The sequence below is a fragment of the Lipophrys pholis genome (genome assembly GCF_963383615.2).
Source record: "Lipophrys pholis genome assembly, chromosome: 21".
Taxonomy (NCBI): Eukaryota; Metazoa; Chordata; class Actinopteri; order Blenniiformes; family Blenniidae; genus Lipophrys; species Lipophrys pholis.
The window spans coordinates 7,524,770-7,631,586 of NC_137649.1; the positions used below are offsets into that span (position 1 = coordinate 7,524,770).

Genomic DNA, 106,817 nt, shown 5'->3' on the forward strand with positions numbered 1-106,817 from the left:
TTAAGCTACTATCTACACCACTATTCGGATATGAATGTGTTGTAATTTTAACATGGTCTACTTTTTAAATGAAATTATTTGAACACGTCTACAAATATGAAATAACATTATCCATTAATAACTTTCAAACAGGAGCATCTTTATCATATATCTTATGATCGCACAGGCGCTTACTGCAGTCAGACCTATATACAAAGAAACATTACTAGACGAACATGTTAATCAGTGCTGCCAAAAAACTAAACTATTCTCAAAACATTTAGTCCCATAGGAACATTTAAAGAGTCAAAATATTTGATAAAATGCCATTAAAAAGGCTCTTAAGTGGTAGTGGCCTCCTGTAGTCAAAAGTGGTTTGCTTTACCCAACAAAACATTATAAATCAGTGGTGCAATTGTTTTACATTTATAGTCACGTCCAGCTTCCACACACCAGAGAACACCTATATTAACAGTAAAGACACTATGTGGACACTCTCACAGTCTAACTTTATTTTCAACGACCGTACGTTGGGCGACATTTTCAGAACATCCAGCTCAAGAAACAGCTTGTGAAACGCTTCAAATGTGTATTTCAGTTTCAGTGTTTAACTCCAGCTCGTTGTGTAGACTGAGCCCATGAGCAGAAGACGAGCCTTTGCAGTCATCCAGAAGCTCTTTTCCCTGGACGATGACCGATACACGGGCGAGACTAAGGCCTTCATCAGCTGCATTTCCACTGACGATGAGGACGCAATGAGCAGAGTCTTCTAAAACGTGTGATTTAGCGCTCCGGTGTCAACATCGGAGGTTTCCTCTGTGTAACTTTAGTTCTGTAATGTACGAGAATTAATTCATGATGTTAAAACAGCCAAATCAAACAGCCTAAACATACAGAGACACAGTATGGGTTAAATGCCAAGTAAGTTTTTAACTAACTATTAATTTGAATTCATTCACTTTTAAGAATAAAACCAATGATTTACTTTTCCGATCATTGTCTGTTCCAACCCATCTTTGTGCTTTAATACAAGCGTACAACTTAAATAAGAGGTTTGTAGCACTGCATTATGTAATAACAGTGCCATATGTAATAATGTAATACATTTTCAACTGAATGTGTAATAACACCACATTTTGTAATCAAATTCTTGAAATGCATTATGTAATAAACTTTGCCGCATTTTGTAATAACCTGAAACATGCGGGTGTGTACAGCCCCATTATGTAATAATAGTACGATATGGAATACATTTTCAACTCATCATGTAATAAAAGCGCATTTTGTAATAATCTGCTGCATTTTTAATAATCATTGTCTCATTTTGTAATAAATTTTTACATATTGATACGGCGCCACAAGGTAACTATTATTTTAACTATAATTTTTTCAAACAGGACAAAAATCCAGAAGGTTGTTATAAGTTCTATTTTTTTTATAACACTTCCAGAATACTCAATAAATCTTGAAGTTTTGTGAGGAATAAATAAAGATATAATTGACCATATAATTGAAAGTTAGAGAACAGTCATTAATTGCAAATTTAAAGTGCTTCTTTACACGAAAATCTTTCTTTGATTTAGTTCTATCTTTAAAACCTCAGAATTGATGTGTTGCTTTGTGGTGTTTTCAGCATAAGATACGTCCAAACAGCGACATGTTGTCACGAAAAGTTGGATAGCACACTGCTACTATGCTGGCCTGCTCGCTGGCTGCGAACTGTGGAATGGATTTCCTGACTCATTACTCCACGTCTCATTGAGTCCCGCCTCCATTCAGGAAATCCATTCCACAGTTTGCAGCCAGCGAGCAGAGCAGCCGGCAGGGAAACACTTGTGGCCTCATCTCAGCAACAGTGAAGCACAGACGAGGCTTCATGGGTCGGAAATCTCTGCAGGCTGGATCGGAAATTTCCGATCCGTGAATTACGCTGGTATCGGAACCCGATACCGATGGTGGATCGGATCAGATCACATTTGCTGTTACCTTCAGATCATATTTTTTTGTGTCTTCAAGTGAGACGAATTCTCACACTTTACATTTGTTCACAAAGTGTCATGATCTGTCTCTCAGTGTGTATGAGCTCAATTTATATCAATGTCCCTGCAACTTTACCTGGCCACAGGTGAATCCAGCATGGCTCTGATGTCCATGGTACAACCCCGTCCTTTGTCCGAAATGTCTACAGGAGTTTGGGAGGGTACGTGTCCAGTTTTGAGGAGAAGGTTTGTTCCAGATGAATTGTCGTCGTCTTTCTGAACTCTTTTTTTCTGAAACAGAAGACGATATAAACAGAACTCGATCAAGACACCCATCCTGCAAGAACAAATAAGACTGTAGCTCCCCGGGTATAGTATAATACTATTGAGCAATAGCTGCATTATTAAGTCCACCAAAATGATATAAACTTAGTGACACAACCAGCGTCACAATGTAGATGAAACTTAGCAAAGTGGGAGAAAATGCTTGATCTGCACCTCACCTCCCCCCATGTAATTGAAACAAGAATTAATACTTTCTTAATTCAAAAGAGCACATCAATAAATATTTCTGAGCAGATATAACAGATATTTGGTACGAATCATTTAATAAACATGAGTCTACACGAAACAGAGATCAAATATTATCCTATTAAATCCTTATAATGCTCATTGTACTAGCTGCTAATCAAGCAGCGCATTTTGGCAAGCAGAACATGTATATGCCATTAATGAAGCCTGACATCTTTAGGAAAACATAACAAGTCTCCTGTTCTACAACAGAAACATGTTTATAGAGAGAAGCTGAGGCCACGAGGCAAAGTTTATCATTGATAGCGAGCAAAAGGTTCCGCTAATGCTAATGCTAATGTTAGCTTTTTCATATTCCATCGCTGAAGTGAGCAGATAAGCAAAGGTGACATACAAAGTTAATTAAGCATATAACCTATCCACGTGGCTCCATATTCATGAACTTTGTGGTTAGATTGCTGTCCTCGTGTCCTCTGTCCTCTGTTTTCTGGTGAAAACCCGCAGCTCTGGACTTTAGCTGAGCAAGGTGGCGAGCTTCAATTCAATTCAACTTTATTTATATAGCACCAATTATAACACAGTCATTACTTTTAACAGAGAAACTGCGATTCACTGCTATTACCCAAGTACATTTTACTCTCTGGTGTCAGGTAGACAAATGGACATTTTAGTTAGGTGTGGATGATCAAATTTACTTATATTAATGAGGATGGGACGAGATCTGGGCGTAGCTAATAGCCCAAAAAGGGAACTTCATTTTTAATGTTAAAGGTTCTTGCATCTTTAAAATTCCTGCACATTCCTGTTTCAACATTAATTGCTTCACTCAACTATACTCGTTGAATGAGGTTTTTGCTGTTCGTGACCAATTCTTTGACGCAGACATCGCTGAGGTGCAGATATTGATTCTACTCCAGGGCAATAACACCCACTAACACAGAAGTGACACGGTTAGTATTTTGGGTTGGTTGGACAGTGGGCGATGTTGTAACTTTTTTCAACCTTTCGCATTCACACTTGCATTTTCTTCTGCAAATGCAAACCTCTACTAGAGGCAAAGAAGTCAGAATAATAACTAGAGGCTCAAGTTATTGTTCTGACTTCTTTGCCACCACACTGTATTCTCCTGCAACCTTTAACTGATTTGAAGCGTTCAAATATCAAAACGCGCCGCTTGTTCATGAGGTGAATGTTTTTGTGTATGGTTTTTTATGTCTTTAAATGTCACATACAAAACAGACGTTTGGGGCAGACATAATAAGAGTAAATCTTCTTTTCTGCGCCTTTCATTCAAAATTTGAACTGGAAGTTTTGCAATGAAGACTGGTTATTTTCATTTTATTTCATTTTTACTTTTGAATGACATTTAAAAACAAACAAAAAAACCCAGATGCGCGTTCGACATTATGTTAATTAGTGGCGATCAAAGGAGAGCAATGCAGATCAAGGGAGAGGGTTTATCCTTTACTCCTTCATCTTTGTTATCATTGCAGTTCAGCTTCGTTCAGATTCTGTATTGTCACTTGGATTTTCCTTTGGAAACGCAAATCGTCTAGTTCATCTCGTTTATTCACTTTATATTGCATACAGTCTAAATTGTGTTGGAAATTACAATCTTTCAATCACTTTTTAAGACTTTGAAAGCCATCTTTGTCGGAGAAAGGTAAGGTTTATTATATTAGATTTCATTTGCTCTGATATATATATATATATATATATATATATATATATATATATATATATATATATATATATATATATATATATATATATATATATATATAACAAATACAGAAGTACGAATGACTGTTGGTTTACGTGAATAACGGGGAGGAGTAAATAAGCTTTGCTTCTTCATCCTCCTTTTCAGATGTGTCGGGCCATTATTTATTATCTATTAAGTTATCTGTTACTTTTTCTGTCTTGTTTGCATTGCTATGTTATGTTTGTGTTAGTTTATCTTTATTTTGTTGTGTACCCACATGTCCAAAATAAACTTAAAGTTAAAAGAAATCTTAAACTTATGTTTAACATTGTGCTGCTGCTGATGTTCAGTATTAATCTCTGAGGGGATTCTGGCTAAACAAAGTTTAAATAAATCAAAATCATGATGCTGATGATAATTGTTTTTATTATTTCACCATGTAATATACTCTGGCTGTACAGTACCCGCTGAATTGGATAAATTATGTTTATTTTCTTTGTCGTAGAGTAGATGATGTGATACGTCATTTATATACGTGTCTTTCAAAAGGCTTTGCAGAGAAATGTGGCCACTGAGTATTTGTTTTTTCCATCAGACTCTACACAGACACAGAGTTTGTTGACATGGCTTCCTTTTCAACCGGTTCCTCCCCGGTCCGTCCTCAAGGACTCCAGCCAGACAACTGGTTGTCCTCTGATTCTCAGCCTCTCGACCTCAGTCTCCCCGTGAAATCCTCCTCTCCAAATGAGGTACAGTATGCTATTACACGAAGCTGCAGAGTGGTGTCGTGGTTACTATTCTTGCCACAGTCAAAATGTGCATGTCAGTTTAATTGATGACCAAATTGGGCATCTTACCGTGGGGGCATAGGCAGTGGGAATCAGCTCCAGCGAGCTTAAATTGGATAATGTGGTGTATAAGATGAATGGATGTTTTTATTCACACTGCTGCTTTGGCAATGGCAACACATGCAAGATGGCAGATAACGTGTCACGATGGCACAAAGCCAAACAATTTAACCCTAACTACTAACCCTAACCCTGTTTTTTCCTCTATTGTTGTTCACAAGCCTGAGCCTGTTCTCCGTTGTCCCTGTCACTTGTCACACCGTATATAATTCTTCATTTACAGCCCACAGTAATGTAATGTTAGAGACAGTTTGTGATAACTTCCTTATTTCTTTGTTTTTCACAAGGATTCTATGAAGCCGACTCCAGCTCCGCAGCCAGAGCATCCAAGCTGGTATGAAAGTCATAATCTATTTTATTGTCGCGTATACTACCTAAATGTTCATCCGAGACATTAAGTACTGATATTTTTTCTGCCTGTCTCAATCAGCAGTGACGCCAACCTGCTGCTATACTTCCACTCGCATGGAAGAATCAATAGTGCAGTTGAAGTGTCGTCCTCTCCCATGGACTTGTCAACCTCCAGCTCCCAGCCCAATGTGCAGATTAAGACTGCTACCAGTCTTCACAGTAGTTTGGAGGCCCCAACTACCAGCACGGCAACGTGGAGCGAAGACACCCGGTCTTGGATCTTCACACCAGTGCCAGGTAGTGTGTCTGTTTTCATGTGATTTATAAACAAGCTCCAGGTTTTTGTTATTTTCTTTTTAGCACTGTTTGCTCTGACGATAAAGTCAGATTCTCAGAGTACCAGTGGTGAGATTTCAGTTTCTAGTTATGAGAAGAAAATGACGTCGCTAACATGATAAAAGTTGCACCTGCTGTACTGGTAATATATTTGTTTTGATGTTGTTGGATGTTGCTTTCACTTTATACGTCTGATATTTAATGACTCAGACATGAGTATTACTTGTTCCTTTTAATACTTCCATAAAATATATTAAGACACCTTTATGTCATGAACCTCTTGTGATGATTATAAGAATAAAAACAGTAAATATTGTTTTAAATAAGTAAACATTTTTACACAGTTCTCAAAACTCTTTAAGGTTTTTCCCCTAAATTCTTTGCCCATTCCTACCAAACATCCTAAATTGGTTGTCATTTATCATCGATGCCCAAGTACAGGATGTAATTCAGTTTTCTAAAAGAACTAATATTCTCAAATAGAGGATACGGATGTCTGTCATCTTCTGTGTTGCACACCCGTTCACATAGACACATGATGTCCGGGCTCAATGGGTTCAATGATCAGCTTTTATTCTGCAACACAGAAACACATGACAGCTGCCCAAAGTGCCGGTTTACTTGATCTGCGCAACAAACCCACAATGCCTGTACCTAAAGTGTTTTTTTTTATATATTTCATCATATTGCAGAAGAAGCTCAACAAGTTGCTCCGCTCAAAATGATGAGACAACAAAAGAAGCAGGCCATGGTTGAAGCAGCCAAAGAGGCAAAGATACAGCGCCAGAAAAACCGGGAACAGATAAAACTCTTTAAACAAGAGGTAAGGAATTTCATCCCCATGCATTGTTGAATGTTCCATGCAGAGCCTCTTAACTGCCCCTCAACCAATCTATAACATGCATGACTTAACAGTAAATTCATCTGACTTTGCCCTCATTCTTTTACCAGGAGAAGATGAAACGTCTTCAACAGCTTCGCGCGAACAAAGAATTACGTGCACAGCAAATTCTTGAGGTTGGTGCTGAAAGTTATTGCAGCAACATTCTAAAACACGATGGCCATTTTGACTTAAGGCGTTGTCCGCGTTTGTGTTTTGAATGAGTGTCAGTTGCTTCTGTACCTTGACCTCCAGACCTTTTTTTGCATACGCAGGAGAAAAGGCAGAAAAAAGAAGAAGCTGCCATTGCTAAAATGATGGAAGCTGAAAAAAGAAACAAGGTAAATGAGATGGGATTTATGAGCCTTTTGTTTATCACTGTTTTAGTCACCATTGCCTGGAGTCTCAAACTTCATTAGTCAGTCCCTAATATCCACCACACTTCCTCTCTTGATCTTTTTCCCCTGCCAAACTTAAAGTCTGAAAATTTTGATACACAATAGCTCAGTAAGGATGTTTTATTTTATGACTTTACAATAATGTTGATCATGTTGTTGTGAAGGAGAAAGAGCAGCAAAGACTGGAAGCTGTTATCCTGAAACTACAGGTAAGCATATTGCTCTTCACCACTTTGAATTTGGATGCTATTGTACTCGCTGATAATTAATTATATTTTGTTGGAATTTGATGTTCATGCGTTGTCTTATATTCCTTAATCCGTTGCAAACTGTTTCTCCCAGGAGTTGGAGGCTAGATATGGTATGATTATGATTGTTTCTGGTCATCTAACAACTAAATGTGAATGGCTTGTGGTAAATGGCTGCCATTGTCGCAAATGGGCAAAGTGTAGTGTTGTTTGGAGTTGTACAACATTTGTCTGCATGGCTTTTTCACAGCAGTGCACGTCACATACTTGTCATAGTGGTCTCTTGGATAAAACACATCCATCACATATAGTGCATGATAAACATTTTACCAGAATGCAAAGAATTTGACTCCCTAATAAACTCCATCTGTGGTGTGTGGACATATATAATAGTTGGATGTTGTGTTGGTTTCTCATCATGTTGTTCTTGGTTGGACTGAATCCATCCTCATTTTGCTTGTAGTTGTAACATATACCTGCTGCTTACATTCAGATTAATATTGTAGTTACTCGTTCATGCTTGAGCTTTTGCACTGCGTCCGCATCACTAACTCTCACGTGTGTCTTTATGTTGAAGTCATGGTAATATGTGCAACCTTGACCTTTGCTTAAGCTGCTATTGTGCATGTCACCCTGTGAGTCATGTCTCTTCTTCTGTTGAAATGATTACTACAGACTGTCAGTTTAATATGTGTGTGCTCTAACAGGAGAAAGAAAGAATCCAGCAGCAGATGATGCTCATGAAAGCTGCAGAGGCCCAGAAGAAGGCAGAGGCGAGTAACTGCAGATCTGTTTTTGTATGCAAAGTACCTGTTGCTGTCACACACACCAGATTGTCTCACCAAAGCCCATTCTAAAATCCAGTACATGTGCAGATCTGTATATGTAGAATCTGGGAGATAAATAGGTTTGATTGAGGATGGCCAGATCTGTAAATATTGTAAGAATGGTCAGGTGCACAATTAAATTGAATAAACTATTAATTTTCACTCATTTTCTTTATTGAGTTACAATCGGTATTGCTTGGAGAACTATAAGGAATGCATAAGGGGTTGCTTTTTAAATGGGTTTGACTCCTAAAGAAATTGTACCTCTTCTTCTCTTGAAATGATTACTACAGACTGTCAGTTTAATATGTGTGTACTCTGACAGGAGAAAGAAAGAGTCAAGCAGCAGATGATGCTTGAGAAAGAGAAGAAGGCTGAGGTGAGTAACTGCAGATCTGTTTTTGTATGTAAAGTACATACCTCCGAATGGAGATCCTAACCTGTTGCTGTCACACCACATGTCTCACCAAAGCCCATTCTAAAATCCAGTATTTGTGCAGATCTGTAAATATTGTAAGAATAGTCAGGTGCACAATTAAATTGAATAAACTCCTAGTTTTCACTCATTTTTTTTAGTGAGTTCCAATCAGTATTGCTTGGAGAACTATAAGGAATGGGTAAAGGGCTGCTTTTTAAATGGGTTTGAGTGTAACAGAAATTGTGCTGATAGGGAGATAAATCAATCCAAGAAAGAATATTTATCTGTAAATGTAAACTAGGTCCTTCCAATATAAATTAGATGACGTATTTGACAGTACATAGTGTGAGTAGACTTGTACTTCTGAGCTGTTTTTGTATCGCGTTTGTATCATGCTCTATTGTTGGGCATCAGCTGGAGCAGCGTCTGTGAGCTCTTCACGTTTGGTGATGCTGATCTGTTGCGCTGTGAGATGCTGGTCAGAGCTGAATTGCTTGAAGCCAAACGTTGCTCATTTAACCCTTTATAGAGTGCTGTTTGAGATATTTCTCCCTTTTTTTTCTTGGACGTTACTGGCTTTCCAAAGTCCCTAAATATAAAGACAAACGCATATCATTTGGATACAATCAAATATTTAGGAAAGTGACCAACAACGCACATCTTTTAACACTTTTTCTCTATATTTCACACTAGAAGTCTGTAAAATGTTAAAGAATTTTGTTGCAACTGGAATTTTCACACATTTGCACAAGCAACACAAATATCTTAATGTTTAGCAAAGCTTTCTTTGAAATCAGCAACTTATCTGACTTATTGTTGTTAGTCTGAAATAAACTTAAAGGGATATCAAGTAACTAATATTGGCAATAACTTGGCTGATTACTGGTTAACTACTTGTCATGTATATAGCATATCAGTCAACCCATCTGACTCGATATCAAGTTTTTTTGATGATGTTGCACAGTGGAGATCTGCTTCACCTCATAGAGTAATGCTGAACTCTGCCTGCAGCTGAGCCAATGTATCTGCTCTAAGTACATCTTTTATTTTGCTGTAGGAGAAAGAGCTTCTGAAAAGAGAAAAAGAGGAAGCGAAGCAGCTAAACAAGGAGAAAGAATTGGAGCGCAAAAGGCTGGAACGTGAAATGGCAAAGGAGTTGGAAAAACCAAGGGAGGACTTGTGTCTGGCAGATCATAAGGTATTCACACGCTGTGGAGCTGTTGGCAGATGAACATATGAGTGCATGTATGTCACCACGGATCAAGCCCATTTGTGGAGTTTATGTGAGAGCAAAGACTGGATTTTCCATCAGTTGAAGGATTTTTTTTCCCCCTGTCCCATAGAAATGAACTGGTATGATTACTGTAGGAGCTATAAGCATGAATATTAGAACTACATTTCATAATTTCTTGGTTTAATCGTTTCACTCCCAAAACAGATGCTTAATATCATTGAAGCACCTGGAATTTATTGAAAATCATAATGTTTAGATTAGATACTTCTGACAGTCCTAAGGGGAAATGTTCATCCTCTCATTTTGAAAAATGATCGATTTGATGTTTTATTTAGTATCACTGTTTTGTCATTTTTGTGAAATAAAGTTTCTATCTTATGACCAGTAGAGCAATTTTTTTTATTTTGCTTTTCAATAATTAATAATGATGACAGTCACTTTGATTTTTTTTCCATGACATAAAGTAATAACATTACGTTTTTTTCCAGCCCCTTCCAGAGCTGTCCCGTATCCCCGGTCTGGTCTTGTCAGAAAGAACCTTCTCTGACTGCCTGACGGTGCTGGAGTTTCTCCATAGATTTGGAAAAGCCCTAGATTTGGGCTTAGAAAATTCAAAAACGCTCACCATGAATGACCTTCAGGAGGGCTTACTGAACATTGGGGAGAGCATGAGCGTGGTGCAGGACATGTTGGTTAACATGGTCTCTGCCGCTTTGCGCGATCCCGGGATGCCAGAAACTCACAAGGTGAGTGTCATTGTCATCGCTCATCTCCTGCATTTATACAGCTGTTTGACCACAAATTCTTGCCGAAACATAAATTGCACACTAATCCTCCTTGGACCCAGCAAATTGACTTGCATCCGCTTCATCATTTGAGCAACAGCAGTGCGTTTTACTGGAGTGCTGCACCACAAATAAACAGAAAAAAGAAACACTTTTTTGCCTCAAGTCCCAGGTGGACATGCACTATGCACAATGTCAACAAATTGAATATGATCCGACAATATTTGTAACTATGTGACGGTGGCTGTTTGTTCCCAGCAAACCAGTTAAGTCACATACTTTAGAATTATTCAGCTCGTTTGCACTGTAGGTCTAAATGAAGTCTCTTTAGCAGGTTTCAAAGCGCTTGAGACGTTTAAGATTTAACTCATCGTTTCAGTTCATTCCTCAAGGCCATTTGTCTCGCTGTGTTCTGAGGTGTGATCATGTCTTTATGTCAGTTTGCTAATCTTCTTCATAAGAGGCTGTTCAGACTGTTTGGCAGACACCAGGTAAACACTGACTAGGCTTCATAATAACCTTCACATCCAGGATTTGACGCATCCTGGGGGACAAATAAGCACGTAGCAGCAGGAGGAGATAATTGCGTGAGTGGTTCAAAAACAAAACAAAACAGACTATACATTTTTTTTTCTTCCTTTTCTTTTAGAGCAAGATCATCTTGGGGGAGCAAGTGACTGATGTGGAGATCGACCGAGACAACGTGTCTGAGATCCTGCAGTTATATATGGAGGCTCACGCTGAACAGAAGGCGGCTGCCAATAGTCTCATGACCAAACCTTTCCAGGCCCACACTCCATCAGAGAAGGCCTCTATGCTTGTTTTTCTGGTCAATGAGCTTTGCTGCAGTAAAGCTGTGATCAGGTATGAGCAACGTTTCCCTCTGAAACACACAGTGTTTGTTTGCTCCACGTTACAGTTAACGCAGCTTAGTTTTAAAAAAAATAAAATGTTAGAATTTTTTTTTTTTAAGAGAAATATGTATATGGTACATTGCAGTTTAAATCTGATTTTCAAAAAAGTCACAGAAATGCCAGTTTCAATATTGTCTGATGTTTTTCAGTGAAATCAACCAAAACATTGATTGCTTGATCAACCTGAGAAAGGATAAAAGGGCTGTCGAAGGCAAGATCCACAAGTAAGCATAAATGTGATGTCAGCTCAGTGTGTATGTATATTCGGAGTTATTCAATGACTAAACAGCATATGAACTTCTTTTTTCTTTCTCTTTTTCAAAGGCTGAGGATTATAAATGCCAAAAAGACAGAAGAGAAAGCCTGCGGTGTAGTAGCAGAGGACAGCGACACCATCACAAACAAGCGCAAAAGAACAAATGAGGATTCTGATGACGGTTACATCCAAGGAGATGGCCTGACGGAAGAATCAGCAGGAAAGAAAGCGCGTATATGTGTTGAGGAGGTCGGTGTTTTCTCGAGAAAGGAACTCGAGATGGCGCTTGAGAAAGAATACAACGTAAGTTGAACCCTTGCAGACCTTTTAATCTTAAGTTTAACTCTTTAAGCGATTCATACTTTACTGTCCTGTACTTTGTGTCACTTTAGCAAGGGAGTCAAATAAAAAAGAAGATGCTTGACTCGTCTCGCTCCCTGCGGTCGGCGATGATTGGCCGAGACCGATACAAGCGGCGCTACTGGGTCCTCTCACACAGTCCCAGCGTCTTCGTCGAAAGCTTTGAGGGTGATGAAGGTGCGAACTAGAACTAGAGACTCAGATTGTTTTCTTCTCCTGCCAATGTTCAACATGTAAAACAGTCAACTACAGTCAACGAGCAATCATTGTAAATTCATACGCCCGTAGACACAGTCAAAAACCAAATGTTTTTGCACAAGGCTGAAAAACTAGGCTTTTAAAAAGTGTCTAAAAAAAACAGGAATAGTAAAAGTATGAATACGTGCCGTAAAAAGGTATAAAATCACACATTTAAAACATTGTCTGTTTGAAGAGCTACTTTAATCCATCTGGAATTTTTTGGAAACCTTGTGGGACCCAGTGTTTTGAAGCTCATTAAATAGCACAATGTGCATTAAGAAGATTGAGTGAGGAAGCGATTATATGACACTTATTTAGAAAGCAGTAGCTTCAAATATCCCTCTGACTTTAAGGTTTTGACAAATTGTCGCAATTACGACATTCACAGGATTGGCTTTGAAAAACCGTCGTTTAAATGTTGTTTGATGCTTTTTAAACCGCTCAATGTTTCCAAACTGACATTATTTTCATGTTTTTCAGACTCTGAAGAGCTTGAGGAGGGGAAGCAAACAAAAGCTGCTGCTGAAACTTTGCCCTTCTCTGGAACTTCTCCATCACCCGTGCTGGATCATGGCTCCCAGCATGCGGAGGGTGTCAACGAGAGCAAGACACCAGTGCCCCCAACTTGTGCTTCGTGCGCTGATGTCGACATGGTTGAGACCGGGGGCTACTCTACACCCCAGCCTATCCCAGAAGGTAAGAATGACACACTACCACTGCACACAGATCACACATGCTGGACTCATGACGTCTGTTGCCATGACACCACGAGGAAACACACTGTGATCACAATCAAACAAATTCACCATATTGGTTTTCAGAAAGTGTACAATGGTACTTTGTTAATGGTTTGGCAGAGATGCTGCGAGGCTGGTGGACAGTGTCCGAGAATAAGGATCTGCAGAGCCTGGCCCGAGCCCTGCACAGCCGAGGCATCCGAGAGAAAGTCCTGCAGAAGCAGATACAAAAACATATGGAGGATGTGGCTCTTCTCTCTACGGACAGTGAAGCTGATTTCAAGGAGACAGCGGAGGACTGGCGTATGGAGGAGCAGCAGGTGTAGACTATACCTGTTGCATTTTGCAGCCTTTTGCATAAAAAAAATAACAAACTGACAGAATGACTTTGAGGCACTGTTACCTGTGTCTCTACTCAGGTCTCAGTGTTGCTTCACGTCTGCCACTCTTAAGAAAGCCGTAATAAAAATCTGTGCTTTCACATGTTTTGTTCAGTCTTCTTATTAAGTAGCTTGGATCACTAACAAATGTTGCCGTCTCATGGATAAAGCGGTGGTACACAACATTGCACTATAATGTGCATATCGTTGCGATGTCAGAAGCTGTCCCAAACAACCATGTTTTGGCCAGAAGATGGCAGCCTGCAAAGAGAGATGAGTCAGGGAGGAGTCTGGAGTGTGAAATACTGTATGATGGAGCTATGGGAAGTTGTCTTCTCCGAAAGGCTTTGATATGAAACTTCATGAATGCATCTTGGCCTTGAACCAAGTGTGCATTTGGTCCATGAGTCCAACATGTATGTGTTGAATAAAGTGCTGATGGTAATGCAGGCTGCAATAAAACTCAGTTCAATAGAAAGTGAGTTGGTGTGAAAAAACAACAAGGGTCATGCAGATGTGAAACATGACGGAATCAGCTGGAACAAAAACTGATTTCTTTCCTCCCCTCGGTGAGTGAACCTTTTGCAGTTTGGGCAGCCGTCCAACAAAACAATTAGTAAGTATGGGAATCCCAGCTCTGCTCTCATACACACCCCTCCCTCCCTCCTATCTCTATCTCCCGTCCTCGCTCCCCCTCTCTGCAGCTGGCCCCGGGAGAGGGGCGGCCAAGTTTATTTTCTCCACGGTGGTCCCTTTGGGGTGGCGGCGAGGCCCCTGCCACGCTGCCGCTGATGTATTAGGTGAGGGTCCTTAAAGAGATGTTGGGGGGAATCTTTTATTACCGCAGCACTCAATCTTCCTGTTTTCCGTTAAAGGATACCTCATCGTGTCCTGTGTGCCTGAACAAAGTCAGGTGACAAGTGTGTGAAATATGTCAGCAAAGCAAAAGTACAATTTGATTGCTGTTCAGACACGAAGATAACAGGAACACTTCAGTGGTAATGAGAAAAGTCCAACAAAGCTGCAGAAATTTCAATAACATTACTTTGTAAAACTAATATTTTTGGAGACGAGTGACGCCGCTGAAGCATCAATTCCATTGGAAACATTTAGATCATTTTCACTGGATAATGAAGCAACACGCTGCATTGTAATTTTGTTTCATTGAACTCCAGTGGGAAAATCAAAGGCTGTGCTCTGGTTAACCTTTAGGACTGCAGTCTGGTTCCCATGAATGATAATATAATTTACTTTACTTTGGAGAACTGAATTCCTGACACAGCAACACCAGAGATAATGGATGTAAAATGTAATAGCTGCAAAGTAACTGCTGTGGCATTCAGAAACTTTGTGCAGCAGCATGAAAGAAAACACAAAGGATGAAAGCTGCAGATCAAAATAATCTCAGAAATTACTGAGGCCCGTAGGAATTACTCTGGAACTGTGCAAAGAATTTCCCCCTGGAATTAATAAAGTCTATTCTATTCTATTCTATTCTATTCTATTCTATTCTATTCTATGTCAAATCAAAAACAGCAGTTTCCCAAAATGAATGATTGAGATAGATAGATAGATAGATAGATAGATAGATAGATAGATAGATAGATAGATAGATAGATAGATAGATAGATAGATAGATAGATAGATAGATAGATAGATAGATATCAATAACAATAAAAACATCACTATTTTTACTGTTCTTTCCTTATTTTTCCTTTCTTTCTTTCTTTTTATCGTAATGTTTTATTTATCAAACCAACTCACAAATCAGAGATCAGAAAAAGAGAGTGAGACAGAGAGAGAGAGAGAGAGAGAGAGAGAGAGAGAGAGAGAGAGAGAGAGAGAGAGAGAGAGAGAGAGAGAGAGAGAGAGAGAGAGAGGGAGGGGCCGTGTGTCAGACTGCATAAATAACTGTCTGTAGGATGTAAACACAGCGGTCACAACCCGAGCAAATTAAAACAACTTGGTCTGGGCGGGATTAAAGCTCCAGATTTCAGGTTTTTACCACTTCTAAAACACCCGCGGTGCCATTTGACCTCGGCCTGCGTCTATTTCCTCTCTGACCATCAGTCAGAGCATCTCAACAGTCAATCCACTAAAATCACATCTGACGCTAATCTCATAGTTTTATTGCAAAAAGAAAACAAAACACCAAAAAGCTGTCAGGTATAAATTAGAATCGCTTCAGACCCTCTTTGTGCGTTTATAACGCCATAAGGAATTAACGTGGCTTGTATAAACTCCAAGAATACGAGCACATTTGTAGGTTTCGGCTGAGCTTTGAATGTTTTATTTATGTATTGGCAACCTCAGGCACCGTTATCAGACCCAACCCTCGGACTTATCTGCTCTGTTGGCGCTCAGGTTCTGCTCTTCTGAAGGAGATAAGAAGGGGGAGAGGTTAAAGCAGTGGTCCACACAAGCAAAAGCAAACATATCCACAAGACACAAGGTGTATTACAAATATATTTATCAACATATGTAATCTGTACAACAATTTCAGACCGTGCGTAATTTCCATGCGCGAATCCGTCAATTAAAAAAGAAAAAACTGGAAAAAACTGGAAAAAAAAAAAAAGTATATAAAAAGAAGGTAAAATTACAAAATATCTTTGAACCAGCAAAGATAGCAAAAAAAAAAAAAAAAGTATTTAAATTAAATGTTCCACCTTTTTATTTACGGGAACGAAGGAGGAAGACAGGACGCACTCGCTCCGTTATTCCCACTCAAAGTCTTGCGTTTTTCAGTCAGCATGTTTCTCTTGGAAATGCATCGTTTCCTTTTCAAGAAGATAAAGAGATGCCAGTTGTATCAGGACGCCGTGGTCCCGCACAGCCTCGTGGTGCTCAGCATCTCCTTCAGGTCGGTCTCCGGTTTACCTGCGACCATGAAAGGCCACGTCTGCAGAGGAGAAGGATGCAAACATTAAAATGTGCATTCAAATGTCAGTACATGTGATGCATGTGATGCATTTTACAGCCTTTTTTTTTTATTGAGAGCAAATTAAATACACGTTATCTCAGTTTTGCAATTTCCTGACCAATAATTTCATAATAAATGTCTAACTGTAATAATAAGAATGATATTGATGATTATTTCCTGAAACATGACCATCTTGATAATTGCGAAACTATTCTGATACTTGATGGACCTAATAGTCACATTGACCCGCTGAAAAGGTGCTAGAAATCTCTTGGGGAAAAAGATTGCAAATACACAGGACGAGATCGAACCACATAAATGGGAAAACGGCCTCTTTCATTTGAGCTGCAAATAATCAGATTGTCATATAGTCAGTAAGTCAATAACCAGAACAGCTCACTTCCATGCACCTGCCTGACATCACTCACATTATAGAGGCTTTGAGTGAGGCCTCGAGAGGCGTTTACAGGCCACGCTGAAAGTCTAGTTAATTCAGCTAAAACAACCCTGACATCACAGCTGCAGGTTAATTTCCTTTATTATAAGAAATGGATATAACATTTAAAATCTATCCGCACATGTCTGTAACAACAAACTAAGTTTCTCACCAGGTTTACGGGGTGTATATATCCATTTTCGTATTTGTCGTTGGCCAGTATCTGCCGGAGGTGCGCAATGTAGCTGGATGCGAGGCGCAGCGTGTCCAGTTTGGAGAGCTTGGTGTCCGCCGGGACCCAGGGTAAGGAGGTCTTCAGCCGGGAGAAAGCTTTGGACAGGACGCGCATCCTGGCCCTCTCCCGAGCGTTCGCCGCGTTCCTCTGCACCTGCTTTCCGCCCTCCTGTGGCGCTACACCCTTGGGCGCAGTTTTGCGAGACGCACTTTTGCGCTTTTTGCCCGACGCCTCTCTGCGCTCCTCGTTTGCGCCCGCGCCCTCACAGTTGGAGGAACTCTCCTCCGTGCTCTCGTTGGAGTCTTTCCCGGAGGAGCCAAACTTCAGGATGCCATCCAGAAGCTCGTCGTCAACATCGCTGAGAGAGCCGGTGGACATGGTGAGCTGCCTTCCCCCCCTGGAGCGGCCTCAAAACATGGGAGCGCACTGGACTGGGCAGGGGACTGGATCAACATCAAGCTGTGCATGGACCGAGCAGAAAGCTCCAGAGTTTTTATCTCCATGACCGGGGAGGGCGTTACTTCGTGTTGGGAGGAGACTGATCCATCATGAAGGTTCCTCAAGGTTTCCACCAGGACCCCGAGGGAGTCCGAGGAGCCCCCTGCAGAATGCACCAAAGGAACGGAGCTTGATTGATTCATTGCATTCATTTGAGTTCATTGGATCCCATTTGCACCGCTTCCAGGATTGGCTTAATTTGGAGGACGATATTGTGAAAATTAATAAATAAATAAAACAGAATGCTCCACGCTTGCTCTGCGGCAGTGGAAACGTAAGGCCCGTGGGCCAAAAATTGCCCTCCAGAGGCTTCAATCCAGCCCTGTCAGCAAATGTTAAACATTTCAAACAAAACACAGATTTTTTTGGTTTTTTTTAGATAAATGCATTAACCACACAACACTGAAACCCGAGCTGAGATATTGGTGATGCCGCAAATGAAGGCTTGCAAACTGACGTTAACCTCTCAAAGCCATGCTGTCAGAGTGAGTTTGTAAAAAATGCATAATGCAATAAGTTTTTGGGACATTTCACTGCATTTTGCACAAGAGGATTTCATGAAAATTGGATTTATGTTGAGATCATAGCAATTTGTGGTAGTAATCATTAGGTTTTGTGAAAATATCTACATTAAAAGTGCTCAGACTTCTATCAACAAAGAAAAAAAACTTTAAAATTTCAATGGTGAGCCAGAAATAATGCACCAATCTACCATAAATTATGCAGAATCAGGTTTTGATTTTGCATTAATGGGACACAAAGAAATTCTTTTTTTAATTGACTATTCTTGGGAAAAAGTGACCATACAATTTTAATTTGGTTGTAATAGGGAAAACAAATATTGTTTTGGGTGAATGTAATCTTTAAGAGGTTGCAATTACACTAGAAGGAAATTCAAAAAAACATTGTGAAACTTACTAAACAATACATCAACCTTTTTGATACCTACAGAAGTCCAACAAGATGGTATGAGTGTCAGAACGTTTTTTGCTCACAGTGTCAACATAACTTTCAGCACATAGTGGTAGTTAACAGAATAAAGTGCAGGGTGGGGGTGGGGGGGGGGGGGGTCACTTCTCAAATGGCAAACTGGCGCCTTGGTCCCCTCTGATGTAACAGATACCCGGCACCCACAATCCCCTGTTTGGCCTTCCACATCATTCCACACCGATGCTCCAAGCACCGGTCCACTCAGGGCCAAGTCCAAACAACCAACGTCTCCAGAGAACCTCAGTGGAAAGAAATGTGGTGTCCCCCCAGGAGGACGTTGATTATTCTTCTGCTTCTTGTTCACTTCCTCTTTGTATCAAAAGTGGATTGTGAGATTGAAAAGTTTTCGGGTGGACACACACACACACGCACACACACACATACACACACACACACACACACACACACACACACACACCGTGTCTTTGCCTGCACAGCTGAAGTGTGCGAGGATAAGAGGTGTGTCTCCAGAGAGCCGACCTTTAGCCTTTCTCCTTCCGGTGTCATAGTGCATACAAACACACATTATCCAATTCATCAGAAAGGCTACAATTATAATTGAGGTGCATCATTTCAAGTAGAAAAGTAAAGAGTCATGGCTAACTTTAATGAGCTGCATTGGAATGAACGATGCCTATTGGGAAGGAAACCGATAAGGACTGATAATGGAAGGGAAAGAATAAGATGAATGCAACGCCACATAAAGAATAGGAGAAGGGGAATAAATAGGTGAGTAAATGGAGGAAGAGACAAGAGAAGACTGCAATGGCTTAATCTTCTGGGTGGGCTGAAATTCAAGGCACTTAGTGGAAAAGTAATAATAGAGCCTGTTAGATTGATGATCACCTCTGAGATACATGCATCCAGAGAAACAGAGAGAATAAGGGAGAGGGAGAGAGAGGGGAACTAAAATAGCGCAAGAAAAATACTCACACGGGGCTTTTGCTCTCCCTGTGCGTCAATAAAACCCAGATCCTGATGTAATACAATCAAAGCTTTCATTTTGTACAAGGAATGGCTTTAATTCTCTCAGAGAAGCTGCAAGTCTGCACATACTCACACGGCAACTTCAAGCCTCTGTGTGTCTGAGTTTCCTCTGACAGCCCTTTACGTGGAAGATAAAACGACAAAGTGTTTAGGGAACCTTCTCGTTTCCACACCAAGCCGTGACGTGAAGCAACAGGTGGAGAGGGCGAATGAAAAACGTGGGGAAAGACAAAAGAGGACATCCTGGCAGTTCTGGAGGGACACGGTGCTAATTAGCCGGTTTGGGGCCAAAGGTTAGGCTGGCTGTGTGATGTCACCACGAAGGGACGGGATCCAGATGTTGTTCACTGGGCCACCGAAGGGGACACCTGATGCCAGGGATCATTCTATCTCACACATGCACATGCAGAGGAGCAGGGCACTTTAAAAGTGCTCAGTCGATCTGTCATTTGAAATCACGTGCATTTTTACAATTCTTAATGAATAAAACTGGGTTAATGAGGAATTTTCAGAGCATATTTGCCTTTTGCCAACGTAAAAAGATGACACGTGCACTCAGAATATATTAATTAGCAATTCAATTCAATTTTATATGTATAGCACCAAATACAAGGCGGTGATTTTATGGCACTTTTTACAGAGAGCATGAGCGGTGGTGGAAATGAAAAGCTTCTTTATGCCGGGAGGAAACCTTCAGAAACAGGCGGAGAGGTGGAGGCGTTGATGTGTTCTGGTTTAGGGGTTAAACAACATCATTATAGCTGTCTATGTCAATAAAAACTTTTCATATTTCTTTCAGCAGAACCTTTACATTCACACCAAGTTATCAGTACTCTTATCTGCAGTACTAATTTTGACTTTTGTAAGACTTTTATTGAAGCTCTAAATTTGCTCAAGCCCAATTCTTTCCCCACTTTGGGAGTATTTATGAAAAGCCATTTCGGGACAACAGACGAGCGAGGAAAAAATAGGGATGATGCATCAAGCACAATACAGTTTTATTTACTGAACAAACATTCCACTTGTATTTCGGGGCCTCGAATAAATAAATGAAAAAGGAAAAGAAAAGAAACAAAAGCATGAAACTGCTTACGTGGTGGCCTTTACAATCAGTGACGGCAACTATGGAGTGGTGAGACTTAGGGTGAGAAAAACATCATCCGTCTATGTCCAAGCACTCCAGTTCCCTGTCCCTTATCACAGCTACACTCCCCCAGCACACACACAAACACACATGCATGCACGCACACACACACACACGCACAAATCGGTTCAAGTACTTCTAAGAAAAGAAAAGAGAAAAAAAATCAAAGCCAAATAACAAAAAGCGAGGTTGCAGAGAGTGCAGCGATACAACGGGCGAGTGGAGAGATCAGGGGCAAAAGGATGTGGCGGTCAAAATGAGCCATAAGAGAGAATTATGAAGACGTTGATGGGAGTGGAAATATCTTATTATATTTCAAAAAGACTCCAGTCCTTTGATATTTAGTGACAGGAACATCCGGGAGGAGACAAGCGGTGATTCCTCAGAGTGAGACTGATTTTCTGTCACAGTGCAGGGTAACGACCTGGAAGTCTTGTCCTTACAGTCGGACAGAGCTGGACTACGTTGATTTCCCATTAAGTGAGTGGAAATACACACAGTCCTGCACAAACTGTGTGTATCTGTGGTTAGGTGCACTGTGTTGCACATGATGGATGAGTGAATATAAAGCGGAGGAAAAGCCATGAAAGTGGTGGAGTCTGTCCTGTTCCCCTCCAGCTTCTCATTGACCAATCAGGGAAGTGCAATGCAAAGATACTTCTGGTCTGACGGAAGATGTTGCCGTGCACTGATGAAGTTACTTTTTACACTCGTGCCTTTTTGTCCTTCAAATAAATTAACAAGTTGAATTTGATAATAGTATATAAGAAGATTTAATGCATCCATGTTTTTTGTTTTCCATGATAATTTCATCCAACCATCATCAATGAAGCTTTGAATTCATGGTTGTTTTGTGTTTTTTCCACTCTCTTCCTATGCATGTTGTATTTATTTTAATTAATCTGAGGTACACAGAAAAAACACACTAACCACTGCACCACAGTGGACGTGTACAATGACCTAAACAGATGTAAACATTTCTTTCTCCCTCAACAAACAACTAAAGTATGTGTCAAAGCTAAAATCTGGTCTGGTAAATGAAGACAGAAGTGGTTTTTAAATATCACAGATATGCCACCAAATGCCAGACTGAGACACGGGCCTTTCATATTTTGGTATTTCCTTATTCTGCTGTCACATTTCAATTGATATTAAATCTACTGCCGCTTAAATTATCATGACTGTGTATTTAAGATGATTCATTCAAGTGTAATGGCACAAGAGATGAGATACAATGAACATTATTAGTGAATAAATGAAATAAAATGGCATATTTTGAGATCTCGTTTGTTGAAATTTGTTCCTGCAACACACTCGACTTTTCGTTTTTCATGAAGATGCCAGTTATTAGGATGGAAAACCAGATCCAATGATGGGAAAAGCGTGTCTTCAGATTCAACCTGAACATAAAGTAATTTTCAATATCCCATCACTTACAGGTTGAAATTTGTCAAGTGGGAAAAAAAGTGACATATCAACGAGCCCCCAAAAATAAAAAATTAAATAAATAATCACAGAAAAGAGGGAAAACAACAAATTCATATTAACACCAATTCTAGGATTATAAATGAAACATCCAGCAAAATATTGAATATTAATGAGTCTGCACACACACAGGGGATCTAAATGTACAAACTTGAAAAAGCTGAATTGGCCGGGTGCCCAGAGCCGCCTGTCGGAAGTAAGTGAGACGTGATGCAGCTGCAGTTTGAGTGTGTTTATGTGTGCGTGTTTTCGACTACAGTATTTGACACTTTTTAACCTCTGCTGCAACCTCTGCTCTGACTTGTGGCCTGCTGATTGGATGAACAGATAGCAACCGTGTGTGTGTGTGTGTGTGTGTGTGTGTGTGTGTGTGTGTGTGTGTGTGTGTGTGTGTGTGTGTGTGTGTGTGTGTGTGTGTGTGTGTGTGTGTATGTGTGTGTGTGTGTGCCAGGCACTGTGGTGCAGTGTAGGACCCTGCAGCATTTCAGAGGTCTGGTCTCTGTCACTCTGATTGAGGCTACGATTTATAAACACACGGACGCTCAGTTTTCTATCTCGCACAGTGGTACCATTCGGATGAATGTGTGTGTTTGTGTGTTCGGTTGGATCTTCCAACAGGCCAGAGCTCATGGTACCCCACTAAATCCTTCACTTTGCTCATTAGTCCCCCCCCTCCTTCTTCCGCTCTCTAACCCAATATCCTCTCCTGCCCAGACCCACTCTCCACTGTCCCCAATGCTGACTCCGCTCTCTGTTTTTCTTTTGCGTCTGCTCAGTCCAGTTCGGCCAAAACAAATAGAGTCAAAGAAAATAACCTACTGGGAAAGATACAGCCACACATTTAACCCTGTTAAAACTTTAATTTTACAGCAATGTTCAATTCTTCTTCATCAAGGTGTCACTCTTTCTTTTAATAATGAATGAAAATGTTTATAACTGATATTGTTAAATATACTCAGACATCCTTTACAGGAGTAAATAGACTTCACTGGCTCAAGGCACATTTTCCCTGCTTCTGCAGGCTCACAATGTTTTTCCCAATTTAAGATGTGTGAGATGGGAGAATTGAACCACCAGCCAGCTCTACCTGCTGGGCCACAGCAGCTCATTTCAGCTGAGGATCCACGTTAAGCCTGATCGGCTCCACAGCGGGCCGATGAAATGATGGCGAATTAATGACGAATCTATATGTTTCCATTGGTTTTGATACTAAAACGAATGTTTGAAGAAGTTGCCAGTTAAGCGAATGTGTTTTTAAAAACCTGAACTAATTCAAATTTTCAACAAAACCATGTGCACTTTCAACATTATGGCATTTTAAACTGTATTCTGCACCTAATGTCCAAAGAACACTTTTAAATCTAGTAATCCGTCAAATTATTTGATCTTTGATCTTCATTGGACAAATCTGCAGAAGACTTATCATCCTTTTTACAACAGTGTTTATCTTCACGTTAATGATGGGAAAGGCCTGTGGCTTCTGAGGATGCACGATTTGTATATACTGTACACTTTCTGTAAACTTTTTGCTCTATTTGACACTTTGATTCATACATCTACATATTTTTATCTCTTCTGTGCTTTAATTTTCAGAATTATTATAAAAATTATTGAATATTTATTCTCCTAATCTTATTATTAAAATGATCATTTTGTGTGGAACATCTCACAGCACATTATACTGTGTATAATTGTTTGTGACAAAGAAAACGACTTGACATGGACTTGATTTCTGAATGAGTAAATAAGAGACTGTCTACTTTATTCAATACATTTAAGTGAATGCTTCTGACTTTTAAACTTTGCAGTGTTTGACTCTGCCATGTGCTGGATTATGAGAGTTAAAATGTTAATTACCTTATATTAGCAATGTTTATTTATTCTAGACCAGTAAAATCCGCCAGTTTACACCAGAAAATGAATTTCAGCATTAAAAGTCAGATAAATGCTCCTGCAGTTTAGTTTAAGGCCTCCAGACACATTACAGACTTTAATTAACAATAAAAAGAGAGATGATCTGTGTTGATATTGTTTCTCTGAAAACAAAAACCTTTTATTCTCCTGCGTCGGTCTGATCTCTGATTGTGCGTTTGTAAATGCGGCGAGATGAAATGTCAGAATTATCATTACACACACCTAATTAGGGGTGTGATGCTGGACTGTCACTTGCATGATTCACACCCGATTTGTCAGGCTGTTGTTAACACGAAGGGCGACGATAGAGAGGGATGATAAACAGAGCTCTGCTCCTATTGGCCGGATCGGACGCGGAGCTTTGATCGTCTTCCTCCTCATTACTCTTTGGAAAGCTGCAGGTGTGTGTTGATATAAGTGGAATTTCTTTGGCGATGGGTTGACTAAGGTGCACGCTTTGCTCAGTTGTTACCGCTGGGAAAGAAAAAACTTGTGTTTATCAAGCAGAAAGTGCTCCAGTATCAACACTTGAAGAGCAGGATCTTTATTTTATTTTGATTAAAATCCCAAAAAACAACCCAAATGTTCTTTCTTGTTTTTTACTCACAAGAGAAATGATCTCACCACATCATATCTCCTGTGTTTCCGAGCTCATAGTTACACACTCACCAACACACTCCTGGAACACACACACAGATTCTCTGTGGCAGTTATTAGTAATTACTTCAGCTCCTGGTGCAAAGGGAGACAGAGTACTATCAGAACCCAGGAAGACTGATATGGAAAGTCCCTACAGACACCACGCAATCAGACATTTTGCATTTATGTATTCCTTTGTATGGCTCTCTGATGTGGGGGTGTCAGCCTGGTCTTGTCTACAAGAACAAACTCCAGAACCCGAGTCAGATACACCCACATAACCTGCCGATATCTCCGGATAAAACATCCAGAGTTGCTGATAGCCGGGACGTGTTGACTGCCACAAATGCAGGGAACCCTTTGGCCCTTCCAGGGCAAAGAGACATTACGCATATCCCTGTCCTCCCTGGCTGAATCCCTTCCAGGCTGCTGTCTCCTTTCCAGGACCCGCAGGGAACTGTCACCCCCACCAGGCCCCTCGGGGATCGACCTGACGCAAAGGGAGGGAATTTGTACAAACACTGCTCAGTTGACTCGTGTGTACAACCTCCAACACACACCCAACATGACTGAGAAAGCTCAGTGTAATTTTCTCTGTTTATTTCTATTCAAGTTGAATTTACTTAGTTTACTTCCACTACAGCAAGTTGATATATTTATATTCCAATGAGCTTGCTTCTTCTGAGGACACTGATTCACTGAAACCAGGGGTCTGCAACCTTTATGACCCAAAGAGCCGTTTTCTGTCGCTTTCCCCCAAATCAACTTTAACTGGAGCCACAATCCACTTTTAAAATGAGGCTGACACCGTTTAAAGCGTCATGAGTTTAAAGACACTTCAAATGCTAACTTACAAATTAATGAAAAAGATAATTTAACCAAACTCAGTTTTTACCAACCTGTTGAGAACGCTACAAAACATTCTTAACTTGTATCCCAGTTACATTAACTTGTAGAAAAAAATCTTTTATTTTCCCAGTGTCCTTTGCGCATTCTTTCAGACATGCGTAGATATTTTTATCCCACACCGCGTCCGCACATGTCTACGCTCATGGCTCGCTTAGTAGAGCGGTCGTCTCCCAATGGGTAGGTTGCAAGTTTGATTCCCATCTCTGCCTGCCTACAAGCAGAAGTGTCCTTGGGCAAGACACTTAACCCCAAACTGCCTGAGTGAGTGGTTGGTGGTGGTGGTCTGAGGGGCCGATGGCGTAGACTGGCAGCCTCACTTCCGTCAGTCTGCACCAGGGCAGCTGTGGCTACATACGTAGTTTAGCACCGTCCAGCTTGAAGTGAATGAATAATGCAATGGAAAGCCTCTTTGAGTGTCAAGAAAAGTGCTATATAAAACCTACGCATTATTATTATTATGTTTACCTAAATATGATGAATGACTGAAACTAAAGATATGCTTTCAGTTACTTTGAGTACTGCAAACTTAAATTAAACAAGTTACTATAATCTAAATTCTTCAATTCAATTTGAGTACTGCAAACTCATAAGAACGAATTTAAGTTATAATTAATTAGTTTTTGTAAGGCAATGAGTTTGCATATTTTTTTAAATTAGAGTCAACATGTTATTTTTTACGGTGTAGTTTTGATGTTTGTACAAAAAGTTTAATTCATAAAGTTTCAATTACAACTTGTACAGCTGTTTTTGTACCTGATTTTAGCAGTTTCGCTCTCCTTCTTCTTCTTCTTCTTCTTTTTTTTTTCTTTAATAGTTTTTGTTTAACAATTTTGGCTCTATTTTAAGCAGTTGTTCATGTTTTCCCCTCACTTTTAACTTTTAAACAGTTCCAGTCATTTTGGTTTTGTTTTAGTTTTTCTCCCCATTTATGTTGGTTTTAGCTATTTTTCCTCTTTTTGTTATTTCTTAGAGCTCGTTTGAGCCAAGTAGTGCTTTTGAAAATGACGGGTGAGTAAATGAGCTAAAAATAACCCAAAATGTTTATTTATGTATAATTTGGTGGAAGCTCCAGGGAGCCAGTACAGAAGGGTTAAAGAGCCACATGTGGCTCCAGAGCTGCAGGTTGCAGACCCCGGTCTTAAACCACTATAATCATAATTTTAACAAATGTATTTAGCTGAATTCTAAACACTCATGACAAATTACATTGATGCATACGTTGATTTGTCTTGTTCACTCTTGAGCTTTCTCTGTAAATATTCAGAAAAATGAAAAGTCACTGTGTAAACTATAATAAAAATGAAAAATCTGCTCTCGTTCAGTTCAGTGAAGTCGGAGTTGATTGTGAAATTATAACACAACAGATTCCTCATTGCTTAATGTTGTCTGTGTTTCTAAAGGACACATTGAAGAATTTATTGCTTCAAATGACCACGTTTACAATTACTGGTTGAACAAACCATTCGCTTGATTTAAGAGAAACATCTGTACACTTTTCCTCTTATGCTGAACAAGTTAGTGTCGCTTGTATCGCCTTACTGAACTTTCTGAACTCATCTCATGTAGTCTAGAAATATAAATATAATCAGTCACACTTTATCAAATTAACTGGAAAGGATAGAAGAAATTGAAAGACAGGCAGCATGTGATTGTGTGTGAGTGTGTGTGTGTGTGTGTGTGTGTGTGTGTGTGTGTGTGTGTGTGTGTGTGTGTGTGTGTGTGTGTGTGTGTGTGTGTGTGTGTAAGTGTGTGGATCGTTAACCTTAGCAGCACCTTCTCACACGTCATTTCAACTTAATCACTGTTTGTTCAAGCGCGTCTCTCAGTTGTCCCAAGGGCCTCGGACATAAAGCTACCGGACACTAACAGGAGATAACTAAGAGGTGAGATGTGACCTGCGATAAACCGGCCCCTGACACACACACACACACACACACACACACACACACACACACACACACACACACACACACACCGCCATCATCAAATCTCTAGAGACACCCTAAGATCCAGAACCCCGGGTCTCCAGGCAGGAAGCAGATACTGTGTGTCTCGTAGACACTTAAAGGCAGAGGACAGGACAGACAGAACATCACTGCACCTTCGCCATCTAATCACAAACAGATGTCTGCCGACTTGGAGCATGAAAATATTCAATCACTACACTGAATACTGTATGTTCTTGTGTAATTCTCTGATTACTGTGTTGCAGGTTGTGCAGGAAAAGTTCTCATCAATATAGATGTCAAATGAACGGACGGGTTTAACTGTCATTTTCATAAAATGGTGCTTTTAAAGGTTTTATCAGTCTACCGCTCTAGACTGTTCATGAACATGACAACAACGAGTTTTTATTATATACCTCTCACCTTATTCTAAATTTCAGGATACTTCTTTCCGTGTTTTCCTCTACATTGGACCAGTGACTTGTACTCTGCCTCCCGTCCAATGACAGCTGAAAAAGATCCTTTGCTTCGAGATGGTTGGTGAAGATAAATGGATCACAGCATTACTCTTTTTCTTTATATATACGTAAATGTAGCTTTAAGAGCTCTTTGCTTATATCTTACATGTGGATGCACATCACTCATCCTTTTGTTCATGACCAAAGTTGATCATTTTAAGTGAGTGTACGGATGTAGACTCGCCAGTGTATAAATGTATAAATGCTGCATTACTTTTACCTTTTCTGGCTCGCAGCCCATCAGACCCTGAGATACTTACAGTAAACTCTCATCCACTTGGGGGCAGATTCCCATTTAACCACGTCAGCAGTCAAAACGCTGCAAGTTGCAGGATGTCAAAGCTATGAGCCTGTATTTGTGACTGAGAGCCAACTATGCTAAACATGCTATTTCATCTTATTTTAGTTTATTATCCCATCTGAGGTATGACACCTTCCTGGGACGGGCTCTGAATCGGCACTTACGTCCAGTCCGAAGTCAGTACTGAATAAGTGAACTACAGCTAAAAAGCTTTCTTGCATGATGTCAAGTTAAAACCAGAACAGTTTCAGGGTTGCAGTTTGATAAATTATTGAGCCTTCTATCGCCAATTACTTGTTTTTAATCTTTGCCAGAGGGTTCTGCAGAAGAGAGCGGCCATATTTGTTGTCCTCCCTTTGCTCCTGCTTTTTCTCAGTTGATAAGAAGTTACATCCAGGAGTGTAACTAGAAGTACTGCTTTTATATATTTATATATATATATATATATATATATATATATATATATATATATATATGCGGTGTCCAAAACTGCATGTTTTCCAAATACACAACTACTCACACACACATACACACAAACACAAACATGCGGTCATTCAAACCTCTGGCATGGCTTCGGTGTCTCAGCTGTTGTCCAGGTGTTTGGTGCACATTTACTCTTGAACCTATTTATTTTACAATGAGCGGTGTGCATCCTTTTAGGTGTCTGATTTTGCACGTTAGGAGGCAACAATGAGGAGGTGCGTGTGGCCTGTATATGCGCTCATTACTGTCATCAGTACTTTTCTCGATTGTGAAATTGTAACTTAGTCCAACACAGAATGTTTAGCCAGTTGTGACGCAGGATCACAGTGGACATATTGAATCTTTGTTGAGCAAAATGAAGATATAACCAAAGGCATCTGGGCTCTTCAAAGACTGACGGCACCTCAATCTGTTTTCCGGGCTTTTTTCACCACGCTATTTTTTCTTGGTTTGCGAATAAACACAGTGCTGATCCATCAGCGAAATGGTGGTCCTTATCTATTTCTTTCCGCCTGCATGCTAATTTAAGATAATAAACCTTGCGGATCATTTCTCTGCTGCTCCAAACTCACCGTCACCTCTGCTCCTCTCACACTCACACACACATGGCCAGACGGAGCAAGGGCTCATACACACTCTCTCTCAGCGCAGCTTTCCCCCGAGGCGGCAGGTGTGTGTAAACAGTGTGTGTCTGTGCATCACGGATTCACGCAGACAACAGTGTGTGTCTAAGCAAGCCTTCTATAATATATATATTTTTTTATTTTAAGTAGTGTCGGTGGCATTTGAATACACATAAAACTGCCTATTTTAAACATATGACTCCACACACGTGCAGAAAAGCGAACACACTCACAGACACACACACACACACACACACACACATACACGCAGAGATTCATTTCTCTGTATGTCCAAGCTTAAACCCCTCGTTTATCTTCGCTCCCCGCCTTAAACACAGGTGTTTGGAGAGTGTACAGATGAGAGTCTGATCCCAGACATCATGGTATTGAGTAACTATGTACCGCTTTTTCTTTTTCTGTCTCTCTCTCGTGCATTTAAAATGATTTCCCACAGAAAAATCCCCCTCTTCTGCACTTATCACACACACACACACACACACACACACACACACACACACACACACACACACACACACACACACACACACACACACACACACACACACACACACCAACTGCAAACGCCTGTTTTAGTGGCCCACTCACCAGCCCAGTCAATACACAGATATTTATTTAACTCAGAGACAGAGAGTCTCATGAGTCGACCGGTCCCAAGATTTTTATTGAGCAAGAAGATAAAAAGGCGAGTTCTGCTCTGTGTCCATTAAGGCTAGAAGGCCAGAAGAGCGTCTGATGAAATGGAATAAACTGTTGTGGTTATCCCCCCCCCCACTTCCTCGGCCGCTGCTGGCGAGTCAGAGAAAATGAGATGAGCTTATGGAACTACACGATAGTAGATAGGCCTAAAAATCATTCACACAAATTCTCCACCCACACACACACGCACACACACATGTCCTGCTCCTTGGTATTGCCCATGTCTGTATTTATTCTTAACCATAACAGAGCAGGCAGATAATGGCTGATGGGACAGTCGTAAAAATAACCTGGCACAGGTCTGTTTGGATTAGTCTCTTCTCCTCACCCTCCTTCTCCACCCCTCCATCATGTTTTATTGCTTATTGCAATCTTCTTTTCCGACCATACATGAGACATGAATCAATCCATCAATGTATAAGTCCATTAATCAGTAGTATGCACTGGTAAGATCCTCTTCATTCTCTATTAGTAAGATGATCCTTATTTATTTTGGAAGAACATGAACTGTTTTATCAGTAGAAGAAAAAAAAAAAGCAACAGGGGCTGTTTATTTTCCCTCCAATCTCGTCCCTTTGTTTGCACAAGCTATAAGATGCTTGTCCAAATATGTTTGAAACTGAGCATGAGGGGAAAAGCAAGACAAACAGAGAATAAAGATATACTATACATCATCACTAGCACTCCCCTCAGGGGGGATTTGAACTCACAGGCGTGAACCCACACATACATACAAACACACACAATGAATGTCAATAAAAATTTATTAAAGTTGATTTTTTTTGTTTCTGTGACACCATGTAGAACTTAGATTAAATCAGCTTTGTTAAAGATAGACAGGGATAAAAACTATGCTTGGAGATTTTTTAGAACTGATGTAAAAACATCGCAGTTGACATACCACCACATTTAAGGTTGTCATTGCAAAGTATTTGAGAACAGTTACATGTTGAAGATATCTAGTTCAGTATTTATGGGACATTTATGGTCACGGTCACTCCCAATTTTTACTTGTTTCTTTAAAACTAATTGTAAAAGTTGATAACAGAGACAAAAGATATCTTGCTTTTCTCATAAAAACACATGTTTTGTAGAACTCCAGCACCACTTTGTAATTAGAATGAAAAAGCGGGCTTGTGTAAGGTTTCATTTTGTCAATATAGAGGGTTTTTTTGTATAAGTTGCCGACTGTTATTACATTTAGATCACTTTTAGTAGGGTATTTTGTTCTCCCAAGGCTGACTAAAAATTAACAAACTTAAATTAAGCCTGGAAATATAATTTGTCAACAGTTCAGTGTTTGAATTCTAATTTTTAAATATTAAATATTATAATGGGTCGGCTCTGAAGTACAGGTGTCAAACACATTCAACCTAATTTCAACTTGAGTGGCCCGGACCGGTACAACAGTGCCATAAAAACCTTTAAATATAAACTTTAATGTTTTTCTTTGCTGTTGTGCAGAGGATATGTGATTAAAAAATGTCTATATTTTTACAAAAACCAAACGATTTCTTCCGAAAAAGACTACAATTTCATCATAAAGCCAATTTTAATGAAACCTTTTGGTGCAATATAAAGTGAAATGTCCAAAACAACTTAAAAAAAATCTCCTATGTCTTTTGCATTGTGCATATTTTTACAAACTCCCACTGTCAGCATGACTTTGAGGCGAGTTTGACAGCAATGACCCGGATTGGAGCCTCTTCATGGCCGGTTTTAGCCCTCGTGCCTTATGTTTGACACCCCTGCTATAAAAGATTAAATAATGAGTCAAACCAAATATGTGTTATCGGGGTCCAGATGGGGGAGGATATTCATAAGCCCCTCTGCTCTTCACATCCCCACTAATACCATGCTATGTTTACAGCAGGAGGGGATAAACTATCTCCCATCCAGGGTGAATAAAGAAACGTCAAATAAATGTCTGCTGAAATCTGATTAAAGCAGCGCTGCCAACTCTAATGAATCTTCAGTGAAACTTGTAGAATACACACACAGCCCATACTTTACTCTTAATAAGTTGTACTTTTTTATGAATCTTGTATGAAATCATAAATATCTGTCTTACAGATCTAAAAGTTCTCTGTTTTGGGGTAATTTACTTCTTTCTTGTGAGTATAAGCTAATTAATGCTGCTTTAAGTCACAATAGTAATAGTGTGGTCAACATATTGTAGTGTTTTTTTTCCTTTAACTCTCACTGAGAACATCCCTAATTTAGGTCTGGGGCCTCAGGGTGTCTTTGTATTGACTTTGCATGTTCTCCCTATGTACACTTGGGTTTTCTCTGAGTACTTTGGTTGATTGGTATCTTTAAACTGTTGCTGTCTGGTCCATGGAGTAAATAGTGCAGGAACATGGATATGAAATATATATATTACTGACTCCTTACCTATGTTTTTATCTGCATGAGAAAAAAAATGCAGATATCACTGACGTGCAAAATTAAATCTTTTGTTTCCCAGATTCCCAAAATCTTAAATGAGACACTTTTAATAAAACTGGAAACAATGAGAAACCCGATAACAAGACAGTTGATAACTTCAGTAAACCCCTCTGAACTCCAAACCAGGACAAAGTGGGGCTTTATAAAATGCTGATCCTAATGTCTGATGAGAATGGGAGGAGAATATTTTACATCTCTGTGGAGGATGGGGAATACAATATATCTGACACAACTTTATTGGCTCCCTCTTTAATGACTTCCTGCTCAGAGTGAGGCTGATGGAAATGGAGGGAGTCTAACTCAGCGAGAAAACTTTTTATTTTGTTGTTTTGTTCAGTCTTTATATCTTTTTTTTTTGTTGTTTGTTCTTTGACTCTCTTTGAACTATATGTGCTTTTTACCTCAACTCACTGTATCTGCTGCTCACACTGAAAGCTGATTTCTCATCCGCTCCTCTCCAGCCACCACTTCCATTGTCATTTAAGGAGTCTATAAAGTAAATGCCTCTTCAACATGATAAGTATATAACCCTGTCCATGTATTCCTCAGCGTACCTCTGTCTCTCTCTGGATGGCTAAGATGGGGTTACTAATGAGCGAATGTTCTGATGATGAAGCCTTTTTCCAAGAATCTTTTCTCCCAAACGCCCGTGGCCTTTGGATGACTCCCCGAGGAGACCATTAATTTAGATATCTGTGTGTGCATGTGCGTGTGTGTGTGTGTGTGTGTGTGTGTGTGTGCAGTTAGAGCGGGGGCATGCCTTGTGTGTGCATTGCTCAAATGCAAGTGGGAGACCTCGGTTGCTTTGTTTCATCACAAAGAGACACAAGTATGTTTGAAAGCAGATCGACTGGAAAGCGCGTACGTGGATTTGAACATGCAACAATACCGCACACTGCATGAATGTTACTCCCCAAATCTTAAACGCCGAAACACAACATGCCCTTATCACATATCCTGCCTTCCCCTGACATCATTCTGCACCTTCACCCCAACTCGCTCCCCAAATGCCACCCCAAAACATCCTTCTGTGTCAACACTTCCCACCCCCATTCCACCCACCAGCAGACCCTTCCACGCACGCACACACACACAAAAAAAGACAAAATCTCATCTGTAGGATTTGCATTCGCCCTGATTCCCAAAATACACACACAGTATACATTAGTACCCCGATGCATTCTAACCCAAGCACATACACACCATCTGAAAGAACAAACAGGCGCGTAATCGAAGCAAATACTGACGACCCCCGTTTCCACATGAGCAGTTTGCTGCTGTGATGCAGGCGAGCTACTCCACGATCTTACAACAGTTTGTTTTCAGAGCGCTTTCTTTTCTAGAGAGGGAGGAAGAAGCCACTTCACAAGGCTTACTGTGACTCCTTCCATAACCAAACACTGGCTGTCCGTCTGTCAGCCGCATGCAGGGCGCCGACAACTGGGGCTGCAGGCCTCTGTCTTTCTGGAAGGAGAAGCTTACTACTTTTACATTTTCATCCCTGAGAAAACATTAAATAAGTGTTTTTAAATTGGCTTATGTGTCGCACTTTACATTTTGTCCGCCAAGAGCGTGTGCACTGTACGTGTGTGCACTGTTTGTAGCCTACTGTGTGTGCATTTTGCTTTCTAAAGCGCTTCTTAAGAAGTTGTTAATGAGTTATTTTGGTATGGATTTTATATTCTTTCTGTACTTGCACCTCCCCAAAAGAAATTGGTGCAGCAACTAATAATATCACAATGGCCGATAATGTAATACCAGCCAGGAATGTAAGAAATGATAATGTAATAATTAAATGTGATGACAACATTGTAAGAAAATAACAAATAAAATTACATTTCCATCACTGTAGTGTATAGTACATATCCTGAGTGAATAAATAGGGCAGCTATGCTATTCACTATAATACATTTTGCTAAACAAGCTGAACAAAAACTGCAAAAATTTATCTTTTATTTCCATGAAATACAGTCTTAATGGAACTTGTTTCAACCTCACAAATCCCAAAATGTTTCCTTTGAACATCCTTGTGTAAACAATCATTTAAATGTGTGCAATTTCTGTAAATCAAAACAAATACAGTATAGACTTTGCTAAAATTAATTGAAATGCTATCAGTAGGCCTTTTATTACCTATAATTCAGATATTTCCCCAAAAGTAGTTAAAGAAGGATTTTGAATACAAGTTAAATTGTTCTTTTTAAGATGGATGCCAGAGATGAAGTTTCAGCCCAAATTAAAGCAGGTTTAGATACAAGAACTTTGCAGAATTGGAATGAAAAGGACCTTTTAGACAAACAAACCAAAAAAAAAAAAAGAAACACCCTTGTGTTTGCAGCTCATTCAATGTGTTGACCTGCCAACAGACTCACATCGCATTGTGTTCCCGCTGCATCATTATTCCACCTTTCTCCTTTAAATAGCAGGTGTTTTCTCTGTGCACTCCAGTTGCACTACATAACGCTGATGGCAATGTCATCCTTTTGCAGAACCAGTCTAAACATGGCTCAGCAGGGAATACCATAACATTTTTGCAGGTGTGTTAACGTTACAGCTGTAAATCTGGCACGGAGAGAGCCGGACTGATTGTCTGGCTGCCTGAGCTTCATCTCACCTCCCGGAGATGTATTATCTGTGGAAAACTTGTTTTTGTTCAAATTTTTTTTCTTCTTTTGGTCTCAATTATTCTTCTCTACTTTTATGTTCCTTGAGATTAAAATGAGTGGCAGACTGGACCACCAGAGGCGGCTGTCGTGCGTTATTACTGTTTCAACAATCCTCATTTCACCAGCAGAAGAAAGAACTGTTGTTGGGCTTTTTGTATTTAATGGGACCACGCATGTGAATGTGTCTACAAAGCGTCTTGTAAATATTTCTCGGTGGTGTCAGTAAACAGGTGACCGTGTGCGCTGGAGAGCCAGCGCCTTGGCTGTGCCACTGATGCCTGCATGGCCGACTGGTCCTTGTAAGTACGGCGCTGATGTAAACAGACCCGGCCATTCCCACGTCTCTGTTTACACTGAGAGACCCCAGAGCAGCACTACCAGAGGATTCCCTCCACACGGCTCGCTCACACACTATCCATCCCTGCCGCACGCACAAACACTCACCTTCAGTACATGCAGGCAGAGACTTCGGGAGTGAATAAATGTCTCTCGTCCCGGCTTCTCGTTGCAGCGCATCCGACGTGATCACTCTATTGTGTTTTTGTTTGTTTTCCAAAAGAGAAACCAGTAAACTTTTGAAGGTTTCACACAGAGTTCCCACGAAGCGCGCACTGACATGTCTCAGTTTTACGACACTCATTGCGAAGGGAAAAGGCTTTCACCTCGCTCCGGGTCCTTTTGAAATGGGCCTGTGATGTACGCCCAACATAAACACAACGCTGGGGTCCTAACAAACAGGCAGCAGAGGGAGGGAGAGTGCTCTCTCCAGCAGCACATCTCTGCAAACACGCATCTGCCGACATGAACCGCTCAAGAAAACATGTTTTTGGAAAACAGTGAAAAGTCTAAAGGGAGGAAGGGATGTTTGATGAGATTTTCATGGAGATTCTTCTGAGATTTTGGGCTAAGTTATGTGACCTTGCAGTTACTATTCAAAGAAAGCCAAGATCATGTGGACCAGGGGAGGGCAATCATTTTTATAGAGCCACATAATAAACTACGACTGCTGTGGAGGGATCATCCTTAAGTTGAACTCCATTCTATGAAAAATATTTCTCAAATAAAGTTATTGTGTTGCTATGCATATCTGTTCTCCTCAAACTAACCAGAAAACCTTTATTTTAAATGATACGTCAGAACTTAATGTACATGTCATATTAACAGTGGCCATTCTGTATTTGTCTTATTTCTGTACTGTGAGCCTCCAATCTGTCAACTGTCAACCAAGGTGACGCGAAGCATTTGTATTAAATGTATCCCAAGCATTCATTTTCTGTTTATTTCTAAGCTCTCATGACTGCATGTGGCCCACAGACCTTTCCCACACCAGCGGTTTGTGCTCGGTAGCTGAGCCTTGTTGTGAAATTGTCAGCGGTTCGAGTCTGCGTCAGGCCTGAGGGCCTTTACATGTCGAGATTGCATGTTTTGTTTGTGTTTTTCCCACCACAGTCCAAAGCACTTGAGGTTATTTGGTGAATACGTGTGGGTGTTGGTCTGTCTGCGTTCCTCTCTGTGAAGGTCTGATCACCTGTCCGGTGTGTAACCTGCCTTTGTCCATCATCGGCTGGGATTATACGAAGCTCCAGTACCCCACAACCCGACCTTCAATAGAAGAATTCCGGGGGGAAAAAGAAAGGGATGGATAGAATTACAACCTCCAATGATCCTTGTTTAATGTTGTTTCACCCAACATAAAACATCTGACTGTGCTAATTGTTTTGTTTTGTGTTCATTGAAGGGAAACGGAAAGGCTTAAACTTCTCAGTTGTTTTAATGCACATTGTTTACGTCTAAAATTTAAATCCAAACTATTTACACACATATCACAAGAAGAATTAAACAATAATCTTTCACTCCACACGCACGCACGCACACGCGCAGGCACACACACACAAAGTCACAGAGATGGACAGTCTATTTATTCTCCGACATATTTGCATCTCTTAAGGAGTAAGTGTTTTCATCTGTGGGTTTACATGCTGAATCTTATGACCTAATGAGAATAAGAGCATTGTTCCCCTGGGAAGAAGCTGCCCCAGTGATATGCAGCCCAGCAAACTGTAAACATACTCCTGCGCCCTGCGTCAGCCTTCCCACAAACACATGCACACCATCAATGCGAGTGGTCTGACTTTCCTAACCTGCTCTAAATCTAAACCTTTATAGTAAACAACTCGGGACATCTGAACAAGGCTCTTCTGCGGGATGGATGTGAATTACCAGGCTATATTTCAGCAGGAGAAACCCCGGAGGATTAAATGAAAGCAGGAAAGAGACAATTTGGTAACCAGGGAGGAAGAACAATAACAACAAGGCTGAATCATGAAGAAGTTATTTTTCAGTTTGGTTTGGGAGCGGGCCAGGCGGGAGAAGTGTTTGCAGCGGTCTGAGCAGAGGAGCTTGGTTACAGCATACAATGCCGGAATGCTCATAAGCAGGCAATAAGTTATGGATATTAACGCACGCAAACAAATATGTGCACATACACATATGGGCTGTGCTCAGTTGAGCAATTTAATCGCGTAACGATAAGATGTCATGCTTATCAGTTAAACATTCAGGCAGTGTTTGTGCAGAGCTACATAAAACAAGACAAATCAAACGAGCCCAAAAAGTCAAACCGGGGCGAATGTTCATGACGTCATTATGGGGCTACATGAAGGTGACGGTTTCTGTAGAAAGAGACAGCACACGGACACTTCAGAACAACAATCATTGACGATATTCATTCATGAGTCACGGGAGCGGCTGTAATTTCTCTGGTTGATAACACAAACATTCCCAGCCGCCTCTCACATCTCACTCCTTCTCTTCTATTGTTGGTTGTCCAGAGTTCCCCGAGGAGCATTTACTGTTCCAGATGTGCTCATTTTCCTGGGAGATGTCACTAATCCACATAGTTTAAAAGGTAATAAATCATAAATACTAAAAAGGTTACATGCAGTTGTCTTAAAGTTGTGTTAACACAAGCCTGTTAAATGTAATATTGAGTCCAATGACACATCTGTTCAACAAAGGATCTTTTAACCGTTTCTTACCAAATAACATTAATAGTATTTGACTACTTAATCATATTTATTTAATCAAAATTTTGTGGCAAAACCGTGACGATGATGAAGTATTTCGGAATGAGTTCACATCTCTAGCACACAAAGAAAAACAGTGAAATCATACATGAGAAATAATGTGTTTAGAAATATGCGTTGTTCTCATTTTCAAGAAAGAGATTTTGTTTCATGATTAAACTGAAAAAATGTTTTTGGTCATATAAATACATCACTTGACTTTCCACTTTCACATTAAATATAAAATTCTTAAAAACAAACAGCTGATGTTTAAGCTGAAATAATGTTGATTTAGATTTGTTTTTCAATACCTGGATGATGAACTGATTGTATTAATATTTATTCAGCTTAACCAACTTCAAATTATACACTTTTAAATAAAATAAGATAAGAGGAGAGGAGAGGAGAGGAGAGGAGATACGAATTTAGCATTGTTGCAATAGAAAGTGGACAGCAATAAAAGAATAGCAAAAAAACAAACAATAATAATAAGTATTAAAAAATAACAACAGTAATAATAATTTAAAGACAAGAAAATAACCATGGCAAAATGTTATGTTCTTGCATGATAATGTGATTGGAAATATAGAGGTAATCTTATTATATTACAGAATACATGAATACATTGTGTATATTGCACACAAGAGAACATTCACACTTAGCGGTAATTTTGAGGTCATCAATCGACCTCACATGCATGTTTTTACTCTACTGTTGGAGGTAACCGGGTACCGAGTACCCAGAGGAAGGATGATTATATATATATATATATATTTTCAAATACATTGATTAAAAATATATATTTATGACTTGCACCCCATACTACCAGTGGTATACAGTTTGAGAATCACAGAATAAGACAGACGTTTATGATTTGTGTATTATTATACAGCCTGCACTTGTACAAGTGTAATATTGGGTTCGTTATTTGTATTTACATGAGTATTCCAATTTGATATTTTTTTCTTCAATAGTGTTATTGTGCTCATATTTTGAAAGAAATTGGGTGAAGTTCCGGTCGCTTTCATTTTGGAAAAACACAAAGCCGGATGTTAGCATGTTTGCTGCTCGCTTGTCTGCGAAGGAAGCGGTTTGTCCACAAATTCCTTCATTTTCCGGGCTCGTTTATCAGAGTAATAGCACCGTGCTTGCTAAAGAGGCGGCGGAAGACCTTTAGCGAGCGTTTCGGACTCACGATATTGTCAATAAAACGCAAATAACGGTGTAAATGAAGGAACTTCCTCGTCTTCAGTGTGGCGGCTGCTAGCCGTTAGCAAGCGGAGCTAACAACTTTTCATTCATTACTGCCTCTTTGTTGCTAGCTAGCGGGGAGCTTCACAACATTAGGCTCAGACGTCGTATTAATGCTTTATTTACACGAGAATGGTGGCTATATAGGTAAACAATCCTAGTCGCGCTTTCTTATTCTGTGACAAAACTGTTGAAAGTCGTATTGTTTGGGCAGAATTGCTAGCATCGTTAATAAATAACCCTTCATAGAGACGCACTGACATTAATGCAAGAAATATATTTAATATCAGTGGGATTCACATGTTTTCATGATGATTGATTGATTGTGTGCTTTTATTTGCATGCTTGCGGTTATAACTGAGCTGTTTATTACGACGGGTGCTGTCAGAATAGAAATACTGTATTTATCCCAGAGGACAATTCTTTAAACAACACGACGTTCAACTCGAGTTTCCTCGTTGTATTTTATATCTTTGCAGATATATCTCACAATTTAACATCCTCAGATAAAATGGTCTTTGGTGTTAAATCCCCTCCTCAATATTTTAGCTGTTTTTGTTGATCCATACTCAAAGATCCAGTTCACCTTAATTGTTTGTGATTTGGTTCTGTATAGTTCTAGAGACAGTTAAAGTTTATTGCACTTAAAGAGTCGATTGATAGCGAGGAAGCCAGTCTTTGTTTCAGTACTTTGACCTTCCAGCTTACATGTACTTACCTTTAGTGCTCTCCTCTCACAGTGAGAAGGTCATGGGTTCAAATCCCAGCCACACCATTTCTGTGTGGAGTTTGCATGTTCTCACTATGTGTGTGTCTGGGTTTAGTCCAGATACTCCAGTTTTTCTTCCACGGTCCAAAAACATGCATGTGAGGTTAATTGGTGACCCTAACATTACCCCTAGGTGTGAACTCATTGCAGGAATATTGTCATCCTTTCAGTGATCACCTTTTGTACTTTATATTGAACTGTCCTGAAAGTAGTACTGCATTTCTTAGCTGCTTAAATGTTTTTGCAAGGTCTATTAAAAATGATAGTTTTATAGTTTGTTTGTTTTTCAGACTTGATATCGAATAAAACCCTTGTCCTTGTTTTCTCTCTCTCTGCTCAGTTGAGTCTCCTTGTCATCCATGAAATGATGGTGTCAAAGCCTTTGGTGATGAATGTGTGAGAAGAAAGCCCCAGTGGTCCTCCTGCCACGCCACACACTTCCTCATGGATTCCAACAATGACGAGGCTCTTGATATTATCATCACCAATGTGGTGGCCACCTTCAGGACCAGGTGTCACCTTAACCTGCGCACTATTGCCTTAGAGGGAACCAACGTCATCTACAAGCCCGAAGTTGGGGTACGGATGCCGAAGTCTCAGAAGAGGATATCTTTTTTCATTCACATTCATATTATGGGTCACTTATGGCTGATACTTTTGTCAATGGTTTTGTTTTCAGAAAGTCCTGATGAAACTCCGTAAACCCAAGATAACAGCCTCAATCTGGTCCTCAGGGAAAATCATCTGCACAGGTGCAACAAGGTAGATAATCCGACACAAAATGAATTCCTGGACACACGAACACAAACTATAATTTGGCATAAAGATCTAATGCAGGGTTGTCAAACATAAGGCCTGTAGACCAAAGCTGCCCTGCAAGAGGCTCCAGGCCACTGAACTTTAACAACCCTGATTTATTGGATTCAATGAATGGAAAATGCCGTTCATTTTCCTTATTTCCTATCACACATAACCATTTATCTCACTTGCTACAGATAGATTGCTGATATCAGCGCTAGAAATTATTATTGATTGCAAGTCAAGCTACTGTGTATTAACGTCTCGCTTGTACTGCATAAGAATCTCTCAGATCGCTGCTGTGTGTATTTTACATGCTGTTCCATACATGTGTAACATAGTTGTGTTGCTGCCCTCTCGTTTTCAGTGAGGATCAGGCAAAGCAGGGCGCTCGCAGGCTGGCACGCTGTCTGCAGAAACTAGGCTTCAAGGTGAGACTATGCAGCTACTGCCTAACTGTTTTATTACAGAGAACACTTTTCTCTTTGAAACCTGCAATAGAAACATGTCTGACAGTGTGTAGAAACCAAAGCGTCTTGAGTCACACATGGTACATGATGTCAAGAAGAACCGTCTCTTTAGCTGATCCCCTTTTCAGGGGCCGCCACAGCAACTTAGTACAAGTTGCACTGTGGACTTTGCTAGTTTTTACGCCCCGTGCCCCTACAGCCTCAAACGGGAGAGAAATCCAGGTCCCTCACCCTCTTGATCAACACTTAACCTGATGCACCACCAGCGATGCAAAAGACAGAATATAAAGAAACAATTTAAATGGGTTTGTAGCCCATAGCAGGGATCGGCAGCAGTGTAAATTAACCTTTGAAGATGCTGCACTGTATCCAGAGGACGAGCTTATCTTTAGTTTTGAAGAGGAAAATATGTGTAGCTATCTAAACATTACTATTTGTCTTTCTGTCTCTGTGTTCAGGTTCGATTTTCAGCCTTCAAAGTTGTGAATGTGCTGGCCGTATGCTCCATGCCCTTCTCCATCCATCTTGTAGACTTCACAAAAAAGAACCGGCCCATTGCCAGGTAACCCAATCCTTCTTGTCTTTAGACTGACAAACTGTTAATAATGGCTGATAATTTGAAGTCAGTGTTGCACAGAGTCATAGACATATGTAAACTCTAGAACGTGCAGTCAATGCTACTGGCCGGCGCCCCTGTGGCAAATAGGCGCTGACTTCCGGTTGTGGCAAAAAGGCACTCGCCAGCACTGTTAGAGTGTCAGAAATTACAACTAAAGTGAGTCTTTACAACCATCTGGCTCTTGACCACTCTGTTAATTCATCAAAAATGAGCCATAAACTCAGGTTAAAGGTGTGAAGTGCAATTAGGATTCGCACTTCTCCTTCTTTATTGTCATATTAACTGCTATTCAACACATAAACAATGATAAAGAAACAACATAGTACTTAACAAATAAACACACTTATTGCCTTTATGACAATCAAAGAAGCTGAAATACATATTGGAGACGAGGAAAATCTCTCATAAAAGGAGATGTTCATTCAAAAAACATTTATATTTAATGTAATGAGTTATTTATGTAAAATAACATTTAAACTTGAGTATTAATACCCATTCATCTATTATATATATTATATCCAATTAAGGTCAATAATGTGTAATGTACTATCATTGTTATTCATGTATACGTGTAACAAAAAACATACGTGTGTATATAAATATTACTTGTACATCACAGAGGTTTCCCAATAACATCATACAATAGTAACACCAATGGCGTTTTGAAGAATTTCAATGTTTTCAAGTTGCCTGACCTCCAAGCATTAGAAGACTAATTACTGTCGTCAGCAGTTCAATGATGCTCTGCCCAACTACCTCTGTCTCTTAAACATTAATGCTCATCTAATTAGATCAGTTCAGAGTAATTATTTATTTTAATAGTAATAATAATATACAGTATTATATTAGTATAGCACTTTTTGGGGGGCACTCAAAGACGCTTAACATAAAGAAATACAAAGAAAACTAAAATGAAGAGTTTATGAAAAATCCAGTTTATTTATTTTGCCAACTATATGACAATAGCGTCAATATGATTCATTATGAAACCCTAAAATGAACGAATTTTATCATTGGTATATACAGGAAAGAGTTACTGATCATTTTTCATTTACTCATGAATGAAATGTGATGGATGGACCTTTGAAAATCAATTTGTTCAGCCAACTTCACTATCTTGTCATCCTCCCTAATGTTGTTTTACCACCTACAGGAGGTTAAAGCTCATTAACCGCCTCAAACAGCCTTATGCCTGGTCTAGAGTTTTTACACATCTATGCACAGATCAGTGAGCCTCTTGAAAGGATTTTTCTGTGCATGAGGATGACGACCTCTAGTGGTGGGAAGCATGAGTGCGTATTCTTGACGCTGCTCAACAGACTAGAAATGAATTATTGTCATAGGTTGATGGTTGTAGAACATTATTTACAATCGTAACGATATGTTTACATGTGTTTTCCTACCGTATCTATGTTGATTCTACTTAACCGTGTGTGTGTGTGTGTGTGTGTGTGTGTGTGTGTGTGTGTGTGTGTGTGTGTGTGTGTGTGTGTGTGTGTGTGTGTGTGTGTGTGTGTGTGTGTGTGTGTGTGTGTGTGTGTGTGTGTGTGTGTGTGTGTGTGTACCAGCTATGAGCCTGAGCTCCATCCTGCTGCTACGTACAGGATCAAACATCTAAAAGCAACCATACAAGTGTTCTCTACAGGCAGCCTCACTGTTACAGGTATCTCCTCCTTCATACCAAAACTTTCACAACCTCCTTCACACACAGCTTAAAGGATTGAGGTCATGTTGTCATAATGTCTGTTCGCACCAGGAAAGAGGTTTGCGTATAACCCAATTCCTTGAAGAATTTCAGCCTGCAACGAAATAGTTTAACCCCTTTTTACATGGTACACTGACATTTCAAGTGTCACTCGATGCGCACAAGAAGATCTTGTTCTGTCTGAACTGCCTCGTTAAATGGCAAGATTACTATCTTAGGCACCAGGTTTAAAGATAAAAAAATAACCATTTGCTTCTGCCAGATTTTTGGGAGCATGTACAGAAAAAGCCCATCAAAACATGCAGAAAATTCAGGAATAGTGTTCTGTGACTTTTGCTATCGATTTGTGAAGCCGTTTCTGCAAAAAAAATAAAAATGAAAGAAAGTGCCGGTCAAAGCAGACAGGATTTCTGTGAAAAACACAAAATAGAAGAGATGCTTGTCGGCAGCGAGCTGCAGGCACACGCACTCACAAAATGTGACCCTTTTCCCCCCTCCCCGTTATCTCAGGACCAAATGTGCAGAATGTGGCCACAGCAGTGGAGCAGGTCTATCCACTGCTGTTCGAGGTTCAGAAGCCGCTCTGCAAGTGAAGGAAAACCACACGAGAGAAGCGGAGACTGATGAGGACGCACCTTATCCATGGACGGGTTTGCTTGGTTTTATCACTACATGGCGACAGTCACACACTTCTAACACGATTGACCCACTGGAATTTGATCTCAATATTGTAATGACCCTAGTTGGAAGGTTTAAAAAGAGGAAAGAAAAAAAAAAGTCCTTTTCACCAAGTTTTAGTGTTGATGTATTTGGATTCTTGTGATTTTAACAGCCTCATTCTGCAAATGTCTTCCAACTTTGATAATATTCATCAGAAAACAGACTCCTCCTTACCCGATTGACTCAAATCTCACTCTTTGCTTTTGATGTTCTGTTTTTCTGCATGGGCAAGGAAAGGTCTGTGTAACTATTTTAATGCTTAATGCAGTGGCGACCATCGCAAAGACTCAACGTTAAGATTGAGAAGCTTCATACGTAGCGCTGTATGCAGAAAGTTGTTCCATTTGGCACTTTTCTTTGGAATAATCTCCGTCCATACCGTGTTTTTACACTAAAGACTCCTCAGCATTACCCTTGTTGTGGCTCAGAGTGAAAAAGACAAGTGAGACTGTTACAAGTGTACACAAAGTAAGAGCACGTCCTCGGGCAGAAACATGTTTGCAATATTCATCTCCCATTCATTCATTTCTGAGTTAATACTTTTAACATGAGTGTGGGGATTGGTTCGGAATACGTACACATTGTTTCACTCCATCATTTGTACACACTTGTTTTTCTTACACTTATACAATGTGATTATTATTATTATTATTATTTTTAATCGTACGTCACATAACAAAGTCCGTTCATTCAAACAGTCATTTATTGGGGGAAATGACAGAATTATCAACACATTGTTCAAAGTTGGCCACATACAACATGAACAAACCCCTAAAAGTTCAAGGAAAACAATCATGGGTTCATGGCAGCGTTACTACCTGTCAGAAAGGTTTGTTCAAAAACATTTTAGAGATTTTTTTCCTGGCACAAAGTGTTCCGAGGCCACGTGCAGAACATTTTACACCGTCAGCAAAACAAAGCAAGTCGAGCTTGACAAAATCCCCGGAGGGACGTGGAGAGTTTTTTTTTAAAAGGAATGACGACTCCCGGCAGGTTTATTTGGGCTGAGCGTGCATAGACGCAACACATGGGTATGTATATATTAATCACATCTGTCAGGAAGGATGTTGACAAAAACTTTGATATGTTGTATGTGTGTGATGGAGTACTTTTTGAACCCGTGTACGCAGATATTGTGACACAAATTTTTGTATTTTGTATAAAAATAAATTGATGGTTTAACTGGCCAACACAGAACACGCACCTCTGTTCTATTTGCTCGTTTCACTGGACGTATATTCCCAGTTTCTGCACGCAGTTCTCCTTAAAACACTTTTGATGACACTTAGGTAAGAAGAAATTTAAAAAAATTAAATAAAAGCAATTTCAATGAGTCAGACAAAACAATATCTAAATTATTTGTCATTTTGTAAAACTGGTACCAGTAAATGCATTTCTTCAGTACTTTTTACACATTTTAATAACGCCAGTATCAGACGTATCTGTCGAACAAACCACAGCAGACATGTTTTCCTGTCAATCAGCCACACGGATGGTGTCCGCCCACAAAACGCAAACAATGTGACAAAGAGCTTTTCCTGAGAAACCTGCGGCTGGAATCTGTCAGAACACAAGTTTGAACTTGTCCTAGTTTAAATGAAAGAAAGATGGAAGCAGTTACTTGGTCAGTCACTAAGAACAAACGAACCACTAAATAAGTTTATAGTGTTGATTGTCAACTACGAGTTGTAAATCCTGTTTAATTACTAATAGCTTATGACACACACACACACATGGTGCTTGTACCCTGGACAGTCCATCACAGTGACACACACACGAGGAGAAATATGCAAACTGCCACCAAATCAGTATTTTGGAATCAAACTGGGTATATTCTTGCTGTGTGTGGGAGAGAACCAACCACTACACCACCATCACCTCAAAACAAAGCCTCAACCCCGAGTTAAAAAAGCAGTATCGATGAATCCTACTTGGCACATCATTCAGGGATTTGATTTGTTGAAAATGCTTTAGTTTATGAGAGATTAAAAATATAAGTGAGCTATCCAAAAACACTTCACCGTAATTTCATTATAATTCAAACTATACCTGATGCTTTAATAATAATAATTATAAAAAAATAATAAAAAAAAAAGACAGCAAAAGGAACTGCATGACAGGAACCAGCTGTAACTGCAGGAAAGATCCGGATGTGGATTCGTCCTCTTCGATCTTTGCACCGGACTCTTCGCTGAGGTAGAGTTGCGCTACGTTAAAGGAGTTTGGCGTTTGCTGGAGTCTCTGTGGAAGCGCTGATGGTGCGAATCAGGCTCTGTTGAGGTTGAACCTGTCTGCAAATCCTCACCTCAAAAGTTTTCCTCGAAAGAAAGAAAAAAATGAAGCATCAAAGATGCCAGTTGCATAATGTAGTAATATCCTATCGGTTCATTATATTCGGGTTTTGTCTTATCAGGCACTCACTTCTTGGCCAGCTCTTTGGATATCTCCTCCAGAGTGCGACCTTTGGTCTCGGGGACGCAGAGGATGACAAACACCAGCAGAATGAAGCTCATAGCAGCATAGAGGAAGATTACATTGGGAACGCCGATCTTCTCTGTGAGGAAACATCAAATGTCAGTGAACATGCAGGTCTTTAGTTATGCTCATGAGCGATTGTCACGTAGGAAAGTTAAGTCTTCTAGGCTGTTAAAACTTCGTCATCCTACATGGTGAAGTTTGTACATCAGAATTAAATTTTTTAAGCAGGCTGCAATAAATCCATTTTTTGCAGTTATACTGGAAGCTTTCATTGTTTTTTTTTCTTTATAGAAATATTTACATTGTTGTGGAACTAATGTGTATAAATGATAATAATCTGCAGGTTTTTAATGTTTGATAAAATCAATCATGCGTGAGCGATGCTCCTCCAACTAAACGTGAAACTGTACTTCTTAACTCATTACCTGTAACAGTGAGGAAGGTCATGGAGATGAGGAGGTTTGTTGCCCAGTTGACAGCCGACACCACGGACACGGCCCTGCCTCGGACTCCCATGGGAAAGATCTCGCTGACAACTACATACACCACTAGAACAGGGAAAAAAAGAGTTTTGTACAGTTCTATCTCTTGATGTCAGGTGGGATACAACCTGTGAGTTTGTACGACTGGGTACTTACTGGGCCCAAGGCTGATGGAGAAAGCGGCCACGTACACTAGCAGGCTGATTAGCGACGCCCACTTCAGATAGGAAGACACTTCAATACGAGTCCTGTCTCCTCTTGATCCCCGGTTCTCGTCCTCCTCCACCTCAGTCCTCTCTACCTCCTCGCTGCTCCACTGGCTTGGCAGAGTAGCAAGAATGTCACTGTTGTCCAAGTCCAGAGAAGTTCTGTTGGAGTCCCACTGCATGTGTGTGTGGTTTAGCGTGTTGGGACTTTTACACAGGCTTGTCAGGTGTGTGTGGCTCTGCAGTGTCAGTGTTCCCAGCGCCGCCAGCGACACTGCCATTGTGACGGCGCCGACACACAGGAAGCTCTTCGGTCCCAGGCGGTCGACCAGCAACACGGCTGGGATGGTGCCCACCACTTTGACGATGCCGAATCCCGTGGAGGCCAACGTGGCCGCGGCATCGCTGTCGAAGCCGACGCTGCGGAGGAGCGGGGAGGCGTAGGAAAGGATGTTGGGCTGTCCAGTGACCTGCTGGAGGAAGACCAAGACCACACCTGTGAGCAGCCGGGAACGCAGGTTGGCCTTGGTGCTGAAAAGCTCCCGGAAGCTATGCTCCGATTCCTCTTTCAGTCCGGCCTGAATGTCCCTCAGCTCGGTGTTCACTTGCTCTGTAGCCCCGCCCCTCAGCCGGGCCAGCACGACCCTCGCCTGCGCCACGTTCCCCCTTGCTGCGAGGAAGCGCGGGCTGGGTGGGAGGAACAGGAGTGCGCCCATCTGCAGCAGCGCCGGTGGGATCGCCAGTCCAAAGGTATAAGCCCAGCCGTGAGGCACGGTGGCAAAGGCGTAACTGCAGCCAAATCCCAGCATGACGCCCACAACCAGCATCAGCTCGTACAGCGTCACCAACAGGCCCCGCCTCTCCCTGGGAGAGATCTCTGCGATATACAGACACGCTGCCGTCCCCGACAGAGCCGTCCCCATGCCCACGATCACACGCCCCAGCGTGACCGCAACGAGCGACGTCATGACGACGAGCACGACTGTCCCTCCGACCACCATGGCGGCGCTCAGGAGCAGAGCGCAGCGGCGGCCGTAGCGGTCGAGGATCGGCCCTCCGGCCGGGCAGATGAGGAGCGCGCCCAGCAGGTGGGAGCTGACCAGCAGTTCCTGTTCCCTGCAGGAGAGCGAGAGGAGGCCCCGCAGCTGCAGCAGGACGCCGGAGGTCAGGCCCATTTCATACCCCAGCATCAGACCGCTCAGCGAGGCCACGACGGCCGCCACAACCACCAGCCAGCTGCAGCCTGAAGGCGGGAACAGAGACACGGAGAGTGGGCGTCGTGGAGAACAGCAGTACACTCAAGATCAACATGGCGGGTTTAACTAAAGACTAATATTCTGTCTAATCTCACACATTTGTGGCACCTCAAGCTCACAACTTGCAGTCCTGCCACTCAGCCTTGTTTTAAAGACGATTTTAACCGTTTAGCTCCAGATGTACTTCAGATAGTCGACCGCTCTCTACGCAGGCATTTTACCAAAAGGCTCTAAAGACGGCAGTAATCAAACTTTTTTAAATATAGCAATCTGGATGCTCTCTCTTCTATTAAATCTGGACTAAAAACATTGTTTGCTCAAAGTTTCCAGTTCACAATAGATTGTATTTATTTATCTTATTATTCTGCTTTTTAATGCCGTTTTGAATCCATTTGTTTTCATGTATTCTATAACCCCGATGGCTTAAGATTCTTAATCGCTTTATTTTAATAAATTTCTTTGTAAAGCACTATGAATTGGCCTTGCAGTTATATTTAAAAGTGACACTATTATAACCAAGACTTTAGTACGCATCGTTACTTTAGGGCAGTCCAGGATGTAACTTGTGCAACCCTGAGTTGGATAAACCACGTGTATCTGTATTTATTTGTGTATACTCAAGCGTGTACTAAACAGGACTGCGAGTTTTCAAAGGTTCAGGGTGGAATTAGAACAAACTCTTCTTGATACGCGACAGATTCCAGCTTTTATATCATTGTTTTCTATTAAGTCAACTCATCAGACTGTATAGATAAGTCCGTACAGTGCATCGCTTTGTGAGTCTGACTCAACATTATTATTGTGTAACTGGGTTGAGTGGTTACACGAGGAGAGAAACAGAAAAAGCCTCAAGTCAACTCATTGTTTCTGGACAACATGCTTCTTTTTTTTTTTTGGTTGTTGTGTACACTTTCTCCCTGCGGATCTCACCCAACCGTGAAGCGGCTTTACCGGCGCTGCTGACTGCGTGGAGTCGAGAGGTCAGAGGTTCAAAAGAGGAGCGATGACTTGATCTTGTGAGCGGTAATGATTCTGTGTGTGTGTGAACATGTGAGAGGACGGTCGAGTCTGCTCGATCGCCGCAATCAGACTGACGGGGGAACAAATAGAAAACGGAAGAGCTTATCGTGCACAGATGTGATCAGATACGTTCCCAGAATCTCTACAATATTGACGCTGGCTGTAATAAAAGTCGGAATGACTGATGGTTCTAACGGCGCCGCTTCACGGTGGTCATTGTTGACCTGCACACGTGATTTGAGTTGAATCCATGCATTGAGAAGTGGCTACTTGATGCACGGCATACCGCTGTTTATACAGCTGTACATTTACTTGCACTAGGGTCACGCCTGTGAGACCTTTTGTCATTGTTTTAAGTTTTGCATCGAACATTTAAGAAGACCAGAGATACAGCTGCAAACTGTCGGGTCCGACAGATATTTTCATTGGCTACAAAGTTGACCCCCCCCCCCCCCCCCCCCCCCACCCACCCACCCTTTCTCATGAATGACTCGGTCTGCTTCATCGTCTCCTAAAGCAATGTTCGCTGCATGGATTTGAATATCAAGATAGTTGCTTCCATTGTTTTTTCACTGAAGTCACATTGAAGCCTTGTCGGTCCAAGTTAAGAGAGTGGGGGGAAAAAAAAAAGGTATTGATAACAATAAAACTATGATTCGAGTGTGGAACGTGTTATGTGTGCCACATAGGTCAGCTTAACCGGACAGACGCATAAAAGTAGTGATAAACAACTTTCGACTTCATCATAAAGCACTGACAGATAAAGTGAAGGAGTTAAAGATGACACATTCTTTCTTAGAATTCTTCAGACGAAGACTCCACATTCACAAGTTCTACTTAATATAACTATTGCTTTTCTGTACCGGTGTGTCTCTGAACAAATGTAAACATACCTGATTAAATTACACGCCGTACTGTTTGAGTAGGAAGTCAAACATAAGCTGCGATCAAAAACACTCCTGGACTTCCTCACCTCCATCAAACAATCAGCCACTGTTTGAACAGATATGGCGTGTTATGGATCTGTTTGTGTACCTGGTGTTTTGGGTGGAGTCAGTCTCTGGGTCTCAGAAGAGACATTGCACGGGAGATGAGAGGTCATCTTCTTGGGCTCACTGTTGCCGTCCATCTTCAGCATCCACCAATCACAGAAGGCCTAGATGAGATGGACAAAAAAATAATAAGAATTAATTCCCGCAAAAATGCAACAGATTTTCCAACAAATAACCTGGATTCATGCTGCAGCTCCACATGTGATGCCAGCATTTTGGTATGAGATGATTCTCCACTCCAATCAAAGCTGATGTCTGTTGATTAGTTTGACTCACTGATATTAGTTCAATAATCTGCATACATTCCGGTAATAAAAGACAAATTTTTGTTGTCGTTTTTTTTTGTTGTCGTTGTTGACTGGCCACCTGTCTGCAGTCCTGGATCAAGTTTCCAAATGAAATCCCAGTGAGGGAAGCAGACTGTGCCACAGAGCTGTTTGGAGTATTTGCACGCCCTTTCCCAGGCTGTTCCTGCTGAATGAGTTGGTTTGCCTCATGCGATCACAAGCTGGTGACGGTCCTCATGACTGAATGTTATACCCAGTCTACAGGAACTGGAACTACTTTTTCTTTATTGTTCCAGCAACTTCAGCAAGGTGAGTCCTGAAGCTGCAGGAGCCTTTTTTTTTTCCTGTCTTTCTTTTTTTTTAACCACTGCAGACGTCTTTGGACGCGTGCACGAGTTCAAACTGCCCCCAGAGTTTGTGTCAGCGGTTCGCTCCTACCTGACACCCCGGCTCTGTCTCTGTTTTTGGCTCAGATCCGATCTTTTCAGGCCATCCGCTCCGTGCTCCGCAGTTTTGCCCCACTTTTCCTCTGATTCCTCACTTTTCCCGAGCTCGTGGCGGGCGGCTGCGCGCACTCCGCTTGTTTTGGTTGAGGCCTTCGGCGAGCCACGCCCCCTTTCTGTGACAACAGCCAATGGGATGCGTAGGTTTGACGCGGAACTCCCAAGCTTAGTTCCTATTGGTGGAAGCAGATCCTGCTTGCAGAGGCTTTTTAAAAACTTAAAATGATGAATTCCTGAAGTTTAATATTTCTCTACTAAACCTTAGTGGCGTTTTCTATTGCTTGCAGATGTAATCATTGTTTTTATAATTTTTTTTCCTCTCTTGTGATCGTGGCTAAAAAATCATCCTGTAATGAAACATCTGCATCAGTAGTGTTCCCTTACTCATACAGCATTTTAAAATAAACACATTAGCCACATGCTGTCACTTGATGTCCTGTTTCTACGAATGCACTGGAACCAGACAGTCCCACCTGCCCCTGTTGCTTCACAGTGACTGAATGTAACCTGCACCACTGGTTTTACTTGGCTCACTTTTCTCTAGATGTATTTAGACGTTCTGACCTATATAATACACAGTTTGACCCATTTTGAACCCCAGTCATTTGAGCCCCAGTTTAAGTTTCCTGAAGGTTATGCAGCGTGCCTGTGTTATGTAATTGCTCAGTACCTTAAGATAACTTGCGGTCGCCCACTTGTCGGCTTTTACTCAGTCGGCAAAATATTCAGCTTATCAAGGCTTCAATTGGAAAATCACAGCTTGCTTATAAAGATATGATTACATATTGGTTGCTTATTTCAGTAAACCATAAATACCACTCTCGCTCAGTATCATCAATTTCTAAAAGAAACAATAAAACTGCAATCAGTGGGCGCACCTATTGCTAGACGGACACACTAATGGTGTAAAGGTCAATAGTGCGTGCTGTTGGCTTGTGATTATAAAAGAAAATCAGATTTTGAACAGAAACAGTAAAATGTCATGACCTTGAGGGGGAAAAAAAATGCAGAAGCACTATTAGTGCGGGACATGTAGGTACACATGAGATAACACGCTTATAACAAGCTGATTATTGGTGTATAAAATGTGCCTAAAGCAGGTGCAGCACGTTGCGATGGATCAAAGTATAACTACAAAGTTAATTGTTAATTTGTAACATAAGACATATTATGAAACTGTCTTTTTTTTTTTTTTTTCATAAAACACCTTAAATCCAGACGGTGTAAATACCCCTTGTCTCCATATCAAGTGGGAAACTAAAACATAGGAAAAAGTCTGATGTGCTTCAATAACAGTAAATAAATACAAGTTGATGTCGGAGGTGAGTTAGACATTCACTGATAATGTTTTCCCTTGCAATTGTCTTGTAGGACAGCTATAGCATACAACTATGGCAGTGCAGCTCTTGTTTCACACTGAAAAAGTTTTTGCAGATGCCCACATTAAAAAACACACTTTCTTGGTATCGGTACGTCTCTTTATTTCAAACATTTTTTTCACAGAAAAGACAATTAAAAACAATAATGTTCATAATATCAATAATCAATAAAAAATAATGTATATTTGCGGTCCGAAAAGGAGTAGGAACAAGCCTATCCAGCCTTTTCTGTCTAATCTATCTAGATTAATAAAAGATTCTTTATAGGCACATTCAATCTACTCGATTCAAAGCTTACCTGGAGGGGGGGGGGGGGGGGGGGGGGGGTAGAGTAACTGCAGTGACTCATTTTATGGAAGCTATACATTTTGTCATTGAGTTTTGTCACATGGGTCATGAAGAAAAAGGTCAGTGTTGTTTTTGGTGTGTCCTGTGGTTCCTCCATTCACTCCCTTAGAGTTGTCAAGTTATTTGGTCACTGTCACTGTTGGTTTGAACGTTTGTGTGCATGTGTGGGTGTGTGTGTGTGTGTATCTAGTATGTCACTCTGGCCTTTGATGAACCAGAAACCAGCCCAGTGTGTATCCTGCCTTCAGCCATCGTCAGCTCGGATCACTCTAAAGCCCTGTCACCCTGAATTGTGCTAGAATAGAAAATGTCTGGATGGCAGTGTTTCAATAGAAAAGTCAATAGGAGAATACAAATCATCATAACTTCATAGTGATAATAATCGTGGATGGCCATATATTTTATACAAATTGAATCACAAACAAACAAGCGTCGTATGTACCCTCATCACTCTCATGAATTAGTGAAACGCAATTTCACAGATTTCATCTCCTGCATATGAGCTCATCTGACATGTGAAGCAGTTCCCGCAGTGTCGTATTTCACATTTAACAGGGCTGCGAGTGAGCGAGTGAGCTTGAGAGGAAACATGGACGTCATGCCAGTGATCTCCCACCTGCCAGAGTCCCCCTCACACTGAAAGGACAAACGCTGAAGCGCCGGCTGCCAACGTTTCAGTGCAAAACATGCTGTTTGCAACCGGGTGTTGACACATTTATTCAGTCATCTTATGCTTTATTGGAGTATCATGGGGTGTGGAGCCGAGCCCAGCTGATTATGGGCATAGCTAGGGTACAGTTAGACCCGGTTGCCATTTCATCAAGGCTCACACCCTTAGAGACAGATAGACACACACACACACACACACGCTCTCACTCACACCTACCAATCGATTCCAATCATGATTGTTGTGACTGCTAATGATTCAGCTGGTATATCCACAGAAGACTACTGAAAGCATTCTAATCAACCGCTGTTATCTGGACCTTAAGTAATTCAATTAAACACCAATCTGATTGAAACTGCATCATGAAAACATTCCTATCTGATTAAACTGCCATCGAATCAGCACACCTTTATAGTTTGGCTTCAAGATTATTATTTAGTATTCCCTGATTCTGAAGGTCACTGTTCCCCACTTGTCTTGCAATGACCTAACTAATAGTCTTCGGTGCAGTTGAACTATGTAGTTGTCTCAATTTCATATAATTTAAAAAAATATATAGCATAAAAACCATGTTGACAACTATCGTTCTTGCAGATTGTCAATTATTCAAAACTACCCAAACTATCTTTTTCATCTTTTTTTTTAATGTAAAAAAGTAACGTTATATTTTGCAGCTAATGTTTCACATGCAACTTTTCTTCCTGAATCAACCCAAGACAAAATCCCTTATCCACTCTGAATCTACGATGTTAGTGGGCAAAGACATATCTTACATATCGAACAGTCTGACTCTGACCATATTGGTAAGAGAGTCAGTGACCTGATTATGCACCATTCCTTTTTTTCCTGCTAAAGTAAATTGCTCAAGAGTTTCGCTCGCCCAGTTAAGAAGTTCAAACCTTTTCCTTTGACTGCACCAACGATGAAAGCTGTCCTCGACTGAATTTTATCAAAAGCCATAAAATCGTTTTCAAGAGGACTGAACAGATGCAGCGGCTTCACACGCTCAGTAAAACGGTGGAAAATGGTTTGGGCTGCAAAGAAAACATTCATTAGATGCAAACATACTGAAGTGAGGTCAGTTATAACTTGATTGAATCTTTGTCATTATAGAAAACAACATTAATTATAATATCAATTAAAACTTTTTTTTGATGATCTCTCTCTCTCTCTCTCTCTCTCTCTCTCTCTCTCTCTCTCTCTCTCTCTCTCCCCGTTAATGAATCAGTCAAAAGACAACATAATAGATTTCTCGTCACAGCTTTGGACAAGACGTTTGGAGACGCGAACCACAGAGTCATGCATGTCATGCTGACTGAAAACTTCCAGTACTCTAGCGAGATAGACAGAAATGCTGCTGGTTGACTTTTTAATGTACAAAATAATCTGGGAAAAGACAAACTTTTAAAAGGTTATATTTTTCCGAGCACCATTGTTCTCCTCTTGATCATGTTGTATGTACTCTATCTTTTGGTGACTGAAGTACAGAAGGTCTCTCACAACAGGAACAACAACTCTCCCACTGCTGAGGTCACATGCTTGGTCTGCACTGAGGTGCTCCTGGTTAAATCTGGATCTGCCGTCTCTGCATCGCTTTCTGTGTCCTTGGCCTGCACCGATACACTCTCAGGAGTATGTGTCCCCATCTTTCTCCCACATAATGGCAGGATCACCGTCTGTCCACATTCAACTCGATTCAACTTCATCTCTTTAGCGCCACATACATCAGAGTCATTTCTAGGTGCTTTTAACAGAGAGATACACAACAAATCCCATAACTGTTTCCATGTGCTGTAACTTTTCTTAAAAGAAGCCACAGTTTCACTCTTCCAGTCTGGTAAATTATTCCTTATTGTATTGTATTCCTTGTGATTTGGTCACAGACAAAATGAAAATATCAGACCAAAATTGGTTGAGTTTGAGACAAGAGGTGAACCAGGGTGTCCTCATCTGATTTGCATTTTGAGGAAGTTGGTTGAATAGAGAGGTAAACAGAAAGTCATTTGATACAGGAGTATTGGAGCCTGCGGAGATGTTTAAATTGAATATGTTGGTAGCTTGAATTGACTTGGAGGTTTCTCAGTCCTCCAAATTTATCTCTTGATTATCTTCTCAGGCTTAAATTCTGAATGGAGGGTGAACTAAAGGTCCAGAATTTGTGAAAAAGTCTCTTGAAGTCTGTGGATTAGAACAAATCCCATGAGGAAGCGTGAGCGACGCTGGACAGGAAAACCTTTGTAGAACCAGACTCAGAGGTGGAGGCTTTCTGCTGGCCGGTTGGGGTTAGAGGATAGACAGATCGGGGTAGGAAACAGACCCTGGGTATTGTGTATTGCCACATGATTCCTCCATGAAAACCAAGTTCCTACCCCAGCCCGCTTGGACTTAAAGTCAATAATTATCTCTTCTTCACAGAATAACACACATGTAATACAAACATTTCCATTAGTTTATTTATAGATATAAAAGATGCAACACAGACAATCTCAATGGGATAAAAAAAAACAAAGTGTACCACGGCGTGTATAACACCAGGGTGTTTTGAGGCACTCAGGTTATCTGCGCTGAAAATACAGTGAAAAAGATAAAGTGACGGGGACTGTTTCTTCAGAGTCGTCAGTAAAGCTGTGAGGGATTCATATGAACACCACAAAGCAATTAGATGCTGTATGAATCTAATGAGACACTGAGGACTTTTATTTGGACAGGATGGAAATCTGAGACCTACGAAAGGGGCAAAGACTACAAGTGTCACTCGCCGACCCGTTAAGGGAATGGAGAGAGAACAACTTCACAAGGACTGGATAGACTGGCAGAGCTTTGCAGAAATGCACGTGTTGCAAATTCCCTGTCATTGATTATTGATGTTATGTTGCTTTTCTGTCAGGGTCCTTGTTTGGACAGTTTAGGTGCCTGAAAATATTCACAATGAAGGAATTAAAGACACATCCTGCACTGACAGCTGCTGCAGCACTGTTAGGTTTATAACCTTGATCATCTACCTGGACTAAATAATTCAAATAGGTTAAATCATTTTTGGACTTCCTAATACTGTTATTGGAATTGTCTATTTTTATTTTTTTTCCAGGTATACAATTGAATCTGGTTGTGTTTGGGTCTATTTATTCTGACCATTAAATGTATTTGTGTATCTTAACCACTCAACGGGTTACCTTCTCGAATATTTCAAGATAAAAATATAACATCGGATTGTTTGCACTAAAGTGGTAAAACTATTATTATTATAATAGTATTATTATTATTATATGTTATTCTCTTTTGTCACTGAGTAAATTCATGTGATGTCTTTTGTTAAGATATCAGAGTTGTTCAGATGGAACTTATTAGCAAGTTGATTCACTAGTTTTGATTGGATCCAAATGCTGATAATTATTTATACTTTTTGATCACTCTTTGTCCTTTTATTTGTCTTGTTTTAAAAGAGCGGCTCGGGTAAAAGGTGAATTTAATCAGATGGCGAAAGATAATAAACCACTGTGACCACTCTGTGTCGTCATCAGGACTGTCAGGGCTTCATGATAGTATCACAATGGTTGTCCTCTCCAGTGAAAGGAGGAAATCTTCAAAACATCCTAATGTCTTGTCCATTCGCACTTGTCCTCGTAATTCCTATCTTCCAGGAATTCAATGTAGTTCAATGTTTTCCCAGCAGGTGGCAGTGCGTGGCTGTAGCTGATGATGTGAGACCTCTCCAGCCCAGGACACTTCGCCTGTCTATTTCTATAAAACTCAATTTAAAGCAGGGTTACAGGGGCCTGGGGCCAATCCATCACTGGACAAACACAGAGAGACAGACAAACACCTGTCTGAAGGATTCTTTTTTCAACGTTTTATTTATAGATTTTGGATACACAGATAGAATAACAATTAAAAGATACAGGGACATACAAAAAAACACAGTCTTTTAAAAAATCTTTTAAAACAAAGAAAGACAACAGTAACAAGTATTTTAATATTTAAAATTGAACCAACAGAGCGAGTGAAAAGATTTACATCTAATAAGCCGTTTTACATAATTGTTGACAGTTTTCACATCTTGTCGAAGGCCTCACAGCTCGGAGGGACATTGAACTAGACTGTTTCCATGTGCTGTAACTTTTCTCAAAAGAAGCCACAGTTTCACTCTTCCAGTCTGTTAAATTATTCCTTATTGTATTATATTACTTGTGATTTGGTCACAGACAAAATGAAAATATCAGACCAAAATTGGTTGAGTTTGAGACAAGAGGTGAACCAGGGTGTCCTCATCTGATTTGCATTTTGAGGAAGTTGGTTGAATAGAGAGGTAAACAGAAAGTCATTTGATACAGGAGTATTGGAGCCTGCGGAGATTTTTGAATTGAATATGTTGGTAGCTTGAATTGACTTGGAGGTTTCTCGGTCCTCCAAATTTATCACTTGATTATCTTCTCAGGCTTAAATTCTGAATGGAGGGTGAACTAAAGGTCCAGAATTTGTGGAAAAAGTCTCTTGAAGTCTGTGGATTAGTTTTTTTTAAATTTCTACAATTTCTGTGGAGGCAGGTGCGTGGAATGTTTTTAACGAGTGAAACCTCCTGAGAAAATGTGCCATTAATGTATTAATGTAAAGGTCGCCAAATGTTGCAATGTCCTTTCACCTCCATAAGGAGACAGGGAGGCGGGGGACACCCAGTCATTAGAAACAGTACCTATGGGAATTGTGAACTACACAGGCCTCGTTGAACTCCTGCTGTGAGCGCAGAGACCCAACTCACACTGTAAACTGCTGTGATTTGCAGGAAGAGTCAGAATATGGTCTGATATCAGAGGTAAAGGATAGTGATGAAAATAGTGTCCCTTGTGTAGATCAGGATATTATTGACGTAGGGACAGCTATTGAGATTTTTAAGTTTGCCTTAAAACGTAAAGCTTTATCGGTGGTTTCCCCCAACTCCAGTTTAAATGTGTTAATAAAACCCGTGTTGGTTTTCTTTTCTTGTAACGTCTCCGACCAACATTGTCAAACTGTTGGCAGGACAACAGTTTAAACATCTTTACAGTCCCCACCAGGGCGCCGTCCTCAGAGTCCTCCTCCGTTGTAAACCTCAGTGAGTGGATTCTTTTCTCCCTTTATCCTCCTCCCGTTAAGTTAGAGGTTTCTAACTCCACAACTTACCTCAGTATGATCCGTCAGGGATCCAGCGTCCTGCTCAAACTGACAGGGCATTGAACTCCAGCAGAATGTTTCAAACCAAGCTCATTGGAGTTAAGTAAGCAGGGTTTTAAGATTTTCAGGATTTTTATTAGTTGAACATCAATTAGCTAATAAAGTGAGTGTCTTAAAAAAAATCTGTTTTCTATCATGATCTCTCCTACTTTTTCAGGATTAATTTTTTTTACAATCGAGCTGTAATAAAAGATTTGACACACTTGTTCGTAATACTCATTGTGCAATGCCGCTGACGCACGACGGGGGGGTGAAGTCCATGCATTGTACAATAATCTGGGACATTAGTCAGTTCAGGTAGCTGGTAATAGTTTACTTTTTAAAGTCTGTTCTCTGCACTTTTTAGGTTTGCTCTTTAACTGTTCAAACGCTTAGACGTGCTAAATGTAGTAAACATTTATTGACAACAATGAGATGAGATCATGGAAACCTTTCTGCATAATTCACATTAAATCATGGAGAGTTCCATTTTGCACGCTCAAATAAACCATCCAAAAAAACAGTTTAAGTTGTAATAAAGTTAAACTTTTATTGCAAACCAAACATGGTCACATAAATCTTAAACAATTTTACAATTTACATAACATTTAACATGACTAGTTACATATCCATACTTAGGCATACCTTTAGTTTTGTTTTTTTGTTCAATATACATTAAAACTAGTACACATGACTTCAAATATACAAACAAACTTAAATACCGTCAAACTGCAGTACAGCAATATTAAAATGGAATGTTCAGTTTTCAATTTGCGGAGGGCACGTCTGCGGACCGCCATGATGTTACGGTGAGGAGAATGGAAGACTGCTCGAGGGGGGTGGGGGGGGGGGGGGTGCAGCTGACAAGCAGGAACAGCAGAAACACTTCTCAACACACCTCTCTCTCTCTCTCTCTCTAGCAGCAGTGCTCTCTACTTTCATCTCTCTATCAGCAATTTTGTTTTATGTGCAAATGAAGATGTAAAACACCATCTGAGTATATCTCGCATGTTAAAATGTCAAGTGTACTAATTTAGTGCTACACAGTTTCTCTCTGGTGTCGTAACAAAATAAAAAACATAAAAAAAACATAGAAGAAAAAAAGTCAGACGACATGGGACAAACCCAAATATGATGCGAGGTCTAATGGAGAGAAAGGAAAATAAAGGCACCGTTGAGAGAAATAAAACGTCCCCCTCTGTAACATTCGGCTTTCGTATGACATCCTTTTCAAAGACCCAAATAAATGGAAAGAAACTAAAGCACCACAATGAATGTCGTCTCCGTGCTGCTCGTTCAGACCCGACGTCCCGACGGGCGGTGGAAGGAATCCCACCAGGGAAAAGGTTTCGCTACAGAAATGAAATCAGAAATCCCCCTCGGGGCCGGAGCAGGACTTTCCAGTCTTCCTCTTTCAGAGAATTACGTGTGTGCTTATTGTTATTTTCAGAAAGGGGGGGGTTCAAGGGGGGGGGGGGGGGGGGGCTTTTAAGCTGCCTGAGCTATGTGCAAAAGATCTCCACTATCAAGTAACGGATGGACTATTGAAGGCTGGAAGGGAATCTAGGTAGAGTAAGGTGATCAGAGTAAGACGAAGCACTGCAACCCCAACCAGTCAGTTGATTATGGCGGACGTCCTCTTGTAGCAGGTTGCATTTAAACGCATTCGAGAGTTTGGAGAGGATATGGCAAGTACACATGTTTAGCGTTGTCGCAGGTGCAGAACTGGTGCAGGATTTGGTTGGAGAGTATCCATCGTTTGGAGAGGACGCGTGGGGGGGGGGGGGGGTTGGGGTTCACGATGCAAGTCCGTGGGACATGGCACATTTCATGTCGAGTCTCTTGGGGGCGTCCGTGTTAAATCCTATAGGTAGGAATCCATGGACGGGGCATACGAGAAGCCCACGAAGGCCTCGGCAGCCTCTTTGATGCTGGCCGTGACGAGGGCGCTGTCCGGGGAACAGCCGATGGAGCTGGGTACCGGCTCGTCTGTGAACTCGGGATCAAAGTGCCGCAGGTCGTTGGGTCCCGTCTGCAGCGAGGGAGGAGAAAGGGACGGTTAGTTAAGATTTACTGATGTTTGGAATCAAGTGGAAATGTTTGGGATGTGTGGTGATTGAGTTCCCTGCTCTTAAATCCAACTATATCATTTGGAAACCTTCATTCTGTTGTTTGAAGCACGAAATAAAAGTATTCGAAAAAAGTAATTTACCACGTTGGGGTTGAATGGAGGGGTGATCTTCTTGGCGTTAAGGTCATCCCAGTTGATCGGGGAGAAGAATACGTGGTTCTTTATTTCAATCTGAAAAGGCAAACGTCACCATTAATTCCATTCTACGTTTTAAACTTCACAGCGGATGAATGGCGTGACGACATGAATGAACACTTACAAAGTCGTCGGCGCAGCCCAGCCTCTTGGTCCGGTCTTTTTGCAGCAGACCCTCCAGCAGATGTCTGGCCGCGTTGGAAATGTTGGGTTTCAGCTGCAGCGGCTTGTTCAGGATGTTGTCGTACATCTCTGCCGTGTTGCGACTGTAGAACGGAGGCTGGCGAGGGATGGAGAGGAAAAAAAAAAATCAATTAGCATCTTGGCAACCATGCATACACACGGCTAAGGTGGAATTAGTTGTGTAATACGTCTAGTGAATCACTGAGCTTAACAGAAGTATGGAATTGAGAAATACAAAGCTTTTCTTGATAAGGAAGTACAATTGTGCTCTGATTTAAAAAAAACAAAAGTTGCTACTCACCAGGCCATACAGCATTTCATAAAGAACAGCTCCTAAGCACCACCAGTCCACCGTCCTGTCATATGGTTGCTTGTGTAGCACCTCAGGAGCCAAATACTGCAGAAAGAGTGTTGACCGTGGTCAGTCACATCGCCGAATAAAGAAGAACGTGAGGCAGGTCAGCGTCACTGCAGGTTTCGTCCTTACCTCTGGCGTACCGCAGAAGGTCGACGTGGTCCCATTAGGTTCAATGTTTTCTTTGCAGAGACCAAAATCGGTGAGAATGATGTGTCCCTGCGAGTCCAGCAGGATGTTCTCTGGCTTCAGGTCTCTGTAGACAATGTTGAGTGAATGGAGGTATCCCAGTGCGCTGGCAATCTCGGCAGAGTAGAACCGGGCTCTGGGTTCAAGGAAGCAACGCTCTCTCTGCAAGTGGTAGAACAACTGGAAAGGAAAAGAGGGAGAGAGAGGAAATGTTACTTTAATAAGTTTGATGTGACAAATTGAAATTATGTTCTGAACCCGCCTGTCCTGTATATCCTGAGTCTAATAAACGGAGATAGACGAGTAAAAGCAAACCAGGCAACAAGAAGACAGACAGAGGGACAGAAAGGAAACCAGAAGGGTGGATGTGGTGAGGCAGGAAGGCAAGAGTCTGAAAGGTTTGAAAGGGAAAAGACGGATGAAACAAGGGCCAAAGGTGGAGTGAGACAGCAGCAGGATGGAGTACAAAAAGAAGGGAAGAAAAGAGAAAGAGAGACGGAGAGTGAATGCCCCCTGCTTCCTGACGGGAGTCCATATTTAATCAGCTCCGTCTTTGCTCGTCCAACAATCACCGGAAATTAGCTCGATTAGACACACAGCGAGTCTGAATGCTGCGCTAATTTTGGCCCACAGTTTCTCCTGCTCCATCAGCCCACCCTATGATTTCCTGACAGGTATTTCCTTTGGTGAAAAAAAGAAAGACAGAGAGAGAGCTTCTATTCTGCTTCTCATGACAGGATATCCCCTCCGTCTGTCTCCATCTCTGCTTCGTCTTTGTTTTTGGCTCCGACACAATTTAGCTCCTTTAAAAACTTTGCTCCTTTTATGGTGCATCAATTCCCAATGCCTTTTTATTCCTCAAACTTTTCCCTATTAACACATTTCATCTAACGGCCCTTCTTAAAATAGCTCAACATCTTCGCTCTACTCCGTGTGCAGGCGGAGGAGTTTGCGGAGTCTCTCTCATCCAGTTCAGCCAGCAGCTCACCTCTCCTCCATTGATGTAGTCCAGGATGAAATACAGTTTGTCTGCCGTTTGGAAGGAGTAGTGCAGGCCCACCAGAAACGGGTGCTTGACATTCTTTAGAAGCACATTCCTCTCCGACATGATGTGTTTCTCCTTTTTAAAGAGAAGAGCAGAGGTCAGAGACACCGACAAACCTTGAGTGGCAAAGTGAACATTTATCTGTCGCCTTCGGCTGAAGGCATGTCTCCAGGAACACTTACCTCCTTCTTTTTCAGAATCGCCTTCTTCTGTAAGACTTTGACCGCGTAGAACTGGTCATCTGTGCGATGGCGTGCGAGCAGGACCTTCCCAAAGCTGCCTTTGCCGATCACCTTGAGGAAGTGAAAGTCACTGGGCTTGGCTGATGGGTTGGATGACGGACCGAGGTTTATCTGCTGGGATGGACTGGGCTGTCGGACAAGGTGCAAGAAACAAAAATGTCGTGGTGAGAGACATACACGAGGCAAGACATGCAAAGTAATTTATGTTCAGGCTGCATGTGTGCAAAGCAGAATGTCTAAACAAAGGAAGAGGCAAACAATACGCTGGTTAAATCAATTATACTCACAGGAGGTGAAGGGTTTGTGTTCATGAGCTCCGCGTCCTGAGGGGGATTCAAGTTCAGAATGGACTGAACTTCAGGACTGAAAGAAAGAAAGAAAACTGAGTTCAGACTGATAATAAAGCATGAATGCATCCCCAGTTTCTGTGACGTGAATCAGCTGATGTGGGAGTCACAAAAAGTTCATTCCAGAGATGATAATAAAGTCTGACGTTTCTCGTTGTGTTTCCCAATGTTCTGGTGACTGCAGAACAATAACATTAGTCAGATGCTACTCACTGTTTGCAGGCGTAGGAGTTTGTGGCAAGCCGCTGAATGAAGTCGTTCAGGCCCATCTTCCTTTGTTTCATAAAAGCTGGAAAACAAAACATGAAAGAAAAGAGGAAAAATGAGACATTCTGAAATAAAGAAAACACAAATCTGTTTAAAAACACACGTATACTCCATACCGGTTACTAATGCCACTATCCCTCGAGACTTTGAGTACGTGAGGACAGGCGCCCCAGTTTCTGTTTTGATTGTCATGCTGAGTTCAGCTGTTGCTCCGCTCTCATCCACAGCCGAAAGCCCAAATACAACTACTTAGTTTTGGCTGTTGTTTTATAAGAGGTCGAGGGGGAGGAAGGAGGTGCCCCTGCACTCTCACACCCTCCTGGCGGGGGGGCGTGATCGTCTGCAAACATTGAGTTACGGCAAATAGAGCGTGAGAGGAGGATTGATCCCGATCGCAGCCAATTAGAGGTCGTTGCGCCCTCCGTGCGTCACAGCCTCACCTCAAGCGTGCCTCAGTCAGAACTGGAGTAAAAACTGGGAACACTTTTTTTTTTCTTTTTTTTTTAACCCAAGTCAAACAACAGCACAGTCTGTAATATATGCACAAGTTTGTGCAATACACATGGAAACATCGCACTGCAGGTTCTGCGTCATGCAATCTCCAACCAAAGAACCGTTGTGTCCACTGAGCTGCATTTTTATTCAATGGAAAGTTTCTCGAAACATATGGACAACCTTTTGGCTTCGGGTTTTTTTGAATGTGCAGAAGACTCCATGTGAAGCCGAAACTGCAACATTGAGCTCAGTGATCATTTGTGCCACAGTGCGCGCACGGGCTCCGTTTCTTTCCCCTCAAAGATTGTAACCGGGCCCTGAACAAATAATTTGATAGCCTCTTCATTTTGGCTGCCCCTGAATTAAAACGGCAGGGAGTGACGCAGGGAACCCTGAATACACAAAAGAGAAGAGGGCGAGCCGGAGCCGAGGGAGGCCAGATGCCAAGAAACGCCGCTGGTAGTGGAAAAGTACAGGGAGAGGAACTCCTGAATGCACCAAGTTCAAGCGACAAGAGATCAGACCCACAAGCGGTCCAAGTCGAAAATAAACTGCTAAAGCATCTTGAACATGGACTAATGTGGGGTTGAAATCACACTTTTTACGCAACGTTTGGAGCGCAGGACGAGTTGTTACGCACACGGGCTCAGGCAGGCAGGGTTACATAAGGCACCTGGTTCAAGTTTACCTACAACCCGTCAGTGCAAATGAGACCTTGTGAGAAGATATCATCTTTTTTAGGGGGGGCCAAGATCTTCTGGAAAGGACAAACATCGCCGTGCGTAAAAATGAGGATAAAGGACCCGTAAATCCGAAAATGATACTTTAAAGTCTGTGAAATATAGTATGTGAAAAACAATTGCAGAGCACAAAACAGTGTCTATAAATTGCAGCATGAGTCAAGTGTTTTTATAGGGGGGAAAAAGAAAAAACTGTATTATTACTATTTCCAATGAATCAAGTTCATTGAAGAGCAGCAGAATCCAGAACAAGCCTGTTAGGTCGGAAGGATTTACACTGCCTCCAAAGCTACCGGAGATCAACAGGTTACGAAAGACAGGTTTATCTGGCAGTTTAGTCACTAATACAGCCCAACCACTGAGACATCTATTTCTCACCATTATGAATCCAGGTCACGGGTTTAAGGGGTGAATGGAGCGCCCCCAAGTATGTCTGCCAAAATCACACAGAAACTGGGCCAGGACCTATAATGTCCTCCTTTCAGATAGGAAATCCACATTTTTGGAAAATCCACGAGCAACCTGCAGATTTGTATGAGCAGTAAATGGTTTTTTTCCCCCCTTCTATCTTAATTGAGCGTTTCCATGAGAATAAACAGCCTTACTTACATGTCAGAGCGGTCGTTTTGTCTTTCATAGGGAAGCTTTAAATCGCCGGTCACAATAAGGAGAAACGTCTTAATGCTCCTTGGCAGCGAGGTAATCAAACTATATTACATTCCTCCTCCTTAAGATATTCTTCCAGATTTTTTTGTTCTTCCTTCGCAGGGCGGAGACGCCCCGCCTCTGTTTCCTTCCACAGTGTTACGTTTCAGCCTCGGCTGCGCGAGGCTTCCTGGGGGCGGGGCTTACATGCTGCGTTCAAGTGCACTTCGTCAGCTCATCTTTCACAGTCCAGCCACTGTTATTGCTGTGAACCAAAACTTCTATTGCGCTTCAACATGGAATGAATGCTGCTTTCTTTAGGAGTCAACACAGAGGGGCATCTGCCGCCATCGCACACATCCACTGGCTCTTTTCACTGTCAGACCAGGGGTGTCAAACATAAGGCCCCAGGGCCAAAACCAGCCCGACCAAAGGCTCCATTCTGGCACATTCGACATATTTCAAAGAAAACATAGATTTCTTTTTTTCAAACAGATTTCTTAAGAGTACACAACACTGAGACCCGAGCTGATGAATCGGTGATGCTGCCATTAAAGCAAACAAACTACCATTACTCCCAAAGAACCGTTTACACCTGGCGTTAACATGTGTTTTAAGTGATCCGATCACAAGTGCTGAGCACTAAAGACAAATGTGAACAGGCACCAAAGCGCTTTCACTCAAACCATCTGACCACATAGCTTTTGCAGTGTAAACAGCGATTCACAGGTGCGTCCAGGGACAGAAAAATCACCTAATGCATAGATGCCATCATTAAACACTGTGTTTTCGTTTGATCTGAGTTATACAATCTTTCCAATTTTCCAATAAAGCTATGGAAAGGAATATGGACGTACGTGCCTGGGAGTCTGTAGAGACACGGAGCCTTAAAGTGGCCTATTTTTTATTTTTTTGGACATTTTACTGTATTTTGCATCAGAAGGTTTCATTCAAATTGGCCTTATTCTGAGATTGTAGTAATTTCCCATTGTAATTGTTTGGTTTTCGTGAAAATTGACATTTTCTTGACATATACTTTCAACTACTCTTTGTGACATGCTCAAAAAATCTACTTAATGTTGCTCAGTGTATTAAAATTGTCACTTATTCCATTAAGCACTTCTATGCACCCAGGTATTTTCTCTGAATACTATTTTGTTGATTTACAGTTAGAATAAAGATTCAGATATGGGTATGATTTACTGCAAGGAAAATGAGATAAATCAGGAGAATCGTGTAGAATGACAGTATAGATTACTTAAAATCAATCTCTTATACAATGAACTACACAACTGTACAAGCGAGAGTTGTCAGTAGGATGTGAACCAACAATCCTGTTACGTAACAAAGTTTTGTCGTTCAAATCTGCTGTTTTTGTTGCAATTATTTAATTTCTGGTTACAAATTCAGCTTGAAAACGTTTACGTCTGAACTGAATCAACCTGCTTTTCCTTCTTTGTTTATTCTCAGAGCAATGGACTCTGTTTTTAGAATGTCTTTGTCACGCATTGGCAGTCATATGGTTGTAAATCAGCTACACAGTTCATCCACAGTTTGATCAGAGTGTTTGATTTGAGTTTGCCAATGGGAACCGTGACTCCGCTTTTTCACATTCCTCCTCCAATGCGTCCTCGCTATCCAGGGAACTGAATCTGCAACCTCCTGAGCATAAATATCAGAGGTGAGCGAGGGACATGAGTGCAAGAATTGAATGTTTCCGTCACTCAGCTACAAGAAGTGCAAATATATTTCAAGAGAAAGCAGGACTACGCTTTGACTCTGCAGTATCTTAAATATAGCCTCAACTTTATACTCTCGGTTCTCCCCGAACTCAGGTCAAATCTATTATTAATCTGTCCTATGGAAGCCACCTGATGCACACACACACTGAGCCAGAGGGCAAAACTAAGCACATTTACACACACACACACACACACACACACACACACACACACACACACACACACACACACACACACACACACACACACACACACACACACACACACACACACACACACACACACACACACACACACACACACACACACAAGCTGGAGGGCAAAAGAGTCATGCAGAAAAACATATAGACCGCGCACACACACACACACACACACACACACACACACACACACACACACACACACACACACACACACACACACACACACACACACAAACCCCTACTTACAGAGAGTATGAGAAAGGACACATCAGTTATCTCCTCAATTCCCTCATGGTTCCCTCCAACACGCCCCTTCCTCAATGCACCACCTGGAACGTGGTGCCGTGTGTTCATTTCTCCTTGAGATGACACGGGTTGCAGTGTTTTCATGACACCGCTCAGCAGGTATTTAATCCATAATGTCTTGAGCTGACATCACAGTATATAGCCACCCCATGAGGGATACAAACGTACGTCTCGTTTCAGAATTTGAAAGCATCACATTCTGGATAGTGAAAGCTCGCACCACATAATCCTCCCTCGAAACAGAACAGTAAGAACTCAAGACATGCATCAACTGGCAGAGGAATGGTGGTAACCTTGAAAAGTCACAGTCTTTCAAAGAAATGACTTCATGTTGCCCCACTAGGAAGTAAGTGAAATGTCAGGTAAGCTGCAGTAAAGATGGTGAAGAAGACTCCACATTACCTCCGCTCAGGTCCGAGCTCCGTTCTTGAGTCAGCATCTGCTGGCCATCGCCAAGAGTTGAATGAAACGAGAGCTCGGTGGTGAGAGAAGATCAGATGAGAGGAAAAAAAATAGGGAAGAGGGAGTGATGCTAACAAAAGGTCCTCTCAGTGTTTTTCCTATCTGGCCCGGTTTACATGCTCGAGGCCCTGGAAAAGAGGAGGCTCCACAATGCTCCAGCTTTGTGTTTTGTTGCCTCACTAAATGTGTGTGCCGGGCACTAGTATGTTATGTAACCCGCTGGTGGCACTATCATTGATGCCAAAGAAAGCACTGACTCACACACACGCTCTCTGTGGGCCATTTTGTGGAAGGACGGGATAGGGGGGTGACTTGGTTTTAAAGTTGCAGTGTGAACAAATGCAAACATCTACAGTGTCGCCACAAACACAACAGACCAGCATGTGATCATAATCACACCTCTGCCAGCAGGTGGACTTTATCTTGAAAATCTGCTCTCCTGTTTTCAAGCTCATTCCATGTGTGCCGTAATGTCCGGTCTTTTTCTTGAGGAAGATGAGGTTTGTGGCTACCGATGATCTGGCGGTGAATGTGAATGGGCTCCGCTGGTGAACCGAACGACACTGTTATATAAAGGCCTTTACTATTCAGACGACAAGGCTTCATTTTGTCAAAGCCTACGATGGGTTGTGGGCCAATTGGACAGCTCGACGTTAGCCTACGTATCACTTAATCTTCTTCTTTCAAATAATCCTGTGACTGCTGCTGTGGCTTGTTGCTGCAGCGTTGCGTTAAACTGTCAATTGCAAAGTTCGATGTTCATCAGAGTCTTAGTGAGGCGATATGTCTCATTGGGAAATTGTGAATGTCAAATGTAAAAAAGTTTAGTGGAGTTACTTTATCAACAACTTACATGGAAAAGCGTTTTCGTTGTTTGTCTTATTTAGGATGTCTCAACAGTGTCGACATATCTACAGTGTATCATCGTGACACATCGCTGTGTGATTCAGTCCACGCTCGTCAACATCAGCTGGTTGGAAATCATATAATGGTGAAAAACATGTTATTTTGGTCAATTAGATCATTATGAGCGTCACGTGCATAACTTGTGTTACTTCATAATGAAAAGATAATTATTTACAGTGCAGGTTACAATGGAGCTTTGTGATTTGGATGGAGGCCTGAAACTTTAACAGTCTCTCGCATAGCATTGCAGCAAATGATTGTTTTGTTCCAACGGCCAGGACTTTTCCAACATTGTCAAAGCAATTGACAACCTTGTTGGAAGTATGAGCGTGAATCTGTTTGCACAGGTGGATGTGTGCGTGTTGGTTCATGTCCGTGTGTAGATGTGTGCTTGTTTGTCCTATTGGGCCGCGGAGGGCAGGATAACACAGGACGGCGATGAGTCACATACAGTTTGGGTAAAAAGTCAACAGCTATTGAAAGGACCTCTCATTATTATGTTGCACTATTGGTAATAAAAGAGTGAAGTCTGAGAAATAAACACACAGAAGCCCAGGCTAAGTAATCATATGACCTAAAAGCCTGTTGGCGTCCGATCAACAACAGTCCATAATTCAGGGTGGAAACAGCGATTCACTGCACTGCTGCTGATTGACGAGCAAACTAATTCTTTTAATGAGGGTTTCTTTGGCAAATACAAATGACATAACACAACGCTGTACTTTTTATTTTCCAAGAAGGACAGAATAATTTTTAATCTGTGAAATTAGCCGGTCAAAACTCTGCTCCCTGTAATTATTATCACTCAGTCCTTCAAGTGCTCGTCGTTGCTTTCCGCTGCCTCTCGTGTCACAAACAACTCCGCGTCTCTGCAGATGACTCACATGCGACACTCTTCAACTCAGAAGTGCTCCCGAAGCCACTAATTGCTGAACGTGTACCGACGGGGTGTCGCAGCGTGACGGCAGAGGCCGCGGGAAGGGCCTGTCATCAGCTCGGCTAATTGCTTGGAGTTCTCTCCACGCACAGAAAACTCCTATTAACGGGCAGACTACTGCCAGTTTCTTAAACATCCAGGCACTGGGAACCTGCAGATCTGAGAAAAAGTGTTCACACTTCAGCAGCACACAAAACTCCAGCGGTGTGCCGAGCCACAAAGAGGCACTTAAACAGTTTTCCCAATTTGATGCGTCATTATACTTCACACAACTTTTATGGCTCGCTCAGTCTGAATTTCAATAGAAAACATAAAGCATGCTTATAAGTCACGACATTGCTGTCATAAATATTAAATAGAAATAAGACTTGCTTATTAGCCACAGCTTTAGAATTCAGTTTTGCATACAGGAAACAAAATAACCTTCCATATTTGCAATGCATCGGTGTCAGATGTAAAGAAGATAAACAAACCGCAGCATGTATTCTGTCCATCCGACTCTTTTCCTCCACCTGGAAGGGTCACTCGTCCATCACCCAGCAAACACAGACAGACAGTCACAGACACTCATATTCACACCTGCGGACAATGTCAGAGTCACGACTGGACTTCAAATGCATATTTGAGGGACTGTAGGAGGACCCAGGAATAAATCATGTGAGCGAGAAACATGCCGAACAGAATAGCCCCCGGAGCCTGAACTTCAACTCAGGATATTCTCAATTTGAATCAACGTCTACAAATAAATCTTTGAGATAATGAATGAGGAATGCTTTGAAAAGGGAAAACTGTTAGATTTCAAAGTGATGTTAGGACTAACGGGGGCAGGTGTGCTTTGTCTTTTGATAATTTAAGAACATTCTGTACACTTTATTGTTTCAAGCAGCTTGTCGTTACTGCTGACACGTCAGAAAAACTACAGCAAAACAAAGTATCGTGACTTGGAAGTGTGAAATGTTGATTCATTCTCACCTGCTAATTATCATTCCCAGTTGAAAACAATCTGAAGTCTTTGAAGAGATAATAATGCCACACACACACACACACACACCCACACACACTTAAGGGCAGATGTCTTGGCACAACACAATTGCAGCAATAACAAACAGGACAAATCAGCTTCTGGTCAAAACGTGACACACACACACACGTCCAGACGGTGTACTTTGGATTTAAGTAGTCTTCGGCACAAATATGAGGCACAATGGGTAAATGAACTACAATTGTCACACACTGTCGTATTGGCAATGACCCAAGCTGGATTTTCTCCAAGTCACACACCAGTTGAAGGGAACAGGTACACAATCATTCCCTCATCTGCTAAAGTAAAGCTGCAAACAAACAAAAAAATATTGCTGTGTTTTGTGTGTCATGATCGGTCCCAAGAGTCGCGTGTTTAACTACTGTTTTCCAGTCTCCACAAAATAAATAGCAATTGTGGGTTTCTTTGGACAACTGTCATTACCCTTGGGGGTTTAGCGGTTTAGAGGTTGGATCAGAGGACCAACCAGTGAGCTGAGGTGGCGTTACGAATTCATGGTTTGAACAGACATGCAACAAAAAAACAAGACTAAAACACGTTTTTAAAAAAAAAGGATATTTTAAAATGAACTAAACTGCAGACAATAATGAAAAATAACTTGGGGCTGCCAGAGCGGGATGACGGAGTCGCAGCATAAAAGCAGATGGAAAAGAAGAAGGCGGGAGGAAGTGGAAGAATACAAAACAACAGGCTTCAGCTGCTGGTTACTTACAGTTGTCGCCAGGGCAACAGGAGCTGTCTGGGTCTGACTCATTGTGGTAGTACAGGTCCATCGCCTGAGGGGGAAATATGGCAACACTTAGTGTAAAAACAATCACAATATGGTAGAATATAGGATCTAAAAGTGTGGAACTAGTTTAGAATGAATGCCTGAGGTGTTTTATTACATAGATGACAGTAATCATGGTCTGTAGACTTATTAAACATTGATTATGATTATGATACACGTTATATACAGTGACGTTATATGTTGACACTATACAGCTACCATGCAGACAGGCAGCTCATTCAATTTAAATTCACATTACAAAGACCAGATATCAGATCCAAACTGTTATGCAACAATTTATTGTTATATGAAACCCCACAAAACCCGTTTGGACCATTTCCTTGATAAACATATGAAAGAACAAGTTTATTTTTCACATAGTGATTGACTTAGGAAGACCGTTACACGTTGGTGTAGTGGTTAGCTCTCTGTCCTCACGGGAAGAAAATCCATGGTTTGAGTCCAGTAGGAGACCTTTCCTTGCAGGGTGACCCTGCACCCTGTACTGGAAAAAGCTGTCTAGAAAATGGATGGATGGAGAATCTCTGAGCCTAGGCATTAACGGCTCTAATAGTTCAGATATTTTTCTTTCAAATAATTTCTTTTCAGACAATGAGGACTGTATGAATGAGGTGTGACTTGTTGAACGTCCCTAATTCTGACACCGACTGATTTGTGGCCCAATTCCATTTAGTTCCTCTTGGCATGTTTTACTGCAGCGGGGTTTTCCGGGGTGAGACTGCACTGAATCGCAGGAAACCAAGTGATCTTCTGCTCAAACAACTTTTTTTTAAGAGCAATTACAATCTGGGCTAAGACATTTGTTGGATCTCATCTGGTAGATTACTGTGTGCTCGTAGGTATATTTCTGAGGCAGGCGAGGGAGCGTTGTATTGTAGAGGTTTTTAGTGTTGCACGGTATTCTGCTCTCACAGTCCAAAAATGTGCCTAAAAGGTTAATTTGTGACTCTGTACTACTCACAAGTGTGAATGTGTATGGCCCAACAATAATTACACAAGTGCGCTAATAGTGGCTCCATGTATTTCCCTTGTCACATGCAGTGAAGACATAATTGGCATTTGTCACACGAGCAGCAGCATTTACATTTCAAAACGTTCCCGTGGAACTGCATCGACAAGCCAGACTTTAGTTTTCTGTGATGTTGTCAGTCAGCAACTTGTCAAAGAGGATCATTAAAAAAAAATTAAAAAAATACAGTCTTAACCTAGTTTGCGATCACGTCCTGCAGCTTTGGGAACGTGTTGCTTTTCTCATGGGTGTTTTCTTCTGAGACCGAGACAAGCTGAGGCATGCGCGCGTGCACCCAAAGTTGGTTCAATCTCATCAGTTTGTTCGCTCGCTCAGAGGTGAAGCGTTCAACAGTTTGCCCCTTACAACAGTCATTTCATCTTCGCCGAGAGTTTAAATTTTAATGTCAGTCGTCTTTTGTTTTTCCTCTCAGATACACACACAAACACACACACACACACACACACACACACACACATAAATACTGTATGGTAGGATGTTTATTCATACCCCCTTATACTGTCAACATCTCTCCACCATCAAGAACCACTTTACCATTCATGCCCTCTTCATGCTTTCTCTTTGCATTTACTTCACAAGTAACTGTCTTCTCGCTTTCCCTGCCCATGCCCTTTCTCTGTCTTTCCCCGGGTTGTTTATTGATTCACCCGGTGTCTGATGGAGTTGTATCCATAGTGATGGTGAAATCTTGAGTTTCTGTTCATTAATATTTCATGGTGAATTTATTTCTTCAAAAGAAGCCTGAAAGTTTGGCTCTTTGAAACAGCGGTGGAGAGAAAGAGGGTGGATTGGTGTTTTTCCCAGGAAGGGTCAAGGAGAGGTGGATGTCTGTATAACTTGTCTGTGAGTCATGAGATGGAGCAAACGAATAGGTTTCATCTATTTTTGCAGTTACGTTTTTGCATATTTTTCTTTAACGACGTACTGTATGAGTAATTTTTAGGATCACATTTCCATTACTCCTCCATTCCTAGTGTTTTATGCAGCAAATGTTTAAAAATCAGGGTACTAAATCCAAATAATTATTTGGGGATTTTTGTATAGCTTTGATCTGTGGGAACATGGACAAGAATACTCATGTCTGCACATCAACATGAAAGCTGCTTGGCAAACTCAGCTCTGCACAATTTAGAAGGCAAAATAAACAAACCTCCCAACAGACTGAGTCTTGCTGGTAATGTTCCACAAAACAGAAACTTTCTTTTCCAGCTTGTTAGACTCATAGGTTTTAATCAGAGATGAGTGAATCATGTCACTTTCACTACTTTCACTACTAATTTTTCTAATCACAAGATTTAACAATGGAATGAAAGAGAAGGAACTTTTCAAGTCCTCAATGAAAAGTCAGTCCTGTCATGTTGAATAGAAACCAGCAGAATACCACCAATGTGTCCATCGGCATTTTAAGCAGCAGTGAAGAGAGTCAACTAACCTACACATAAACTGTAAAGCCCTGAAACTTAATGTGCAGTTAAACAACCACCCTGGGGGGAGTCGAGTCAGGGAAGTGCATATGGAAATTATAATATAATTTAAGTGTTTCTTCCGAGTCAACTTAATGCTCAACCAGTAAGAACACAACGTCCTTATTAATGGCAGTGGAGTGAACTTGCCTGTGTTCGTTGACGTGGCTGCCAGGTATCCTCCAAGGTGTAGCTGATGTAGGGTCCGCTGCAGATGGAGCACTCCAGCATGACCGGGCTGGCCAGGAGAGGTGAGGCATGGACCCCCCAGGACTGACAACAACCGAGGTGGACGTCAGACTCCGCCTCCTTCTGCTTGCCTGTATTGTCCCCATGATGGCGAGCCAGCATCTTCCACTTTCTGACCTGTAGGTGAGGATGAAACCAATTCATCAATTATTATTATTATTATTATTATTATTATTATTATTATTATTATTATTATTATTATTTGGGATCTAATTTAATTTAACCAAGCCATAATGTTATGGATTTCCTTGAACATAAACTCACATCATGATCTTGTAACATGCAGTAAATGAAGAAATCTAATGTGACTTTATTTTACTTTGCAGAAACTTTAAATATTTTAAAAGCCTTGGCATTCTGTCTTTTATTCATTTATTTTTGAGCTTCAAATGAAGGGAACCAGAGGATTAATGACCAAAGTCATTTATTTTAGTGTAGTATTATGACATATTGATTGGATATTTGATGAAGCAATGCTATAAACTTAGATGCAATTAAGTACAATCAAGGCAACACAAACACTGTAAAAACAAATCAACAGTCATAAAAGGATCATCAGAATATGGGGGCACCTTTATGATAATAAAAAGCCAACTGTCAAAAGATGCAGTTACATCAGCACTTCAAATGTAAAATATTTGAGCGTCACATTTGTTCTGCATACAAGGCACGACTAGGCTCAGTAAATCTTTTCTCATGTGACAGCTGCACAGACAGAAACTCTTCAGGGAACATTTTCTTCCACAGACCTAGAGAAGACGTTCTCTATCCCAATGTAGCATGTGGCTGACAACATTGACAGAATGCATACTGGAAAGAGAAAGCACACACACACACACACACAGGAACACAAAATGACATGTGAGGGGAAAAATGTAAGATACATGGCACACTGGAAGGTAAGGTCAACAGGGCACATATTTCTGGAAGAGCGCAAATTGCACGGATGGATGTGTCAGTGACCCAGAATGACTGTTATGTGAGGTAAATGGTGTCCTTGGCACACAGAGCCGGCAGGTTCAGAGGCTGCAGCCGTTTGAAATGAGTCTTATCAAGGCCTCTATCAGCAGCTGCTGCTCTGCCGGCCCCCAACAGTACCAGCGCTTGGCAAGGAAAGGTGTGTGTGTGTGTGTGTGTGTGTGTGTGTGTGTGTGTGTGTGTGTGTGTGTGTGTGTGTGTGTGTGTGTGTGTGTGTGTGTGTGTGTGTGTGTTGGGAGGGGGGGACGACGACAATGTGTGAATTTGTCTTCCTTTGACATTTACTATAATCTAGTGTTGGAAGGACATAAACAATCACTGAGTATCAGGCACAGTATACAGATCTCTCATTACACTGTGTGTGTGTGTGTGTGTGTGTGTGTGTGTGTGTGTGTGTATATACTAACTGTGGGGCAGCATGGCTTGATTGGTAGAGCCGTCGTCTCCCAATCAGAAGGTTACAGATTTGATTCCCATTTCCACATGCCAAAGTGTCCTTGAGCAAGACACTGACCCCCAAACTGCTCCCAGTGGAGTGACAGTGCCTTGCATGGCTACAGCCTCCATTGGTGTGTGTGTGTGAGTGAATGGGTGAATGTGATGAACTGTGTAAAGCCCTTTGGGGGCTGTAAGGTGCTATATAAGTCTACTTATCACTGTATCAGTAGACAAAATCGCATTCGTTCTCTATACATTTATTTTGATGAAGTCAGCTCATTGAGGAGGCTTTGGCTCAGTTAGTAGAGCAGGTTATTTCTCAATTGGGAGGTTGTAGGTTCAAATCCCAATTTGCTCCCAATGAATGGACAAAGTGCTTTGCATTGCAGCTCGTCCTGTTGGTGTATGAATGTGATTCGCTTCATAAAGTGCTTTGGAGGTTATCTAATTGGACTCCATTCAACATACATATGAGTATCTGTTCTTAAAGGAAATTACAGCTTGTTTGTGTTTTGCTTCTGGTACATATTTTTGTAAGATGATAAAAATGCAGCTAAGCCCATCAGCCAGCTAACTTTGTCTAAAATCAATGCATTTAAAACTTGTCAGCTGATCTCATTCAGAAATTAATTTTGGTGAGTTTTAGATGGTAAGTCATAATTCAAGTCTCATATTTATGTAGCATCATGACCTTCTTCTTTTATGGGAATAGGCATTTATGTATATTTTGAAATAGTTCAATTATTCTTATGATATCTCCAACATATGTACATTTCCATTAGAAAGTTTGTGTTAGAAACACATTATAATGTCCAGGAGTATTTGTAGTCGTACATCATGTTTCTTTTTCATCGGTTTTACCACCAGTATGTACGTTCAGATCCATAAACTGCTTAGTAGGTAACTTTTACATTTCATGGTCATTACTCAGCTCTGCTCCAGAGACGGTATCATGCATTTCTTCAGGGGGCATGGAAGTCCGTGTGCAGGAAGGCCATAACATACGCAGATATGCCTACACATTTAAACGTATATATGTTTGCAATTTTCCAAGCTGCACTTCCTTTTGAACTCTTTCCCTGCCCTTTGACCCCATTTTGTTCAACCCATTAAGACAACATCCCACATGTTGCATAAGGCGTCTCCTGCAAAACCTGCTCTCTCAGCTCACAGACTCCGGAAGGAATTTATTCCAGAGCAATATCCTGGCATCGAGACCAGGACGTATGTATCAGCCACACAGCTCGATAAATCAAGAAATGAAAACATGACAAGAATCTTATAGGCATAGCACTTCCCCTTAAGCTTCTTCCTTACTCGCCTCCTTAACTGGATATGTGCAGGTTCTCTCACATTGTTATGAAAAACACCTTTGAAACCTGTTCATAAAATGCAGTGTTGTATGATAACACTCCCCCTCGATACGTCGTCCATTCCACAGTAACATTGAGTCTATCGGCTCAGTATGGTACACAGTGGAGTACTGTGTGGTCATTAACCAGCCGCTGGTCTTCTTCCCTGGTTCCCCCTTCACGCCTCGCCCTGCGTATCCATTCATGTCCTCCACCAGCTCCCCTCAGCACGTCACCTCGAACAGGCCCAGAGCGCACGCAAGCAGAGATACCGAGACAAAGCCAAATATGTTTGAAAGACAAAAAGATAAGTGGAGAATGGGACTGTAAGACAGTCTTACATAAGCTCTTCCATTCTCTGTCGGAGATAAGACTTCCTCATTAACGTCAAGGTCGCGGCTCTTTCTTCTCTCCGTTTCCCCCTCTGTCTTTGCTACGAGATCACAAACAGAGGTCTCATAATGAGTGGGGATGGAGGGAATTCTGATCCGAATGGAAAAGAAGGAGAGAACCATGACTCAGGCTGTCCACGAAGAATATCATCAGCAAGTTTACAGTTGGAGCCTCGATGGAGTTTAGGAGACTGAATGTGAAAAACAAGCAAAAGTATCGGGGAAATATTACAGGATGTCTCGTTCCTAGTTTGTTCTCACGCTGAAACTTATTTTCTGTATTTTTACTGAAATTTTAAGGAAATATTTCTCAAGCAAACTTAGTTCCATCTTTGCCTGATTGGTTCTGACACGTTTTTGCCAGCAAAATGAACTTACGCCATCACTCCATTGTCAAGATTTGATCAGCGACATGATCATTTCCAGTGTTTCTTTTTTTTCTGTTTAGAATCTTGCCGTTGAGCAGGGAACACGCAAGTTTGGTTTGTCAGACGCCTCGGCTGCTGTTTGTGATTGTTATGGTTTTCATTCATTGTCAAGATGTTAATTCTTTTATCTTCATTTGTTGAGCATTTCACTGATAATGGCCTCAAAGCCTTGACTTCTTACCTAAGTCCCCGTACACACAACATCGTTTAAAGTGAAAATGCATAGGTTCATTGTGCATTTTCCTCAATTTACAGGGAGACGGAGTAATTTCCATAAAGTTCCACCTTGGTAGTCGTTCTCAAATAGTTGTTTTCAGTGGCCCCCGAGCAACGTTGTCATGTAAACAGCCCCTAAGCTTTATGTAACAAGGCCATCCATTGCACTTCAATATTTAAGCTTTCTTCTTTTTAAATTTGTGTTTCTCCAAAGCTGAATTAACAAGATCCAAATCGCTGCAGAGGCTTATTTGAAAAAAAAAAAAAAAGGCTTTATTGTTGTCTCTTGTTTTGACGTCAAACAATCCTTCTGGTCTTCCTGAGAAAAAAACATTTTTTCATCAGTGTGATTAGAAAAAAAGCGAAAAAGAGATTTAACAGTGTAAACAGCAAAATATGGTATTCCAGCTCATTTGAAGATGCGATAAAATCTGTTGTTTCCTTTTATGTCTAATGAAGAAGACTTTTCTGAATGGACTCGTAAACAGGACATAGCTTGCTCGCGGTCTAGGAATCTGTACGTATTCACAGCCGGTGCTCTGACCTTAAAGCGAACGTCAGCATGCTCTGCAGTGAGTCAGGCTGAAAACAGCTCCACTTTACAGCAGCTGTTAAGACACTCAGATCCACTAATGTTATCCTCACCGGGGTGTTAAAAAATGTTTTAATTATGAGACACTGACTGGACTAAAACTCTGTTGCCAAGCATGTCAATGGTTAATAGACGGATGTGAATGGGAGGTGGGAAAACCTTTTCAAACTAGATTATTATAACACAATATATGCTTTAGGGACATAGATTCTATAGGGAAAAGAGAGCGAGTCAATCTTAAGCTCTTTGCGCCAAAAGACTCAGACCCTCATTTCGCGGAGCTGTTGGACCGGCGCTGAGTGTGTTAATGGAAGAAACAAAAACTTGCACTGCATCGTCAGGGTGCTGCTGAGTCTCAGCAGTTTTGGCAATAGCTCTGGAACATCAAGATGGAAGACGGGATTAGTCGGGTTCTCAGGGTAGATTAGAACAACAATAATTCCCAAATTCCCTCACAATGAGACCGGCAAGGGAGCATGTTTCTCTGAGTAGGTCAAGGTCAGTGGAGAGATTAAAGCAGGGAAGAAGAGAGAGGGAGGAAGAGGCGCTGATGCAGATGAGGATCTCTCAGATGTAGGGCATTTAATCCACATGAGTGTATAAAGTGACACAGCTCTTATCTCAGTTATGCAACTGTGCACGACTCTCAGCTTGACGAACGTTTACCACAAGGCTCTCCCCCCCCCCCCCCCTTGCTGCAATCGTTCATCGCACTGTATTCAAAGTTTGATAGCATTAAATGAAAAAAAGATTACATTTTAAAACGTCTTAACATGCAGATCCTTGCTGCCTGTCTCCCTGTGTTTCCTTGAACTGCTTTTCTATCCGCAGTATATCAAACCCGACACAGATTATTGAGGTTTCCTCATGAAAATAACAAACTGCTTTTACTTTCCCCTTCTTCAGCTTTTCTCCAGCTCATTATAGATTTTTGTGTGAAACACTGCAGAGCTCATCCAACCGCTCTCTGCTCAGCAATCTCTCGCAACAAACCCAGGAAACTGCAGCCAAGGTATGAAGTGCTTCCACTTATTTATTTCCTTCTTGGCTCAGACCAACCCTCCCTGAATAATGCTGCAGCAGCAATGGAAAGACACGCATTGTGCCATGTTGGGATATAGATATACCGTGAGTAGAGAAGAGAGGTCATGCAAGGGAAGATTATTGAAGTTTATTGAAGTGCAACCGCATTCTCCTCCTGCCAAAGCACTTGGCTATTGAACAGAACAGAAGTAAACGATCTGCAGTTTTCCAGCGTTAACTTTATGCTAAACAGTGGCATCCTCGAACTGCCTCCCAGGCCCCGGGAGAGTTCACTCATTTAAGCGGTGCTAAAATAGCTTAGAGTATAAGAATATTAGCCAAAACAATAGGGGGTGGAATAATGGCTCAAACATATCGAGAATGTGGACACAAACCAAAATGTTTTCAACCGTCAAACAGCTGATTCCTTCAAGTTCTGCCAGGAGGGCAAACTGGAGCTGGAAACCAGCCAATCGGATTCAACTCTGCATCATTGCTGAAGCTTCGCTGGCACATTTGTTTAACTGAAAAGGGGTCTTAACCTTTAGCATCGATAGAGTCGCAATGCAAATTATGCTGAGGTTGTTAACGGGACAGACAGATAGTTGTGAGTCAATTGACTGGATCCTTTGAAGAGCACAGACAGAGGTTTGGAATGACAGGCATTTCTACCCAGTATTGGTTCAGTGTGCCTAACAAGTCAACAACTTGGAAAGGATTTTTGACTCCCAAGCCTCTCGTTACTCTGTGTGTCAAATATAATTGGGCCGGGAGGCCTGTTCTTCTTAATTCCCAAGGCAAGATAATAATAATAATAAAAAAAACAATAAAACCTTACGGAGAGGAAAATGTAATTCATGGCAAATGCAAATATCGCTGGAGTTCATTGGATTTTCTTTGGTAAACTCATTAGTGGATGAAGAGAAAACCAAGTGCTTGTCAGGAGGGATGACCTGGATATAAAAGTTACATCATGCTAAATTAATACAATCAGTCTTCCAGTCTCTTGTTGTTTTGAAGACAATTAAATTTAACTGTTGATATCACTTTAATCAGCAGAAACTCAAGATTTTCCGACCAGTCTTCACAGACTGAAGCAGCTCTAGGCCGAATGTTATGTCCTCGCCTTGGAAGCGTCAGCAGAGTGCCAGTAAAAGGGCACCAGTACAGCTGGCCTATCTTTGAATATGACACATAAGTCATTAACCATTAGCTCCCTCGAGAAGTGAACCGTCGCAGGTCTGCTGCTTGTTGGAACAAGACAGACCACGTCTTCGATAAGGGAACAGCAGAGTCAAAGTCTGGAGTTCTAAGTCCAGCAGAGAACCGTTCTCACATCGTAAATAAAAAAAGAAGAAGAAAGAAATCAATGCTCCATATAAGTGACACATCACTTTATTCTGAGAAGACAATTTCAGGAGTCGGTGTGTGAAAACAAAAAGAGGTCATTTCTAATCTCCTGTTTCCAAATTTGTCACTCAAGATATATTTGAATTTGGGATTTTTCTTTTTTTTTTTCAGGATTTCTCCCTCCACTCCAGCCCATTATTATTGCCCCCTCCAAGACTTATTCACTGACTCAGGCACAACACATTAGTATTCTTGAAACAGAGCTCTTAGCCTGCAGGGCCGTGTCACTACTGAGGGTGTACAGAAAAGATGGATTTGTCAGAGTTTGCTTTCTTTCTTCATTCTCTGTGGAGAAGCAGCCAAACCAAACCTTATGAAATTAACACTTTGTAGGGGCAGTTACCGTATTTACTCCTGATTCTTTCAACTAATGTTCCACAATGAATTTCAGGAATAAACATGTATAGATATATATTTTGCTCCCTTGCATTGACACGCTAACATACTGTATATGTTCAATGAGTGACCTTTAAAGGGTTAAAATGACCGATGACACAGCCATGTCATTTCTAATGAGGCCAAAGGTGAAGTATGATCAAACTAGCTGGAACAAATCATTACCAGGTCGTGCTTACGTCTCTGAAAAATGAACTAAGATTGCTTTGTTTTTTTTTTCCATTTGAACAATTTAGCAGAAATCCTGTGTTTCTTTCCTTTAAACTGAGATCTTATTGATCATCACCCACATTTCGTAGGAACATTTTGGCCTCTCGCATCTCTTTGAGTTTCGTCACCTTTCGCCGTCTCCGCTCCACTTCCTTCCTTCTTTCCTCTGTCTTCTCTTCTCAGCCTTTTTTCTGCATGAACGGGTTTTGGACAGCAAACGCAAATGGAACCTGAGCAGGTCAGGTGGAGCTGGTGTTGAGTACGGTGACTGATTAACCCTATCACCTTATCCATTAGCAGGGCAGGCTATAAGGAAATGAGTGCAAACTAATGCTTAGATAATACCCCCTGGGCTTATGTAACATGTGGTGTCAATTATTAAAAGCAAGCTATTTGACAACATATTCCATCAATTCAGCCATACAGCTTCTTTACTGCGTTATGCAAGTTAGTGTTGGGGTGGCTGGAGCCAATCCCACCTCACGATGGGTAAAGATACAGGTTACCAGTCCATCACAAAGTAAATACAGAAACAGACTTTTTATTTTAGTTCACCAAGAAATCTGTGTGTGTATGTTATCAGTTTATAGGTAGTAGGATGAAAACAGTGAATTCGCACATGAAAAAGAACGTGTATTTGGGAAATAAGAAAACAGTATTGCAGGAAGGCATCGATATCTCACAGCTCTGGCACAAATACGGTACTTTCTGCCAGTTACTCAAATTTCAGACAGGTACTTCTTTTATATTGTGCTATCATATCTTATCGTTGATAATAGCTTGATGACAGTATCTTCATGGTATTCTGAAGCTCTAAATTTGAAGATATTCAATAAAATCATAAAAGACATTTATGATGAGTTTTTAAAATGGAGGTCTTTAGTTAACAAATACCTAAAATGTGGTTTAGTTTAGTTTCTTTCTTGTCTGAGAATCGGACCACAAAGTGAAAATCTGATTCACTGCATCAAATATAAAGTGTGAGCCATCATTATGTATGTATGTTTCGATAATAGTGAAGGATCGCACAGTGATGCTTCTCTATTATCAAAATGTCTTGTCTTTTCATGTATTTAATACTTGAGAGTTGTATTTTGTCAGAAAATAAGTAGCAAAATAGTCCAGCTTAGGAGGCAGGGAAGGTTTTGAGAGACCACATCTTTGGAAAAGTACTGACATTTTTTTACTTTTATGTGATAATGTGTTAGTCAGCAAGCTCATTTCCTTTGCCTTTTGATTAAGTTTTCATCAAGAACAGTGCGGGCCTGATTAAATAGATTAATGAAAAGGCTGTGTTCGCATTGTGTGTGTGTGTGGGTGTGTGTGTGTGTGTGTGTGTGTGTGTGTGTGTGTGTGTGTGTGTGTGTGTGTGTGTGTGTGTGTGTGTGTGTGTGTGTGTGTGTGTGTGTGTGTGTGTGTGTGTGTGTGTGTGTGCGTACATGGACAGTACAGGATGTCCTCTTCACAGGGATTTATATGCTTTTGATTTCTGTCCATGGCCTGACCTCATCTTCTACCTTCTAATAAAACTGTCATCTCAGCTCTTCTCATCTCTTTCTATCACTGCAGTATTTTTTTTTGCGTTTATGTCTGCATGCTGCCTCCATGAATTCCTCGTTTGCCCTCTACAACAGCCCAAAGGCTATAATGTTTACCCCTTTAAATGATGTAAAATAAAATGTCGATTTTAAACACTTCCCCCTTTCTCATTCTTTTGATTCAGATCAGTCGTCTCCTACTTCGTTCTTCCCTGCAATCTGTAACTCACAGCAAAGTGCAGAGTCATAAATCTGGTACACTGATGATAAAATCTGCACCATAAAGCTTGGCCTACATTTATATTTAGCTCTCATATACTCATCAAAAGTAGCAGTGGAGTGACGGCTATGCAGAGCGCTTGGCCAACGCTAAGCTAAGGAACCCACATTTTTAATGGTACTGATGCCTGGCAATGTAAAAAAAAAAAAAAGTTTCTGTGATCGATTTTTAATGAGGAGAAGAAGGAGGAGGGCAATCTGTCAGGGAGGACTTTCTTGGAATGTGAACACCATTTAAGTGTAAGACGACTTGGTAAAATGTCTTTATATCAATTGACAATTTGAGTTCATATATTGTTTTTTTGGGGGGGTCTCCAGCCAGTTGGCACAAAGTTCAGAAATAGTGCCTCATTCAACAAAAACTCTGGACGAGTATTCTACAGCCAAGTACATAATAATGTGTTGTTCTATGTATAATTACAGAAGTAGCAGTGAGCAGGACAACAAAAGGTAGTATAGGATAGGAGTAATATGCTTCAAACCACGACAAACGTCTCATGAGAATTCACTTCTGTCGACGTGAACTCAACAGTAATCTGACATAGTTGTCATCTGGTGTCTTAAGTCGCCGTCTTTGAAACGTGGCAGCAGCCTCTCAGAGCCGTCGCCCCACTTTCTTAAGCCCCAAGTCTGAGACGGTTGCTTGACAGTGCCTGATACGGCTTGCTTTGATGGGCTGATGAATTTCATAGGCAGGCTCTGCTCATTTGCATTAGAGTCCGGTCGTGGGTGGCCCTCTGCAGAGCGGAGCAGCGAGTCTGGCATGTGACCGCAGTGTTTCTATTAGTGCTCCGCTTGCTGCACTTCCGTCACACTCGGCAAGTATTTGGCGAATCAACGTTAAAGGGCCAGAGTGGCGAGTTATTTGGACGGAATGTACAAAAAGATGCCGTGTAGTTCATCGGAACGGGTGCAGTTCAGTTTGTACAGTGTCAAACTTTTAACAAACTGTGGATCAAAAACCACTGAGAGATAAGATATGCCATTGTAGCACAACTTTGTACGGTGAGAAAGGACCTCCCCCTCTAACTACCTCATCCTGCTCTTTCTTTGCTGACATTATTCCATCGCACCTGCTTCCACAGAGACAAATGAGTTAGATGGATCTATTGTATTTAAATGACAAGAGAAGGTCCAGAGACGGAAGGACAAGCAAGGAAGTCAGGGCAAAATTATAACTGAAAAAGGGAAAAAGAGTGATGAGCTGCAGGATGGAGAGTGAAGCGATGGCCAATAATATGGTCCTGTTTTCCATCTTTACACACTTCAGCGTGGCTTCTCAGTGAACACGCTGAAATGCAAACGGAGACAGAGTGTGGCTTTGTCTCGCTGAGATGGGGATGAGTCATTCCCTCCAGACGCCCATAGGACCGGAGAAGCACAAGCGGGGAACCAACTGATGGGTACAGTGATTGATAAGCGGTGGGACGGCCATTGTGACTGGAGTTGCATAACCAAGGTCGACCTGGACACTTGCAGTAGCATTAGCAAATTTGAAAAGATGACGTGTGTGTGTGTGTGTGTGTGTGTGTGTGTGTGTGCGTTTTATTGTTTATGCTCTGGCATTATAGTGTTTGTACTTCCACCTAAATCTAAGCCTTGTGCTCTAATTTTATAAAGAAGATGCTCAACAAGTTTCTGCAACAACAGTTGTGTTGAAGCATAATGGGAAAAAACAAAGCAAACCAGAACAATGGCTGGATTCCTTTGTTGTTGTTTTTATTTGATCCTCTGACTTCTTTCAAATGACACTACTGGGCCAACCAGAGGTGGGACTGTGAATGAGTCAGGTAATGCTTGGCAGCGTGTTTGTGGATGCAATTCCACCTGCAGGCCACAGGGGGAGTTTTATGGAGGGAGGACAGAAGTTGAGTGGGTTATATGTCAAATGCTGATGAAATCAGTTGAAGTCATGTAACTAATATTTACAATCCCCTGTTTATAATCTCTGTCATTATTTCTGTTGTTTCTCCAAATGTCTGCTCACCAATAATTCCTCACGATGCTGCTAAAAAATAGTCAAACTAAAGAAATGGACAAAAAAGCAAAAACGACAATTGATAGAAAACTGACAGCGACCAGATATAAAGAAAAAACATCTTATCCAATTCGAGGTTGGAGCCGGTCACTGGAGCCAACACTCACACACAGACACAGCCAATCACCTCAAACGCTCGTATTTAAATAGCGCAAAGAAACTAGAGAAAAAAGCTGCACAGGCCCAGGGAGAACATGTAACCTCCAAACACAAAGGCCTTTAAGCCCATCGCAAATATATAAGAACTTAATTCTAAACAATTGTCATTTCTCAAAGTTACAATCCGCAGCTTGTTGGACTTTGATCGACGTCATGTTAATGTCATACAAGTAGCAATAGAATAATTTCCATCTTCTATAATCTTCACTCGGTGGTCGCCACAACAGATCTTGTGAACTGCACCTTTGATTTGAGAGTGTGACACTGGATATTCTCAATGACGAGTGGTTGTTAAGTCAAGGGTCTTGCTCAGGGACCTTTGGTTTTGAACTTCTGCTTTGCTGCCCTAACCTTCAGACCACCACTGCTCAAATCATCTCTTCAATCAAGGCTTTCTTCACGTGGGATGACTGAGTGACAAATGTAGCATGGTCACAAGCAACAACTCAAAAGCCATTTAAATCCACCCAGGCGACACGTTTCTCACCTTACACCCCTTGCTTTTCTCATGATTGTCGGTGTGTGCGTTGGCCGGACACGGCGAGCACGGCTCCTGGTGGTAATACTGGGCGCAGTGCGGCCCTGTGTAGTGACAGCAGCCATACGGGGAGGGAAAGTGTGTGTACCACAGCTCGTCAGCCAGTGGGCACTTGGAACAAGGGTAGACGAGGCCCTTCCCCTGGGCTTTCTCCACGCTCACCTTGGGGTTCCTCATCCATCTTCTAACCTGGAGAAGAAAGGAGACACACATTTGTTTGATTCCACGTTTGCTCCCCACTTTCTTCCTGCTCTCGTATGTACACACACACTGCCAGCCTTGCCAGCTGTGACTTTTGATCAAAGAGGATAGGTTTGTCACGTTATCCCCAACTACAGTGGGACACACACACACACACACACACACACACACACACACACACACACACACACACACACACACACACACACACACACACACACACACACACACACACACACACACACACACACACACAAACATGCACACACAGAAATGCTCTTCAAAAGAGGCACAGATTGCATCGCTGCTTTGCCACATGGGAACACTCACAAGAGACATCTATAGGCAACGTGCGCTCATGTGCTGCATACGGATGACGCAAAGTCAAATTTTGATGGCTCTCTTAAGTGTGATGAAGACCAAAATCAAAGTCTCGTTGCCAATGCCCGTCTACATTTGTTCGACTGGCTTGACTTCCTTTCATTTCTGTAAAACGCGACACACGCTCAGGAAGTCGATCCACAGAGATGAAGATCAATTGACATAAGTGTGACTACGATGATTAATTGCAAGTTAAAATATTTTAATTTGCCATCGATGGCGGATATACGCATGATGCAGGCATATGGCATCAACGGTGAACGGGGCTTCGTCTCTGACGGTGTTGCATAACAAACACTGGCACGAGTTGGCGCATGCAAGCACAAAATGTACAACACTCCTGCAGTGACTAAGACTTTCCAGACCAGAAAGCTTTGTAACACCCAGGGTGTGATGGTGTGTGTCCGTGTGTGTGTGTATAAAATCTAGAGACTCGTGGGAGACAGAAGCCAATTGGAGAAACAACAACATTTCCATGAGGATCCCTGTGAAATCATCCTGCTGCGGGAGTAGAACATTGAGCAAACACACACCACAGGGCTAGAACTTGTGTGACTGAGCAGCCTAAGGTCCAGGCAGCTGTGGCACACACGCACACACGCGCACACACACACACACACACACACACACACACACACACACACACACACACACACACACACACACACACACACACACACACACACACACACACACACACACACACACACACACACTGAATGCTTAAGTCGAAGGGGTAGCCAGACAGCATGTCAAGGCATGTCGGCTCTAAAGGAAAACTGACTTGGAAAAACACTCCGGCAGGTCAACACAAAAACAAAGAAGTTGCAGCAGGACTGGCACAGAAAGTCGGATGACACACACCTGAGAAAATGATTGTGCAAGATGAGCCTCTTCACGCCAAACTAAACAGAGTGAACCCGTGATTGACGTTACATCTAATTAGAGGATTTCTCCTTTATTTGCTTTGTTTGTCATCAGATTCAAAGCGGTGTGAAAAATGCCCCGGCACGATCTCGTAGATCAAACAGACTGATGGCAGCCCTCTTGTTAACATGTCATGTTGACAAGCGAACTGATGATAGGTGTCATCAAAACCCACCGGATTCACCTCAGGGGCCAAAACACAGGCCGCTCACAGCAACATCAAAATGTCTCGTCTGTTCTTTAGTGTTTTAAAAATGTTTTCAATGCCATCATTTTGATGTTATTTGTCATTTTCTGTTCAAATGTCCAGTATTCATCCAAAGTGCCATTGATTTTATATTTCCTTCTATCAGTCCCTTTCCTCATTTGTACATTTGTATGATACAAAGCTCCGTCTGGACTCACCCTCTCCTCGTTATGTGATTAGGCCTACTTAGACACAAATAGGGAGACAAATAAACCATGAACAGCAGCAGGCATTCATTTTGATTTGGGGCTGCGTGCTGATGCATATCTAGAAGCTTCTGTGTGTGCGTGTGCATGTGTTGTTGGTTTATCTTTTTGTTTTGTTTTTGCTTTGCCTTGTTTAGAATCCCCTATCAATGATTCATCCACTGTAAATGGGTGGATGGATGGATGGATGGATGGATGGATGGATGGATACAAAATATCTACATCAATTAATGAATGCGAAGATAGATAGATAGATAGATAGATAGATAGATAGATAGATAGATAGATAGATAGATAGATAGATAGATAGATAGATAGATAGATAGATAGATAGATAGATAGATAGATAGATAGATAGATAGATAGAGTTTTCCATGTCTTGTGGGACACTCAGCAGACGCTCCCTGTGGGAGTACGTGTGTGTTTCTGCGTGGGTGTTACCACAACACAATCTGTCCATATTCGCGGAGCGACTCATCAGTGAGCCACGCCATACTGTACACCATATGAGGCCAGAACAGACACAAGAACATACATTTTGGGTGACCCACTTGGTGAGGGCGAAAATAGACTGAAGACTGAAGATCCACGCAAAACAAGCAAGAGCAAAAAAAACAAGGCAGCGACTGGTCTGTCGTGACCAGTCTGTTGAAATCCAAATCATCCAAATCACCTCAAGGCTCCAAATTTGTCAACTTGGAGTAAATAACACCTTCATTAAACCCTCACTTCATTATTTCCATGATGTTATGACACTGTTTTGAGAGATATGGAGAAAGTAATCATGTCGGGTTGTATTCCCAGAGCCATGCAGTGATTCTTGAATGAATGCATGAATCCGCTTCTCTTCCCCAAGCTGGAAGTGATGTTAGTTATTCCTTTCCTGTTATGGCCTGGAGCCACATTACTCTGTCTTCTCCTTTGATCTCATGGAAATCAGCTGCAAATTATTCACATTTAAGCAGGCAGAAGTTGAGCGGTTTGTCAAACTTGGCATGTTTTAGTCAGATTGCAGCTTATAGTGAAGCTCGCCACTCTGACAACCATCAATGTTTTGTTTTTTCTTTCCATTAATTTACATACAGAAACCTCGAGCACAGCTATTGTCAGCGTGTCGTCAACATATAGCAGTGCGTGTTCTTGGTGTCTCTTGGAAAGGATTGTTTACATCAATTCAGGGTCACAAGGGTTTAACAATGAATGAATAATCTGGCAATTAATTTCTCAGTGGCTCACCATTGTTTGTTTTTTTCCTGTAATAAATCAGGAAATGGGAGATAAAACTGTTTGGCAACTGTCCACCAAAGTTATGCAACCAATGTTTACACTTCTCCGTGCTACACGAGCATGAAAATCAAGAGAATCCCACCCCTCCAAAAGAAAACCAAATCTCTTTATAAGCGCCGCTCTCCACTTATCAATGCAGAGTGCACCTCTTCCAAATCTATTGGTCGGAGCCGTTGTGAGATGCTAACCCTAACCCTTGCTGCAGGTAATTGAGGTTTTCACAAGGTTTATCATGAATGCAAAGTTGCTATACATCTTACAGTGATAATCACCCAATAAAGTTTGCTACGCTAACACTATTGCTTGTTTTTTTTTTATCCACTTCCTGGGACATTATCTTTACGGTACGTCATAAAAAATGACACCGTTTCTGTTGGTTTTTGTATTCCTTGTCTCACTGTGTAACATGTGACTGATTGCACGATAACAAATCAATCATGAGACAAAGAAAGTAAAATCCAAGTTGTGATAATAAAAGTCAAATCTAATAAGTCTCATAACAACACAAATTAGAAAATACATGAGTTCTGTGCTCCTACCAAAAGCAATTAGTCAGCACTTATGAGTCCTTATGAGGTGTTATTGAAAAGTAGCACATTAACCCACAAGGCACAATATTGTAGTGCAGTTAGCTCTCTGGATTGCGCTTTTGTAAAAGTAGTTCCACAAACACACCGGCCGAAGAAAACCTTTCAAGCAAATCCTGAACATTATACATGCACTGAGGCTTGTGACAACGCCGCACCATGAAGCAGGATGTGCTGTTTGGATCCTAACCAGGGGACCTAATCTGCTCAGTGGCACCATTATTGTTGTATAAACAAACTCTTATTAGTTCTTTAATGCAACAGTGTGTGTGATTCAACTAATGTGTGAGAAAAATGTCTCCTCACACATACTGTGAAAACACATACGCAATGAGTGAAATCTTGCGCTTCGTTAGAGCAGCTGAGCTTTCAGAGTGACATCATCTTTGGCACGCACACACACACACACACACACACACACACACACACACACACACACACACACACACACACACACACACACACACACACACACACACACACACACACACACACACACACCTCCACTCTGCTCATGTTGGTGTGTATGTGTGTGTGTGTGGGCACACGGTCAAAGTGCAGCATCCCAAAATGTGAGCATCATCCCAACTCACCTTTCGCTTGACAAACTGGAAGGCAGAGCACTTCTTAAAGGAGAAGGCAGTCTTCTCTCCCCCTCCTCCAACTCCTCCACCTCCTCCTCCTCCTCCACCTCCTCCTCCGTTCATCAGCTTCATGGCCGACACCGGCACTCCGGTAGCCTCCGTAGATCCCAGGATGACGGACAGGCTGGCATAGAGTGAACGAGACAGAGGGAGGCAGACTTGATATCTGAGGCGTGAGGCGAGAGCTGTGTGGCTTGTGCAGCGATGAGTGCGGGACAGAAAACAGGAGCGATGCCTCCGTGTTGTGGGGAAGAGGCGGCAACAAGAGGATGCAGGAGGAGGTGGAGAAGGCAGATGGACCAAAACATGCAGGAGTGAGGCAGGATGCTGTGATAAGAATGTTATTGATGGATGACCGATGAGTTAAGGTAGATGTAAAAATAGGATTTGGGCAACCGGGACAGACATGAGACGCATTAAAAAAGATGAACTGAGAGGAAAGAGGAGGAGGAGGATGGCACAAGCTCTTGTTGCTCTGAGGAGGACGCAGATTTGTTTACAGCTCAGCACTCACAGTCCATGCCATGTTTCTGAAGTTTATACATGCATGTCTAAGTGCCTTAACATGCCAAGTGCATCACTGGAAGTGAGTGTAACTTACGGATAACACATGCCGGCTGCAGACACATACCTCTGTCTTTATGCTGTTGTGTTGGCTGGTTTCCACTGATCCTGCTGCAGTCTGTTCGTATCTGAGGACTCCTCCAAAGCTTGATCCTACTCCTCAGTTACAGGTGTCCCTTCTCTTTCAACTAAGCCTGCATTCCCCCCAAAAACACAGGATGGAGAGAGGAGGAGGAGGAGGAGCAGGAGGAGGAGGAGGAGGAGGAGGAGGAGGAGGAGGAGGAGGGAGAGTCTGTTATGATGCTGATGCTGTGATTCAGTCGGAGCGTGTCACTGTGTGATCAGTGCCAGTGAGTGAGTGTTGGAGGTGCACTGTGGGCGAGTGCAAAAAGGACGACTCAGTGAGTGTGGGTATGAGAGCATGGTGGAGAGAGTGCGATGTGTCCAGCTGCAGTCCCCCTGCCTCACACTTTATCAATGAAGGGCTCTGCAGTGAGCAGATGCCGCCTCCCCTCCCCTTCTCTCTCTTCCCATCTCTCTCTCTCTTCTTCATCTCAACTCTTCCCTCCCCCTTCTCTTCTGTTCACTCAGTTTTCTGCTGCAGTCGATGATGACTCCTCCCCCTTTTCTCTCTCTCTCTCTCCCTCCTTTCATCCACCTCACCTCACCTCTCTCCATGTTTTTCCTTCTCCTCTTGTCACTGAAATTGTCCCACTGAGGACTGAGACACATGAAATATGTCTCTATTGAGAGGAGTGTCGAGGGCACAGACACACACCTCATCACGGCTGTAAGTCCAACGTTTCATGTACCCGGAGGATGGGAGCAATTTAATTTCCTGTTGTGACATCCATGTGCGATAACGCTGAATACTTTATGAGTCCATGTACTTTATGTGTACAGGGAGAACAAACGGCATCTCCAGTCAACACACGAACAGACTGTATTTTCCGAAAATGAATCACAATGAGGAAACAGCTTTTTTTTCTTCTAATGTTCATTTTAATATAGCAATCAAATATCATCTTCTCTGCTGCTTTATTCAGCTCATTGTTGACCCTCGGACAGGTTGCCAGTCCACCATTAAGTATGTCTGTCTGCTTTTCATCTATCAATTGAATTTGGACTTTACTTCACTCATGAGGAAAATGAATTTGTACTTTGACCTTCATCCACTGTGTCTAACAAACCCGAATGCTCGGGGCGCTTCCAGCACCTAATGTCAAAGTGTGGCTCGAATTATAAGTATGAACAGAGTCAAGGCCCTTTTTTCTCTCTCACAGCAACAGGCTGCTCACATTTAATGAGTCCGCCTGTGTCCGTGTTATTGCCATCGATATTTTAGGAGCAAATACCTGCAGGCAAATTATCTTCCAATGCACAACATTTAATTTCAGTCTTCTTAACCCTTAACTAGGCAGATCACATGGAGATTAGAAAGTCCCTCTCAGCAGTGTTACTGCAAAACAAACATACAAATCATCATCCCACATTATCATGTGGATCCATTCATTCATTCATTTTCTTCTGCTTATCCGTTTCGTGACAGTCTGAACACTGTTACCCAGATCACAATGCACCAATTAAGAACCTTCCTGCAGGTGGTGAGCCCACGGGAAGGTGACACCCGGCATGGGACACGAACCCACTACCCCTGAGATTGTGAGTCTCATGCTCTACCAAGTGAGCTAGCCGGGGGACTCATGTGGATCCAAATGGACTCAAATCATGAATTATTTTATTTCCATTATTTATACTTCACCTTCTATGTGCTACTTTAGTACTCAAAATCACCCTAAACATGACTTACAGGTCACACTGGGTGGATTGGTATCATCAAGATTAGCACATTTGGATGTCATTAACTCACATATGTTTGGGTTGAAGAAATGTGGAAGTTTCCAGATATTGTCTTTCAGCAAACAGAGCTCTTTAACCGCACTCTCGTAGTCAATATGCTGAGATAACCTGTGCCCTTGCTCTGTCAGGGGGTATTTCCCAAAACATCAAACCATCCCATTATCCACTTAATCCAACCGAGTATCGACATACTAATAGTTCTTCCTTCCACTGCAAATATTTACTCTGTTAAAGGTCTACTCAAGGAGATGAACTGTGAAACAGTGTAGTCAATAAACCAGTTAACATACTGGATATCTTTGCAGAAAATGAATGCACAATTTGTCTGAAAAGGAAAAAAAAAGTATTTTTATTAACAGTACTACAATTATCAGGGCTGTTACTGTATTGATCAAAGAGAACCAATTACAAAAGAAAGAACCTGATGTTTCACTGGAGAAAAATGAATCAATTCTGCCTAAATTAAAGGCATTTCTTAATAACATTGTGTCACGTATACGGAAATGAAACTGGCAATTATGCAGCAGGAGAGTCCCTTTGCCTCATCTTCCTGTAGAGAAGGATGTAGTTCTCGTCGCGGGGGGAGGAAGAATGACTGTACGGTACTCGGCGCAATCAGGATCAGTCAGAAGCCCAATCAACACTGACTCAGAGGTAATGACAGAAAGCAATGATTGGTAGAATCAGCTGTTGAACCCAGCTGCACGACAACTGAGAGATTCTTCCCCAACAGAAGCAAAACAATGTAAAACCTCCTCAGGACTCCTTTTTTAGTTGTAGTGCTCATTTAATACTTTTCATAAATTGTGATCACTGGTTGTCCAGGACACGTTGTTAATTGTGAGCCTATATGTTTTCATTACCTTGACAAAAGTCTTACAATGCAGGATTTATACAAAAAAAAAGTTTTCTTAAAAATACTTAAATTATATTTAAGCAATAAGTTATGGTGAAATTATCCAAATCAAGACATTTAAGTTCAGATATTAAAACACTAAAGATTAATAAAAGTTTACATTGGAAGACTGTTGTTCTCATTCCCATTTCTAAATATAGTCAATCACCAAAACTATTTTCTTCATTAAAATGACCAAAAGTGAAGAATTTGAGAAAACATGAGAAAACAAAAACTAAAGAAAATTAAATTGACGCACCACGAACACACATGATCAATGTATTTAGTGAAATTGATGTACCACCATATCTTACGCTTCAAATACTCGTAATGTGCCAAAAGTTAAGTGTGTTGTGTGTCTACCAGTCAAGTTAACGCTTCACCGCACCATCTGGGGTGGATTTCTCTCCATTTCCATAAGTCAAACTAAAATAGTCAGTGTTCCAAAGATACATTTTCTTCAATCATTTTCTTTAATCAACAGCATTACCAAATCATACAATAGGTATTTCGTCTTTTGCTTGTTACCTAACTGTGGATGTTTATAGTTCACCGACGGAAATTCTGCAGCAGGTGCACCCCTTCAGGTCGAATGCTAGAGTAGGGACGAGTTGCCACAGTGGACATAAATGCTGGAGGCCTATAATTGTAGAAAAGTTACACAACGTTGTTTTGGCTATTAGGCGCAGGTTCAACATGCACCTCACTGCATCTTCCCTATAAAAATAAAAGAAATGTTTCTTCAGCTTTTAAGCATCACTGTTTTGCTTCACTGAACTCAGTCAAGGGAGTAAAGACAAAAAACTAGTTTGCTGAAATGTCTCCTAATAGAGCCGTCGGGGCTCGAGGGTGCCATTACATAGTCTGACAGCAGATAGTCTTACATAACTGCAACAGATTCGCACACAAATATATAGCTCTATAGCACATAAATAATTCTGTGATCTCCCAAAAGATTATCCGCTGCTCCTGTGAATTAAAATGCTGCCGATGAATTATTAACAACAAGGTTTCTTAAATGATTCAGAGAATTGCCAAAATGTGAGCAAAGTCAATAAATTATGAATTTTCCTCAAAGTTATGCCAGTGCAGTAAAGTATCATATATAAGCAACATCTTTTCCAAAACAAAACGTGACAACCACATGATACAGTGGGGGGTGGGGGTGGGGGTGTGGGTGGGGGGGGGTTGCATTTTAATGCTTTGTATTTACCCAGAATAATTAGACTGTGCATCTGAGACCGGGAACTTTCAACAGTAAGCCAAGTGAGGCTGTTTTAAGCCCTTGTGATGGTCAGAGATGATATACACTCTCTGTTTCAGACGGCTAATGAGGTCCTCTGGGCATGTTTTGATCATATACTCAACAAGATCTAATGATTTAAAAAAAAAAAAAAAGAAATAAATAAATAGAAGAAGCAAAAGAAATGATTTAGAAAAATGCTGCTAATCCTCTGCAGTTCTGAGAGAGAGAGAGAGAAAAAACAAACTTGACGTTATATTCTGGGAAAACCAGCGTGTTAGAAATCTAACTCTACCAGGAAAAACTAGTCCAGTGAGAAAACCTTTATTTACACGATTTTGGTCCCTAATTTTAAACCTTTGAAGTGCTTAAGTGTTCATGAGAATTAATTGTCAGTCTGATGAGAGCAGCATTAGGATCAGTGGAGGTTCATGAATGGAAATCAATGAAACAGAAACGTCCTTGTAAATTTCAGAAGCAAAAGAAGAAAAAAAAATTTGTCTTCAATTTACAGTTGCTCTGGTTTTGTCTTCGCCCTGGGACCCGTCTCCTCTGTATGAAACTCAATCTAGTGCCACTGTCCTCCTCAGCTGTACTGGTCAGCAGGGTCAAGGGCTGCCATCACAGGCAGACCAACCACTAACTTTCTATCCACATCACTGTCTTACTTCTGAAGCACGTTCACACCCACCGCCACTCGCCCCTCGCTCTCTGTCTTCCACCGTGAAGAGGATGCTCTTGACTCCAAGTCACTTTCATAAATTAACTACATCCTCGCTCTGCTTCCACATCCTGCAGTGACGAGCACCTGTAGGGAAAAGTGCTTTTCTTTTCGTAGCAAGTCCTCTCTCAATCTAAAAATAGTAACTCCGCTTTGCACATGTTCCTATAAAGCCCCTGATTTCTTCAAATGTGACGCACTGCGGGGAAGAGGTGAATATCAAAATGTGTGTTGTTGGTTGGGTTTTTTTGGTTGGATGAGTGTGTGCGTTGCATTTGGATGCGTTTGTGTGTGACAACGTTTGCATGCATTGCATGTGAACAGTTACAGCGTGAATAATTTCACGAAGGATGCTGAAACAACAAAGATAGGATAACAACCAACCAGAGCGTGCCAGATCGAGAATGAGTGCGATCTATCAACAAATGTTGACTTTTGTGACTGAATAAACAACATCTATTCATTTTGACACCCACATTTGACTAAAAAAAAGGTGATAAACAATATTTTAGCAGTGTGTGTATGTGTGTGCATGTGTCTGTTTTTGTTGTACTTACTTATTAAGGAGTAGTTTACTTTAAGCCTCTTTCAGGGCCTAAAGTCAAGCTTACAGAATTTATCTTCGCTTAATGAGCTCCCCACACTCAGCCACGTGCCTGCTGTCGATGCTCCTGTGTGTGTGTGTGCGTGCGTGCGTGCGTGCGTGCGTGCGTGCGTGCGTGCGTGCGTGCGTGCGTGCGCGCGCGCGTGTGTGTGTGTTGCGGGGGAGTTAGAAGTGATGTGATGCTCCATGCAAATGATGGGAGGGTTGTGAGAATACAGCGGAGTGTGTAAACACACCTTCACGGGCCAATGATTGTGGTGGCTTCAGTGTGTGTGTGTGTGTGTGTGTGTGTGTGTGTGTGATGTTTGTCTACCACTGTACAGCAATGTGTGGGAAAAAGTGTAGCCATGAAACCCCCAGAGGGACTGCCGGCGCTGCAGTGCTGAGCTGAGGAGACAGAGGGAACCAATGGAGGGAACCGATTACACTGGCTGAGAGTTCCACTCCCGTCACTAACCTCAGTCAGCTAAAACACGGGCGCCAACTGCCGTGAGCGTGTCCCTAACTTGGGACTTATTTTGCCTAATGTTTGATTTGGCGTGACCGTATGCCTACCAGGAGCGAGGATTCTAGTGACGCGACTTGTGCGGCGCTCACGCCTGTGGTGTGGCTCCGCATTTCTGAACAAAATGGAAAAGTTCTAATTCGTTGACACGTTTAAATCAAACATCCTTCAAACGTCACATCCTCGCTCAGTGGCCTGACTTATGTGCATGTAGAACCAATTTATCTAGCACTGGAAACTGATTATGTATTTATGATTAGTAACTGAATTTCAAAACCTTTTTCAGACGGTTTATATTTGTGACAGTCTGATAGAGGGGAAAGTGTTGAATTATTCAGACACACGAAACTGTACTTTTTAACGGGGATTCTTGGCACAGATAATAGGTGCTATTTGATAGGTGAAAGATTTGATATGCCTATGCCTGTGAAGATGGTAAAGATTATCATAATAAACCAAACGGTGCAGATATTCAAAAAGCAATAATGTTACGTGCAAAAAATGGAATACAATAAATGCTTTTGTGTGTCAGTCCTGCTGAGATAAAGATCTGTTACATATCCGAGGTACTTGTGACACATACCTGTGTCAGAGAAGTCTGCACATTGTGAAGGTTAGTCACAAGACTGGGTTGAAGGAGAAATGTTCAGTATTTTGTTTGTGAGTGAGCATTTGAAGCACGCTGTTATGAAATTAGTAGTTACGATATCTGGAGTTTCAGTGAGCTCGTTCTGGATTACCTTTGCTCTATATGAAAACACTGAAAAGCTTCTGTCTCTTCCTTTCTGCTCGTACTGCCCGTTTACGTGACAAAGTTTCGAGTGAAAATGCATAATTTCGTTTCAGAAAACTTAAGAGTTTGGAAACGATGTCCGTTTACACAGAAACGGCACAAATGCTGAAAACGATGTCGTTGTCCTGTCGGGCCACAAGTGGGTGCTGTTGTTTGTTTTTGTACTAAAGCCGTACAAATGCAGGCGGAGAACAATATACGTTATAGACGTTAACATCGAAAAGTACACAGACATTCTTATGGACAGATGAAGAAGTTGGAGTACTCATAGCCGCATTTTAGTAAAGTTACAGATTGAAAAACTTGCATTTTCAGTGGCTCTCGGCAGCGTCGTTACGTAAACAGACACCCCAAAACACAAACAACGGTTGGCCGTTTTCTCTTGAAAGTCGTGTAAATGCCGCCTCCGTTTTAGCCAAAGTACGTGGCTTACCATCACTATTTCACTTGACTCCTGCTTACTGGACGAGCAGCGCCTCATTCCTTTTGAAGAAAGTCAATCCACCTGTCTGCAACAATGAACATTATCCTGAATCCACAGTGCAAACTGTGTGATGCATTTGTGGCCCTAAAAGCATCAACGTTTCTCTATGGTAAGATCTGTTTGTATGTTTGCAGCTTATCTCAACTGCATCATATTTTTGTCAATAGTTAAATTTGTTCCACTGAGAACAATACGAGCATATACTTCAAATACTGTTTCCAAATAGCTTGATTGAACTTACAGTAATCAGCCAAGCATGTAAAGGAATTCAGAGGCATGTGGTTTGATGTCCACACAGTTCAGGCCCTCTGCACCACATTCAGCCATGTGAAACTTACGCCACCCTTCCCTGTCACTTGACCGCTCCTTCTGTTTACTTCGCTCGCAGTGATCCTGGACGAATCACATGAGTATATTTTTCTCAGCGACCGACGAAAGGCAGAGATTGGCTGCCAAGCGCTGGTGCGACATACCTGAGCTGGGCAGGTGTGGGTGTAAACCTGAGAGAACATTCAGTCCTCGTCTTGCTGTGGACAACCGAGAATGTAGAGCAACGAGTTTTCATGCGACTTCACTGATTAAGTGCTTTGTAATTACTTTTTTTTTTGTGTCATGTTATGAGGCACATATAGGCAAGAATGGAACTCGGAGCACCTGGATCTATTTATCCATCTATTAATGCATCCTCCCCTTTCTGTTTTTTCAATCTCAATAAATATTTAAAATATTCGTCTCTGTGTCTGGTTGCCTGTTCAGCAAACGCCTTGTGACCTTTTCAGAAATGCAGCCTTCAGTTGAATGATTGGCAGGAATAAGCCAGGAGACACGCAGACATGTTACCTGCTGATACACACCGGCATCTGACTCGTATCTCTCAGAGGACACAGTTGAAAGGCCAAGTTATCATATCGCTCTCAAAACAATAAACATGCGGGAAGAAAGACACGCACACGCACACACACACACACACACACACACACTCACACACACACACACACACACACACACACACACACACACACACACACACACACACACACACACACACACACACACACACACACACACACACACACACACACACACACACACACACACACACACACTTGTTGACTGCACATGGAAACTCAATTTTGAGTCAGTTAACACACAGGGGTTATTAAACCTTGAATTTCAGTGCATGTGGTTAAAACATTTTTGGGGGCATTTTCTTGACCGAAGCGTAGAAATGTTATAAGACGAGTCTGCATCAGCAGCGGAGTCAGCCTTATTAATGCCTGAGCACACCGGCTCCTCTGCTCTCCTCTGAGGGCAGCAGACTGATTCCTAATGAGTCGAGTGGAGAGTCCAGGACGGCTCCTGCTAACGGGAAACAGGCACAGATTCACAAACTCTGTATATATTACCGGACTCGTCTTTCTAAAGGCAGATCATAAACATACCGTGACAATATATAGTAGGGTTTTTGGAGACTCAAATAGAATAGAGTAGACGATGAAATTTCACTTGGTTGCCTGATCTGCATAAAGTCCACCTCAGCTGCACCACTCCATCTGCCGCAGCATAAATTAGTTTGTTTGCAATACATGAGACATGACATTCAGCCTGCTGGGTTCCTCCTGTATAAACACAGAACCAAATCACTATTTTCACACCAGCACACTGACATTTAAAGAAATAAATAAATAAATCACAACCTCATTGTGGTAAGTTCACATGAACTGTAAAGTTTCTCACTCAGCTGGAAAAGTGTCTTTAGAGCGAGAGTTAAAATTAAGTCTGAAAAGTAGCACGGAGGGAGATATTCGCCCTGTGGTGTCCTCTTTTTAAAAATCATCATAAAAGTCTTTTTGGTTTTTTTTAGATTGCCAAATTATAATGAGCAGTAATCAAAAAATTACAAATTTCAATCACAGTGTCTTTATAAATATGTGCACATATACAAATTCTGTCCCAATATACGAGAAGAAATGTGTTGAAAATAATCAAAGTGACCAAAAACACACATACTTTAACCTTCTCCATGTCAAGAAACTCAACAAAAAAGGGGACCATTTTCTAAATTCATTTCTTTAAACATTTTGTATTGAACACAATTGTTGTACCTTTAATGTATCATGTGCAAAAATGTACTTAAATTATGACTTACTATTGGAAAATATATTTTAAAATAGTCATACAGTTACTTCTTCTCTGTTCACAGAAAGTCGCTCAGTTTCCATAATAATCTTTTTTTTTTCCATCATAGATTGAAATGGAAATCATAAATTTCATAAATGAGGAAAAAAAACAATAACAGCCGCGACCTCACTGTTTTGTCATGGATATGTATGTCGACGTATTCTTTGTCATCAGTTTCTTTTTCACATGATGTCGTATTTATTTGATGGTCATTTTTAGAGCTATATCAGCGTGAATAGGAATCAACACCACAGTGTCATTGAGTGCTCAATATCTACCCTGCTGTGGGGCTTTTTTCTACCATATAAGTGCATGTTAGGCCTGCACAGCGCTCCGTGTCCCCACACTGTCACTCCCATTGTACCAGCCATGAAATTCCAGTGTTTCCAGGAACAATGGGAAGCGTTGACTTCAGAGGGGGGCTCGAGCCCGATGCCTCTCAGATAAGGAAGTCTGCAGGAGCCACGGGGAGCGCTCAGACGCGCCGCAGCACTATTTACAGACACGCTTTGTTTCTGCCTTTTGTCTCTCAGGCAGCTCATGGCATGCCAATCATTTCCCTTTGTCTGATCTGTGCTCTGGGTTTTGGTTATATTTACTCCGTGTGGTAGAATGTGATCGACATTAATGCAGCGATAAGACTTGTAAATTCACTGTCATATATCAGATCATCATTGAAGAAGTCAAATGAGTATTTCTTAAATCAACACGTTTGCCACTTTACGATGGCTGAATACATTTTTGATGAATGCTCGATAAAACAAAAATAAATATTTACACACTTGTACAGACACATGTAAAACCAATTGGTTTGGTGAGGTGGGGTATCATAATGTGGGGTGTCATAACACTTGATACACTTTTTTTTTGTTTTTCATGGCTTCTGCAGAGATTATAAGGTTATATTTATGGGCTGCGGTGGCCGAGCACCTGGAGAGGCGGACCTGGGATTGAAAATTCACAGGTTTGATCCCCTCAGCAAACAAATCACCACTGTTGGTCGCTGACCATGACCCTTGACCCCGTCAGCTCCACGGATGCCGTGGGCGGCATCACCGGGGGAAATGTGGGGGAAAAATAAATTTTTCCAAGCAGATAAATGAAGTATGATAACATAAATAAAGAAATTCAAATATGGTTTAATAGAGAGCTCCGGGTGAGACACACAAAAAAAGACTTCTGCCTTTATTGTCGATGCATACGAACCCCCATTGCCTCCAATATTCAACAATGTGAAAACATGAGGAAATCTGGTGGGACCTGAGTACTGTAAGAGATACTGGGCACATTCACACTTTGAAAGAAACCCTGTTGTCCCTGGTATGTACTGCACTGTACATTAATATTACATTACCTTTGATTGACTAGGATATATTGAAATGCGATAGCTTAAATCAGTAAAATAAATGTGATGCAGTGCAAAGAGAAAAGTTGTTTATCCTCATTTCATCTGGACATGGCTCCACTGAAAACAATAGTCGACACACTCATTCTCTACGATGTACACATTTACCGACACACATGATGTATCCCCACATTCACACTCCTCTTTTCTTGTCTGACATTCAGGGTTGCCTTTATTGTCCACTTCCTCTCTTTCCTGCACAAGTGGTCAACTGCTTCCTATCTGGCGCCAGACCAGCGATCGACCAGCGGCCCCCCGTCACCACGGTAACACCATGAGCGCGGGGTCGGCTGACGATGGGAGCCGCTGATAGCGAATGAAAGGGACGTTCCCGTGTTTGAAGTGTCCAAGTTAAGCAAGCTGCCGAAACCGTCGACGTGATTTCGTAATGCCACAGACACGAAACAACGCAGGATTGTGTCACAGGTTGCTACTGGAAGCCATGAAAACGATTTCATTCGTCATTCTCTTTATTTCGATTTCATGAGGTTCACAGGTTATCACCACATCTGATTGACTCGTCAGCCGGATCCTTTGAAAATATTTCAGGAGAAATCGGACTGAATTTATTCATCTGAAAAAGATAAATCACAAGTCCGGACGTCAACGTGCAGCTTTCGAGGTTTCATCACGGACGCCCTCGACATGTATGTGCGAGAGGAGGAAGCCGGTTCAAAGTGAAATCCTGATAGATTCTGGGAAAAGATACGGAGAGGCAGATAAATGAAACACAGGCACATGAGCTGGAGGGGCGAGTGGATGTGAGGGAAAAGAAAGAGATGAATATAAAGAGGAGAGAGAGATGAAGGCACGGCGAGAGGGAAGATAGAGAGATCTGACAGAGGGGACAGCTTTCTTTCATAAAGTGCATTGGATATGAGTCTGCCTCTCCAGGGGATGTGGCCTGGATTTTCTTTTCCCTCATATGTGTACACACACACACACAAACACACACACACACACACACACACTGTACGATGTCAGTAGTCACTAATGTTATGTTAACTAAGAGCACAGAACCAAAGCATGTGCTCCTGAGCATTCCGATTCAAAACGCACAAAAAAAGCTCATGTCGGAGGAACACAAAGCAAATCCAACAAATTAATCTGGCTCACCTCAACTCCTCTCCTTCGCTGCACGCGTGCTCCAACTGACGGCTTTGATGAAAACTTTAAGGCGCACACCAGCGTCTCCAGCAAATGTCAAGCTTTTGCTGTCAGCGCCGCAGCAACGAGGACCTTCCCACTCACGGTACCTTCAAAATGCTTTAAAGTAGCACTGAGACACGTCGGGTTTTGCAACTCTAAACAATCAAGGGTTGCTTTGCACTTCCGCTCTTTTTCATTGATGAGTTTGTGCCGTAAAGTAAAGTCCTTCATAAGGTTTAAGTCGTTTCAAAGGGGAGATCATTGCACCATGAGCCTTAAGGAATGAGCCGTTAAACACCAAGCGCCAGAGAACAGTTTGGAGTGGATTTACTGTGTGATATATGTTTACATGAGGAGATCAGTCACCTGGTTCATCAGTTCATCCGTGTGTAAACTTGTCTCTTAAATCGCTTTGTTAACTAAACAAGGTCACTCAATAAAGAGCCGGTATGACCAGCTCAGGCTGTTAAGCTTCTTAATCAAGCTTCAGATAAAGGAGTTTGAAGCAGGGAGTGGAACAGGACTGTCTGGACACGTTGTTGTTCCTCCACCTGCACAAACACAACATCCAGGAGTTCAACATGTTTATTAGAAATGCGACACTGACAGAGGGGAGAAAGTGATCCAGTCTGAGTTATCTCTTTAAAAAAAACAATAACAACAACAACGTGTATACAATATTTACTTAAACTGCGACAAAAAGAACCATTTTCCACATTGATGATGTTTGGTGTGTGTTTCCAGACTGTCAGGACAGATGCAGGCTGCAGTGGATAAGATTATTGAAACAGTTTTGTGGCTTATTAGACTCAATCAATAATTGCTGATTCACCATGACGCAGTCAGATGCTGGGAATCGTACGGCAACCTTCCTTTCTTGATAGTTTTAGTTTTGTTTCCAGAACTTGTCAGATAACCTTTCTTGCGGCCTGTTATAGCACCGGTGACTAGTTGCCATGGTGGCATGTCCTGACAAACAGAAAAGTCATAGCGAAGAGGAAAGGGTTTGCACTTTGAGGGAAACACTTTCCTGTAAGACACCATGAGCTTATTTGGACTTTATTGTTTGTGGGCCAAAGTTAAATGCATCGTACAGCTCATTTACCCTGATGGAGGACTATCTTATCGGTTTTGTGCTTTCTTGTCTGCAGAGGTGGCCCTAAAGGTCCAAGTAAAGGTCTTTGTTTTCCGTGGTATTTCCTACAAATTCCATTCGGGCCAAAAGGATCTTGCTGAGAAGGACAATATTCCCTGCTGGTGCCTCAGGGGAATTTAGTCTGATTTATCATCTCAAATGAGTTCAAAGCTTCTCCCTGTTTCTTCTGTTTCATCTATTCTTCCCCTTAAAATGTGCATTATGTGAAATCAGTGTCGATAGATAGACTGTGCTATCTACTTCTTCCTGAACATGTAGAGTAACATGTAAAATAGGATGATGACAAAAATAAACAGAAAGGCGGAGAAAGGCAGCGAGTTGAGCTGCAGCCTCCAGTGAGTATCACTTCATGTCCTTCTACTTCCTGATTCTCTTTTATCTTTCAGGCTGGCTGTTACGCTTCCTCGGTTAGACATGCATTTGTTATCCATGCACAGAGAATTTTGGGCTGTTACTACACCCACTCACAACTCCATTATACGCTGATTATTCTATTTCAAAATCCCCCCCCCCCCCCCCCCCCCCCCACACCTTCCTGGCTACAAAACAACAGACTAGATTATTTTCTTGCAAATTACTCTATACTGAGCCACTTCTTATTCAAAAGTTATTCAGGTCTGATTTCCCTTCTGTGGACTTGATTTTTTGTCCACATGTTGACTCGCGTCCCCACGAGTTGGTAAACAATCATGTTTATGTCCCAACAAGTGCATATAAACAAGAATCTTTACACATATGTTTGTTCAGGCGTGCATATGAGGCTGATTATTAGTACATTCTTGACCAACATAAACTAAACCTGACCTAAATTCCTACTTGCAATCAACTGCCATAAAAGCCAGACATGTACACACACACACACATACACACACACACACAAAGTACCACAGTTAATTTCCATGCACCTTCTTTCACAATTAACGTTGGGAAGATATTGAGAAATACAAATCCAGACTCAAGGAAATTAAATATAAAAACATTCCATAACAACGTCTCATCCTCACACTGATACATTGGAAGGGTTTGTCTATTGAGACGATGCTTCCTGTGTGAAACAAGTTATTAAAAAGTCCCACCGAGTTGGAAAGATCGAACGGTACATTTTCACCAAACACTGTCAATAAATAAAGATGTGCTGTAGGATGACTATAGGGGAGAAAAAAACACTTTCATCTTTGGTGAACTGGATGCAATTAGACACTTTATGACATGGAAAGAACAATTTTTGGTTTTCAGAATATCATGGCCATCGCATCTGTGGAAAATAAATAACATAATTTAAAAAAAGAAAGTGGC

At 41.5% G+C, this 106,817-nt stretch overlaps 4 protein-coding genes across 12 annotated transcripts; 1 reads left to right on the forward strand and 3 right to left on the reverse strand.

Moving 5' to 3' along the window:
- Positions 1-15,736: 15,736 nt before the first annotated feature.
- On the reverse strand, positions 15,737-17,527 carry tcf21 (transcription factor 21). 2 transcript variants are annotated; one of them, XR_013936417.1, is made up of 3 exons: positions 16,998-17,527; positions 16,136-16,368; positions 15,738-16,027 (listed from the first exon to the last, which is right to left on the reverse strand). XR_013936417.1 is itself a non-coding variant. In XM_080490254.1 (2 exons), exons 1-2 carry the CDS (start codon positions 17,436-17,438, stop codon positions 16,279-16,281), a joined length of 531 nt encoding a protein of 176 aa, XP_080346380.1. In that variant the 5' UTR covers positions 17,439-17,527; the 3' UTR covers positions 15,737-16,278. The 2 variants fall into 2 exon arrangements, 1 of the variants encoding a protein (XP_080346380.1); XM_080490254.1 differs by having other exon boundaries at positions 15,737-16,368.
- Positions 17,528-39,419: 21,892 nt separating this feature from the next.
- On the forward strand, positions 39,420-49,618 carry tbpl1 (TBP-like 1). 5 transcript variants are annotated; one of them, XR_013936441.1, is made up of 9 exons: positions 39,431-39,483; positions 40,754-40,992; positions 41,093-41,175; positions 41,579-41,642; positions 42,140-42,243; positions 43,869-43,963; positions 44,516-44,655; positions 47,139-47,298; positions 47,638-49,618. XR_013936441.1 is itself a non-coding variant. In XM_080490796.1 (7 exons), exons 2-7 carry the CDS (start codon positions 40,858-40,860, stop codon positions 44,596-44,598), a joined length of 564 nt encoding a protein of 187 aa, XP_080346922.1. In that variant the 5' UTR covers positions 39,420-39,483; positions 40,754-40,857; the 3' UTR covers positions 44,599-45,922. The 5 variants fall into 5 exon arrangements, 2 of the variants coding, with proteins under 2 accessions (XP_080346922.1, XP_080346923.1); XR_013936442.1 differs by lacking the exon at positions 47,638-49,618 and having other exon boundaries at positions 47,139-47,460; XR_013936443.1 differs by lacking the exon at positions 47,638-49,618 and having other exon boundaries at positions 39,435-39,791; positions 47,139-47,460.
- slc2a12 (solute carrier family 2 member 12) lies at positions 46,805-52,059 on the reverse strand. Its single transcript, XM_080490795.1, has 6 exons — positions 51,945-52,059; positions 51,203-51,323; positions 47,842-49,134; positions 47,629-47,751; positions 47,147-47,279; positions 46,805-47,043 (listed from the first exon to the last, which is right to left on the reverse strand). Exons 2-6 carry the CDS (start codon positions 51,303-51,305, stop codon positions 46,938-46,940), a joined length of 1,758 nt encoding a protein of 585 aa, XP_080346921.1. The 5' UTR covers positions 51,306-51,323; positions 51,945-52,059; the 3' UTR covers positions 46,805-46,937.
- An 8,057-nt stretch (positions 52,060-60,116) lies between these two features.
- sgk1 (serum/glucocorticoid regulated kinase 1) lies at positions 60,117-92,033 on the reverse strand (the record flags this gene model as incomplete). Of its 4 annotated transcripts, XM_080490377.1 has the most annotated exons (13): positions 60,117-61,622; positions 61,803-61,892; positions 61,981-62,136; positions 62,341-62,436; positions 62,527-62,763; positions 63,572-63,703; positions 63,811-63,999; positions 64,158-64,233; positions 64,431-64,506; positions 72,675-72,738; positions 75,396-75,611; positions 87,431-87,670; positions 91,911-92,033. In XM_080490377.1, 13 exons carry the CDS (start codon positions 92,031-92,033, stop codon positions 61,455-61,457), a joined length of 1,863 nt encoding a protein of 620 aa, XP_080346503.1. In that variant the 3' UTR covers positions 60,117-61,454. The 4 variants fall into 4 exon arrangements, with proteins under 4 accessions (XP_080346503.1, XP_080346501.1, XP_080346502.1 ...); XM_080490375.1 differs by lacking the exons at positions 72,675-72,738; positions 75,396-75,611; positions 87,431-87,670; positions 91,911-92,033 and adding an exon at positions 69,018-69,258; XM_080490376.1 differs by lacking the exons at positions 72,675-72,738; positions 75,396-75,611; positions 87,431-87,670; positions 91,911-92,033 and adding an exon at positions 66,329-66,447.
- Positions 92,034-106,817: the final 14,784 nt, after the last annotated feature.

What these genes read in the sequence shown, in the direction of transcription:
- tcf21 (XM_080490254.1), bottom strand. Translation starts at nt 17,438, where the DNA reads ATGTCCACCGGCTCTCTCAGCGATGTTGACGACGAGCTTCTGGATGGC. An exon ending in ATATACACCCCGTAAACCTG is followed by an intron (nt 16,369 to 16,997) that starts GTGAGAAACTTA and finishes TCTCCTCTGCAG; the next exon opens with ACGTGGCCTTTCATGGTCGC.
- tbpl1 (XM_080490796.1), top strand. Translation starts at nt 40,858, where the DNA reads ATGGATTCCAACAATGACGAGGCTCTTGATATTATCATCACCAATGTG. An exon ending in TGCAGAAACTAGGCTTCAAG is followed by an intron (nt 41,643 to 42,139) that starts GTGAGACTATGC and finishes CTCTGTGTTCAG; the next exon opens with GTTCGATTTTCAGCCTTCAA. An exon ending in AGGCAGCCTCACTGTTACAG is followed by an intron (nt 43,964 to 44,515) that starts GTATCTCCTCCT and finishes CCGTTATCTCAG; the next exon opens with GACCAAATGTGCAGAATGTG.
- slc2a12 (XM_080490795.1), bottom strand. Translation starts at nt 51,305, where the DNA reads ATGCTGAAGATGGACGGCAACAGTGAGCCCAAGAAGATGACCTCTCAT. An exon ending in GACTCCACCCAAAACACCAG is followed by an intron (nt 49,135 to 51,202) that starts GTACACAAACAG and finishes TCCCGCCTTCAG; the next exon opens with GCTGCAGCTGGCTGGTGGTT. An exon ending in GACCTTCCTCACTGTTACAG is followed by an intron (nt 47,280 to 47,628) that starts GTAATGAGTTAA and finishes GTTTCCTCACAG; the next exon opens with AGAAGATCGGCGTTCCCAAT.